This window comes from Somniosus microcephalus, chromosome 19 (genome assembly GCF_052327205.1).
Source record: "Somniosus microcephalus isolate GS21.2 chromosome 19, FLI_Smic_1.0, whole genome shotgun sequence".
NCBI lineage: Eukaryota > Metazoa > Chordata > Chondrichthyes > Squaliformes > Somniosidae > Somniosus > Somniosus microcephalus.
This window is the reverse complement of record NC_141005.1, coordinates 72,289,549-72,433,727: the sequence shown is the minus strand read 5'-3', so window position 1 is coordinate 72,433,727 and position 144,179 is coordinate 72,289,549. Positions and strand designations below refer to the sequence as shown.

General features: G+C 45.8%; 2 protein-coding genes across 7 annotated transcripts; one reads left to right on the top strand and one right to left on the bottom strand.

Annotated features, from left to right (window-relative positions):
* The first annotated feature begins 32,915 nt into the window (after positions 1–32,915).
* On the top strand, positions 32,916–62,816 carry drg1 (developmentally regulated GTP binding protein 1). Of its 2 annotated transcripts, XM_085962038.1 has the most exons (10): positions 32,916–33,123; positions 40,437–40,478; positions 41,539–41,662; positions 43,118–43,293; positions 49,243–49,312; positions 49,558–49,727; positions 57,742–57,872; positions 59,871–60,038; positions 60,135–60,257; positions 62,449–62,816. In XM_085962038.1, the coding sequence occupies exons 3-10, from the start codon at positions 41,539–41,541 to the stop codon at positions 62,546–62,548; spliced, it is 1,062 nt and encodes a 353-aa protein (XP_085818164.1). In that variant the 5' UTR covers positions 32,916–33,123; positions 40,437–40,478; the 3' UTR covers positions 62,549–62,816. The 2 variants fall into 2 exon arrangements, with proteins under 2 accessions (XP_085818164.1, XP_085818163.1); XM_085962037.1 differs by lacking the exon at positions 40,437–40,478.
* Positions 62,817–74,072: 11,256 nt separating this feature from the next.
* eif4enif1 (eukaryotic translation initiation factor 4E nuclear import factor 1) lies at positions 74,073–125,746 on the bottom strand. Of its 5 annotated transcripts, none has more exons than XM_085962031.1 (18): positions 125,087–125,743; positions 124,351–124,474; positions 117,238–117,311; positions 115,403–115,536; positions 111,052–111,341; positions 109,565–109,766; positions 105,412–105,578; positions 100,862–101,000; positions 95,613–95,801; positions 94,653–94,888; positions 87,412–87,586; positions 86,445–86,530; positions 84,840–84,988; positions 82,819–82,909; positions 82,332–82,458; positions 80,930–81,277; positions 77,546–77,728; positions 74,073–75,576 (listed from the first exon to the last, which is right to left on the bottom strand). In XM_085962031.1, the coding sequence occupies exons 2-18, from the start codon at positions 124,441–124,443 to the stop codon at positions 75,371–75,373; spliced, it is 2,889 nt and encodes a 962-aa protein (XP_085818157.1). In that variant the 5' UTR covers positions 124,444–124,474; positions 125,087–125,743; the 3' UTR covers positions 74,073–75,370. The 5 variants fall into 5 exon arrangements, with proteins under 5 accessions (XP_085818157.1, XP_085818158.1, XP_085818160.1 ...); XM_085962032.1 differs by having other exon boundaries at positions 125,467–125,743; XM_085962034.1 differs by lacking the exon at positions 95,613–95,801 and having other exon boundaries at positions 125,087–125,746.
* Between the last annotated feature and the right edge of the window lie 18,433 nt (positions 125,747–144,179).

Genomic DNA, 144,179 nt, shown 5'->3' with positions numbered 1-144,179 from the left:
CACTGGCTGCAGTCATACCTAGCACAAAGGAAGATGGTTGTGGTGGTTGAAGGTCGATCATCACAGCCCCAGGACATCGCTGCAGGAGTTCCTCAGGGCAGTGTCCTAGGCCCAACCATCTTCAGCTGCTTCATCAATGAGCTTCCCTCCAACATAAGGTCAGAAATGGGGATGTTCGCTGATGACTGCACAGTGTTCAGTGCCATTCACAACTCCTCAGATAATGAAGCAGTCCATGCCCGCATGCAACAAGACCTGGACAACGTTCAGGCTTGGGCTGATAAGTGGCAGGTAACATTCGCGCCACAGAAGTGCCAGGCAATGACTATCTCCAACAAGCGAGAGTCTAACCACCTCCCCTTCACATTCAACGGCATTACCATCGCCGAATACCCCACCATCAACATCCTGGGGGTCACCATTGACCAGAAACTTAACTGGACCAGCCACATACATACTGTGGCAACAAGAGCAGGTCAGAGGCTAGATATTCTGCAGCGAGTGTCTCACCTCCTGACTTCCCAAAGCCTTTTCACCATCTACAAGGCAGAAGTAAGGAATGTGATGGAATACTCTCCACTTGCCTGGATGAGTGCAGCTCCAACAACACTGAAGCTCGACACCATCCAAGACAAAGCAGCCCGCTTGATTGGCACCCCATCCACCACCTTAAACATTCACTCCCTCCACCACCGGCGTACCATGGCTGCAGTGTGTACCATCTACAAGATGCATTGCAGCAACTCGCCAAGGCTTCTTCGGCAGCACCTCCCAAACCCGCGACCTCTTCCACCTAGAAGGACAAGGGCAGCAGGGGCATGGGAACACCACCACCTCCAAGTTCCCCTCCAAGTCACACACTATCCTGACTTTGAAGTATATCGCTGTTCCATCATTGTCGCTGGGTCAAAATCCTGGAACTGTCTCCCTAACAGCACTGTGGGAGTACCATCACCACATGGACTGCAGCAGTTCAAGAAGGCAGCTCACCACCACCTTCTCAAGGGCGATTAGGGATGGGCAATAAATGCTGGCCTTGCCAGCGACGCCGACATCCCATAAAAAACAAATAAACAAAAACATTAGAGGTGTTATCAACAAAGTGTGCTGGTAAAAGGAAGACAGGTAAAATATTATGGGGTGTAAGTGTAACACAGAAAGCATGTGCTACTCGCAAGCCTTTTAATATATTAGAGATATATCATCATAATATATATACAAGTTACATAATTATTAATGCATCTACCAATGTTCCCTTTAAATTTCTTTTGGGTGCGTGGCTCCTTTAACGGGCTGCACAGCCCATTCAAATTTCCGCGCATGCGCAGTTTTTCCATTTAAAAGCCAGTGAGCCGGCTGCGCGGGACCTCCAGACTGCTGCACAGCCGCGCAGTTTAACGGGAACACTGGCATCTACCCACATTGTTAAAAGTTTTGTCTACAGTTTCTGTCTGACATATCTGATTAGCTTATATTTCAAATTCACTAAAAAGCAACCAATCAAAAACCGGAATCCAAAAGGAAAATACTGCTAACGCTGGGAGGCTACGTTGACCTGCTGAGTATTTCCTGTGAGGGTGCCAGTTAGTTCCCTCAGTAACCCCTAGATGGCACCTTCACTTGTTTTTTTCCCTTTGCTAATTGTTACTAGTTTCTCCTGTGTTTATTACTTAACTGCCTTTTATCAGGTTTATTGGTTTCACCTGTTTTTGCTTGTATTTAAGTTCTGTGGTTTCTTCCCTCAGTGCTCAGTCTTGACAAGCCGTTTGCCTAGTGGTAGCGTGTCTTGAGCTCCTATGTTTGTAACTGTTTACCTGTGTGATTCTAGTAAAGTACTTTTATTTAAGACTGCATACCTGCTTCTCGCCTCGTCTGTCTGCACTTGGGTCCAGAACCAGCCTCGCCCTGACAGCAAGACTGAGCCAGTATGGACCCAGCAGTAATGGAGGAATTTCGTTCTATTCTCTCCCATCAAGGTGCTTTCCTCGGCCGCCTTGAGCAACTTCTCCAAAGCATTTCGGACAAGGTAAATACGTGGACTCAGACCATTCAACACCCAGCCGCTATGGCTTCTGCTCAGGATGTTCCTCCTCAGTCAGTTCCTTTGGGTACTACCCCACCGGTCACCGACCTCCAGACTCACCGAGAGCCTCGCCTACCCACGCCAGAGTGCTATGACGGTCATCCGGGCAAGTGTTACGGCTTCTTGACCCAGTGCTTCCTAGTTTTTGAACTCCAACCCTCCATGTTCCTATCACCCCGCTCTAAGGTAGCGTTCATCATATCACTACTCTCGGGAAAAGCTCTCGCCTGGGCTACCGCTATCTGGGAGCAGCAATCTTTCGTCTGCTCGGACATTCTCCTTTTCGCCGAAGAGAAGAGCAAAGTCTTTGACCATCCTGTGAGTGGACGGGAGGCAGCTAAGAGACTTTTGAATCTCTGCCAGGGCAACTGCAGCGTAGCCGACTTCGCCATTGAGTTCCGCACACTCGCTGCGGAAAGCCGCTGGAACACCGAGGCCCTTCTCTCCACATTTCTTCATGGCCTTTCCGAATCTATCAAAGATGAACTGGCATCCAGAGAGGTCCCGGAGGACCTTGACACGCTCATCTCCCTTGCCATCAGAGTGGATAACCGCCTCCGGGAGCATGGTAGAGAGAGGAGATTCACTACTTCCACAGAGGTGAGATTTTCCAGTGTTTCGAATCTGACCAAGAGTTTCCAAGTACCCCCGAGTCCGCCTGTTAGCACCGAAGAGGAACCTATGCAACTCGGCAGAACTCGGCTCTCCCAGTTTGAGAGACAGAGGAGATTGAGAGAGGGGTGTTGTCTTTACTGTGGCCTATCTGGCCATCTCAGAGCCACATGCCCTGAGCTTCAGGAAAAAGCCAGGAGGATTGGGAAAATACTGACAGATCAAATCCCTTCTCCTACCCCTTCTGTCTTCCAAACCCTGCTTCCCGCTTGTCTCTCTTGGGAGGGACAACAGTACAACCTCCAGGCGTTTGTTGACTCCGGGGCCGCTGGCTGTTTTATCGATGCCACCCTTGTGCGCAGCCTGAAAATTCCTTTCTCCCGCCTTGACAAGCCTTTACAAGTCACCGCCCTCGACGGCAGGCCCCTTGGTTCTGGGCGCATTCATCATATCACCGGAGTATTACATGTCCAAGTAGGGGAGAGACATCAAGAGTTGCTGCAGTTTCACCTTACCGATTCACCTGAGCTCCCTCTCGTTCTTGGACATCCGTGGCTCTCTCTTTACAACCCTCACATTGACTGGACTACCGGGACTGTGCTGGAGTGGGGTCCTTCATGTCTAGCCAACTGTCTTAAGGTCTTCCCTAGTCTGCCCCGTCCTTCCTCTCCCGAGCCAGCTGATCAGCTGGACCTTGCTCATGTGCCCCCTGAATATTCGGACCTCCATGCTGTGTTTAGTAAGAGGCGGTCCACTACACTCCCCCCACACCGGTCCTACGACTGTGCCATTGATCTCCTGCCTGGCACTAGCCCCCCTCGGGGTCGGCTCTACTCTCTCTCTGGCCCTGAGAATGTTTCCATGGAAGAATACATCAAGGAAGCCCTCGCTACAGGTTTCATTCACCCTTCCACCTCCCCAGCGGGTGCTGGCTTCTTTTTTGTAAAGAAGAAGGATGGTGGTCTCAGGCCTTGCATAGACTATCGGGGGCTTAACAAAATTACCATTAAGAACCGCTATCCTCTCCCTTTGATGTCTTCAGCGTTTGAGCAGCTGCAGGGAGCTACCATCTTCTCCAAGCTTGACCTCCGCAACGCGTACAACCTGGTCCGCATTAGGGAGGGGGATGAATGGAAGACTGCCTTTATCACCCCTAGCGGTCACTGGGAATACCTCGTCATGCCCTTTGGTCTCAGTAACGCTCCTGCTGTCTTCCAAGCTCTGGTCAATGACGTGCTCCGGGACCTGCTGAACCAGTTCGTGTTTGTTTATTTGGATGAGATTCTCATCTTCTCAAAGTCCCCCCAGCAGCATGTCCAACACGTCAGACGGGTGCTGCAGAGGCTCTTGGAGAACCGTCTCTTTGTCAAATCCGAGAAATATGAATTCCACGTCTCTAAGGTCACCTTCCTGGGCTACGTCATCTCCTGTGGAAGCGTCCAGATGGATCCTAGCAAGGTTCAAGCCGTCTTGAACTGGCCGCGTCCCACATCGGTTAAGCAGGTTCAGCGGTTCCTGGGATTTGCCAACTTTTACAGACACTTCATCTGCAACTTCAGCTCCCTTGCCGCCTCCCTCTCCACATTGACCAAGGGCTCGTCTTTACGGTTCAGTTGGTCTTCTGAAGCGGAACGGGCCTTCCAGGAGCTCAAACAATGCTTCACCTCTGCTCCCATTCTGGTACACCCTGACCCCACCCTGCCCTTTATCGTAGAGGTGGATGCCTCGGATATTGGAGTCGGGGCTGTCCTGTCCCAGCGCTCCCCTAAGGACCCAAAGCTACATCCCTGTGCCTTCTTTTCCCGTCGCCTGAAGCCAGCAGAGAGTAACTACAATGTCGGCAACAGGGAGCTCTTGGCAGTTAAGTTGGCCTTGGAGGAGTGGAGACACTGGTTGGAGGGAGCAGAGCACCCTTCTGTCGTCTGGACCGACCATAAAAATCTGACATATATCCAGGACGCCAAGTGTCTCAACCCTCGGCAGGCCAGGTGGGCTCTCTTCTTTAACCGGTTCAACTTTCTCCTGTCTTACCACCCAGGGTCTAAGAACCTCAAACCGGATGCCCTTTCTCGCCAGTTTGACCCCTCGGAAAAGGACCGGACCCCGGAACCTATCATCCCCAGTTCCTGCATCGTTGCTCCCGTCGCATGGGAGATTGAGACTGTGGTGCAAGGGGCCCAACGTCAGGAGGCTGACCCTGGAGGAGGCCCTCCTCATAGCCTTTATGTTCCCAGTCAGGTGCGCGCCCAGGTCTTCAATGGGGGCACTCTTCTCGATTGACTGGTCATCCTGGGATCCGTCGGACTCTCGAGTTCCTTAAGAGGAGGTTCTGGTGGCCCTCTATTGAAGCCGACACCCGGGCCTTTGTCTCCGCTTGTCCCGTCTGTGCCTAGAACAAGACATCCCAACAACCTCCGCTTGGTCTCCTGCATCCCTTGCCCATCCCCAGCCGTCCCTGGTCTCATATCGCCCTGGATTTCATCACCAGGCTACCTCCATCTGAGGGATTCACTACCATCCTAGTTGTGGTCGATCGCTTTTCCAAGGCTGCTCACTTCGTCCCTCTTGTCAAGCTTCCCTCTGCCAGAGAGACTGCCCAGCTGGTTGTCCAGCATGTCTTCCGCCTCCATGGCTTGCCCCTGGATGTCGTCTCTGACCGTGGTCCCCAGTTCTCATCCAGGTTCTGGAAGGCTTTTTGTTCCCTCCTGGGCGCTTCCGTCAGTCTCTCCTCTGGGTTCCACCCACAGTCGAACGGCCAGACTGAGAGAACCAACCAAGATCTGGAGAGGGTGCTAAGAAGCTTTGTGTCCTCCAATCCTTCCACCTGGAGCAAGTATCTGGTCTGGGCGGAGTACGCGCACAATACCCTTCAGAGCTCCTCCACTGGCCTCTTACCTTTCGAATGTCAATATGGCTTCCAACTGCCACTCTTCCCTGAACAGGAGAGGGAGGTAGGAGTTCCGGCTGCCCAGGGGTTCATCCAACGCTGCCGCCGTACCTGGAGGAGGGTCCGATCCACCTTGCAGCTCGCTTCTTCTCGGCAGAAAGTGCAGGCTGACCGACACCGCCGCCCAGCTCCTCGGTTCCAGACCGGACAGAAGGTCTGGCTGTCTTCCTGGAATCTTCCACTCCGTGTGGAGTCCCGCAAGTTGGCTCCCCGGTTCATCGGACCTTTTAGGATTTTGGAAAAAGTAAACCCTGTAGCCTACCGGCTCCTCCTTCCTCGGTCGATGAAGATACATCCCACGTTCCACATCTCTCACCTCAAGCCGGTACTTACCAGTCCCTTGGTTCCTGCTTCCAGACCTCCCCCCCCCCCCACCGCCCCGCATGATTGACGGTCAGCAAGCCTACACTGTCTGTCGCCTCCTTGATAGTCGCCGGGTTAGGAGGAGCATTCAATACCTGGTCAACTGGGAGGGTTATGGTCCTGAAGAGCGTTCCTGGGTTCCGGCCCGGGACATTTTGGATCCTGAACTCATCAGGGATTTTCGTTGTCGCCACCCTGATCGTCCAGGAGGAACGTCAGGAGCCGTTCCTAGGGGAGGAGGTCCTGTGAGGGTGCCGGTTTGTTCCCTCAGTAACCCCTAGATGGCACCTTTACTTGTTTTTGTCCCTTTGCTAATTGTTACTAGTTTCTCCTGTGTTTATTGCTTAACTGCCTTTTATCAGGTTTATTGGTTTCACCTGTTTTTGCTTGTATTTAAGTTCTGTGGTTTCTTCCCTCTGTGCTCAGTCTTGACAAGCCATTTGCCTAGTGGTAGCTTGTCTTGAGCTCCTATGTTTGTAACTGTTTACCTGTGTGATTCTAGTAAAGTACTTTTATTTAAGACTGCATACCTGCTTCTCGCCTCGTCGGTCTGCACTTGGGTCCAGAACCAGCCTCGCCCTGACATTTCCAGCATTTTCTGTTTCAATCAAAAACCCTTTTCCCTCGGCGATATCATCCGAAGACACAATGTCAGATTCCACATGTACACTGACGTCACCCAGCTCTACCTCACCACCACCTCTCCCTCCAACCCCCCACTGCCACTATGTTGTCAGACCGCTTGTCCAATATCCAGTATTGATGAGCTAAAATTTCCTCCAATTAAACACAGGGAAGACCGAGGCCACTGTCTGAGGGGCTGAACCAAACTGTGAGCAACCGTGGCATCCTAATTGATCCTGAGATGAGCTTCCGACCCCATATTCTCCCCATCACAAAGACGGCCTACTTCCATCTCCGTAATATTGCCTGCCTCCGCCCCCTGCCTCAGCTCATCTGCTGCTGAAACCCTCATCCATGCTTTTGTTACCTCCAGACTCGACTATTCCAACACTCTCCTGGTCGGCCTCCCATCTTCCACTCTCGGTAAAATTAAGCTCATCCAAACCTTTGCTGCCCGTGTCCTAACTCGCACCAAGTCGCATTCACCCATCATTCCTGTGCTCGCTGACCTACACTGACTCCCGGTCCATTAGCACCTCGATTTTAAAATTCTCATCCTCGTGTTCAAATCCCTCCATGCTCCTCCCTATCCCTGGAACCTTCACATCCCTCTGAGAATCCTGCATTCCTCCAATTCTGAATGCTTATGCATCCTCCACTTCCTTTGCCCCACCACTGGCAGCCATAACATCAGCTGTCTAGGCCCAAAGCTCTGGAATTCCCTCCCTAAGCCTCTCCGACTCTCCACCGCTCTCTCCTCCTTTAAGACACTGCTTAAAACCTATCTCTTTGACCAAGCTTTTGATCACCTGTTCTAATGTCTCCTTCTTTGCTCAGGGGGCAGTTTTGCCAGCCCTGGGGTGGCGGGTTTGGAGGCAGGACTGCCGGGAAAATGGCAGAATCTGGGGGCGGGTACCCATCCCACCCCCAACCCGCCTCTGTGACATCTTGCCAGGAGGCGAGTACCCGACCCGCGCCGAGTCCCGTCTCCTCGAGGCGGGATGGGGATTACAGCCACTTAGTTAAGAGGATTATCCCCATTTTTCCAACAGAAGTGCATGCTTCCTGACGTCGGGAAACCCCGCCAGGGTCAGCGAGGCGAGCAGTGGGTCTGCGGGGGTCGGAAGGGCCGAAAAGTGCGCTGTGGAGGTGAGTGATGGGTGCAAGTGTGGAGAGCTAAGTATGTGAGGTGAGTGAAAAGTCTTAGAAAAAGTTTCCTTACCTTTGCTTCTTTCTGCAGGCTTCAATCATTGGGGATCCAGAGGCTCCGACATCTCCACGGCAGAGATGACAGAATGGCTGCTGCATTCTCCGATACAACAGCCGTCTGCTTTCTGCTCAGGAAAGAGGTTTGGTGAGTGTTGAGTACAAGAACTCACCAAACAACAGAGAATGTCAGTGTTTGACAGCTTCACTGAACTGTCAAACGATGACAATTCATCTGTCAAAAAATTTTGACAGATGAAACAGCATACGCTGACGTTCTCTGTAACCGGCTTTCCCTTAATTGGCCTGCTAAGCCCGCTGGGCGGGCTTAACAAGGTCAATCAAGGGAAAATAGCGTGGGTTGGCCACAAGTCGATGGAGGCGGGACTAAAACCCGACAAGCAGCAGTCCCGCCTCCAACGCGCCCCCATTGACAAAATCACCCCCTCAGTGTCAGATTCTGTCCGATTATGCTCCTGTGAAATGCAAGTTGTTGTTCATTATCACTGGAGCTCCAGTTTATTATTTCTCAATACTTCTTGTGTCACTGTGAGTTGTGTGACACATGAATTAATTGTGACAATTTTTGAAATATAAACTTTTGCTGGAAAGATCAGAATGAAACTTTGGAAAGCAAAAGCTACATTTTTGACTAAAATGAGGCTAAATGGGACTAAAATTAAAATATGACTAAAACTTGGGGACGATAAAGTTGGCTAAAACTGCAATCAAATTTCTTCCCAAGACTATAAATAAAATTAGACTAAATCTTGGTGATGAAGGACAAGACTAAAATTTAAATGATTTTCAGGATTTAAAACAACACTTGATCCACACGTGCACAACTGCAGAGCTCAGTGCCCCAACCTAAGTGTTGCTTGTTTGTCCCTCAGTCACCTCTTGTATATGTGCCTATGTTTTGACTCCTGCTTTTTCACCCATTCCTGCTCCATCTCCCAGCTCAGCGTCCCACGGAGCTGCCGTTTGTGCCCCTCAGTGGTTCATGCACACAGGTACTACCCAAGCCTAGATGCACGCTTGGCGCCATCTGGGTTGGTGACTCCCAACCGCGAGCCCTGGAACTGGGGAAATGTCTAGAGCCGCAGCCAGTTCGAAAGGTAAAAAAAGCAGGGGATAAGATTAGGAAGAAAAAAGAGGCACATCAAATACAAAAAATGAAAGTGTGTCTCAGAGACATGCACAGTCCAAGAAAGATATAAGCTGCGTGATAGGCTTACATGGAGAGTCAGACACACACTGATAAGAGAGACAAAGAGAAAGAGCGAGAATGAGTCAGAGATGGACACCTACAGAGACAATGATGAGAGATAAAGTCTCTCCTGATCATGCAGATTGGGACAGAAAAGGATAAAGAAGAAGACGAAAAGAGTTGACGAAAATCAGGAGACATAAACACAAAGAATTCGAGAATGGGAGACTCATGTGGGTAGAAATTTGTCCTCGATGGTGACACTAAACGGGTGTAATCGCATGGGCTGCCTGTTATACACCCTGCTTAATATTCAGCTTGAGTGAAATCCATGGAACTGACTATTGGGCAGGGAGTATAGCGGGCGACCCATATCATAACATACGTTTTGCCTTACCAACCAAGACAAATTTCTACCCCACAGTTACAAGAGGGAAAAGAGATGCTTTTTTTCTTTTAGTCTGTCAACAACAACAACAACAATAACTTGTATTTATATAGCACTTTTAATATAGTAAAATGTGCAAAAGGTGCTTCTGCACAGGAGCGTTATCAGACAAAATTTGACACCGAGCCACATAAGGAGATATTAGGGCAGGTGACCAAAAGCTTGGTCAAAGAGGTAGGTTTTAAGGAGCGTCTTAAAGGAGGAAAGAGAGGCGGAGAGGTTTAGGCAGGGAATTCCAGAGCTTAGGGCCTCGGCAGCTGAAGGCACGACTGCCAATGGTGGAATGAAGACAAACGTTGATGCGCAAGAGACCAGAATTGGAGAAGTGCAGCTATCTCGGAGGGTTGTAGGGCTGGAGAAGATAGGGAGGGGTGAGGAGCGGGGTGATGTGTGAACGGGACTTGGTGCGGGTCCGGATACGTGCAGCCGAGATTTGGAGGAGCTCAGATTTACGGAGTGTGCAAGGTGGAAGGCAGCCAGGAGCGCCTTGGAATAGTCTACAACAAAAACAACAACAACTTGTATTTATATAGCGCCTTTACATAGTAAAACATCCCAAGGCGCTTCACATGAGTGTTAGAAGACAAACAATTTGACACTGAGCCACATAAGGAGAAATTAGGGCAGGTGACCAAAAGCTTGGTCAAAGAGGTAGGTTTTATGGAGCGTCTTAAAGGAGGAATGAGAGGTAGCGAGGCGGAGTGGTTTAGGCAGGGAATTCCAGAGCTTAGGGCCTGGGCAACAGAAGGCACGGCCGCCAATGGTTGAGTGATTATAATCAGGGATGCTCAACAGGGCAGATTTAGAGGAACGCAGATATCTCAGGGGGGTTGTGGGGCTGGTGGAGATTACAGAGATAGGGAGGGGTGAGGCCATGGAGGGATTTGAAAAGAAGGATGAGAATTTTTAAATCGAGGCGTTGCTTAACCAGGAGCCAATGTAGGTCAGCGAGCGCAGGGGTGATGGGTGAATGGGACTTGGTGCGAGTTAGGACACGGGCAGCCGAGTTTTGGATGATCTCAAGTTTACGAAGGGTAGAATGTGGGAGGCCAGCCAGGAGTGCGTTGGAATAGTCAAGACTAGAGGTAACAAAGGCATGGACGAGGATTTCAGCAGCGGATGAGCTGAGACAAGGGCGGAGACAGGCAATATTATGGAGGTGGAAATAGGCGGTTTTAGTGATGGCGCGGATATGTGGTTGGAAGCTCATTTCAAGGTCAAATATGACATCAAGGTTGCGAACAGTGTGGTTCAGCCTCAGACAGATGTTAGGGAGAGGGATGGAGTCAGTGGCTAGGGAACGGAGTTTGTGGTGGGGACCGAAAACAATGGCTTTGGTCTTCCCAATATTTAATTGGAGAAAATATCTACTCATCCAGAACTGGAGGTCGGACAAGCAGTCTGACAATTTAGAGACCGTGGAGGGGTTGAGAGAAGTGGTAGTGAGCTAGAGCTGGGTGTTGTCAGCCTACATGTGGAAACTGATGCTGTGTTTTCGGATGATGTCGCCAAGGGGCAGCAGGTGAGAAATAGGAGGGGGCCAAGGATAGATCCTTGGGGGATACCGGAGGTAACAATGCGGGAGTGGGAAGAGAAGCCATTGCAGGTGATTCTCTGGCTACGATTAGATAGTTAAGAATGGAGAGTATAGTCTGGAGGTAACAAAGACATGGATGAGGGTTTCAGCAGCAGATGAGCTGAGGCAGAGGTGGAGTCGAGTGATGTTACTGAAGTGGAAGTAGGCGGTCTTGGTGATGGAGCGGATATGTGGCTTGGGAATGGAGCTTGTGGCGGGGACCGAAGACAATGGCTTCGGTCTTCCCAATATTTAGTTGGAGGAAATTTCTGCTGTTGGACAAGCAGTGTGACAAATGAAAGGCAGTGGATGGGTCAAGAGAGGTGGTGGTGAGGTAGAGCTGGATGTCGTCAGCGTACCTGTGGAACATGACGTTGTGTTTTCGGAAGATATCGCCGAGGGACAGCATGTAGATGAAAAATAGGAGGGGGCCAAGGATAGATAATTGGGGGACGCTTGAGGTAACGAGCAGGAAGAGAAGCCATTGCAGGTGATTTTCTGGCTATGACTGAATAGATGGGAATGGAACCAGGTGAGGGTAGTCCCACCCAGGGGAGAGGCATTGGAGGAGATGGCATGGTCAACCGGGTCAAAGGCTGCAGATAGATTAAGGAGGATGAGGCGGGACAGCGCACCAGGGTCACAGTCACATAGGATGTCATTTGTGACTTTGATAAGGGCTGTTTAATGCTGCGGTGGGGTGGAAATCTGATTGGAGGGGTTCAAACATGGAGTTGCGGGAAAGATGGGTAAGGATTTGAGAAGTGACAGGGTGAGTTTTTTGAGAAGAGGGCTGATGACAGAGTTGAAGAGGAAGGGGACAGTAACTGAGGAGAGGGAACTGTTATCAATACCAACTAACGTGGGGGCCAGGAAGGGAAGTCGGGTCGTCAGCAATGTTCCCTCTAATTTCTTTTTGGGTGCGTGGCCCCTTTAACGGGCTGTGCGGCCCATTCAAATTTCCGCGCATGCAAGGTTTTGCCATTTAAAAGCCGGTGAGCGGCCTGCGCTGGAGCGCCAAACTGCTGTGTGGCCACGCAGCTTAACAGGAACATTGTGGTCAGCATTTTGGTGGGAATAGGTTCGATGGAGTGGGAGCTGGGTCTCATGGACAAGATGAGCTTGGAGAGAGCATGAGGGGAGATAGGGGAGAAACCAGAGAAAGGTGCGAGTTCAACTAGGGTTGAGGACTAGAGTCCTGGCGGATCATATAACTAGGGCTGTAGAGAGGGCTTTAAACTAACTAGTGGGGAGGAGGTTCCCAGAGAGCAAATAATAAAAATGACAACAGAGAAGGTCATAGACTTAGGTAGCAGTGGGGAAATTAAAAACCAGAGCGTGTCAGGAAGGGGCAGAAGGTATGGAGTAAAAGGTAAAGTAATAAAAAGGGCAAAAGCAGGAACTAAGTGTCACAAAACATTTTTGAAAGTTCTCTATCTGAATGCACGTAGCATTCGTAACAAAATAGACGAGTTAATGGCACAAATAACTACATATGGGTATGATCTTGTGGCCATTACAGAAACATGGCTGCAGGGTGACAATGCCTGGGAATTAAACATACCAGGTTATTTAATGATCAGGAAGGACAGGCAGGAAGGAAGGGGAGGTGGGGTGGCTATGTTAATAAAGGAAGGAATCACTGTAATACAGAGGAATGATATTGGGTCAAAAGATCAGGATAATGAAACAGTTTGGGTGGAGATAAGGAATAATAAGGGGAAAAAAACACTAGTGGGCGTAGTCTATAGGCCTCCGAACAGTTGCAAATCTGTTGGACGGAGTATCAATCAGGAAATAGTTGAGGCTTGTAATAAGGGAACATCTATAATTATGGGGGATTTTAACTATCATATTAATTGGACAAATCAAATCGGGCAGGGCTGCCTTGAGGATGAGTTCATTGAGTGTATTAGGGTTGGGTTTCTTGAGCAGTATGTAACTGAACCGACCAGGGGGCAAGCAACCTTAGATCTGGTCCTGTGTAACAGACAGGATTAATTAAAAATGTCCTAGTAAAGGATCCCCTTGGAATGAGTGACCATAACATGGTTGAATTCCATATTCAATTAGAGGGTGAGAAGGTTGGATCTCAAACAAGCGTGCTAAGCTTGAATAAAGGAGACTATAAAGGTATGAGAGCGGAATTGAGTAGAGTGGATTGGGAAAATAGATTAAAGGTTAAGACGATACATGATCAGTGGTGTACATTTAAGGAGTTATTTTACAACTTCCAAAAAAAATATATTCCACTGAAAAAAAAAGGGTGTAAAAGAAAAGACAGCCATCCGTGGCTAAGTAAAGAAATTAAGGATCGTATTCAACTAAAAACAAGGGCATATAAGGTAGCCAAATCTAGTGGGAGGATAGAGGATTGGGAAAACTTTAAAAGACAGCAAAAAATAACAAAAAGATTGATTAAGAAAGGGAAGATAGATTATGAAAGTAAATTAGCAAATAATATAAAAACAGATAGTAAGAGTTTTTATAGTTATATAAAAAGAAAAAGGGTGGCTAAAGTAAATGTTGGTCCACATCACGGAAGACCTCTCCTGGTCCCTCAACACCTCCTCTCTGGTGAAGAAGGCCCAGCAGCGCCTATATTTCTTGAGGAGGCTGAAGGGATGTAATCTGTCACCCCCGATCCTATCTAACTTCTACCGCTGCACTATAGAGAGCATCCTGACAAACTGTATCACGGTATGGTACGGCAGCTGTAGCTCCCATGACCGGAAAGCCCTGCAGCGGGTAGTCAAAACTGCCCAACGCATTACCGGCACCCGGCTACCGACCATAGAACATATATATCAGAAACGCTGCCTACGGAGGGCACGGTCCATCATCAAAGACCCTACCCACCCCAGCCACAGTCTGTTCGCCCTCCTACCATCTGGAAGACGCTACAGATGCATTCGCACCCGTACGACCAGATTTAGGAACAGCTTCTTTCCCAGGGCTGTCATCCTACTGAACTCCACAAATAAACACTAAAGCCTGCACATCTGCCGATGCACTTTATTATGGTCATATTTATGCTAATATATATGTACAAATGTATGTTGAAATGTTTAAGTGTCCTAATCCAAATTGTACACTCTCGGGAGCCGCAAGCCTACATTTCGTTGTACTGCACTTGTGCACTAACAATGACAATAAAAGTTGATTTGATTTGATTTGATTGATTTGATAGAGGATGAGACCGGGAAATTAATGGTGGGAAATATGGAGATGGCAAAAACACTGAATGAATATTTTGTATCAGTCTTTACAGTAGAGGACACTAAGAATATCCCAACACTGGACAAACAGGGGGCTATGGGGGGGAGGAGCTAAACACGATCAAAATCACTAAGGAAGTGATACTCAGTAAAATAATGGGACTCAAGGCAGATAAATCACCTGGACCTGATGGCTTACATCCTAGGTCTTGAGGGAAGTGGCGGTAGGGATTGTGGATGCATTGGTAATAATTTTCCAAAACTCCCTGGACTCAGCAAAGGTCCCAGCAGACTGGAAAACTGCGAATGTAACACCCTTATTTAAAAAGGGCAGTAGACAGAAGGCTGGAAACTATAAACCGGTTAGCCTAACATCTGTGGTAGGTAAAATTTTGGAGTCCATTATTAAGGAGACAGTAACAGGACATTTGGATAATCATAATTTAATAGGACAAAGTCAGCATGGTTTTATGAAGGGGAAGTCATGTTTGACAAATTTGCTGGAGTTCTTTGAGGAAGTAACATATAGGGTGGATAAAGGGGAACCAGTGGACGTAGTGTATTTAGACTTCCAAAAGGCATTTGACAAGGTGCCACACAAAAGATTATTGCTTAAGATAAAAAATCACGGGATTGGGGGTAATATTCTGGCATGGATAGAGGATTGGCTATCTAACAGAAGGCAGAGAGTTGGGATAAATGGTTCATTCTCAGACTGGCAATCAGTAACTAGTGGTGTTCCGCAGGGGTCAGTGCTGGGTCCCCAACTCTTTACAATCTATATTAATGATTTGGAGGAGGGGAGCGAGTGTAACATATCAAAGTTTGCAGATGATACTAAGATGGGAGGGAAAGTAGTGAGTGAGGAGGACATAAAAAACCTGCAAGGGGACATGGACAGGCTAAGTAAGTGGGCAGAGATTTGGCAGATGGAATACAATCCTGGAAAGTGTGAGGTTATGCACTTTGGCAGGAAAAATCGTAGAGCAAGTTATTATCTTAATGGCAAGAAACTGGAAAGTACTGAAGTACAAAGGGATCTGGGGGTCCTGGTGCACGAAACTCAAAAAGTTAGTATGCAGGTGCAGCAAGTGATTAAGAAGGCCAATGGAATGTTGGCTTTCATTGCTAGGGGGATAGAATATAAAAATAGGGAGGTATTGCTTCAGTTGTACAAGGTATTGGTGAGACTGCACCTGGAATACTGCATACAGTTTTGGTGTCCATACTTAAGAAAAGACATACTTGCTCTCGAGTCAGTACAAAGAAGGTTCACTCGGTTAATCCCGGGGATGAGGGGATGGACATATGAGGAGAGGTTGAGTAGATTGGGACTCTACTCATTGGAGTTCAGAAGAATGAGAGGCGATCTTATTGAAACATATAAGATTGTGAAGGGGTTGGATCGGGTGGATGCGGGGAGGATGTTCCCGATGATGGGTGAAACTAGAACTAGAGGGCATAGTCTTAGAATAAGGGGCTGCTCTTTCAAAACTGAGATGAGGAGGAACTACTTCACTCAGAGGGTGGTAGGTCCATGGAATATGCTGCCCCAAAAAGCTGTAGAAGCTACATCATTACATAAATTTAAAACAGAAATAGACAGTTTCCTAGAAGTAAAGGGAATTAAGGGTTACGGGGAGCGGGCAGGAATTTGGACATGAGTCTAGGTTCGGATCGGACATGGCCCTGTGGGTAGCGGAGCGGGCCCAGGGGCCGTGTAGCCTGATCCTGCTCCTATTTCGTGTGTCTAATTCTGTTAGATTCAGGAGATGGTTCTGTGATAGTAGATTGGCGGTTAGGATCAGATCAGCCATGATCTTATTAAATGGCGGAGCAGGCTCGAGGGGCCGATTGGCCTACTCCTGCTCCTATTTCTTATGTTCTTATGTAGGGTGGGGGGTGGGGGGAAACCTTAGAGGAAGTTTGGATTGATAGGCTAGGGGAGGGGAAGGAAGCGGCAGAGGCAGCTTAACGGATGGCCTCAATCTTAGGAACAACACCAGAGGAATCAACTAATCTATATACTGGTTGATCTCCTATGGTGTTGTGCACAGGGAGTCAAGACCAAGTGTAGTATTCAGGTGAAGCTAGTTTTTATGATGCTGATAACTTAACCTTTCCCACAAGCAGAATCCGGGGATTTACAAACAGCCGCCTATCTATGGAAATGTCTCTTTGCAATTAGCCTCTAATTGCCCTCAACATGTCTCTATTTAAGTCACCTTAATACATAAGAGAACCTTAAAGGGCCAGGGAAGGTTAAACACAGTTCTATCTTAACAGCTAAACCTGACAACTAGAGGGTAGAAATTGGATCTCGTTGCACCCATTATACAGGCGGAGGAAATCAGTCACCATGTACTTTCTCTCACCTAATACAAAAAGTGTTTTTTCATTCGTTCATGGGATGTGGGTGTTGCTGGCAAGGCCAGCATTTATTGCCCATCCCTAGTTGCCCTTGAGAAGGTGGTGGTGAGCCGCCTTCTTGAACCACTGCAGTCCGTGTGGTGAAGGTACTCCCACAGTGCTGTTAGGGAGGGAGTTCAACAGCCATGGGCCAGGCTGTTATTCAGTGCTTCAAATTCTGGTACAGAAAGTTCTTACTGAGGGATTAATTAGCAATCTTGTTGTGCGAGGCCCCTTGGGGCGGAGCGATCATAATATGATAGAATTCTTCATTAAGATGGAGAGTGAAGTATTTGACTCAGAGACTAGGGCCCTGAATTTAAATAAAGGAAACTACGATGGTATGAGGCGCGAGTTGGGTAGGATTGATTGGGGAATGTTACTCCAAGGGTTGATGGTGGATAGGCAATGGCAAACATTTAAAGATCGCATGAACTACAGAATTTGTTCATCCCTGTTTGGCATAAAAATAAAACAAAAAAGTAGAATCAACAGTGGCTAACAAGGGAAATTAGGGATAGCATAAGATCCAAGGAGAGGACATATAAATTGGCCAGAAAAAGCAGCAAACCTGAGGATTGGGAGCAGTTTAGGATTCAACAAAGGAGGACAAAGGGATTAATTAAGAGGGGGAAAATAGAGTATGAGAGTAAGCTTGCAGGGAACATAAAAACTGACTGTAAAAGCTTCTATAGATATGTGAAGAGAAAAGATTGGTGAAGTCAAGCGTAGGTCCCTTGCAGTCAGGATCAGGGGAATTTATAATGGGGAACAAAGAAATGGCAGACCAATTAAATACATACTTTGATTCTGTCTTCACAAAGGAGGACACAAATAACCTCCCAGAGATGTCGAGAAACATAGGCCTAGAAATTGGGTATAGCCCCGCTTGAGGCGTTAGAACTGGCGCTGCGCAAAGTTTATAGCCAGACGAAACTTATCACTGCCTGGCGAGATATTGGGTTGCACCGCCCCCAAAGGGGATTGAGGCACTAACTCAGACGTTGCACGGGGCTCCTAAGGTGCAAAAGTTCAGGCGCTACCCAATATCGTCGCGGACGGGCGCAGCGCAGGTGATCTCAATTACCGGAAACCACGAGACTTCCAGGCGCCGGCCGGCTCTTAAAGGGGTGGGTCAGTCAGCCTGAGCTGCTACACTCAACGCCCTGTAGGCCTCAGAATCGCCGCTCGCCCTTCTCTGGCGCAAGAAACTTGGTGAGGATGGAGAAGGTGAGACAGAGAGCAGAGCGCTTCAGCACTGAGGCCCTGACCACTTGGTGTCTGCAGTTGAGCGCCGTCGAGATGTTCTGTATCCTGACAATGGCAAGAGGCCGAATCAAAAGGCTTACCGGCGATCTTGGAGGGAGGATTCTCAGAGGGTCAACTCCAACAGCTTGGCGACCAGGACCCCTGTTCAGTGCAGGAAGAAATTCAACGACCTCACTCGGGTCGTTAGGGTGAGTGTTGGTTATGCAAACTTCTGATTCCCTCCATCTGCACCTAACTTCGAGGACCCTGTTGCCATGATGCCCCAATGGCCATCTGTCAGCAAGCACCCATGGCCCTTTCTGGGCACACACATGGACATTTCTCTCAAGGCCACATGTAAGGGCCCTTGCACCATGGGGGGCATGAGATGATCTCTCAAGGCCTCATGTAAGGGCCCTTGCACCATGGGGGGCATGAGATGATCTCTCAAGGCATCATGTAAGGGCCCTTGCACCATGGGGGGCATGAGATGATCTCTCAAGGCCTCATGTAAGGGCCCTTGCACCATGGGGGGCATGAGATGATCTCTCAAGGCATCATGTAAGGGCTCTTGCACCATGGGGGGCATGAGATGATCTCTCAAGGCATCATGTTACAGAACTTCCCCTTCTTTCCCCTGCAGTCCAAGCTGGCGACGATGCGGAAGGAGCAGCGTCGAACCGGTGGCGGACCTCCACAAGTGGTCACTTTCACGGATCTCGAGGAGAGACTGCACCAGATTCTTGAAGGACGTCTGTCTGGTCCTGTTACCACTGCAGCTGCCGACCCCATTCTCGACAGCGAGGGTAAGGCTCTCACCTTTTGCAACTGTCTCCTTCCACTTGGTCCCCCCGCCAGTATGCTTCCTCAGTGTGCCGCAATCTGCCATGCCTTTCCGCCAACCTGTCCTTTTGCTAAAGCCACTCTTCCACCTCCCTGCTTTCAGATGATGCATCACCAACTGGGGCTCCACGCCCTAGAAAGGTCTGTCCAGGGCTTGTCCGAGGCAGTGGAGCGGTCAGCACCGGCCTTGTCCGAAGCAATGGAAAGAACTGTCCAGGGCTTCTCCGAAGCACTGGCACCTGGCTCACAGGTTCTCACTGCTGCCACGCAGTCACTTGCCGGCCTCGTCCACACCCAGATTGAGGCAACGCAAACTCTCACTGCAGCCACCCTATCTGCATCAGCTAGGATCACCCCGGGCCCTTCCAGTCCCATACAAGGCCAGGAATCAGTGGAGCATGCGATTGTGGCGGATGAGCCGAGCCGGTCCCCTCAGAGAGCCAGTGTGTCATCCGACAATGGTGCAGGTGTCCTCTCTCGGCAGGTGACCATTCCACATGCCAGCGCTGGCACGTCTGCAGTGCAGCTGCCACCACCTGCAGTGCACACTGCTTCCAGCCATGCTCAGATCAAGCATCCTGCGTCCGCACCCTCCAAGCCCAGAGGTCGGCCAGGCCGTCCCTCAGGGGCTTCTGCGCTTCCAGACAGTCAGCAGGCGTCCCCCAGCCTTCACCCCGCCACTGGGGTTCAATTACGTAGGAGCAGCAGGGAGGGAAGGGGCCGAGCGCGAAAGAGAAGTCGTTCTCCATCAAGGGGCCAGCAGTAGAGGGAGGTCCTGAGGCGTTTCTTTGGCCAAACTCAAGGAGACCCTCACCTGTTGGAATTGTTGGAAATAGTTTGTTCAGTTTGGCGGCTTTGCCGAAGAGTTTACTGTTATTTTGTTTGTTATGGTTTCTGCTGACATGACGTTGTTTTGCTGTAATGAAAGACTTTTGTGACAATAAAGAGAAGTTTAAATGTGCTATGGTGTACGTGAATAATTACAGTGATGCTGGCCTTCAGATGCTTTCAAACATCCAAAGTGCGCAGCAGTTAAGACACTCATCATTCTGCCAGAGGGGCTTCGAGACGACTCCTCATGAGCCAGTGACGGATGGCTCTTCCACTTTCAGGACCCCTTCCATCTTCCTCCTCCTGCTCCTCCTCCTCCTCGTCCGCATGCTCCTCCTCCTCCTCCTCCTCCGCCTGCTTCTCCAGGGTCAGAGGGAAGGTGATGAATTGACGCCTTCGCCTATAAAGGGCAGCTGTAACTTGCCGGATGCAGCAGTGGACTGCAACCTGAGAGATATTCGCGATGTCCCCAATGGCTCACTGAAAGGATCCGTTGCCATAAAAATTGAGGCCAACAGTCAGTTTAGCGGCCACCGACAGAGAGGTCATGCACCATTGACGCGGCTGCAGATCCTCAGTAAGCAGGTGGCACAGCTCAGTAACAACGTCCATCCCAATTCGGAGCCTTCGCACACACTGCTCCTCTGACATGTCAAGGTATGACCCCTAAAGACCCTCGCAGCATACCCTCGGATTGGGCAAACTCCATTGCCCCTTCTCCTTCTGGCCAATCCCGGCCCTCTCTCCCGCCGTCTTTCTGCCCTTTCATAGTGTTCGGCCAGGAGCCCGTCGCCCTCCAAAGCATCTCCCATTCCGATGCCAGTTGTTCAAAAGGCTGTTAGGTCTAGTGCTCCAACTGCTCCGGACAGGTTTGAGGGTACCAAGTACTCTAATGCTAAAATCCAAAAACTCTGCTCCACAGTAGCTCCCCAACTCTCTCCACCAACGATCGCAATGAACAGGCCAAGTGGCTGAAGCTTCTATACTAGAGCTGTCCCCTTTAAATAGCGCCCCCCGACTCCGAGAAGGGCCTGCTAACGCTCCTTCGAACTGTCACTAATAGCACTAGGCGTTAAGGCTCCGGGCGCCACCCAATATCCGCTCAGGCGCCCCTAAAAGGCGTTGCACCATGAAATGACGTCATTATGTGCTTGCGCTCGCGTGCGCGCGCAAACACTTAGCGCAGGCGTTAAATGTATAGTCAATATGGGAGTTGTCGCTATCTTCATTGCGCCCGCCCCAACATTAGGTAACGCCCCAATTCTCGGTCTCTTTAGGCGCTAACCGCTGGCGCAAACAACCAAATTTCTAGGCCATAGGGTCTAATGAGAGGGAGGAACTGAAAGAAATCAGTATTTGTAGGGAAATGGTGTTAGGGAAATTGATGGGATTGAAGGCCGATAAATCCCCAGGGCCTGATAATCTACATCCTAGGGTACTTAAGGAAGTGGCCCTAGAAATAGTAGATGCATTGCTGGTCATCTTCCAAAATTCTATAGACTCTGGAACAGTTCCCATGGATTGGAGGGTAGCTAATGTTACCCCACTATTCAAAAAAGTTGGTAGAGAGGAAACGGGGAATTATAGGCCGGTAAGCCTGACATCGGTAATGGGGAAAATGCTAGAGTCCATTATAAAAGATGTAATAGCAGAGCACTTGGAAAACAGTGACAGGATCGGACAAAGTCAATATGGATTTACAAAAGGTAAATCGTGCTTGACTAATCTACTGGAATTTTTTGAGGATGTAACTGGTAAAATAGATAAGGGAGAACCAGTGGATGTGGTGTATTTGGACTTTCAGAAGGCTTTTGATAAGGTCCCGCATAAGAGATTAGCGTGTAAAGTTAAGGCACATGGGATTGGGGGCAACGTACTGACTTGGATAGAGAACTGGTTGGCAGACAGGAAGCAAAGAGTTGGAATAAAAGGGTCTTTTTCCGAGTGGCGGGCAGTGACTAGTGGGGTACCGCAGGGATCGGTCCTCAGACCCCAGCTATTCACAATATATATTAATGATCTAGACGAGGGAACTAAATGTAATATCTCCAAGTTTGCAGACAACACAAAGCTGGGTGGGCGTGTGTGCTGTGAGGAGGATGCCGAGAAACTCCAGCATGATTTGGACAGGTTGGGTGATTGGGCAGATGCATGGCAGATGCAGTATAATGTGGATAAATGCGAGGTTATCCACTTTGGTGGCAAAAACAGGAAGGCAGATTATTATCTGAACAGCAATAGATTGGGAGAAGGGGAAGTGCAATGAGACCTGGGTGTCCTTGTGCACCAGTTGCTGAAGGTAAACATGCAGGTGCAGCAGGCGGTTAAGAGGGCAAATGGTATGTTGGCCTTCGTAGCGAGAGGGTTCGAGTACAGGAACAAGGATGTCTTGCTGCAGTTGTACAGGGCCTTGGTGAGACCACATCTTGAGTATTGTGTGCAGTTTTGGTCGCCTTATCTGAGGAAGGATGTTCTTGCCATGGAGGGAGTGCAGCGGAGATTCACCAGACTGATACCTGGGATGGCAGGAATGACGTATGAGGAGAGATTGGGTCGATTGGGCTTATACTCGCTGGAGTTCAGAAGAATGAGAGGGGATCTCATTGAAACTTATAAAATTCTAACAGGACTAGACAGACTTGATGCAGGAAGGATGTTCCCGATGGCAGGGGAGTCTAGAACCAGGAGTCACAGTCTAAGGATAAGGGGTAAGCCATTTAGGACAGAGATGAGGAGGAATTTCTTCACCCAAAGAGTGGTGGACCTGTGGAATTCTCTACCACCGATGGCAGTTGAGGCCAATTCATTGAATATGTTCAAGAAGGAGTTAGATATATTTCTTAAGGCTAAAGGGATCAAGGGATATGGGGAGAAGGCAGGGACAGGGTACTGAATTTGGATGATCAGCCATGATCTCATTGAATGGCGGAGCAGGCTCGAGGGGCCGACTGGCCTACTCCTGCTCCTATCTTCTATGTTTCTATGTTTCTATGATAGAGTGCATGGACAGCAGTAAAACAATCCAGGTGGACATTCTGCAAGCCATGCACTTCACAGGCGAAGCATCGGAGCGGGTGTCGGGAAGATGTTTTGTGAACTGTTTTAAACACACCGGACAGTCTGCAGAAAATAGTGGTCAAAAGGAGATTTTCTCTTCTTAGGCAGTCCCTCGGAACCGAGGATGACTTGCTTCCACATTAAACATGAGTTCTCAGGTGACTGATGAGTCCAATGCGGGACCTACAGTCTCTGTCACAGGTGGGGCAGACGGTGGTTGAAGGGGCGGGTGGGTGGGGTGCTTGGGTTGACGTGCGCTCCTTGCGCTGCCTGCTCTTGGCTTCCGCTTGCTCCCGCCAAAGACACTCGAGGTGTCCGGCGCCTTCCCGGACGCTTCTCCTCCACTTTGTGCGGTCTTGGGCCAGGGATTCCCAGGTGTCGGTGGGGGATGTTACACTTTTTCAAGGAGGCTTTGAGGGTGTCCTTGAAGCGTTTCCTCTGCCCACCTGGGGCTCTGTTGCTGTGCCGGAGCTCCGAGTAGAGTGCTTGTTTTGGGAGTCTCGTATCGGGCATGCGGACAATGTGACCCGTCCATCGGAGCTGATTGAGCGTGGTCAAAGCTTCGATGCTGGGGATGTTGGCCTGAGCAAGAACACCAACATTGGTGCGCCTATCCTGCCAATGGATTTGCAGGATCTTGCGGAGGCAGCGTTGGTGGTACCTCTCCAGTGCTTTGAGGTGCCTGCTGTACATGGTCCATGTCTCTGAAGAATACAGCAGGGCGGGTATCACTGCTGCCCTGTAGACCATGAGCTTAGTGCCGGGTTTGAGGTCCTGGTCTTCAAACACTCTCTTCCTCAGGTGACCGAAGGCCGCACTGGCACACTGAAGGCGGTGTTGGACTTCGTTGTCGACATCTGCCCTTGTTGACAGTAGACTCCCGAGATATGGAAAGTGGTCCACGTTGTCCAAGGCCTTGTCATCGTGGATTTTGATAATCGGGGGGCAGCACTGTGTGGCGGGGGCAGGTTGGTAGAGGACCTTTGTCTTACAGATGTTTAGTGTAAGGCCCATGCTTCGGTGAAGGTGTTGACGATGGTTTGGAGTTCGACCTCTGAGTGAGCGTAGACGCAAGCATCGTCTGCATACTCTAATTCGATGACAGAGGATGGGACGACCTTGGATATGGACTGGAGGCGACGGAGGTTGAACAGTTTCCCGTTTGTTCTGTAAATTAGCTCCACGCCAGTGGGGAACTTACTGAGGGTGAGATGGAGCATTGCAGCAAGGAAGATCGAGAAGTGCGTTGGTGCGATGACACAGCCTTGCTTGACCCCGGTTCGTACGTGAATTGCGTCTGTGGTGGAACCATTGGTCAGGATCATGGCTTGCATGTCGTCATGAAGCAGGTGGAGGATAGTGACAAACTTTTGAGGGTAGCCAAATTTGAGGACGACACTCCATAATCCCTCACGGTTGACAGTGTCGAAAGCCTTTGTGAGATCAAAGAAGGCCACGTACAGTGGTTGGTGCTGTTCCCTGCATTTCTCTTGTAATTGATGTGCGGTGAAGATCATGTCCATTGTGCCCCTTAGTGGGCGGAATCCACATTGCGACTCTGGGAGGAGCTCTTCGGCCACTGGGAGAAGGCGATTGAGGAGGATTCTTGCGATGACTTTCCCTGTGGCAGATAGCAGGGAGACTCCTCTGTAATTACCGCAATCGGACTTGTCACCTTTCTTGAAGATGGTCACAATTACGGTGTCTCTGAGATCCCCTGGCATGCTCTCCTCCTTCCAGATAAGAGAAATGAGTTCATTAATTCGTGCCAGTAGTGCTTCTCCACCATGCTTTAGTGCCTCGGCGGGGATTCCATCTGTTCCTGAGGCCTTGTTGTTCTTCAGTTGTCGGATGGTCTTTTCAACCTCATGCTGGGCTGGGGTTGTGCTGAGATGGTGGCAAGAAGCATGCTGCGGGATGGAGTTGAGGACACTCGTGTTGAAGACAGAGTCGTGGTTAAGGAAATCTTCGAAGTGCTCCTTCCAGCGGGCAATGACTGCTTCCCTGTCCTTGATGAGTACCTCTCCATTCTTGGCCCGCAGTGGGGAAGGGCCTTTGGTGCTTGGGCCGTAGATGGTCTTGACTGTGCTAAAGAATCCACGCGCGTCGTGGTTGTCGGCTAGCTGCTGGATCTCCTGCGCTTTCTCCACCCACCATCTGTTCTTTAGGTTGTGAGTTTTTTGTTGGATCTCGGCCTTCAGGCTTCTGTAGAGATGCTTTCTTGCTCTCGAGTTCTGTTGCTGTTTCCAGATCAGGAATGTCTTGCACTTGCGGCTTATTAGCTCCTGGATCTCCTGGTCGTTCTCGTCGAACCAGTCTTGGTGTTTCCTGGTCGAGTGACCGAGCGTCTCTTCACAGGTGCTGATTATGGAGGCCTTGAGTGCAGACCAGATGCTGTGGGCACTCTGTGTCTCTGCATCACTGGGAGTCGTCAGGTTGTTTGTGAGGCACAGGCTGAGTAGGGCTTTCTTAGCGGGGTCTTTGAGTGCTCCAGTGTTAATTTTCCTGCGGCATTGTTTCTGTTGCCGCTATTTTGGGGCTACATTGATGGAGATGACAGAGCGGATTAGGTGGTGATCTGTCCAGCAGTCATCAGATCCTGTCATGGATTGAGTGATGCGGACGTCCTTGCGGTCCCTCGCTCGGACGATGACGTAGTCCAGCAGATGCCAGTGCTTGGAGCGAGGGTGCTGCCGTGAAGACTTGTACTTGTCTCTCTGACGGAACAAGGTGTTGGTTATGACAAGGCCATGTTCTAAGCATTTTGACAGGAGGAGGGTACCGTTGGAGTTGGTTTTCCCTACCCCCTCTCTGCCGATCACACCTCTCCAGAGGTCTGTGTCCTTTCCAACTCTGGTGTTGAAGTCACCAAGGAGGATCAGCTTGTCGCCAGATGGTGTGGAATGCGATACACTGGGAATTTCAGAAACAAAATTACAGGAATTTGAGGAAAACAAATCCCCACACGAGCAACTATGAGTGATAAGGATATTACTGAATCAGTTGAGTTGGGGAGAGGATGAGGAAAGTTCTGGCGATGAGGACGTGGAAGGCACAGAACCAGTTATTCCTTCACTGGATGAGTTCAGAAAGGCAATCGCAATTGTGCGAAACTTCACACAGTCATTACCTGGAACTGAGAATCATTTTGGACTGATTAACAAGGTAGAAAGAGTGTGCACGAATAACATTAAGCAATCTACCCGTATAGTTTTTCTAAAAACAGAATAAAACAATGTTCAATTTAAATTGGTCGTTTCTACCTTTTTCTGATGCAGCAAATCGTCAAACCTAACTATTGTGAACATCCTGATATTGCCAGTCCCGAGGTGCGGTTCGTTGCAGTGAAAAATGACTCTTTGTGAATATGTCTATGCGTCTGTGATGTATGTAATCTATGGGGTAGATTTTCTACTTGCACCCCCCCACCCACACCCCGGGTGTAAAATTGATGTTGCAGATCAGCCGCCCATGATCAAAACATAATGTGTGAGTCTTCTACATGTATGTAATGTATGCGAGTGTATCTACATGTATGTAATATATGAGTGTATCTACATGTTTGTGAATTATCTACATGTAATGTATGAGTTATCTACATGCATGACATGTGTGAGTTATCTACATGTATGTAACGTATATGAGTGTATCTACATGTATGTAATGTAGGTGAGTGTATCTACATGTATGTAATGTAGGTAAGTGTATCTACATGTATGTAATGTATATGAGTGTATCTACATGTATGTAATGTAGGTGAGTGTATCTACGTGTATGTAATGTATGTGAGTGTATCTACGTGTATGTAATGTATGTGAGTGTATCTACATTGTATGTAATGTATATGAGTTATCTACATATATAATGTAAGTGAGTTATCTACATGTATAATGTATGTGAGTGTATCTACATCATATGTAATGTATGTGAGTATATGTGCCTATACTATGGGGTTGATTTTCCTGGAGCCGTCAGACGGGGTTTCAGGCGTGTGGGGGGGGGAAAATCCTGAATTCGGGGGTCCCGACACCATCCCGCCCAAAACCCCGCTCCACGCAAGTTTCAGAGGCGGCGGGTACCCGCCCCGCACTGGGACCCGCCGACCCGAGGCGGGAAGGGATTAGTGCCAATTAACTGCCTGTTAACAGGTAGTTAACAGGCAGTTTTTAGCCTAATCCCTATTTTGAGGGGTGTCGTGTGGGATTCCCGACGGCTCCAAACCACGCCAGGTTAGAGTAGGCGGGCCGTCGGGTTGAAGGAGTTGGAGGGGTCGCGATGTCGGTGCTCAGGTGAGTGATGGGTGCATGAGTGCAAAGGTAAGTGTGTTTGGTGTGTCTAAAGTGTGTAAAGAAGTTTAAATTACCTGTACTTACCTTAACAGCCTTTCTTCCTCTAGGCATTGGGAGCGCATCACTCAGCCGGCACTTAAAGCTGAATGGCTGCGATCCGTGAAAAGTGACAGCCTTCAGCTTTGAGTGCTGCTGAGAGTTCTAACTGTGTCTGTGCAGAAGGACTCAGCTTAGAACTCAGACTGTCAGTGTTTGACAGCTTCAAACAGCTGTGAAACACTGATATTTCATCTGTCAAGAACTCTTGACAGATGAAATGGCAGTCTGTGACGTCACCTGTTGCCGGGTGGCCCTTAATTGGCCTGCTGAGCCCGCTGGGCGGGCTTAACAAGGTCAATCAAGGGAAAATCACGCGGATTGGCCGGATGTCGATGTAGGCGGGTCTAAAACCCGAAAGTTGTAGTCCCGCCTTCTTCCCGACAGCTTCGGGAAAATCGACCCCTATGTGTCTGTAATTTATGTAATGTGTCTATACATCTGTAAGGTCTGTGGGTGTGTCTGTATTGCACGTGAGCGTATCTAAATGTCTTAAATGTATGTTTACTATATTTTTTCCCACCAGTATGCATTCAAAGAATGAACTACTGGGAAAAATAATCTTTTATAGAGCAAGATTGTGTATAATTTAAAATAAATAACTGTTTTTGTCTTATTACAGATTGTGAAGTTTATGTTTCATTTTGAATATATTATAAAAATTACCAATGCCATTCTACCCAAACAAGGGTTAGAGGCTTTTTTTTACTTTAAAGGTGATTAGTTGCCATTGTTCTTGTGAATTAGAATGGTTAGTTAGGATAAAATGCTACATTTAAATATATTAGTTTCTGAGTTTTGCAGGTGTTTACAGACTGGTCCCAGCTAGTCAATTCAGAATCAGGAAATATTTAGATGAATTTTGTCACTGTGTGAACATAGAACATAAGAACATAAGAAATAGGAGCAGGAGTAGGCCAATCGGCCCCTCGAGCCTGCTCCGCCATTCAATAAGATCATGGCTGATCTGATCCTAACCGCCAATCTACTATCACAGAACCATCTCCTGAATCTAACAGAATTAGACACACGAAATAGGAGCAGGATCAGGCTACACGGCCCCTGGGCCCACTCCGCTACCCACAGGGCCATGACCAATCCGAACCTAGATTCATGTCCAAATTCCTGCCCGCTCCCCATAACCCTTAATTCCCTTTACTTCTAGGAAACTGTCTGTTTCTGTTTTAAATTTATGTAATGATGTAGCTTCTACAGCTTTTTGGGGCAGCATATTCCATGGACCTACCACCCTCTGAGTGAAGTAGTTCCTCCTCATCTCAGTTTTGAAAGAGCAGCCCCTTATTCTAAGACTATGCCCCCTAGTTCTAGTTTCACCCATCATCGGGAACATCCTCCCCGCATCCACCCGATCCAACCCCTTCACAATCTTATATGTTTCAATAAGATCGCCTCTCATTCTTCTGAACTCCAATGAGTAGAGTCCCAATCTACTCAACCTCTCCTCATATGTCCATCCCCTCATCCCCGGGATTAACCGAGTGAACCTTCTTTGTACTGACTCGAGAGCAAGTATGTCTTTTCTTAAATATGGACACCAAAACTGTATGCAGTATTCCAGGTGCGGTCTCACCAATACCTTGTACAACTGAAGCAATACCTCCCTATTTTTATATTCTATCCCCCTAGCAATGAAAGCCAACATTCCATTGGCCTTCTTAATCACTTGCTGCACCTGCATACTAACCTTTTGATATCAGAATCAAATATGGTTCTGCTGTTATGTGTTAAAACTGGCTAAAATGTATCAGTGAAACGGCCTTGGACTCTATGTAGTGTTATCCCATTGTACGCTTGTTTGGTAATGTCTTCAAAATTTATCTCTCTCCTTCCGCAAAGAAATTGTGCAGATAAGAGCAGGGACCGAAAACCTTTCAGAGAGAAGGGGCTCACAGTACACCCAAAACCTCGAACCTGAGGAATACAACTTGAGATAACATTGCATTATCGCAGGGTCACAAAAGGACTGGATTATTAGCCTTTTAACACGTAACAGCAAAACCATATTTGATTATTAGCCTTCACTGTGCCTGTACACAGCTCTTTGTTTTAACATCAGGAGACTGTTCTAACTGCTGGGGAAGGGCTGGTGAGAGCCCAGATGAACTGTATGTTATAAATCATAGTTGTCTCATATTATAGTGTCAGTCTAATTTTCTGTATTCTGTGATTGTACCTGATTTTGTAGATAAATATAGGCTGACAAATCTCTGTTCTGTGCTGTAATATTTTCCATCTATGCAAAATAAGTATGAGAGTGTAACAAGGGTATCAGTAGCAGTACTATAATTGGAATAATTGTTAGTCTCTGCAAAGAGAGAATGTGAAGACGCGCAGATCTCAGATTGTAAGGGACACAGTCTGCTCACTGAAAACATTATCAAGCTGTTGAACAAGAAAATGGCACAGAAAAAAGACCTGAAACTGTAACAGTTATTATTTAAAAAACACCCTTATTTAAAAAGGGCAGTAGACAGAAGGCTGGAAACTATAGACCGGTTAGCCTAACATCTGTGGTAGGTAAAATTTTGGAGTCCATTATTAAGGAGACAGTAACAGGACATTTGGATAACCATCATTTAATAGGACAAAGTCAGCATGGTTTTATGAAGGGGAAGTCATGTTTGACAAATTTGCTGGAGTTCTTTGAGGAAGTAACATATAGGGTGGATAAAGGGGAACCAGTGGACGTAGTGCATTTAGACTTCCAAAAGGCATTTGACAAGGTGCCACACAAAAGATTATTGCTTAAGATAAAAATCACGGGATTGGGGGTAATATTCTGGCATGGATAGAGGATTGGCTATCTAACAGAAGGCAGAGAGTTGGGATAAATGGTTCATTCTCAGACTGTCAATCAGTAACTAGTGGTGTTCCGCAGGGGTCAGTGCTGGGTCCCCAACTCTTTACAATCTATATTAACGATTTGGAGGAGGGGACCGAGTGTAACATATCAAAGTTTGCAGATGATACTAAGATGGGAGGGAAAGTAGTGAGTGAGGAGGACATAAAAAACCTGCAAGGGGACATAGACAGGCTAAGTAAGTGGGCAGAGATCTGGCAGATGGAATACAATACTGGAAAGTGTGAGGTTATGCACTTTGGCAGGAAAAATCGTAGAGCAAGTTACTGTATTATCTTAATGGCAAGAAACTGGAAAGTACTGAAGTACAAAGGGATCTGGGGGTCCTGGTGCACGAAACTCAAAAGGTTAGTATGCAGGTGCAGCAAGTGATTAAGAAGGCCAATGGAATGTTGGCTTTCATTGCTAGGGGGATAGAATATAAAAATAGGGAGGTATTGCTTCAGTTGTACAAGGTATTGGTGAGACCGCACCTGGAATACTGCATACAGTTTTGGTGTCCATATTTAAGAAAAGACATATTTGCTCTCGAGTCAGTACAAAGAAGGTTCACTCGGTTAATCCCGGGGATGAGGGGATGGACATATGAGGAGAGGTTGAGTAGATTGGGACTCTACTCATTGGAGTTCAGAAGAATGAGAGGCGATCTTATTGAAATATATAAGATTGTGAAGGGGTTGGATCGGGTGGATGCGGGGAGGATGTTCCCGATGACGGGTGAAACTAGAACTAGGGGGCATAGTCTTAGAATAAGGAGCTGCTCTTTCAAAGCTGAGATGAGGAGGAACTACTTCACTCAGAGGGTGGTAGGTCCATGGAATATGCTGCCCCAAAAAGCTGTAGAAGCTACATCATTACATACATTTAAAACAGAAACAGACAGTTTCCTAGAAGTAAAGGGAATTAAGGGTTACGGGGAGCGGGCAGGAATTTGGACATGAGTCTAGGTTCGGATCGGACATGGCCCTGTGGGTAGCGGAGCGGGCCCAGGGGCCGTGTAGCCTGATCCTGCTCCTATTTCGTGTGTCTAATTCTGTTAGATTCAGGAGATGGTTCTGTGATAGTAGATTGGCGGTTAGGATCAGATCAGCCATGATCTTATTGAATGGCGGAGCAGGCTCGAGGGGCCGATTGGCCTACTCCTGCTCCTATTTCTTATGTTCTTATTATGTAAAATCTGTATAATGATACATGTCTAGGAGTGAGCAAGATTGTAACTTGTTCAAGTGGGCTTAGGTGACATTGTAAGGTCGTAAGACGAAAGCTCAATTAGTGTATGAATCTCAAATAATCTGACATTAAATGTTAGCTTTACAGGAAACATAGGAACAGGAGTTGGTCATTTAGCCTATGGATGGTTCTACCATTCAATAAGACCGTAAGGCTGATCTGTGCCTCACCTCCATTTACCTTTGCTCCCTGTCCCCCGATACCCTTACCTAGCAAAATTCTATTGATCTCAGTCTTGAAAATATCAATTGACATAACATCCACAGCCTTTTGAGGGAGAGAGTTCCAGATTTCCACTACCCTATGTGTGAAAAGGTGCTTCCAGATTTCACTATTAACTGGCCTAGCTCTAATTTTAAGATTATGGCCCCTTCTTTTGGACTCCCCCACCAGAGGAAATAGTTTCTCTGGCGGTGAAATTGGTCTCTGCCAATAGCGCAAACTGACTCATAGTGAATTGGCAGCTCGTTTTACACTGTGCCCAACTCTCTTTTGGAGCGCTATGTAAAATGGGCTGCCAATTCACTACGAGCCCCTTTTGATCTATTGGTGTAGAACATTTCGCCTCTTCTGTAGTTACCCTATCGAATCCCTTAAATATCTCAATGAGATTCCCCCTCAATCTTCTATACTCAAGGGAATACAAGCCTAGTCTTTGCAACTTGTGCTCAGAATGTAACCCTTTAAGCCCTGTTATAATTCTGGCGAATCTGCGCCATACTCCCTCCAAGGCCAATATGTCTTTCTTGAGGTGTGCCCAGAACTGAAGGCAGTACTCCAGAGGAGGTCGGACTAAGGCTCAGTGTCTGAGTGTCAGCCAGTGGCTCAGTTGGTAGCACCCTCGCCTGAGTCAGAAGGTTGTGGGTTCAGAGTCCCACTACAGAGACTTGAGCACAAAAATCTAAGCTGACACTCCAGTGCAGTACTGAGGGGGTGCTGCACTGTTGGAGGTGCCCTCTTTCGGATGAGACATTAAACCGAGGCCCCGTCTGCTCTCTCATGTGGATGTAAAAGATCCCATGGCCACTATTTCGAAGAAGAACAGGGGAGTTATCCCCCCGGTGTCTTGGGCGATATTTATCCCTCAATCAACATAACAAAAACAGATTATCTGGTCATTATCACATTGCTGTTTGTGGGAGCTTGCTGTGTGCATAATTGGCTGCCGTGTTTCCTACATTATTACAGTGACTCCACTTCAAACAGTACTTCATTGGCTGTAAAGTGCTTTGGGACGTCCGGTGGTCGTGAAAGGTGCTATATAAATGCAAGTCTTTCTTTTCTCTTTACAACTGATGCATCTCTTCCTCTATTTTGTATTCCAACCTCCCCTGAGATAAAGGAAAATATTCAATTAGCCTTTTTGATTACTTTTTGTACCTGTGCACCAGCATTTAGTGATTTATGTACATGGACACCTAAATACCTTTGCTCCTCCACGTTGTCTCACCATCAAAGAAATATTCCAATTTGTCTTTCTCGGATCCAAAGTGAATGACCTCGCACTTCCCCACATTGAAGTTCATCTGCCACAGTTTTGCTCACTCACTTAGTCTGTCACCATCTCTTAGTACCTTCCTACTCCCATCCACATAACTTACTGTGCAAACTGGGCTGTGCACCTCTCTATTCCTGCAGAGAGTGTGGCTGTCCCTTTAAGAGGCTGCACCATCTGCTCCGGCGCAGCTAAAGCAACAAAGTGCAACTCGGGGCGGCGCACGGCGCCTGCGCGGAAAAGCTCCGCCCCTACGGTGCGCGGCCGCCAAATCCCGTCCAGCAGGCGGCTCTCGCTCTCGCGAGTGTTTGGGGTGCGCGCGCGGACAGCGGCCGGCCGGTGTCTGAGGAGAAAATTACCCGCATTTCAGGTTCAGGCGGATCAGCGGGCGGCCCGGGCCCAGAGCGGGAGCGCCGAGATGAGCATCCTACAGAAAATATCGGAGATCGAGGCCGAGGTAAGGCTTGGCCGGGGAGAGGGAGGGAGGCTGTGAACGCGTGTCAGCCCTGGGCCGCAACCCAGTGAGTGAGGGCCCGTCAATTCAATTTTATTTGTCATATATATGCAGCAGACGTGTGTACTGCACAATGAAATGTTGATTTTTACAAGTCCTCCCAACATTGGAATAAATATGGCATAACAATGATAAAATACTAATAGAAATACAGTAATGATAAATAAAACAACAGTAATAAATAATAAATTATACGTTCATGAGTCTTCTGGCCTGGGGGTAGAAGCTGTTTCGAAACCTGCTGGTACGAGACCGTATCTCTTACCGGACGGGAGCAGGGCGAAGAGGTTGTGGCTGGGGTGGCTTGCGTCTTTGATGATTCTCAGGGCCTTCCCCCGGCACCTCTCGGGGTAGATGTCCTGCACAGCAGGGAGTTTAATTCCTATAGCATGTTGTGCAGCTTTCACCACCATCTGTAGAGTCTTGCGGTCTGTGGCGGTGCAGTTGCCATACCAGGTAGTGATGCAGCCGGACAGGATACTCTCGATGGTGTACCGGTGGAAGTCACCGGGCAACCCAGGGGGAGAGAGAGGGCCCCTGGTCATTGGGGAGGGAGTGAGCACCACCCCCCCCCCCCGGTCACTGGGGAGGGAGTGAGCCCCCCCCCCCCCCCCCCCGGGTCACTGGGGAGGGATTGAGGGTGACCCACCATCGCCCCCCCCCCCCCCCCCCCCATTTCACTGTTTAGCATAGCTTTTTTGCTTTTGTGCTCTATTCATCTATTAATAAAGCCAAGGATGTCATGCTTTTTTTTTAAACAGTCTTCTCAACTTGTCCTGCCACTTTCAAAGATTTGTGTTTATACACCCCCAGGCATCTGGTCCTGCACCCACTTTAAAATTGTATCATTTAGATCATATTGCCTCTCCTCATTCTTCCTACCAAAATGTTTTACCTTGCACTCCTCTGCATTAAATGTAATCTGCCATGTGTCTGCCCATTTCACCAGTCTGCCTCTGTTCTCCTGAAGGCTGTCGCTATCCTCAATGTTTACTGTATTTCTGAGTTTCGTAGCATCTGCAAACTTTGAAATGATGCCCTGTATACCCAAATCCAAGTCATTAAAAGAGCATCACTGGGAAACATCACTGTATCCTTCTCTACAGTCTGAAAAAATAACTGTTCACCACTACTCTCTGCCTTCTGTCCCTTAACCAATTTTGTATCCATGCAGGCACTGTCCCTTTAATCCCATGGGCTTTAATTTTGCTGACTAGTCTATTATGTGGTACTTTATCAAACGCCTAAAAGCCCATTTATCCAACATCAACCCTGTCTGTTACATCATCTAAGAACTTGCTCAAATTAGTCAAACACATTTTGTCTTTAACAAAACCATGCTGGTTTTCATTTATTAGCCCATACTTTACCAAATGCCAATGAATTTTGTCCCAGATTATTGTCTAATAGCTTCCCCACCACTGATTTTAGGCTGACTGGCCTGTAGTTGCTGGTTTTATCCCCCCTCCCCTTTTTTTAAACAGAGGAGTAACATTCACAATATTCCAGTCCTCTGGCACCATCCCCATATCCAAGGAGGATTGGAAGATTGTGGCCAGAGCCGTCACACTTTCCACCTTTACTTCCCTCAGTAACATAGGATGCATCTCATCCGGACCAGGTGACTTTTCTACTTTGAGCACTGCCAACCTTTAAAGTACATCCTCTTTATTTTTATTCTATCTAATATCATGACTGCCTCCTCCTTCACTGCTACATTGGCAGCATCCTCTTCTCTAGTGAAGACAGATGCAAAATACTCATTTAGTACCTCAGTCATGCCCTCTGCCTCCACAAGAATATCTCCTAATTGGTCCCTTATTGGCCTCACTCTTCCTTTGACTACCCTTTTACTATTTGTGTTTATATAAAAGACTTCTGGGTTCCCTTTTATGTTGGCCGCTAATTATAATCCCTGGAGTTTAGAAGAATGAGAGGTGATTACATTGAAACATATAAGATTCTGAGAGGGCTTGACAGGGTAGATGCTGAGAGGTTGTTTCCCCTGGCTGGAGAGTCCAGAACTAGGGGGCATAGTCTCAGGATAAGGGGTCGGGCATTTAGGACTGAGATGAGAAATTTCTTCACTCAGAGGGTTGAGTGTCTTTAGAATTTTATACCCCAAAGGACTGTGGCTGCTCAGTCGTGAGTATATTCAAGACAGAGATTGATACATTTTTGGGCGCTAAGGGAATCAAAGGATATGGGGATAGTGTATGAAAGTGGAGTTGAGATGATCAGCCGTGATCTTAGTGAATGGCGGAGCAGGCTCAAGGGGCTGTATGGCCTACTCCTGCTTCTATTTCTCCAGACTGGGCCCAGCTCCACACTATTCCTAGACTGGCTTAATTTTCTCTCCCATCTGCTGGAGGCACTGATTCTCACTAGGGTGCTCTTCCATGGGTGCTGGGTGCCTCCGGTACTTCAATCAAGTGGCTGCTCTTGATGCTTGAGCCTAGGCACCGTGTGAGCCGAGCCTGATACTTGCTGCAAAGCACCTGTACTTTCCAGCAGAGGACACTATAGCAACCAGGCCTCTGAAACCTGGCTGACTTTATTTATCCTTCCTAGGCCCGAGGATGGTGAGGTCAATTGTTGCACTCTTGCTAAGACCTACTAACTCTATGTAAACCTGGCATCTTCTGATGTGATTCAGTAGAGGACGAGACCAGGCAATTAGTGGTGGGGAACATGGAGATGGCAAAAACGCTGAACAAATATTTTGTATCAGTCTTTACAGTGGAGGACACTAAAAATATCCCAACACTGGACAAACAGGGGGCTATGGGGGGGAGGAGTTAATCACGATTAAAATCACTAAGGAGGTGGTACTCGGTAAGATAATGGGACTAAAGGCGGATAAATCCCCTGGACCTGATGGCTTACATCCTAGGGTCTTGAGAGAAGTAGCGGTAGGGATTGTGGATGCATTAGTGGTAATTTTCCAAAACTCCCTGGATTCAGGAAAGGTCCCAGCAGATTGGAAAACTGCTGATGTAACGCCCTTATTTAAAAAGGGAAGTAGACAAAAGGTTGGAAACTATAGACCAGTTAGCCTAACATCTGTGGTTGGTAAAATGTTGGAGTCCATTATTAAGGAAGCAGTAACAGGACATTTGGATAAGCATAATTTAATCGGACAGAGTCAGCATGGTTTTATGAAGGGGAAGTCATGTTTGACAAATTTGCTCGAATTCTTTGAGGATGTAACAAACAGGGTAGATAAAGGGTAACCAGTGGATGTGGTATATTTGGACTTCCAAAAGGCATTTGACAAGGTGCCACACAAAAGATTACTGCACAAGATAAAAAATCACGGGATTGGGGGTAATATACTGGCATGGGTGGAAGATTGGCTATCTAACAGAAAACAGAGTTGGGATAAATGGTTCATTCTCGGGTTGGCAATCAGTGACGGGTGGTGTTCCGCAGGGGTCGGTGCTGGGACCCCAACTCTTTACAATCTATATTAACGATTTGGAGGAAGGGACCGAGCAACGTATCCAAGTTTGCCGACGATACAAAGATGGGAGGGAAAGCAGTGAGTGAGGAGGACATAAAAAACCTGCAAAAGGACATAGACAGGCTAAGTGAGTGGGCAGAAATTTGGCAGATGGAATATAATGTTGGAAAGTGTGAGGCTATGCACTTTGGCAGAAAAAATCAAAGAGCAAGTTATTATCTAAATGGAAAGAAACTGCAAAGTGCTACAGTACAAAGGGATCTGGGGGTCCTGGTGCATGAAACACAGAAGGTTAGTATGCAGGTACAGCAGGTGATCAGGAAGGCCAATGGAATCTTGGCTTTTATTGCAAGGGGGATGGAGTATAAAAGCAGGGAAGTCTTGCTTCAGTTAAACAGGGTACTGGTGAGGCCACACCTGGAATACTGCGTGCAGTTTTGGTTTCCATATTTAAGAAAAGGTATACTTGCTCTCGAGGCAGTACAGAGAAGGTTCACTCGGTTGATTCCGAGATGAAGGGGTTGACTTATGAGGAAAGGTTGAGTAGGTTGGGCCTCTACTCATTGGAATTCAGAAGAATGAGAGGCGATCTTATCGAAACATATAAGATTGAGGGGGCTTGATCGGGTGGATGCGGTGAGGATGTTTCCACTAATGGGTGAGACTAGAACTAGGGAGCATAATCTTAGAATAAGGGGCTGCCCTTTCAAAACTGAGATGAGGAGAAACTTCTTCACTCAGAGGGTAGTAAATCTATGGAATTTGCTACCCCAGAGAGCTGTGGAAGCTGCAACATTAAATCAATTTAAAACAGAGATAGACAGTTTCCTAGCTGATAAGGGAATTGGGGGTTACAGGGAGTGGGTGGGGAAGTGGACGTGAGTCTAGGTTCGGATCAGCCATGATCCTATTGAATGGCGGAGCAGGCCTGAGGGGCCGTATGGCCTACTCCTGCTCCTAGTTCTTATGTTATGTTCTTAGTACAGTACCACATGGTGTTTTAAACTCTTGGGGAGCCCTAGCGGATTCATATCTAATGCTGCTCGTTGCAGCTGTTGGTGTGGAACCAGCTTAATTGGAATATGCACAGAGTTCTGACACATGGCTCTGTCTTTTTAAAGTTTTTTTAAATTGGGGTCTCAAAAGATATATTCATCATGTATATACTTGTGCAGGTAAATATATATATTCACCTATATTTTATGAGGCCACTCTACATTTAGGTGTACATTAACACACCTCATGAAAGTGTACATGGTTGTACAGTGTAAGGTGTCAGCCTTGGCTCAGTGGTAGCACTCTCACCTCTGAGTCAGATGGTTGTGGATTCAAGTCCCACGCAGTACTGAGGGAGTGCTGTGCTGTTGGAGGTGCCATCTTTTGGATGAGACCTTGAACCAAGGCCCGTCTGCCCCCTCAGGTGGACATAAAAGATGTCATGGTACAATTTTGGAAGAGGAGCAGGGGAGTTTTCCCCGGTTTCCTGGCCATTATTTATCGCTCAATCACTAAAACAGATTAGCTAGTCATCATTATCATATTGCGGTTTGTGGGAGCTTGATGTGCGCAAATTGGCTGCCACGTTTCCTACATTACAACTGTGACTACACGTCAAAAGACCTAAAACATTTACAAAGTTGGTACATTAACGGTGGAACCAAACTAAGGATTTCTGTTAATTACCTATTAGGTAATGAATAATTAATGCATAAACAACCCAGTCTGGTTGTGGTTATACCTGGTCGTTGGATAAATATTGGTTTGTTTCTTGTTTAGACCGTAACTACAAACGTAGCCATATTTAAATTGGATTAAAAACGGTGCAATCAAAGCACAGTTTGAGGTCCTTTTTTGGGGAAGGGGGCTGCGAGAACAGTTGTGTTGTGTCATGCAATTTCCCTACATCTGGTGGTGTGTTTAAAAAAACACTGAGTTCATATTGCGTTCTTGTACCAGAATTCTATTAGAGATGAGGGACTTCAGTTACGTGGAGAGACGAGAGAAACTGGGATTGTTCTCCGAGCAAAGCAGGTTAAGGGGAGGTGTTGAAAATTGAGGGCTTTTGATAGAGTAGATTATCTAGAATATCCAGCACAGAAACAGGCCATTCGGCCCAACCAGTCTGTGCTGGTGTTTATGCTCCACACCAGTCTCCTCCCATTCCGTCTACTGACCTCAGCCTTCCAGCATATCTTTCTATTCCCTTTTCTCTCATGTACTTGTCTAGTTTCCTTTTGAACGCTTCTAAGCTATTTGCCTCAACCATTTCATGTGGTGTTGAGTTGCACATTCTAACCACTCTCTGCGTAAAGAAATTTCTCCTTATTTCCCTATTGAATTTATTAGTAACTATCTTGTACAGGAAACTTTGTGATATCCGGCACCGACGGGACCGAGCTGTTGCCGTCCCATCAAAACTGCCGGACAAACCAGCGCTAATGTTGAAACATACGGAGATTTTGAGCTCCGTATCTGGCAACAAACCCTGTTGCTTAGCAACAGCTTCTAAACAGTCGGCCGTACCTTGCAAGTGTCTCTGTAGCTTAGCAACAGCTTCAGCGAGACCTTGCAGAGCCTGACTGGTGGGAAAAAAAACAAACGAAACGGCTCCTGATTTTTGCCGGTGGCTCGAGCATTTAACCTCCGGATAAACCAAAGTTTCCTGTATTAATGAACCTTAGTTTTGGATTCTCCCACAAGTGGAAACATTCTCTCCACATCTACCCTGTCCAACCCATTCATAATTTTGAAGACTTCTATCAGGTCTCCTCTAAGTCTTCTCTTTTCTAAAGAAAAAATCCCCAACCTGTTGAATCTTTCCCGATAGCTGTAATCTCTCAGTTCTGGTACCATCTGTGTAAATCTTTTTTGCACTTTCTTCAGCACTATCTCTAGATAGAGGGGAACAAGGTTCCACTGGAAAGAGGCTCATTAACCAGAGGGCACAGATTTAAGATAATTGGCAAAAGAACCAGCGGGGAGTTGAGGAGAAATTTCTTTATGCAGCGAGTTAAGATCTGGAACGTACTGCCTGAAAGGGTGGTGGAAGCAGATTTAATAGTAACTTTCAAAAGGGAATTGGATATATGCTTTCAGGAAAAATTTGCCGGACTACAGGGAAAGAACAGGAGAGTGGGACTAATTGGATAGCTCTTTCAAAGCGCAGGCATGATGGGCTGAATGGCTTCCGTCTGTGCTGCAAGATTCTATGATAACCTCACGGAGGAAAATCAAATAGTTGAAGTGCAACTCATGAATGTCAATATTCTGAGTGTTATGAATTGTCGCAGTGATTCTGGTCAGGGGCACTCTATCCTGATAATAAGTGGAGTGTTCCAAATGGATGTGTATTCCACTGCCTCATCACAGTGGCCAAGTGAGATCACAGTGGTCTACACTGACTTTCTTGGTATATTGAAACCAATGTCAATTTTCTCAATTGAAAATGTCCTGCAGGTTCATAAGTGGAGGATGTGTCATGGCCAGCAGTATTTCCACTTGTGAAGTAGACCGTACCTCACTTGTGGAAATATTTGTCACGTCACATTGCTGGTCTTGGCATACTCGATTACATGCAATGTACCTGATCTGATTGGGGTGTTCTTGTCAAGTTAATTTTAACAAGCCTCTAATTTAATTAATGGGATACACTGCAGGGAAAGCTTCTCTAGGGATGCTTAATAATCCGGCAAGCAAGACATCTCTGCCTCATCGGTCTCTGTTCTTCCTGAAATGTCGGTGGTAACATTTGTGAAGAGCAGACTGGTTAATTGTGGGCTTTTCTTTGTAACAGCAAAGAACAAGGAGTCTTGCGATAATCTTTTCGGTACAGTAGGTATGAAAAGCTTACTCCATTTCTTTCCAGTAACCTTCCCAGTGTATGTTCAAGTAATTCTAATTGTGTACAATCTCCAAATAGAATATTAAAATAGAGTCCAACAAGTGTTTCTTTTGTGCAGGGCAATATAATTCTCCTGATGGATGTTTACGTTCCTGAGCTGGTTCCTCGGATTCGAATACCTCCGCAAATTTGACCAGTTTGCATTGAGCTTCTGAATCCGAGTCATGATTGTAAATGAGAAACTGTAGGGGTCCCGTCGATGCACCCCACTCAACACTTGCTCCTTTTTCCTCCCTCACACCTAATGTAACGTCTATAACACAAACCTGCTGACCACTAACCTTCAGCCAGTTTCTTATCCAACGGGTCTGATCCTGCATCTCTGCCACTCAGAGCTTAATAGTGGCATTTTATGCACAGCTTTATCAAATATCTTTTGGAAGTTAACGTGATATGTCCTCATTGTGTTTGGTGCAGAGGAGTTTATCATTGATCTGTTGAGAGAAGTGTTTTTAATGTTTTTATAAACCACTCACCCCCATTGCGTTTCCTTTTAAACGTGCTTTTAAACATTTTGGGTTGTGACCTTGCCATGCGTTGTTTCCAGCCTGTCACTAAATCTGCTGAGTCTGGCTGATGTTAGCTGTGAAATCACCAGTCCTGCTGTGCTTTTGATTTGATGTTGGGGAGTAGTTACAAGAACATAATTGAGGAGTTCAGGTGACATAACTGTGTCAACTTGACTTTCACAGTCTTAGGGCAGTGTTCTGGGCCTGGAGATTAAAACCTTGAAATCATTCTTCGGTTAACACAAGCTCCATTGCCGCCACCCCCCCCCCCCCCAATAAATAATTATGTTTTCGTGCTGGATATGGTGTCCTATCTATTAAAGTATGATGACATTGACTATCAGTTAATGAATGTGGTGACCGTGTTCGAGGTTCATCAATGATCGCATTTCTGCCATTATGTATGTGTGTCAGAATCTCTCAGTAGCATACACTATGATATGGTGCAGTGGTTCTTTAAATCTCTTCCTTGGTTTCTTGGTCAGATGGCCCGGACACAGAAGAACAAAGCAACAGCTCACCACTTGGGGCTCCTGAAAGCCCGCCTGGCCAAACTACGACGAGAACTTATCACCCCTAAGGGTGGAGGCGGAGGAGGACCTGGTGAAGGTACAGTGACTGGGTTTATGTGGGAACGTCTGAGAAACAGTGAATTAACGAGGAGTGCTCTGCTTTTCAGATTCTGGGACATCCACAGATATGTTGGATTTTGACATGAAATTTGTGAAGATTAAGCACTTTAAAGCCTTCATATTTTGTTCACAAAGTATTCCCTGTAATCTGCTGTCTTGCATTTTTGTACTTTATAGCATGAGAGGGGAATGTGGTCGAAAAAGGTATTCAGAAAGATTTTGAAAGCTGGGAGGAAGGAGTCAATGCGGTGATAATTAGGGAGGGAATTTGAAATGACAGGGATGCAGTGCTTGATAGAACTGCCACCAATAGTGGAGTGGAAGTTAATGGCTGGAGGAGATGGAATGGGACCATTGAGGGGTTTGAAAGCGAGGCTGAGGATCTTAAAATCCATTTGTTGCAGCACAGGGAGCCAGTGCAAGGGCAGAGAGATGGGAATGTGAGACAGTGTTCCAGTCCTTTTTGGGGAGAATGGACGGGTTTGAGGTTTTTTTTTTTTTAGCAAGGTTCTGAGGTGATAATGAAGGTTGGGGACAGTGCCGGAGGATAGAGGCAGGTTAGTAATGTCCGTGAGTACAGTCCGAGGCGGGAACCTGAGCAGGATGCGCGAGAACTGGCCGTGGGAGCCAGGGTGGTGGGTTCATTAACCTTACAGGGGAGGAAAAACTGTGGGGAATTGGGGGGTGGATAAGGGGCTAAGTTGGGAAAATGCAGGGGAACAGTTGGGAGTTGTGGGAGAGGAGAGTCAGGCGCCGTAATGTGAATGATCCTGATTTTGGGTGATACAGTAATGGCACAGTGCCTGGATGCGACAAGGTGGCATTAAGTTGCAAATATGCAGACCTCTACTATCACAGTAAAACTCCCAGTTTAAAATATAGAGTGGCCCATCTTTAGGTCTAAAACAAAACAAACAAATGAACTTGCTCACAAAAGATCCATTGCCTGCAGACAAGATTTTTAGGTGTGTCATGTTTCTATACTGTAATTGCAAAAAAAAAGCCTGAGGTCAAAGAATGCAGCTTTAAAATTGGGTGTTATTTCCTAAGTGTAGGGACCTCATTTGTAATATTAACTGGAGTTTCTGCTCATACAATACATTGTTTATTGGGGCACACAGTGAAGTTATGTTCTGTTTAGTGTAAGGATTTCTAGCACATCTAGTGCAGTGTTTATTGGTACACACTGCAGTTATGTTCGAAAACTATTTTCACAATGAATGTTTTCAAAATGCTGACTGAAAGACTGATATTTTAAGTGAAATGTTTAGTAGTTGAAGGTATTTACTGTTTAGTTTAACACCAGTTGCACGGTCCTGTGTTTTATTACAGTTCTTCCTCCATTATTATGGAATATTCCCTTTAAATAATGGTTGCCGAACTTTTGCCGTGATGCAAATTTATTGTTTTTTTCCCCCCCTGTTGGTGCTAGGGTTTGACGTGGCAAAGACTGGGGACGCCCGGATTGGGTTTGTGGGCTTCCCTTCTGTTGGGAAATCGACGTTACTGAGTAACCTGGCTGGAGTGTACTCGGAGGTTGCAGCCTATGAGTTTACCACCTTGACCACAGTACCAGGTGTGATTCGCTATAAAGGAGCCAAGATACAGGTATGAGGTGGAAACACACCCGGGTCACCACAGGTTGTGCACAGTTCGACAATGTCTTTTGCTCTTCCTTTCCAGACCTGCTAACTCTATTCCTAGAGTATGAGCTTGGCATTGTGAGTCAATCGGCCCCATTCTCCCTCTGCTTACAGTGCGTGCAGGGAGCCTCCATTCACTGCAGCCAACAGCAAACATCTGCTGTTCAGTCGATGCCACTGGCTTCAGTAAATGTGGCATCCTGATTGTACAGTGCAGAACAGCAGCATTACAGGGAGTGGCTCCATAAACACACTGTATAACAGCAGCATTACAGGGAGCGGCTCCATAAACACACTGTATAACAGCAGCATTACAGGGAGCGGCTCCATAAACACACTGTATAACAGCAGCATTACAGGGCGTGGCTCCATAAACACACTGTATAACAGCAGTGTATAGAGGCTCCATAACATAGAAAAATAGGAGCAGGAGTAGGCCATTCGGCCCTTCGAGCCTGCTCTGCCTTTCAATATGATCATGGCTGATCCTCTCTCCCCATATCCCTTGATGCCTTTTGTGTCTAGAAATCTATCTATCTCCTTCTTAAATATATTCAGTGACTTGGCCTCCACAGCTGTCTGTGGTAGAGAATTCTACAGGTTCACCACCCTCTGAGTGAAGACATTTCTCCTTATCTCAGTACTAAATATCCTACCCCGTATCCTGAGACTGTGACCCCTCGTTCTAGACCCCCCCCCCCCCCCCAGCCAGGGGAAACATCCTCCCTGCATCCAGTCTGTCTAGCCCGGTCAGAATTTTATACGTTTCAATGAGATCCCCTCTCATTCTTCTCAACTCTAGTGAATACAGGCCTAGTCGACCCAATCTCTCCTTATATGACAGTCCTGCCGTCCCAGGAATCAGTCTGGTGAACCTTCGTTGCACTCCCTCTGTGGCAAGTATATCCTTTCTTAGGTAAGGAGACCAAAACTGCACACTGTACTCCAGGTGTGGTCTCACCAAGGCCCTGTATAACTGTAGTAAGACATCCTTGCTCCTGTTCTCAAATCCTCTTGCAATGAAGGCCAGCATACCATTAGCCTTCCTAACTGCTTGCTGCACCTGCATGTTTGCTTTCAGTGACTTGTGTACAAGGACACCCAGGTCCCTTTGTACATCAACATTTCCCAATCAATCTATCACAATTTAAGTAATACTCTGCCTTTCTGTTTTTCCTACCGAAGTGGATAACTTCACATTTATCCACATAATACTGCATCTGCCATGTATTTGCCCACTCACTCAACTTGTCTAAATCGCCTTGAAGCCTCTTTGCATCCTCCTCACAACTCGCAATCCCACTTAGTTTTGTGTCGTCAGCAAACTTGGAAATATTACATTTGGTTCCCTCATCCAGATCATTGATATATATTGTGAATAACTGGGGCCCAAGCACTGATCCCTGCGGTACCCCACTAGTCACCGCCTGCCACCCCGAAAAAGAGCCATTTATTCCTACTCTCTGTTTCCTGTCTGTTAACCAATTTTCAATCCATGCCAGTATATTACCCCCAATCCCATGTGCTTTAATTTTGCACACTAACCTCTTATGTGGGACTTTATCAACGGCCTTCTGAAAATCCAAATACACCACATCCACTGGTTCTCCCTTGTCTATTCTACCAGTTACATCCTCAAAAAACTCCAGTAGGTTTGTCAAAAACGATTTCCCTTTTATAAATCCATGTTGACTTTGTCTAATCCGGTTGATATTTTCTAAGTGTCCTGTTATCACATTCTTTATAATAGACTCTAGCATTTTCCCTACTACTGATGTTAGGCTAACCCGTCTGTAGTTCCCTGTTTTCTTTCTCCCTCCTTTTTTAAATAGTGGGGTTACATTTGCCACCCTCCAATCTGCAGAAACTGTTCCATAATCTATAGAATTTTGGAAGATGCCAACCAATGCATCCACTATTTCCATGGCTACCTCTATTAGTACTCTGGGATGCAGATTATCAGGCCCTGGGGATTTAGCGGCTTTCAGTCCCATTAATTTCTACAGCACTTTTTTTTTACTAATACTAATTTCCTTTAATTCCTCCTTCTCACTAGACCCTTGGTTCCCTAGCATTTCTGGAAAGTTATTTGTGTCCTCTTCCCTGAAGACAGAACCAAAGTATTTGTTTAATTGCTCTGCCATTTCCTTGTTCCCCATTATAAATTCTCCCATTTCTGACTGTAAGGGACCTACATTTGTCTTCACTAATCTTTTTCTTTTTACATACTTGTAGAAACTTTTACAATCCGCTTTTATGTTCCATGCAAGTTTACTCTCGTACTCTATTTTCCCCCTCTTAATCAATCTCTTAGTCCTTTTTTGCTGAACTCCAAACTGCTCCCAATCCTCAGGCTTGCTACTTTTTCTGGCAACTTTATATGATGACTCTTTGGATCTAATATACTTAATTTCTTTTGTTAGCCATGGTTGGGCCGCTTTTCCTTTTGTGTTTTTGCGCCAGAAAGAAATGTATAACTGTTGCAATTCATGCATTCCTTCCTTAAATGTTAACCATTGCCTATCCACCGTCATGCCTTTTAATGAAGCTCCCCAATCTATCATAGCCAACTCACTCCTCATATTATCGTAGTTTCTTTTGTTTAGATTTAGGGCCCTAGTTTCAGATTGGACTTCTTCACTTTCCATCTTAATGAAGAATTCTATCATATTATGGTCACTCTTCCCTAAAGGACCCCGCACAACAAGATTATTAATTAACCCCATCTCATTGCACAATACCCAATCTAGGATAGCCTGTTCCCTAGTTGGCTCCTCAACGTACTGGTCTAAAAAACCATCTCGTACACACTCCAGGAATTCATCCAATTTGGTTTGGCCAGTCTGTATGTAGATTAAAGTCACCCATGATTACTGTAGTACCCTTGTTACATGCATCTCTAATTTCCTGTTTGATGCCATCCCCTACATTACCACTACTGTTTGGAGGCCTATAGACAACTCCCACCAATGTTTTCTGCGTCTTGGTGCTTCTTAGCTCCACCCAGACTGATTCTACATCTTTATTTTCTGAACAAATATCCTTTCTCACTATTGCTCTGATTTCATCCTTTAGTAACAACGCCACCCCACCTCCTTTTCCTTTTTGCCTGTCCTTCCTAAATATCGAATATCCTTGGATATTCAGCTCCCAGCCTTGGTCACCCTGCAGCCATGTCTCCGTAATCGTAATTATATCGTATCTGTATACATCTATTTGTGCTGTTAATTCATCTACCTTATTATGAATGCTTCGTGCATTCAGATACAGTGCCTTTAGATTTGTCTTTTTAACATTTTCAGACATCTTAACATTTTTTGTACTATGGCCCTATTTGTCTTATTACTATTTTTTCTTACCCGGACCCTATTTGTTAGTGCACTCCTTTGTTTGTACGCTGAGTCCCTTCCTGACACAATCTGGTTATCCTTGCACTGTATAACAGCAGTGTATAGAGGCCCCATAAACACACTGTATAACAGCAGTATATAGAGGCTCCATACACACACTGTGTAACAGCAGTGTATAGAGGCCCCATAAACACACTGTATAACAGCAGTGTATAGAGGCTCCATAAACACACTGTATAACAGCAGTGTACAGAGGCTCCATAAACACACTGTATAACAGCAGTGTATAGAGGCCCCATAAACACACTGTATAACAGCAGTGTATAGAGGCTCCATAAACACACTGTATAACAGCAGTGTACAGAGGCTCCATAAACACACTGTGTAACAGCAGTGTACAGAGGCTCCATAAACACACTGTATAACAGCAGTGTATAGAGGCTCCATAAACACACTGTATAACAGCAGTGTATAGAGGCCCCATAAACACACTGTATAACAGCAGTGTATAGAGGCTCCATAAACACACTGTATAACAGCAGTGTACAGAGGCTCCATAAACACACTATAACAGCAGTGTATAGAGGCTCCATAAACACACTGTGTAACAGCAGTGTACAGAGGCTCCATAAACACACTGTAACAGCAGTGTATAGAGGCTCCATAAACACACTGTATAACAGCAGTGTATAGAGGCCCCATAAACACACTGTATAACAGCAGTGTATAGAGGCTCCATAAACACACTGTGTAACAGCAGTGTACAGAGGCTCCATAAACACACTGTATAACAGCAGTGTATAGAGGCTCCATAAACACACTGTATAACAGCAGTGTACAGAGGCTCCATAAACACACTGTATAACAGCAGTGTATAGAGGCTCCATAAACACACCGTGTAACAGCAGTGTACAGAGGCTCCATAAACACACTGTATAACAGCAGTGTATAGAGGCTCCATAAACACACTGTATAACAGCAGTGTACAGAGGCTCCATAAACACACTGTATAACAGCAGTGTATAGAGGCTCCATAAACACACCGTGTAACAGCAGTGTACAGAGGCTCCATAAACACACTGTATAACAGCAGTGTATAGAGGCCCCATAAACACACTGTATAACAGCAGTGTACAGAGGCTCCATAAACACACTGTATAACAGCAGTGTACAGAGGCTCCATAAACACACTGTATAACAGCAGTGTATAGAGGCCCCATAAACACACTGTATAACAGCAGTGTATAGAGGCTCCATAAACACACTGTATAACAGCAGTGTATAGAGGCCCCATAAACACACTGTATAACAGCAGTGTATAGAGGCTCCATAAACACACTATAACAGCAGTGTACAGAGGCCCCATAAACACACCGTGTAACAGCAGTGTATAGAGGCTCCATAAACACACTATAACAGCAGTGTACAGAGGCTCCATAAACACACTGTATAACAGCAGTGTACAGAGGCTCCATAAACACACTATAACAGCAGTGTATAGAGGCCCCATAAACACACTGTATAACAGCAGTGTATAGAGGCTCCATAAACACACTGTATAACAGCAGTGTATAGAGGCCCCATAAACACACCGTGTAACAGCAGTGTATAGAGGCTCCATAAACACACTGTATAACAGCAGTGTACAGAGGCTCCATAAACACACTGTATAACAGCAGTGTATAGAGGCTCCATAAACACACTGTATAACAGCAGTGTACAGAGGCTCCATAAACACACTGTATAACAGCAGTGTACAGAGGCTCCATAAACACACTATAACAGCAGTGTACAGAGGCTCCATAAACACACTGTATAACAGCAGTGTATAGAGGCTCCATAAACACACTGTATAACAGCAGTGTACAGAGGCTCCATAAACACACTATAACAGCAGTGTATAGAGGCTCCATAAACACACTGTATAACAGCAGTGTACAGAGGCTCCATAAACACACTGTATAACAGCAGTGTATAGAGGCTCCATAAACACACTGTATAACAGCAGTGTATAGAGGCTCCATAAACACACTGTATAACAGCAGTGTATAGAGGCTCCATAAACACACTGTATAACAGCAGTGTATAGAGGCTCCATAAACACACTGTATAACAGCAGTGTATAGAGGCTCCATAAACACACTGTATAACAGCAGTGTACAGAGGCTCCATAAACACACTGTATAACAGCAGTGTATAGAGATTCCTCTTTTTAAAAAATAAAAATAAAAATAATAATAATAAATTAAAAATAAACAAAAATTTGGTCAAGTGTAAAAGCACTTAAAAGTTTGACAGTCCAGACCACGGAGAAGCATGATCTCGAAGTTGAGAGCAGGCCTGAGCCGAGGAACAGAGTAGTGAATGATGAGAGGAATGGTGGGTTTGGAATCTGGATTCCTGGAAATGAGGGAGAGGTGGTCGGTTGGGTTGACCTTGAAGGAACAGTATATTACAAAGAGAGCGGCTGTACGCGATGGTGGAATTTGAAAGCTTTTGAATTAATTTGTGCAATGCTTCATTCACTTACTTACTGTTTACATGTGCTTGTATTTCCTGTCCAGCTGCTTGATCTTCCGGGTATCATTGAGGGAGCCAAAGACGGCAAAGGCCGAGGGCGACAAGTTATTGCCGGTAAGTTGTACACTTTAACTGGTGTTGTACGATTAAAAATGAAATCGTCTTTTTTTTTGAGTAAAGGACTGTTCTGAATCCTTCAGTATTTATCTCTGCACAGCTTCTCTGCAGAACAAGGCACCCAGTAAGCAGTGATTCTCTGTTTCCTGGGGGGAGGGGGGTGTAGATAAACGTCTGCCTCTTTTTTTAGGGGGACCAGTTGGTAAACTTGACCAATGCGTTGTGTCCCTCATCTGTTTCAGTGGCTCGAACCTGCAACCTGATCCTGATCGTACTGGACGTGCTGAAGCCGCTGGGACACAAGAAGATAATTGAGAACGAGGTGGAAGGGTTTGGAATCCGGCTCAACAAGCAGCCGCCCAACATTGGGTTCAGGAAGAAGGACAAAGGAGGCATTAACCTGACCTCCACCGTGAGTGAAGAATTTGAGAGATAGAAGGTTGAAATTAGATCAGAATTGCATGAACCTGTGACCTGGTTTGATCAGTGAGGGCATACAGTGTATTCATGGAGCCTCTATACACTGCTGTTATACAGTGTGTTTATGGAGCCTCTATACACTGCTGTTACACAGTGTGTTTATGGAGCTTCTATACACTGCTGTTATACAGTGTGTTTATGGGGCCTCTATACATTGCCCCTTTGGAAATCAATTGAAGCAGTTGCTTAGTGATGGTATTGAGTTGTGCTGCAGTGTTGGGTTGGTGTGTGTCCGTCTATGCTGCAGTGTTGGGTTGGTGTGTGTCCCTCCATGCTGCAGTGTTGGGTTGGTGTGTGTCCGTCCATGCTGCAGTGTTGGGTTGGTGTGTCCATCCATGCTGTAGTGTTGGGTTGGTGTGTGTCCGTCCATGCTGCAGTGTTGGGTTGGTGTGTGTCCGTCCATGCTGCAGTGTTGGGTTGGTGTGTGTCCGTCCATGCTGCAGTGTTGGGTTGGTGTGTGTCCGTCCATGCTGCAGTGTTGGGTTGGTGTGTGTCCGTCCATGCTGCAGTGTTGGGTTGGTGTGTGTCCGTCCATGCTGCAGTGTTGGGTTGGTGTGTGTCCGTCCATGCTGCAGTGTTGGGTTGGTGTGTGTCCGTCCATGCTGCAGTGTTGGGTTGGTGTGTGTCCGTCCATGCTGCAGTGTTGGGTTGGTGTGTGTCCGTCCATGCTGCAGTGTTGGGTTGGTGTGTGTCCGTCCATGCTGCAGTGTTGGGTTGGTGTGTGTCCGTCCATGCTGCAGTGTTGGGTTGGTGTGTGTCCGTCCATGCTGCAGTGTTGGGTTGGTGTGTGTCCGTCCATGCTGCAGTGTTGGGTTGGTGTGTGTCCGTCCATGCTGCAGTGTTGGGTTGGTGTGTGTCCGTCCATGCTGCAGTGTTGGGTTGGTGTGTGTCCGTCCATGCTGCAGTGTTGGGTTGGTGTGTGTCCGTCCATGCTGCAGTGTTGGGTTGGTGTGTGTCCGTCCATGCTGCAGTGTTGGGTTGGTGTGTGTCCGTCCATGCAGTGTTGGGTTGGTGTGTGTCCGTCCATGCTGCAGTGTTGGGTTGGTGTGTGTCCGTCCATGCTGCAGTGTTGGGTTGGTGTGTGTCCGTCCATGCTGCAGTGTTGGGTTGTGTTGTATTATCTAAGAATATTCTGGCCTTCAAATTAGTAAGTTCATTAAAGTTTCTTTGCTATTTTTAAAAAGATAAAATAAATGGGTGAAAATAGCAGGCCAAAGGAATTTTGCGCAAACACTTCTAAGCATTTGTCTGCTGATATCACATGAGATAACCAAGAGTCCTGTGAATATTCAATTTATGGACTAATCCACAATCTAGATGTAACCCCTTTTTAATCTGTTCTCCACTTCCCCCTCCCCCCTGCCATAGCGAGGGGCTTGTAGCCTGATTGAAGGTGGCCCCAGTGTCATTGTTGGCCAACCTACAGGATGCACACACGTTACTTAGACTTCCTATCTCTCCTTTTCCCCATACTCCTGTGTGGGGCATTTCAACCTCTGCTTTGCACCTCTCTCCAGCGGAGTTTGAGATCAGCCCTTCAGTCCACTGCTCTAGTGTTGGTGCACTATTCAGATTCTGATTTCAATCAGTGTGACAAATGTTGGAGAAGGACACTTGGTCCACTTGACCCACCTCACCTTGAGGGGGCAAGGACAGAATCCATTGGCTTAGAGTTGAGAAGCAAAAAGGGTATGTTCCTGCTATTGGGGGTATTCTATCGACCTCGAAATAGTGAGAGAGAGAGATAGAGGAACAAATCTGCAGGTAAATCACAGATGTGCAAGAGCTATAGAGTGGTGATATTGGGGGATTTTAATTACCCAAATATCGATTGGGATAATGTTGGAGTAAAGGGAAAGGAGGGGGAGGAATTTCTGAAATGTGTTCAGAACTTCCTTGACCAGCATGTTCTAGGCCCAACTCGGAAGGAGTCAATGCTAGATCTGGTGCTGGGGAATGAGGTGGACTAAGTGTCTGTGGGAGAACACTTGGGTAAGTGTGATCATCGTATCATAAGGTTTAGATTAGTAAGTGAGAAGAGCAAGGAACAATCTAAAGTAGAACTTCTAAATTGGAAGAGGGCTAACTTCAATGGGATGCGAAAGGATCTAGCCAGGGTAAAATGGAATCAAAGACTGACAGGAAAAACAGTAATGGAACAATGGTGATCTTTAAGGAGGAGATGTTTCAGGTACAGGCTACGTACATTCCAACAAGAGGGAAAGGTAGGAGAACCAAAGCCAGGGCTCCTTGGATGACGAGGGAGATAGAGAATATGATGAAACAAAGATGCATGTCAGGTGAATTCTTCAAGTGAGAACCAGGCCAAATACAATAAGTTGAGAGGGGAAGTGAAGAGGAAAATAAGACTGGCAAAGAGAGAATATGAGAATAAAATGGCAGTTAACATAAAAGGGAACACAAAAATCTTCTACCAGCATGTAAACAGTAAGTGGGTAGGAAGAGGCGAGGTGGGGCCTATTTGGGACAAAGGTGGTGATATATGTTTAGAGGTGCAGGGCAAGGCTAGAATACTTAATGAGTACTTCGTATCGGTGTTTACTAAGGAAGAGGATGCTGATAAAATATCGGTAGAAGCGGAGATGGTAGAGGTAATGGATGGGGTGAAAATTGTCGGGCAGAATGTACTGGAAAGGCTGGATATGCTTAGAGTGGATAAGTCCTAGGACCCCAGCTGTTCACGATATATATTAATGATCTGGACGAGGGAATTGGATGTAATATCTCCAAATTTGCAGATGACGACAAAGCTGGGTGGGAGGGTAAGCTGTGAGGAGGATGTCGTGAAACTCCAGTACAATTTGGACAGGTTGGGTGATTGGGCAGAAACATGGCAAATGCACTATAATGTGGATAAATGTGAGGTTATCCACTTTGGTGGCAAAAACAGGAAGGCAGATTATTATTTGAATGGCAGTAGATTGGGAGAAGGAAGTGCAAAGAGACCTGGGTGTCCTTGTGCACCAGTCGCTGAAGGTAAGCATGCAGGTGCAGCAGGCGGTTAAGAAGGCAAATGGTATGTTGGCCTTCGTAGCGAGGGTTTGAGTACAGGAACAAGGATGTCTTGCTACAGTTGTACAGGGCCTTGGTGAGACCACACCTTGAGTATTGTGTGCAGTTTTGGTCACCTTACCGGAGGAAGGACGTTCTTGCCATGGAGGGAGTGCAGCGAAGATTCACCAGGCTGATACCTGGGATGGCAGGAATGATGTATGAGGAGAGATTGTGTCAATTGGGCTTATACTCACTGGAGTTTAGAAGATTGAGAGGGGATCTCATCGAAACCTATAAAATTCTGTCAGGTCTGGACAGACTAGATGCAGAAAGGATGTTTCTGATGGCCGGGGAGTCCTGAACCAGGGGTCATAGTCTAAGGATAAGGGGTAAGCCATTTAGGACTGAAATGAGGAGGAATTTCTTCACCCAGAGAGTGGCGAACCTGTGGAATTCTCTGCCACAGAGAGGGCGGTGGAGGCCAGTTCATTAAATATATTCAAGAAAGAGTTGGATATATTTCTTGAGGCTAAAGGGATCAAGGGATATGGGGAGAAGGCAGGGACAGGGTACTGAATTTGGATGATCAGCCATGATCTCGTTGAATGGCGGAGCAGGCTCGAAGGGCCGAATGGCCTACTCCTGCTCCTATCTTCTATGTTTCCAATCTTCCCCAGATTCCCCAGAGGATTGGAAAATGGCAAATGTGACGCCCTTGTTCAAGAACGGGTGCAAGGACAATCCCAGTAACTACAGGCTGGTCAGTTTAACATCAGTGGTGGGTAAGGTTTTAGGAACAATAATGAGGGGAAAAATTAACAGGCACTTGGAGAGGTTTAAGTTAATTAAGGAGAGCCAGCATGGATTTGTAAAAGGCAGATTGTGTTTGACTAATCTAATTGAATTTTTTGATGAAGGAGCAGAGAGGGTTAATGAAGGTGATGCAGTGGATGTTGTCTACATGGATTTTAAGAAAGCGTTTGACAAATACCACATAAAAGGCTGGTTAACAAGATTGAATAGGTGGGTCAGTGTCAGTTTGGATAAGAAATTGGCTCAAGGACAGAAAACAGCGAGTCGTGGCTGTTTTTCAGACTGGAGAATGGTAGACAGTGGTGTTCCCCAAGGGTCAGTGCTGGGGCCACTGCTTTTTTTGATATATATAAATGACTTGGACATTGGAATACGGAGTAAAATTTCAAAATTTGCCGATGACACTAAACCTGGAGGTGTGGCAAACAGTGAGGAGGATACCAATCGACTGCAACAGGACATAGACAGGCTAGCAGATTGGGCAGACAAGTGGCAGATGGAATTTAATACAGAGAAGTGTGCGATGATGCATTTTTGGCAGAAGGAACAGGGAGAGGCAATACACACTTAATGGCACAGTTTTAAAGAGTGTGCAGAGACAGAGGGATCTGGGAGTTAATGTGCATAGGTCCCTGAAGGTGGCAGGACATATTGAGAGAGTGGTTAACAAAGCATATGGGATCTTGGGCTTCATAAATAGAGGTATTGAGTACAAAAGTAGGGAAGTTATGCTGAACCTTTATAAAGCTCTGGTTAGACTAGAGTATTGCATCCAGTTCTGGACACCACACTTTAGGAAAGATGTGAAGGTCCTTGAGAGGGTGCAGAGGCGATTTACCAGAATGGTTCCAGGGATGAGGGATTTTAGCTACAAGGTTAGGTTGGAGAAGCTGGGGTTGTCCTCCTTGGAGCAAAGGAGGTTGAGGGGAGATTTGATAGAGGTGTACAAGATTATGACGGGTTTGGATAGGCTAGACAGAGAAAGGCTGTTCCCACTAGTTGATGGTACAAGGACTAGGGGACACAGATTTAAGGTTTTGGGCAAGAGATACAGGGGGGATGTGAGGAAAAACTTTTTTACGCAGCGAGTGGTGAGGAACTGGAACTCGCTGCCGGCGAGGGTGGTGGAAGCGGAGACACTGAATATTTTCAAAAGGAAATTGGATAGGCACTCGAGGGAAATAAACTTGCAGGGCTTCGGGGATAGAGCAGGGGAATGGGACCGACTGCATTGCCCGACAGAGAGCTGGCACGGACTCGATAGGCCGAATGGCCTCCTTCTGTGCCGTAATGACTCTATGACACTTGCTGCCTACAGATGTAGATATATTGTCGGGGACCAGAATCAGCATTTTTTTAAAAATTCATTCACGGGATGTGGGCAAGGCCAGCATTTATTGCCCTTGAGAAGGTGGTGATGAGCCGCCTTGGACAACTGAATGGCTTGTTAGGCCACTTCAGAGGGCAGTTAAGAGTCTGGAGTCACACATGGGCCAGACTGGGTAAGGATGGCAGGTTACCTTCCCTAAAGGAGATTAGTGAACCAGATGGGTTTTTATAACAACCATGGTCACCATTACTGATTCAGGAAACTCTCGTTTAAACGGCACCTAAATATCGGAATTCTCTATTAACCGGCAAAATTCTCACTCCGAAAACAACACCTCAATAACCGGCAATGTTGCCGAGTCCGAGTCTCCCGCGGTGGCCGAGTTAGTCAGTGGGGGTAGTTCTCCAAACTGCCACTACTCGGCTTCTTGGCGCTGTCGGAAGTCGGAACACCTCAATACCCCGTAACAGGAGTCTGACTCTCCTGCGCTGCCGGTAGTCTCTTCTGATCCGCCATTTTACAGGGGTACTGTGTGTCTCCCACGCTGCTGGTAGTCATTGTATTGCCCTCAACTGGCAGTACTGTACTTAATCAAGCATCTTCCACCATCCATTTAACACAACATTCTGTAGGTGAGTACCCAATTACTGCATACTGCACATTTCTTGATTTTTTTAAATTTTGCTTTGTTAAAAATAGCCTCGGTAGATAACCCTCTCCGTCATCCGGAATTTTTGATCAACCGGCAACACGTCGGTGCCGGAAAGCAAAGAGTTTCCTGTACTAGCTTTTTATTCCAGACCTTTGTAATTAATTGAATTTAAATTCCCCAGTTGCCATGGTGGGAACTCGTGCCTCTGGATCAGTAGTCCAGGTCTCTGGATTACTAGTTCAATAACATAACCACAATGCTACCGTACCCATATGGTTGTAATGCTCCTGTTTGGAGCCCATTGATGCTAAAGCATGTGCTCTGTAAGCAAAGTTTGTCTCGATGCTTACAGTCTATTTAGCATTTAGGTTTAAAGATGGCCACAACAGCAAGTCTCTGCAGTCAACCAGTCCCCTTTTTTTGTGTGCAGACCCCTAGTTATTTCTAGAAACCTATTGTTCCTGTGACTATACAGAACAATCTCTTGGTCACCCCTGATGCCTTGGTAGGTAAATGCACTGTGTGATGTGGTATTGAGCTATACAAACCAGAAAGGTCCTGGCTTCCATCCACCATCTGCAGAGTTAGTTGATCTTGTTGGGAGGGCTGTGGAGACTTTGCACTGGGCCTGAGAGGGGAAGTAGCAACCCTGAATACTACTTGATGTCCCTTTGCTGGGCGAAGGTGAAGGCTGGATGGACTCCTCTCTAGTTTCTGCCCTGGATACCCTGCCAACATGTGTTGTCTAAGCTCACATGGACAGCAACTTTGGCGAGGTATTGGAAGATGGCTGCTGGAACATTGGAACAGGAGGAGACCATTCAGCCCCTCGTGCCTGCTCTGCCATTCCATTAGATCATGGCTGATCTATACCTCAACTCAATTTTGCTCCATATACTTGATACCCTTACCCCACAAAAAATCTATCACTCTCAGTCTTGAAAGCTCCAATTGACCTCCAGCATCCACAGCCTTCTGGGGGAGAGAATTCCAGATTTCCACTACCCTTTGTGCAAAAAGTGCTTCCTGATTTCACTCCTGAATGGCCTGGCTCCAATTTTAAGATTGTGGCCCCGTGTTCTCTCTTTTTTCACCCACCAGAGGAAGTAGTTTCACCATATCTATCCTATCCAATCCTTTTATCATTTTAAACAGCTTGATTAGATCATCCCTCAATCTTCAAAACTTGAGGGAATAAAAGCCCAAGTTTATGAAACCTGTCCTCCTAACTCAACCCTTTTAGCACCCGTATCATTCTGGGGAATCTGCGTTACACCCCCTCCAAGGCCAGTATATCCTTCCTGAGGTGAGGTGCCCAAACTGAACACAGCGCTCCAGGTGGGGTCTGACCGAGGCTCGGTACAACTGAAGGATCACGTCCTCCCCTTTGTAATCCAACCCCCTGAGGTGAGGTGCCCTGGACTGGACACAGCGCTCCAGGTGGGGTCTGACCGAGGCTCGGTACAACTGAAGGATCACGTCCTCCCCTTTGTAATCCAACCCCCTGAGGGGAGGTGCCCAAACTGAACACACTGCTCCAGGTGGGGTCTGACCGAGGCTTGGTACACCTGAAGGATCACGTCCTCCCCTTTGTAATCCAACACCCCTTGAGATAAAGGCCAACACTCCATTAGCCTTTTAGATTACTTTTTATACCTGTGCTTTTAGTGATTTGGTGCCTTTTGGAACCAAACCCCAGCAAGAGCCGGTGCTTTTGCTCGGGGAGGAGAGCTAGGCCATGTTCTTGCATGGAAAGTGCCGGAAGTAGTAAAGTGGTCGTGACTAAGTGGAGTTCTAAAAAAAAAAATGGTTGCACTGTCCAAATACTTGAAATGAAAATTTGTGGCAGGAGTTAAAAACAGAGACTAAAATGGCAACGCGAGTAGGAAGCTGTGTCCCAGACTGGAGAAGAAAAAGGCTGTGAATGAGTAGGGCAAATCCGCTGTATTGGTCATGTAAATGGGTTGAACGATCGACTGATCTAATGTTTGAACTTCAGGTGTCCAGCTTATCGCTTGGCTTATTCTCGGGATATGTTGTCTTTAGCGTCCTGTGTATAATCTGGTAATATTTGAGTTTCATTCGATGCAGTCTGTTTGATCTCGAGTGTGATCTCTCTTCCCCCTCTCTCTATAGTGTGTGCAGACTGAGTTGGACATGGAAACTGTGAAAAGTATCCTTGCTGAATATAAAATCCACAATGCTGACATCACATTACGCAGTGATTCGACAGCAGACGACCTGATTGACGTGGTTGAGGGTAATCGGTAAGTGTTCTGTGATGGTGTCTGCATCAGTTGCTGCCCTGTGAATTACTCAGGCTGGTAATTTAATTAAGTACCCATCTCTTCCTGGAAGTAGATAATTATAGGCGGCCTTTACTGTACAGCAGTGTTTGCCGAGATTGGGAGTTCTCAGAATGCAGTGTAGCCCCTCCCATCGTCTTCATGCACCATGCTGGAGAGGGATAGAGATCTTGATGACGGGTCTCTGCCAGTAGCTCCCCTGGCTACTGGGAGGTGCTAAGGGTAACTGGCCCTCTGGTTCCTCCTTTCTTCCCTTCCTTACTGGGAATCAGGCAATCCCACATCGGCCCGTCCTGTGCAGCGGCTGGTTGAAGTTGCAGCTTGCTTTGCCTCTGCTGCTCTCAACATTTAAATTAATTAGTTATCCTCCTATGGAATTGCAAACGGGCCGGTGGGGGGCGGTCAAGATCAAGTGTAACTTTCAGGTAAAGGTTGGGGTTAGAGGCCAGGGATAATTGAATGAAGGCAGACATAAGAACATAAGAAGCAGGAGTAGGCCATACGGCCCCTTGGGCCTGCTCCACCATTCAATAAGATCATGGCTGATCCGAATCTAGACTCACGTCCACTTCCCTGCCCTCTCCCCATAACCCCTAATTCCCTTATCTGCTAGGAAACTGTCTATCTCCGTTTTAAATCTATTTAATGTTGCAGCTTCCACAGCTCTCTGGGGCAGCAAATTCCATAGATTTACTACCCACTGAGTGAAGAAGTTTCTCCTCATCTCAGTTTTGAAACGGCAGCCCCTTATTCTAAGATTATGCCCCCTAGTTCTAGTCTCACCCATCAGTGGAAACATCCTCACTGCATCCACCCGATCAAGCCCCCTCACAATCTTATGTTTCGATAAGATCGCCTCTCATTCTTCTGAACTCCAATGAGTAGAGTCCCAACCTATTCAACCTTTCCTCATACGTCAACACCCTCATCTCTGGAATCAACCGAGTGAACCTTCTCTGAACCGTCTCGAGAGCAAGTATATCTTTTCTTAAATATGGAAACCAAAACTGCACGCAATATTCCAGGTGTGGCCTCACCAATACCCTGTATAACTGCAGCAAGTCTTCCCTGTTTTTATACTCCATCCCCCTTGCAATAAAAGCCAAGATTCCATTGGCCTTCCTGATCACCTGCTGCACCTGCATACTAACTTTTTGTGTTTCATGTAATACAGTCCCATTTTACAATGATGCATTCTGTCCTTGTCTTGTGTTCCCATTATAAATACTTAGGTTCTCATTTATAATGGAAACGGTCTACATAAACGGGTCATGCTGCAATTATGCCCTCCTGGCACTGCAGCGCCTCCACTGGCAAGAGGATGTAATTACAGTGTGACAAGTTTACATAGGCAGTTCCATTATAAATGTGGACATAGGAATATATAAAGAAGTGTGCATGGATGTAAGCTTTATATATTTTATCTATCAATCTAATAAATATATATATATTCTATCTCTATCTATATATGTCTTCTATTTTGTCATCAAAAATCTATATACTGACTCCCCAGCTCACATTCTGGATCCCCTGCTGCCTCAGCACCACAATACTTTGTGTAATAATGGGAATATTGATGCTTCCAGATGTTCAGCTGGTGACTTCCATTCTTTGTAATTCATACATTCTCCACTGCAAAGATCTTTCAGTTCAAATTGAGATCTACATCATGTTATACCAGGATGAACAACCCCAATCTGAATAAGGACACAATAACCTAAGAGGTGTTTGTCAACTAGCATGAGGAGGGAAATACCTATTGACTAAATTAAATATATATTGCTGTGAAGTAAAATTTCTTCTGAAGAGGAGTTAAAAGTTGAGCCTGAAACTAGCCGGGTTGCTGTACATGACCTGCACTTGTATTGACTGATGCTGAGACACTGTATGAAAGTATATTTCACACTCGCTTCAGTTTGGATAATATGCTGACATGCTGTTTTGTTTTATGTGCTCCAGGGTGTACATCCCCTGTATTTATGTTCTAAACAAAATCGACCAGATCTCTCTGGAGGAGCTGGACATCATTTACAAAATACCGCACTGCGTGCCAATCTCCGCACATCACCGCTGGAACTTTGACGATCTCCTGGAAAAATTATGGGATTACTTGCAACTCGTACGCATGTAGGTATCGGCTGAGTGTGGTTTGTGATTCTGCAACTCTACTATTTTGTTGGTATTCTTTGGCTACTTAAATGGTCTGAACTTTTATTGTTGCAGTTACACCAAACCCAAGGGACAGTTACCTGACTACACGTCCCCGGTCGTGTTACCGCATCGAAGAACTGCTGTAGAGGATTTCTGCATGAAAATTCATAAAAATTTAATGAAAGAGTTCAAATAGTAAGTTCCCCTCCTGACTTTGTCTGTGTCAATTCCCTCCTCTCTACTTCTGTGGGCAACAGCAGGCTCCTGGTAGCTTACCCAAGGCGCTTGGCGAGTGGTGTCTGACCCAAGGCGCTTGGCGAGTGGTGTCGGACCCAGGGCGCTTGGCGAGTGGTGTCGGACCCAAGGCGCTTGGCGAGTGGTGTCCGACCCAAGGCGCTTGGCGAGTGGTGTCCGACCCAAGGCGCTTGGCGAGTGGTGTCCGACCCAAGGCGCTTGGCGAGTGGTGTCTGACCCAAGGCGCTTGGCGAGTGGTGTCCGACCCAAGGCGCTTGGCGAGTGGTGTCTGACCCAAGGCGCTTGGCGAGTGGTGTCCGACCCAAGGCGCTTGGCGAGTGGTGTCCGACCCAAGGCGCTTGGCGAGTGGTGTCTGACCCAAGGCGCTTGGCGAGTGGTGTCTGACCCAAGGCGCTTGGCGAGTGGTGTCGGACCCAAGGCGCTTGGCGAGTGGTGTCTGACCCAAGGCGCTTGGCGAGTGGTGTCGGACCCAAGGCGCTTGCCGAGTGGTGTCTGACCCAAGGCGCTTGGCGAGTGGTGTCGGACCCAAGGCGCTTGGCGGGTGGTGTCGGACCCAAGGCGCTTGCCGAGTGGTGTCTGACCCAAGGCGCTTGCCGAGTGGTGTCGGACCCAAGGCGCTTGGCGAGTGGTGTCGGACCCAAGGCGCTTGGCGAGTGGTGTCGGACCCAAGGCGCTTGGCGAGTGGTGTCGGACCCAAGGCGCTTGGCGAGTGGTGTCCGACCCAAGGCGCTTGGCGAGTGGTGTCCGACCCAAGGCGCTTGGCGAGTGGTGTCCGACCCAAGGCGCTTGGCGAGTGGTGTCCGACCCAAGGCGCTTGGCGAGTGGTGTCCGACCCAAGGCGCTTGGCGAGTGGTGTCCGACCCAAGGCGCTTGGCGAGTGGTGTCCGACCCAAGGCGCTTGGCGAGTGGTGTCCGACCCAAGGCGCTTGGCGAGTGGTGTCCGACCCAAGGCGCTTGGCGAGTGGTGTCCGACCCAAGGCGCTTGGCGAGTGGTGTCCGACCCAAGGCGCTTGGCGAGTGGTGTCCGACCCAAGGCGCTTGGCGAGTGGTGTCCGACCCAAGGCGCTTGGCGAGTGGTGTCCGACCCAAGGCGCTTGGCGAGTGGTGTCCGACCCAAGGCGCTTGGCGAGTGGTGTCCGACCCAAGGCGCTTGGCGAGTGGTGTCCGACCCAAGGCGCTTGGTGTCCGACCCAAGGCGCTTGGCGAGTGGTGTCCGACCCAAGGCGCTTGGCGAGTGGTGTCCGACCCAAGGCGCTTGGCGAGTGGTGTCCGACCCAAGGCGCTTGGCGAGTGGTGTCCGACCCAAGGCGCTTGGCGAGTGGTGTCCGACCCAAGGCGCTTGGCGAGTGGTGTCCGACCCAAGGCGCTTGGCGAGTGGTGTCCGACCCAAGGCGCTTGGCGAGTGGTGTCCGACCCAAGGCGCTTGGCGAGTGGTGTCCGACCCAAGGCGCTTGGCGAGTGGTGTCCGACCCAAGGCGCTTGGCGAGTGGTGTCCGACCCAAGGCGCTTGGCGAGTGGTGTCCGACCCAAGGCGCTTGGCGAGTGGTGTCCGACCCAAGGCGCTTGGCGAGTGGTGTCCGACCCAAGGCGCTTGGCGAGTGGTGTCCGACCCAAGGCGCTTGGCGAGTGGTGTCCGACCCAAGGCGCTTGGCGAGTGGTGTCCGACCCAAGGCGCTTGGCGAGTGGTGTCCGACCCAAGGCGCTTGGCGAGTGGTGTCCGACCCAAGGCGCTTGGCGAGTGGTGTCCGACCCAAGGCGCTTGGCGAGTGGTGTCCGACACAAGGCGCTTGGCGAGTGGTGTCCGACCCAAGGCGCTTGGCGAGTGGTGTCCGACCCAAGGCGCTTGGCGAGTGGTGTCCGACACAAGGCGCTTGGCGAGTGGTGTCGGACCCAAGGCGCTTGGCGAGTGGTGTCGGACCCAAGGCGCTTGGCGAGTGGTGTCTGACCCAAGGCGCTTGGCGAGTGGTGTCTGACCCAAGGCGCTTGCCGAGTGGTGTCTGACACAAGGCGCTTGGCGAGTGGTGAGACACAAGGCGCTTGGCGAGTGGTGTCTGACCCAAGGCGCTTAGAGAGTGATGTGGGATAGAGAAAGCGGATGTGGTGAGTAACAACTGTCTCTTTTCTGTTCCAGTGCTTTGGTGTGGGGTTCCTCTGTGAAATACAATCCACAGAAGGTTGGCAAGGACCATGTGATGGAAGACGAGGATGTAATTCAGATAGTCAAAAAGTAAAATGGGACATGTGGTTTCCATTCTTGATCGAAGCTCCTTGATCCTGTTTCCCTGATGGTCCCAATCTCCATCATACCATGCACAACAAACTCCTGCTCACTGCAAGAGTTATGATCTGAACTGAGAACATCTCTTCAACTAATCTGGAGCCAAACTGTTTCATCCAAAATAGATGCAAAAGAATGTGGAGACATCAGAATCTTGCCTTCTAACATTCAGTTGCTATTGTATAATTCAGCTAATAAAAAAAAATCTTGTGACACAGTGACTGAGGATCAGAGTGGAACATTACTGCTGAAACATTAGGTAGTTATTGAAATTAATTAGCAACAATAAGGTTGTTTTATGGCTCTTTAAAAAGAAAGTGATTGGTCGAGTCCAGCAGTATTCTGAATGTATCACTCCTGCTGAGCTCTTGATGAACAGAGGTTGGTTGTGGAGGAAAGTGGCAGCCTGAACATGGACTGAATCGCTTTTATTTCTCCTTTCTGGAGAGTAGTCAAGGGGGTGTCCAAGCTGCAAATCCTGGCCCCTCCGTCCTATTGATGGTTTAATTGCTGGTTAGTCCTGCTTGAATGTTGTGGCCATTAGGAACATGGATTTAAACTTTGTGGCCCCTAAGGCTCCATGGGATGCATGCAAGTGCCCTGCACAGAAGCTAAAATACCCCTGTAGTAATCTGCTAAAAGTAGTAATGAGGAAAGCATCAGGCAGAGATCCTTCTGTGTTTTTGCTGTATGATTTACTTTATCTTCCCTGCAACCTGCCCCCCAAAAAAGTGTGCCCATGTGGCCTGGAGTTTATTTCTCATTGTAAACATTCTTCTATTAATATTTTGTATATTTCAAGGTTGGAGCATTGATGGTAGAGGCTGCAGTCACAGGCTGCTGAGAACCTTCCAATATGATGATGTAATTCAGTGGTAGGAAAAATAATGGAATCCTACTAAAGGAGCAAATAGAAGATCATCTAGAAACCAAAAATATAATAATGAATAGTCAACATGGATTTCAAAAGGGCCAACCTTATTGACTTTTTTGAAAAGGTAACAGAATAGACAATGGTAATGTAGTAGATATAATTTATCTGTATTTTCAAAAGGCCTTCGATAAGGTACCCTATAATAGACCGATGAACAAGGTCAGAGAATGCGGAGTCGGGACAAGTAGCAGAACGGATTGCTCGCTGGCTTCAGGACAGAAAGCAGGGGTAAAGGGTAGCTATTCACAGTGGCAGAAGGTGGGTAATAGTGTTCCACAAGGATCAGTGCTGGAACCACTGCTGTTCACAATTTACATTAACGATTTAGACTTGGGAATCAAACAATTTCTAAATTTGTGGATGACACCAAATTGGGGGGAATAGTCAATACTGATGACTAACAGGAGGACATTAATAAACTTGCAGAATGGGCATATAATTGGCAAATGAAGTTCAACACAGATAAATGAAAGGTATTACATTTTGGTAGGAAGAATAGGGAGGTCACTGATAACTTGGAGGGTGCGAGTCTAGGTGGGGTAGAGGCACAAAGGGATCTCGGAGTACAAATACACAAGTCACAAAGTTGCAACGCAGGTTAGCAAGGCCATAAACATAGAAAGATAGGAGCAGGAGTAGGCCATTCGGCCCCTCGAGCCTGCTCCGCCATTCAATGAGATCATGGCTGATCATCCAAATTCAGTACCCTGTCCCTGCCTTCTCCCCATATTCCTTGATCCCTTTAGCCTTAAGAAATATATCTAACTCCTTCTTGAATATATTTAATGAACTGGCCTCAACTGCCCTGTGTGGCAGAGAATTCCACAGGTTCACCACTCTCTGGGTGAAGAAATTCCTCATCTCTGTCCTAAATGGCTTACCCCTTATCCTTAAACTGTGATGACCCCTGGATCTGGACTCCCCGGCCATCGGGAACATCCTTCTTGCATCTAGTCTGTCCAGTCCTGTTAGAATTTTATAAATTTCAATGAGATCCCTTCTCATTCTTCTAAACTCCAGCACGTATAAGCCCAATTGACCCAATCTCTCCTCATACGTCATTCCTGCCATCCCAGGTATCAGTCTGGTGAATCTTTGCTGCACTCCCTCCATGGCAAGAACATCCTTCCTCAGATAAGGTGACCAAAACTGCACACAACACTCAAGGTGTGGTCTCACCAAGGCCCTGTACAACTGCAGCAAGACATCCTTGTTCTTGTACTCGAACCCTCTTGCTACGAAGGCCTTCTTAACCGCCTGGTGCACAAGGACACCCAGGTCTCGTTGCACTTCCCCTTCTCCCAATCTATTGCTGTTCAGATAATCTGCCTTCTTGTTTTTGCCACCAAAGTGCACAAACTTGCATTTATCCACATTATACTGCATCTGCTATGCTTCTGCCCAATCACCCAACCTGTCCAAATCATACTGGAGTTTCTTGGCATCCTCCTCACAGCACACGCCCACCCAGCTTTGTGTCGTCTGCAAACTTGGAGATATTACATCTAGTTCCCTGGTCTAGATCATTAATATATATTGTGAATAGCTGGGGTCCTAGGACCGATCCCTGCGGTACCCCACTAGTCACTGCCCGCCACTTGGAAAAAGAGCCGTTTATTCCAACTCTTTGCTTCCTGTCTGCCAACCAGTTCTTTATCCAAGTCAGTACCTTGCCCCCAATCCCATGTGCCTTAACTTTACACACTAATCTCTTATGCGGGACCTTATCGAAAGCCTTCTGAAAGTCCAAATACACCACATGCACTGGTTCTCTCTCATCTATTTTACCAGTTACATCCTCAAAAAATTCCAGTAGATTAGTCGAGCACGATTTACCTTTTGTAAATCCATCTTGACTTTGTCCGATCCTGTCACTGTTTTCCAAGTTCTCTGCTATTACATCTTTTATAATGGATTCTAGCATTTTCCCCACTACCGATGTCAGGCTTACCGGTCTGTAATTCCCCGTTTCCTCTCTACCACCTTTTTTGAATAGTGGGGTACATTAGCTACCCTCCTTTCCATGGGTACTGTTCCAGAGTATTGAATTTTGGAAGATGACCAGCAATACAGCTACTATTTCTAGGGCCACTTCCTTTAGTACCCTAGGATGTAGATTATCAGGTCCTGAGGATTTATCAGCCTTTAATCCCATCAATTTCCCTAACAATACTGATTTCTTTCAGTTCCTCCCTCTCATTAGACCCTATGTTCCCCAACATCTCTGGGAGGTTATTTGTGTCCTCCTTTTGTGAAGACAGAATCAAAGTATGTATTTAATTGATCTGCCATTTCTTTGTTCCCCATTATAAATTCCCCTGATTCTGACTGCAAGGGACCTACGTTTGACTTCACCAATCTTTTTCTCTTCACATATCTATAAAAGCTTTTACAGTCAGTTTTTATGTTCCGTGCAAGCTTACTCTCATACTCTATTTTCCCCCTCTTAATGAATCCCTTTGTCCTCCTTTGCTGAATCCTAAACTGCTCCCAATCCTCGGGTTTACTGCTTTTTCTGGCCAATTTATATGTCTCCTTGGATCTTACGCTATCCCTAATTTCCCTCGTTAGTCACCGGTTGAGTCACCTTTTTTTTAAAAAAAAAACAAGCACTAGGGTTTATTTCTAGAGGGATAGAATTGAAAAGTAGGGAAGTTATGTTAAACCTGTATCAAACCTTGGTTAGACCACACATCGAGTACTGCATACAGTTCTGGTTGCCATATTATAAAAAGGATAGAGTCACTGGAGAGGGTGCAGAGAAGATTTACAAGGATGATACCAGAAATGCGAGGGTATACCCAGCGGGAAAGGATGAACAGGCTGGGTCTCTCTTTTTGGGGAAAAAAGGCTGAGGGGTGACCTAATAGAGGTCTTTAAAATTATGAAAAAATTTGATGAGTGGATAGAGAGAGTGTTTTTCCACTTGTGGGAAGAGCATAACTAGAGGCCATCAATATAAGATAGTCATCAAGAAATCAAATAGGGAATTTAGAAGAAACTTCTTTACCCAGAGTGGTGAGAATGTGGAACTACCACAGGGAGTAGTTAAAGTAAATAGTATAGATACATTTAAGGGGAGGTTAGACAAGCATATGAGGGAGAAGGGAATAGAGGGTTTTGCTGATAGATTTAGATGAGGAAAGACGGGAGGAGGCTCGTGTGGAGCATAAACGCCGGTATAGACTGGTTGGGCCAAATGGCCTGTTTCTGTGCCGTATATCTGATGTAATTCATACTATGGAAATCTTTATCCAGGAGGACAAATAACTTTGGCAAAAAAACATTCACAGGACAGAGTGCTTGGTCTAACCGAGCAGGTGAGCACTTCTGATGGGCTTCTGTGCAGCCAAACTTGGCTCAGAATTATGACCAGGCTAAGAACACAAAACACCATTTAATTAAGTTTAAGACAGTAAAAGTGACACACAACTCTAGAAAACCAGTATAAGAAGCGTATGGAAATGAATTTTAGGAACCAAACCCAATGTACCCAGGTAGATCATAAAAAGGAGTAATGTTGAAACTGCCTATAGACAAAAGCACAGCCACAGAACTGAGAAGGGGCAGCAAAAAGCACATTAATGATCAATCTGTATACCAGTCACCTAGTTGTTAATCCTTGCCATTCTAAAAAAGCAGTGTACAGAGGCTCCATAAACACAGGAAGCTAGATAAGTAGGAGGGAGAAAGGAACAGGATAGGGATAGACAAAGCAGGGTAGTAGAAGGCTTATGTGGAATTAACATTGGCATAGACTTGTTGGGTCAAATGGCCTGTTTTTATGTAAGCTAGCTGAGAAGCCCATGACCAACTTTCCGTGAATTGCAGAACAAACTGCATTTGGTGGCACTTGATAGATTAGTGGTACTGTATTTACTGCCTAGCATTTACTATCACAAGCTGTAGCACCTGCTGCCAAGTGTCAACCCAGTCCATATCGCAACCATTTCAGGTGGTTGTGGAGGATTTCAACTTCCTCAATCCACACTGTTCTAGCCTACTCTACCCAATAAGACAGTTTGTGGTGCTGGCCCTGTTGCAAGAATTTTTAGCAATAATGCTATCAGAATGTCAACTCGCCAACAAATTACATAGCTGGAATTTCATCTACCATCTCATCTCCAAAAGTTGATTGATTGCAGAGTGAATAGACCAAGTTGATAAGGCTGTTTAAAGCCAAGGACCCTCTAGTTTATTTTTTAAACAGAGGCATAAAGTACAAAAGTAAGGCAGTTATGGTAAACCTTTATAAATCAGGCTTGGCCCCAGCTGGAGCATTGTGTTCAACTGTAGGTACCACACTTTTAGAAGGTCAAGGAATTGGGAGAAACGGCAGAAGAGATTTCGCTCAATGGCAGGGATGAGGGACTTTTGTGACGAGACTAGAGCAATTACAACTGTTCTTAGAGGTTATGGGGAGATTTGATTTTGATAGGACGAGATTGGGAGAAACTTTCAACTGCCAAGAGGGTCGGTAACCAGAGGACACAGATCGAAGATCATTTGCAAAAAATTCAAGGGGGAGATGAGAAACATTTTTATGCAGTGAGTTACAATGATTGGGAATGCACTGCCCAAAAGGATTGTGGAAGCAGGTTTGACAGTAACTTTAAAAAGTGAATTGGAAATATACTTGAAAAGGATAAACTTGCAGCTACATGGGGAAAGAGCAGGAATCAGACTAATTTGCTAGCTTTTTCAAAGAACTGGCACATACACAATGGGCTGAATGGCCTCCTTCTGTGCAGTAGGTTTTCATGAATACATTTGTGGGGTTATAGAACCAAAGGTAGAAAGAGGGATGAGGTCCTGCAACAAGAATTTAGGGAGCTAGGTAGCAGATTAAAAAGCAGGACCTCAAAGGTTGTAATCTCTGGATTACTCGCAGTGCCACGTGCTCTTGAGTATAGGAATAGGATAGAGCAGATGAATGCGTAGCTAAAGAGTTGGTGCAGGAGGGAGGGCTTTAGTTTCCTGGATCACTGGGTCTGCTTCTGGGGAATGTGGGACCTGTACAAGTTGGACGGGTTGCACCTGAACCGGACCAACATCCTTGCGGGGAGGTTTGCTAGTGCTGGTTTGGGGGGGGGGGGGTGGGGGTGGTGGTTTAAACTAACTTGGCAGGGGGATGGGATAGAGTGGAGCTATAGCAGGGGGTGATGCACAGCCAAATATTGAGGAAAAAACAAGTCAGTCTGGAAGGCAGAGCACATATGTAACTGCACAAGAGAGTATGGCAAGGCTGGATGGCATTTATTTTAATGCAAGGTGTCTTGCAAGTAAGGCAAATGAATCAAAGGTGTTGATGAACACATGGGAGTATGATATTGTTGCTATCAGAGACATGGGTGAGGGAGGGGCAGGACTGGCAGCTCAATATTCCAGGGTATCGAATCTTCAGGCGAGACAGAGGGGGGTGTAAAAGGGGAGGGGGTGCTGCAATATTAATCAAGGAGTCAATTACTGCAGTAAGGAGGGATGATATCTTGGCAGGTTGTTCTGAGGTCACATGGGTAGAACAAAAAGGGGGCAAGCACTTTGTTGGAAGTGTACTATAGGCCCCCAAACAGTCATGGGGAGATAGAGGAACAGATATGTAGGCAAATCAGAGAAGCGTAGAAATAATAGGGGATTTCAACTTCCCCAATATTAACTGGGATAGTCAGTGTGAAAAGCTTAGAGGGTGCGGAATTCTTAAAGTGCATCCAGGAGAGCTTTTTGAGCCAGCATGTAGAAAGTCCTACAAGAGAGGGGGCGGTACTGGACCTAATTCTAGGGAATGTAGCCAGGCAAGTGGTAGAAGTGGCAGTAAAAAAGCATTTTGGTGACAGTGACCATAATTTCGGTGAGATTTAAGGTAGTTATGGAAAAGGACAAAGATGGACCGGAAATAAAGGTTCTAAATTGGGGGGCGGGGAGGCCGATTTTAAGATAAGGCAGGATCTGGCCAAAGTGGACTGCGGTCAGCTACTTGTAGGAAAATCCGTATCAGAGCAGCGAGAGTCTTTCAGAAAGGAAAGAGAGTACAATGCCAACATGTTCCCGTAAAGGTCAAGGGTGGGACCAACAAGTCCAGGGAACCCTGGATGTCAAGGGATATACAAGGGAGGCTTTTGGCAGATACAAAGGACTAAAAACAGTGGAAGCCCTAGAGGAGTATAGGAAGTGCAGGGGGTTACTGAAAAAAATTAGGAGAGTGAAGATGGGGCATGCAAAAACACTGGTGGGCAAAATAAAGGAAAACGCCAAGGTTTTTTTAATAAGTATATTAAGGGCAAGAGGATAACCAGGGAAAAAGAGTAGGGCCCATTAGGGACCAAAGTGGCAGTCTGTGTGTAGGGCTGGAAGATGTAGGTGAGGTTTAAAATGAATATTTTGCATCAGTGTTCACTATGGAGAAGGACGATGCAGGCATAGAAGTCAGGTTGGGGGATTGTGATATACTTGAACAAATTAGCAATCGAGAGGGAGGAGGTACTAGCGGTTTTAGCAGGCTTAAAAGTGGATAAATCCCCAGGCCCAGACGAGATGTATCCCAGGTTGATGTGCAAGGCAAGGGAGGAGATTGCAGGGGCTCTGACAAATGTTCAAAACCTCTGGCCACAGGGGAGGTGCTGGAAGACAGCTAATGTAGTACCATTATTCAAGAAGTGTAGTAGGGATAAACCAGGGAATTACAGGCCAGTGAGCCTAACATCAGTGGTAGGGAAATTGGAAAAAATTCTGAGGGACAGAATTAGTCTCCACTTGGAGAGGCAAGGATAGTCAGCATGGCTTTGTCAGGGGGAGATCATGTCTAACCAATTTGATTGAATTTTGAGAGGCGGTGACTAGGTGCATGGATAAGGGTAGTGCAGTTAATGTAGTCTACATGAACTTTTGATAAAGCCCCACATGGGAGACTGATCAAGAAGGTAAGAGCCCATGGGATCCAGAGCAATTTGGCACATTGGATCCAAAATTGGCTTACTGGCAGGAGGCAGAGGGTGATGGTCAAAGGTAGTGTGTGACTGGAAGCCTGTGTCCAGTGGTGTACTGCAGGGATTGGTGTTGGGTCCCTTGCTGTTTGTAGTGTACATTAATGACTTGGATATGAATGTAGGAGGTATGATCAGTAAGTTTGCAGATGACACAAAAATTGGTGGAGTGGTAAATAGCAAGGAGGGAAGCCTCAGGCTACAGGACGATATAGATGGGTTGGTCAGATGGGCAGAACAGTGGCAAATGGAATTTAACCCTGAAAAGTGAGGTGATGCATTTTGGGAGGACTAACAAGGCAAGGGAATACACAATGAATGGTAGGACCCTAGAAAGAACAGGGGAACCTTGGTGTGCATATACATAGATCCCTGAAGGCAGCAGGACAGGTAGATAAGGTGGTTAAGAAGGCATTTGGGATACTTGCCTTCATTAGCCGAGGCATAGACTATAAGAGCAGGGAGGTTATGATGGAGCTGTACGAAACGCTAGGTTAGGCCACAGCTGGAATACTGTGTGCAGTTCTGGTCGCCACACTATAGGAAGGATGTGATTGCATTAGAGAGGGTGCAGAGGAGATTCACCAGGATGTTACCTGGGCTGGAGCATTTCAGGTATGAAGAGAGTGGACAGGCTGGGGTTGTTTTTCTTATAGCAGAGAAGGCTGAGGGGGCCCTGATTGAGGTGTACAAAATTATGAGGGGCGTAGATAGAAAGGAACTTTGCCCCTTAGTGGTGGGCTCAATAACCAGGGGGCATAGTTTCAAGGCAAGGGGCAGGCGGTTTAAAGGGGATTTGAGGGGAAACTTTTTCACCGAGGGTGGCTGGAATCTGGAACTCACTGCCTGAAAGGGTGCTAGAGGCAGGAACCCTCAACATTCAAGAAGCATTTAGATGAGCACTTGAAATGCCATAGCATACAAGGCTACGGACCAAGTGCTGGAAAATGGGATTAGGATAGACAGGGCTTGATGGCCGGCGCAGACATGATAGGCCTCTTTCTGTGCTGTATAACAGACACTACAGCTGCCAGTAGAACTTTAGATCCAAAATTACTGGGGTATCAAAATAATTAAATAAGGAAAGAGAAGTAAGCCAACATTATGATAGCCACCCTCATGGAACACTTTCTAAACTAGGACTGGACAATTTCAACCAGTTGTTCCTAAGGATCCATCTGTTTACAAGACCAAAGGAACCAAATCTAGGCTTGAATTCAAGTTTCTGTTTGCTGATGCATCTATTTGGAATGCATAGAAGGGCTATACCTGCAAAAAACTTACAAAATCAAAACCAACTTTGCAATTCAAAAGTGGATGGGTGGTGGCACATCAAACAGGAATAAACCTTGAAAGCATGAAGGGGGCTGTGTTGAAAAACTAATTATCAAATCTCACCCTATTTGGTATCCCAGGCAATAATGTTGAACTGAAGGTGGTGTGAAGGAAAAGGAAGTAGTGAAGGGTGGGACTGGCAGGGGTCTACAAGATACAAAGTGCAACAGAAAACAGTTGATGTGGAGCACAACACCATCATAACTGCAGGATAAGGAGACAGCACTTCAAAAAAAAAAGTAAACCGGCCAATTCAGCATGGAGATTAGAAGGAACTTCAGTGATTCCTGCCTGTCATGGTCCAGCCAGTAGAGTCAAAACTTTAATCATGCAAGAGGCATTTAAAATGTTGCAAGTTTGGGAAGAAGGCAGAATGAAAGCAAACTTCTTACTTCTCTTGAAGAGCTAGTCTCATTAATCGAGACTTGTACAGCCCACAAGCTTTCACACCAGGATCCTTGCTTACATGCTGGCATGTTATGAGATCTGTAGGTGATGGGAGTGGCTAAGTCAATCCTGCAGGAGTGAAAGAACCCATGACTGGGTCTGGCTTGCATTTACCTACAATATTGTCAGACAAAGCCCTTGGCTCTGGCAGCATTACCAGCCCCTCTCCCAAATCATATGGGTTATGTGAGCCCCGAAAACCATGTCTAACCATCCTATCAACTGATATAAAAGAGATTGTTCTGGGCCATGGCAGGGGTGTTCACATCACAGCCAGTCAGTTTATAAGCTTACAAATATACCACTGTTCACCAAGGGAAGTGTGTGAAGATACAATAACACACACCTAACCTAAAGTATAGCTAAAGCACAAGACCCTACTGTAAAAACATCACTGAAGAGTTTTAGTGAAGATAGACAGTTGTACTAGCCTAACAAGTTTCTAAACATTTGTAGTAATAGAATTAATAGCAAAACTAAAAAGTATTCATCCTACATTTGATGATTGCATTGTGGTTTGAAAAGCCTTTAAAATTTAGCTAGTTACAGATTTGGAAACGGATATGCTCCAAATGTTATGGTCAATTCAAGACCACACTATAAATTGACCCAACTGCATAACCTACAGGTGAAGAGGCAATAGATCAGGTCAGGCAGTGAGGTTTAACTCAACTACGCTGTAAATATTAGCTTCCTGGACATGAAGATGTGGGACTGAGCCCCATGAATAAAGGTGGTCTCAAGTTTAATTTGTGACTTGCATAGTTAGCCAATTTTGTCCTAAAATGGTTGAGGAGGATCGGGTGGGGGTTGGGGGGGGGGGGGGGGGGGTAAAAAAAGAGAAAAAAAAAAAGGAAAAGATACAATGGACCTCAGCAACCCCAAACCCAGGTCCCTGCTTCTACTTACTAGCCAGTGATTGTTGTTGGGACGCTTTGGTGTGGAAGTGAGGGGAATAGGAATTAACTGTGATGCCCTCTGCAATTGACCAACCTGTAAATGTGTCCTCTGGTACTTTCATAGTTAACCAGCAGGAGGACCAAACACCTTCAGGAAAGGAGAGAAACAAAACCCCAGTGGAGTCTGAAGGGGAACAAGGCCATCCCACAGATCAAACAGTCGCACCCAGAGTCAGGTGGTTGTGGGTTCAAGCTTCACTCTAGAAACTTGGTACAAAATCCAGGCCGACCGTGCAGTCCTGAGGGAGTGCTGCACTGTCAGATGCTGTTAAACTGAGGCCGTCTGCCCCCTCAGGTGGATTAAAAGATCACATGGCACTTTTCAAAGAAGTTCTCCAGTGTCCTGGTCACGAGCTACCCCTCAGCTATCAGTAAAATGGATTATCTGGTCATTATTACATTGATGTTTGTGGGACCTTGCTGTAGGCAATTTGGCTGCCAAGTTTGACACAGTGACTACACTGCCAAAGTACTGCAAAGCTGTAAAATGCTTCGGGATGTTGATGTGTGAAAGTTGCTATATAAATGCAAGGTCTTATTTTCACCCAACTTCAGCAATTCCCGTCCGGGAGCTGCTTGTGTGGGGGCATGTGAAGGCGGTGTGAACTTTATTGAACTAGACATACAAGATGCTATAAAAGATTTCCAAGCTCAGCTGGGTACATATAATACAGGACACAACTGCTTCAGAGATCAGTGTGTGGGAACGAACTGCCACTTCCAAAAACACTGCTGGAGTTCGAAGTTCAAATGGGAGGTGCAGCATTTCTGGCAATCAACATTTCAGCAGTTTACATGAAGTTTAAGAAAAAAGAAGCAACATTGAGATGTGAAATTTTATTGTCTTCATTTTGTAAATCACCTTTGTGCTTTTCCCTTCCCTAAAACAGCAAATTCCAGAAAAGTCATGGAGCACATTTCTGGACAATACAAAGCAGTACTCTTCAGTGTAGTGAAAGGGCAGTACACATTAAATTGGGATGGGTGGGGGGGGGGGGGGGGGGCGGGGGAAAGAGAAAAAAGACAAAGCATTTCAGCCACGGAACAGAAAAGCACACAAAAGTTACTTCCCGTCGTCAGTTAATGAGCACAAAAGAGGCAACGTATTGTCTGAACTGGAGCTATGGGGCTAGCACCCCCTACTGGTAAGCAAATGTAGGATTGCAGAGCCCTCAGCCACCCATTTGCAAAAAGAAAGTTACTGAAATCAAGCCCCCCACTGTCCCTTTTTCTAGACTGCAGGGTCAAGTAGCAGAGTTGGGAAGACTTCATGCTGAAGGCCTTCAGTTCCCAGCCCAAACAGCAACATAAACCTGATCCAGTGCGACCTAGTTTCTCCAAAAAAAAAAGTTTATACAGGGTTTTATTTGCCTTTTCCTGCTTCCAGTATTAAAACAAATCTAGTATATACACACACGCACACAAACACTCCTAGTACAGCGTTGCCTGCTTAATCCCTACCTACTGGTCACTCTGCCAACAGACCTGCTCAGGAACCATGTAGTGCATCGGAAATTTAAAAAAAACTTTCCCCTCAAAACGTCGTTCATGCTGCAAATGCCACAAAAAAAAAACTTACAAAATATATTTCAGCAAAACTGGCGTACAAGTGTCATTGCATTTGTCCTACCAGCTGTGTTTTATGTACAGTCAACAAAATCAGCCACTGCAGATGCTTATGTACAGATGTAAGCAGTGTTATTTTACACAAGTTTCTGTACACAAGGGCCTATACAATTTTCAGGGTGGCTTACAATGTTGGTAAAATCACAATTTTTTTTTGCTGCACGAGAACATTAAGAGCTCACTGGATTCTTTCTAAAATAAAAGTATCCAATGTTTAATGCAGGCATTTGCCCCACAGAATAACTGACCGATCAGACCTTTCCCCAGCTTCTGTTTGACTGGTACGATTTAGTTACCATCCTCAGGTGGTGGTGCTCCCAAGTAGCTTTGTCTCAATTGTCAGGAGAGAAGTCAGAATAGGGGCCAAGAAACACTGGGGGTAACAAAAAAATAAACCAATCCATTTTCAGGGCCACCCCCCAGTACTTGGATGCCTGCAGGTACCTTAATAAAACTCTGTCCTTCCAAATATTGTGTTTTATAGTGCCACACTTCTATTGATGGAGCTCAAGTTCATCCACACTGATCACTTTGCTGGGCATAGATGGCAACGGCTGCTGAAGAACGTCACTGCCGAACCACTTGGAGAGATTGACAGGGGACCCGCTTCTTTGATGGAGGGACCGCAGAGTGGAATTCTGCTGGTTCATATGCAGGTGGGCTCCAGGTCCTTGACCACCTGCACTGGGAGACTGCAGCACTGAGGGAGAGAGGAAGCAAGAGTTACACTTAAAGTTTCACACATGAACTTAATGACAGAAAGTAACTTCACCTTCCTACAAGTTTTAACTGATGGGTTAAGTTAAATCAGGTGGTCCCTAGAAACAGGTCACTTTTACAAGTGACCAAAATTCCCCCTTCTCTACGAGCAATATCCCCAAGTGTTGCTATTACAGCAGTGACGGGATGCAGGTTCAGCTCTCCTAGAGGTCCTTCAGGGAAGCACTGAAGCAAAAAAGGCAGTGTTCAAGCCACTTGTGTACCTGTCAGGAGCAAGTACTCGCCACCCCAGAGCAAACATACATGCAGTTGAAGTGGATACAGAGGCCTGGCAGCTCAAGCAAATTACTGGAAAGGGGCGAGAATTTAACTTCAACTGCATCCAACATAACCTTCCAATTTCAGTCTGGAGGCCGATTCAGTTCAGTCTCTATTTCAACTGATAACAGGTCAAGTTAGCACGTTTACTGATGGGAATAGTTTGAATTTAGCTTCAGACACTGCTTCAGCATCTGTTGCTTCGCACAAAAAAGTGTCTACCTTCCCTGACCAAGGAGTGTTGGGATTCTGAACGGAGCCAGAGGGCCTGGCTAGATCACTGCATGGATCACTTGATTGGTACAAAGTCACTTGTACTAGTCAAGCAGCCACCTTTACTAGTTCCCCAGGCCTAGAACTTCATAAAGCGGAGGGTTCAAGCTTTTGTTTTTTGGGGGGGGGGGGGGGGGAAGGAAAGAGAAAGCACAGCAGCAGAAAGACAAAAGATGGTGTCAGCAGAGGAAAAAGGAAGAGATCACAATGGAGAGCAGATAACACTGGAGGACAACCGATAGCAATGATCAGGCCAAAGTCAGTCTTTGGTCCCCACCACAAACTCTGTTGCCAAGCCATCAACTTCATTTTCCCCCCCCCACTTCTCTGTCCAGTGTCTTCGCAACCTCGACATCCTATTTTACCCATATCCTCTCCATCACTAAGACTACCTATTTCCATGTCTAATATCGCTTGTCTGCCTCCGTCCATCTGCTGCCGAAATCCATCCATGCTTTCGTTAGCTCTAGACTAGACTATTCAAAGCTCTCCTGACCACCATCTCATTTTCCACCCTACATAAACAAGCCAATCCAAAACTCTGCCGCCTGTATCCTAATTCGCACCAAGTCCCATTCACCCATCATCCATGCTTGCTGACCATTGGCTCCCGGTCCAGCAATGCCTCTTTTAAATTTCTCATCCTTATTTTCAAATCCCTCCATGGCCTCACCCCTCCCCATTTCTGCAACCTCCTCCAGCCCTACAACCAATGTTCCCACTAAGGTGCATGCGGCTGCACAGTAATAGAAAGAGGTCCTGTGCAGGCTGTTCACTGGCTTTTCTACAGTAAATACTGCGCATGTGCAGAAATTCAAAGGGACCGCGCATTAAAAGAAACAGGCTGCGCAGAACAAAGCACAGCTTGCAGGGAAAATTGCTTACAACCCTCGATCTTATCCTCCAATTCTGGCCTGGAGGAGACAACATTTCAACAGAAGATCATCTAACAGAGCAGCTTATCACTTGTGAAATGGCCAGAGAGAGCTTCCTGCACAGAGCTCAAATGCACTCTTTATAGCTGGACAGGTAGGCTTTGATCAGAGGGCATCAGAGCCCAGCCTGCCCTCAACCCACACTTCAGCAGGAGTCAAGTCGATAGCGATCAAAAAAGTGGGAATTGGCTACTAATCATCTTCTCACCCCCTCCATCCAAGGCATCGAGACCGACTGTTACACTCCTCCAGTTATCCCCACCCAACTGAGCACAGAGCTGAACCAGAGAACTTCCAGCTGAGTCACCTCGAACTTCAACAGGCGTCAGGGGAAACTCTCATTTCATAAAGTCTGTTGATTTTTCCAACACATTCATATCCAAGAGGCTTGAAGCGGAGTTAAATGCAAACTAGACTCATTACCTTGCCTGATCATGGCCAGGTGCTGTAGGGGTGTTCCAGACGCCTGAATTGGTGCTGCAGAGTGTGCAGCGCGAGGATTCAGCAGAGGGTGTCCACTTGCTGGAAGAGGATAGAAAGTCTGCCCAAGGAGGGTTGGAGGGATGCTCTGTAAATGGGACAGATCCACTCCGGACGGAAACATGCCTGCAAAGGTAGATTCAGGAGACAAGTGGTTTAAGTTTCAGATTACCAAGTCAGTGGTACGCAGTCCTCCCTTACATTCGGCATGGTTTACTGGAGACTTCAGCCGTTTGTGTTCTGCACAAAAATCAGAACAGTAAGCTGCAGAGACAGGAGGTCAATCCTTCACCCTAGTGTCAAATGCCAGCACACCATTAACTCCAGCTTAAAAGCACGGGTCTGGATCATGGGCTAGTTAATACAAGTTCAACATGTTGCTGGGAATTGCCGTTTATACTGGTGCACCTCACTTAACATAACATTAGTAGTAGGAGCAGGAGTAGGCCATAGGCCCCTCGGGCCTGCTCCGCCATTCAATAGGATCATGGCTGATCCGAACTTAAACGCACGTCCACTTCCCTGCCCTCTCCCCATAACCCCTTATTCCTTATCAGCTAGGAAACTATCTCCGTTTTAAATTTAATGTTGCAGCTTCCACAACTCTGAGGTTGCAAATTCCATAGATTTACTACCCTGAGTGAAGAAGTTTCTCCTCATCTCAGTTTTGAAAGGGCAGCCCCTTATTCTAAGATTATGCCCCCTAGTTCTAGTCTCACCCATCAGTGGAAACATCCTCACCGCATCCACCCTATCAAGCCCCCTCACAATCTTGTTTCGATAAGATCGCCTCTCATTCTTCTGAACTCCAATGAGTAGAGGCCCAACCTACTCAACCTTTCCTCATAAGTCAACCCCCTCATCTCCAGAATCAACCGAGTGAACCTTCTCTGAACTGCAAGAGCAAGTATATCTTTTCTTAAATATGGAAACCAAAACTGTACGCAGTATTCCAAGTGTGGCCTCACCAGTATCTTGTATAACTGCAGCAAGACTCCCCTGCTTTTATACTCCATCCCCCTTGCAATAAAAGCCAAGATTCCATTGGCCTTCCTGATCACCTGCATACTAACTTTGTGTTTCATGTACCAGGACCCCCAGATTCCTTTGTACTGGGACACTTTGCAGTTTCTCTCCATTTAGATAATAACTTGCTCTTTGATTTTTTCTGCCAAAGTGCATAACCCCACACTTTCCAACATTATATTCCATCTGCCAAATTTTTGCCCACTCACTTAGCCTGTCTATGTCCTTTTGCAGGTTTATGTCCTCCTCACTCACTGCTTTCCCTCCCATCTTTGTATCGTCAGCAAACTTGGATACGTTGCACTCTGTCCCTATCTCCAAATCATTATAGATTGTAAAGAGTTGGGGTCCCAGCACTGACCCCTGCGGAACACCACTAGTGACTGATTGCCAACCCGAGAATGAACCATTTATCCCAACTCTGTTTTCTGTTAGATAGCCAATCTTCCACCCATGCCAGTATATTGCCCCCAATCCTGTGATTTTTTAATCTTGTGCAGTAATCTTGTGTGGCACCTTGTCAAATGCCTTTTGGAAGTCCAAATACACCACATCCACTGGTTCCCCTTCATCCACCCTGTATGTTACATCCTCAAAGAATTAGAGCAAATTTGTCAAACATGACTTCCCTTCGTAAAACCATGCCGACTCTGTCCGATTTAAAATTATGCTTATCCAAATGTCCTGTTACTGCTTCCTTAATAATGGACTCCAACATTTTACCAACCACAGATGTTAGGCTAACTGGTCTATAGTTTCCAGCCTTTTGTCTGCCTCCCTTTTTAAATAAGGGAGTTACATTAGCAGTTTTCCAAACTGCTGGGACCTTTCCTGAATCCAGGGAGTTTTGGAAAATTACCAATGCATCCACAATCCCTACCGCTACTTCTCTCAAGACCCTAGGATAAGCGCCATCAGGTCCAGGGGATTTATATTCCCACCGGGGAAGACTCTCCTCCCCATCCAACCCCCACAGATGACCAGTTGGCTCAAGGAACCCCAGCTGCTTCTGGGCTGGCCAGTGTCACCATTAATTACAGCACTGAAGCAAAACATGAGTAATCACCATCGCTACAGTAAGCCCCACAAGTGAAAAAACCATCAACATTTCATACTTATGCTCACACTGGCTTTCCCCCCCAACACGCCAGCTTGTGTTTTAATTTTACTTCTGCACCTATAATTCCTCCTCTATTTTGAAATCTCATTGCTTCTCTGCTCATCAATTTGAAGTGGCAGGACTTGGTTCTCAGTCAGTGAACAAGAGGCTCACTTTCTAGTCAAGAGTCCAGATTGTAAAAATTTACAAGGTCACATCACAGATGCAGTTGTCCATCTGAACCATCTCACTCAGGAGGCTCAACACTGGCTACCCAAGAGTTCCCGGATGAGCCAACTAGGATTTCACTGCTGCAATTCTGCGGAAACCATGTATAGCCCGATTACACGCCTTCACATTCTCACCCAATCCCTGCAAAACTTCCATTAGATAGGGAGCAGTAGCGTAGTTCACATCACATCCTGTGTATACACCGTGTCGCTTTACCTACAAATGCTACTTCAGTGCTTGAAACCGCTACGTAAAGTGGATTTGGGAAAAAGACCCAGTGCTGCACCCTGCAGGCCATGGCCATAGTTCTTGCTGAAGGGAACGAGGATCAGTGCTGGGAAATTTGATTCTTGCCATTTATGTCACTCGTGGACCCCTCTGGGTGAGTTGTCACAAAACGCCAAAGCAGAGCAAAGACTGAAAAGCCTGAAATTCCAAGTGTGAGCTCGTCTCTTCCCCATCCCACCTGTACCCTGTAGACAATTAATGGTAGTTTTGTACTGTACGGTTGCTGAACTGGAGGACCGAATACACAGTATCTGGAAGAGTGATTACAGTTGCAAGTGGAACCACATCAGAACGTTCCTGTGCCCTGTATTAGAGACCTTCAAGAGCTATTAAACCCATTCATGAAAGGTTAGCAGATCTGAACTGGATAGGTTGTCCCTTTGCCTTGCATTTGGGTCAGTCTTAATAAGGGGACTCATTTCCAGTTCTGTAGAAACATTTGACCCAAAACACCTTCCTTTTTAGGAACTGAACTCTACATTTTCCATTTATCTCTACTAGGACCTGCATTGAGACTCTCCCAAACAGTCCCTTTCATCCTGGCCTGGGGTGGAGGAAATGATGCCTGAAGGGAGAATCCTTTTATCTCCATTGGATGTTGCCCCCCCACCCAAAAAATACTTGACAGAAAAACTCCATAGCTGTGATCCAAGGTTAAACTACTGAATTGCTCAGACACTCACCTGCGTGTAGAAGTGCTGGATGTAACTGCTGCGGTGACATGCCCTGGGCCAGCATTCTCCGAACTACCCCTGGTGGCAGGTGAGGGGGTGACTGGCGCACAAGTGGTACATGGGACACGATAGGTACAGGACAAATGGGATGGGGAAAGGGCGAGCCAGGAACTGGAGAGACCCTGGTGGGCGTTTTCCTTCCTGCAGACCTGGGCCGAAAGTCTTGGTCTTTGGTGAAACGCATCTGGCTTAATTGGGGAGTTGTACAAGCAGATCTATGGTATGTCGACCGTGTCCCTCCTATAGGAGATGCTGCTCGGTCTGCGTTTTCTAGTCGAGAGCCAGGAGACAGGTGACCTGAAAGAGAAATAACAGAAAATGCTGGAAAAACTCAGCAGGCCAGGCAACAACTGTGGAGAGAAAACAGAAATCGACGTTTCGGGGCGAACCCTTTTTCAAAACTGGAAAGGAAATGAAATAGATCGAAAGGCAGGGCTGGGAGGAGACATTAAGAGGTATTCAAAACGAGATGGTGATAGGACTAGTGGAGACAAAAGATGGCTCTAAATTAGGTGTGAAATGTTCTGGCAGAATGAATGAGACAGCTGCCATGTGGGAGAGGAAAAAGGGGGAAGGGACAAAACAAATGTGGATAAAATATAAGCCGAGAGTTAACTTGGTGAGAAGCAACAAAATAGTTGGCTGCAAACTAATTTCTTCACATTATTGAACATATTGCAGATCTCTACATAGTTAGGGAGGCCCAAGGAAACCACAAGATGAGTGTTTTTCAAATTTACATGCAGTAGGATTGGTCTACTCAGTTGTAGAGAAGCTAGACAGAGAAAGTTTGTTACTTCATATCCATCTATACTAGCAAAGAGGAAACGTGCCCTGATCAGATTAAATGGCAGTTAGAATACGAAAGACTTTTGAAAGGTTAGGTGCTCTTAAAATAGGTAAAGTAGCCAGAGTTACAACAGTCACGTGAGATCTACAATTTGAATTCAAACCAGAAGGAGATCTGAACCATTCCGCTGCACAGCTGGTGTTAAGTGTGTGTTAAATGCAGCACCATCACCCCAACAGGCAAGGTGTGCAGGAGCCAGATTTGGAGGAGCTAGTGAAGCAAAGCAAATGTACATTTTCAAAGTTAGATAGCTGCACTGGAAAGGCCAGCAATGAACTGGCTCAAACAGAAGGTACCTGGGTCTGTATCAAAAACAGACATGAGCCAGGCGAGCAGTAAAAGCACAGCAACTGGTTAGAGCACATTGGGCAAACGAGGCCAGCTGGAGCTCCCACACTTCCCGGAAGGGGGGGGGGGGGGGGGGGGTAAAAGAGAGAAAACAGGACAGAACATAAAAATGCAACAGTAATAGAATATAATGCTTTCACTGCCATCCAATACCTTCTATTAGGCTGTGTCCATCCTCTGCAGAGACTTTTACAGGATGGTTCTCCTTCCCATCTTTGCCCTTCTCTTTGCTTTCAAACATTTTCCGGATTACTGAGGTAGGGGTGAATGACGGAGAAAGCTTAAGGGGAAGGGCGGGCAGAAATAAAAAAAGTCACAAGGAATTGAATTACAATACAGAAACAGGCCATTTAGCCCAACCAGTCTATTAGCATTCGTCTTCCCATGTGCCCATCCTGTTCTCATTTCCCTTCATTCTTTTTCCAGCTGATTCTTAACTGTTGACATTGTCTGGAATGAAGCAGAGACTCTCAACCCTCCTTTTTAAAAAAATAAAATAAAAATTTCTCCCACTTGGTCCTCAATTTTTGGTGTAATCTGCATCTACAGCTCCCTGTTCCAGATCATTGAAAGCAGTTCCATTGCCCCCATCCCATCAAGTGTAACCAAATGAAAACAAGAGTCAGGTGTAAATTCTTACCATGTTTGTAAATGAGGAGGCTTGTGATGGCGATGCTGCATTTAGTCTATGCTGACTGGCTGGCCCAGGTGATCGGCTAATTCGCTGCTGCCTAGAACCAAGATAGATTGCGTTACATGACCCAACACAGGTTGCTGCCCGAAAGTAGAGCATTAATTGGTACAGCAGTCTCGAGACAACTGAAACAATTGGTCAGGAAAAGCACTACGTATTAGCAAGGAATGCTTCAGGTACAGAATTAAGTGGAACCACTTCAATTATAGAATCAGAAAATGATACAGCTCAGGAGGCCGTTCGACCCATCACACCTCTGCCAGCTCTCCAATTAGTTCCACTCCACTTTCCCCAAAGCCCTGCAAATTTTTCGCCCCCAAGTCCTTCGGAAAGTGATTATTCAGCTTCCACCATCCCTTCAGGCAGTGCATTCCAGACCATAACTCGCTGAGTAAACCATTTTCCCCTCATGTTGCTGGAACAGAACCACTTACATAGAAATAATTAATGAGTTACCATTTTAAGTAAATTTAAGAAATTGCAATGACACCAACTCATTTGGTGACTTCTAAATCAAACCAAGGAACTTGCAGGTTAATCAAGTTGCAGATTTACTGCAAATACCTCAGCTTTCAAATTATGCCAAAGTGAAGATGGTCACTTCGGACCATAATTAAATGCCCATGAAACAGATTGACATACCAGCTCGACAGAATTTATGCATCAATTCTAACTGAGCAATGCAAGTTTGGCAGATTCGATACAGCAGGGGTTCTCAACCTTTGCTTCGGAGGCCCCTCTCCAGTTATAAAAATTCCATGGGCCCCTTTCTCGCACCCCTCCACGACCCCATCTCCAATATTTTTATAACAAACAAAAGTTTTTTTTTTTTTTTTTTAAAAAGATAGTGCAGAATCTAAATGTGTGCAAACTGTTTGTTTTGCTGGTATTGTCAATCCTAGTTTCCAAATGTTGACAATTCCACTGCTCTTCCTCCACCAAGACTAGGGGCATAGATTCAGGGTAAGGGGCAGGAGATTTAGAGGGGATTTGAGGAGGAACTTTTTCACCCAGAGGGTGGTTGGAGTCTGGAACTCACTGCCTAAAAAGGGTGGTAGAGGCAGGAACCCTCAACATTCAAGAAGCATTTGGATGAGCATTTGGAATGCCAATGCATACAAGGCTATGGACCAAATGCTGGAAAATGGGATTAGATTGGACAGGGATGGATGGGCGGCGCAGACACGATGGGCCGAAGGGCCTCTTTCTGTGCTGTAAAACTCTATGACAAGACCCAGCAGCAGTCTATTTCCTTCAGCTGCCACCAAGTTTCTTGCCCCTTCATCGGATTGGCAATCGCGACTGCATGAAAAATAGGACAAAAATATTCTAATCTGAAACCAAATGGACGTATGCTTGTGTGTGGAGCTGCCATTTGTTGATTAATGGTCGTGGGATACTTGAACTAAATGGGTTACAGTTGCTGCTGGTGTGGCAGAGAGAGGATTCAGGGAGCAACTGCCCCAATTAGCCCGGGGAAGGAAAAAACCACCCACCCACGCAGCAATTACATTAGGACAAGTGTTTTTTTGGGGGGGGGGGGGGGGGGCAAGGGAGACAAGAGAGACAGCAGGACCTGGCGAGAGAAGACCAGAGGATGGAGAGCTCGAGCTGGGGTAAAAATCAGCACTGTGACCACCACCTTGCCAAGCTAGGGTCTGGGCTCAGCAGCAGCCACCACCATCCTTGCACAGATGTTTGATGGGTGGGGGGTGTGGGAAAGGGGGCAGGAGCCACCAGCTTAGCACAATCCCACCTTTACGAGATGGCGCTGTGATGGTGCTGTGTCCTTTTTTTAAATCGGACTTTAAATCCGAGATTTATGGTGGACCCCGAGAAACCTTAGTGTCCGCAGACCCCTGGTTGAGAACCCGAGTACAAGAGGATTGTGTTGCCAGAGGTTTTATAAGATTACCTTCTACTTAAATAATTTCATATTCAGCAATTGTGCATTCTGAATTCCGTACCTGACCCTGTAGCCATCCCTGCTGTGGTCATGGTGCATTTTTCCATATCCAGGTTGGTAAACATCCCCGCCTGGCATGTGCAAATCCTGTGCAAAGGGAAGGCCTTCCATGGCCCTCTGTCGCATATCCAGTTGCGATGGACTAACAGCCTAGGAGAATACAAAGTCAGAGTCATAATGGCACAGGAGGAGGCCATTCGGCCCATCGAGTCCGTGCCGGCTCTCTGTAGAGCAATCCAGTCAGTCCCATTCCCCCGCTCTATCCCTGCAAGTTTATTTCCCTCAAGTGCCTATCCAGTCTCCCCTTGAAAACATGGTGTGTCTCTGCTTCCACCACTTCCATCAGCAGCGAGTTCCAGGTCCTCACCACTCGCTGCGTAAAAAGGTTTTTCCTCACATTCCCCCCTGTATCTCTTGCCCAAAACCTTAAATCCATGTCCCCTTGTACCATCAACTAGTGGGAACAACTTTTCCCTGTCTAGCCTATCCAAACCAGTCAATCTTGTACACCTATCAAATCAACCCTGAACCTCCTTTGCTCGAATGAAAACAAATCCAGCTTCTCCAACCTGTCCTTGTAGCCAAGATTCCCCAGAACCATTCTGGTAAATCTCCTCTGCACCCTCAAGTGCCTTCACATCCTTGTATTTAAGTTTAATTTAAAAAATAAAAATGTATTTAAATGAATACTGGTCACAAACTAGAAGGAAAGTTGTGGCACTTAGTAGCACAGGCCAAAATTGATCAATTCTTTAAAACTTTGGTAGATATTGTAGCACTTTCACACAACAGCGGATTCAGAAATAGGTTGGAATGCAATATACATTCACAAGTTACAGACAACTCATTATTGCAAGTAGGCAGAACCGTTACCTCGACTTCAATCTTAGTTTGCATTGTGCTCATGTAAAATGATGTGGTCTCCAGATGTTAGGTGCGCAAAAAAGTTCATGACGAGCCTCATCGATCAACCTACTGTTTCACATTAATGGCAACTGGAGTCACTGCTCAGCCAGGACAATTAATCACTCCAATTCATACAGAAGTAACAGCAGGATTGGAGTTAAAGATTAATCAGGGCAATATTTTTACATGATCGGAAGTCATATTTTGCTTTGGAGCACCTTATTGGCAGTTTTGCATTGTGCAGGGGCTTTGAAAGAAGTTTGAATGTGCTGCACCAAAAGGGAAAAAAATCAGCCTATAGACCTGACTGATTTGATGGGAGCCATCTCCTGAACAGTTGGCATGGGTCCTACGCGCAGTCGAGTCGATGCCTCCTGGGTGTCAATGTACATCACAGCAATTTAATTCAGTCTCAGGTCAGGAATTGCTAGGGTGGAAAATTCAAAAAGGGAGGCTACAAATTCAGCAATCACACACCAGGATCAGTTAGTTGGCTGGTAAGCCTCAAAAAAAAAAAAAAAATCTTACAGACCAAGTCAAACCAACACCTGGACATCAGGGTAAAGGCACCAATAAAATAAGTTGCAAGTTTGGAAACTTGTGTTCCAGTAACATTTTGACTGCACACACCTGAACATTAGTCATCTCCCCAAGGGGGGAAAAAGTCAAAAACCATAGTTTGAAGTGAGATTCCTCATACCTGTGGAGCTGGAATAGGAGAGAGATTTTTGGGTAATGGCAATCCTTGAAAGTGATCTCGAATAGGTCGAGCATTTTGAGCATAACCTACAAAACAGAATGGAGTAAAATTGGAAGGACAGTATACCTAGTTCATGTAGTGTTGACGGCAGCTGCAATTTGAAACAAATCCCTGTCCAATAGGTTCACACACGTATTCACAAGACATTTATCTGGTGCTTCGGTACATCAAGAGCTCAAATGCATGAACTGAAAACAAAATTGCCTTCAGGATAGCAAATTTCCTTAGAGGAAATGAAAAGACCATTCAGCCCTTCTAGCTCACTCCTTTCAGATCACGTATTTTGGACAACCTCTACTTCAATTAGTTAAACTTCTAAACTGCAAAACATCTGTTCTCAAACCTCTTCACTAGCTTGTTCCATGAATATTTGGTCTGCCTCTGCAACCACAAAAAAACTCTCCTTTTGAAGTACATTCTACGTAACCACTTCTGTGGGAATTTCCACTTCTATTTCATCTCAGTTTGTACTTGCATCTAGTTACCCAGCTAATATAATGGCAATTGTGCGCACTAGAACTGAGTGAGCACAAAGCAATTCAAGAAGTGGGAGTCCCTTTTAAATTGATCAGTGGTTTTACTCAACAGTAAACAGGAACTCTAGCAAGGGATTACAGGCAAAATGAGAGTTACTATTTATTTGCTGAGATCAAGTAGGTACTGGAGTTCAAAATGAAACATTCTCCCATGATTGAGTCAAATAGCACTGTCACCTTCAATGCTGGCCCTACAAGCTATAAATTCATGTGACTTAGTTATGTTCAAGTCAAGTATCGTGCAACAAATATGCTACTTTAATACCTCAGCTGATTAGTAGGTACTTCAGAACCTGAGTCATCAGTTAAAAGGCACACATTCAAATATTGACACTACTATTTTAATCCTATGTTGGGGATTTTACACTCACCAATTGGCGACTTGACTCTGAAGAACTCAGATGGGGACGGCTGTCGGAACGTAGGTATTGGGGAGGAATGGCCTCGCCGATTTAGTAAAGCTGATGCATGATGATTCTGACTGCCAAGCAGGTCACCTAGAATATCTGGCGATGGAGGCCCCATTACACGGGGCGGTAGAATCTCCTGTACAAAAATGCAAAGTTTGATCCAAGCAGATACACCACGTGGAACTTTTAACAAGGCCAAGAATGGGCCACAGACCATTTCCAAGAATGGGCCACAGACTAAAGAGTAACGAGACTTCCAGATCATGAAGTGGAATTCAGCAGCTGATTATGCTTCCTTGTAGTCACGACGTTGTTTGAGAATTGTATATTCAGAGCTTGTCTGGACCATCACAGGCAATGGGGCTCGAGTTTACTTCTAAAATTGTATAGTAGTTCAGCATTCTGAATGCTACAGTTAAAACCCTTCAGGGCTTGGTGAAAAAGTATGGAGATGCAATAAATAACCCAAATTAGAGGGCAACTGCTACCTCAAAAAAAATGGCAAATCGAGCAACAGCATCTATTTCAGTGGTGCCACTCATTTATATTTGGCATTCTGTACAAGACAATAGCCAGCAATTTCCAAAACCAAGTCTGCAGAAAAACAAGCTCCATTTTGAATGATTTCACCCACCATTATTGGTCAGACATTTCAACAAGGAAAACCAAAAGCATTTATGAGCCAAAGCTACAGCAATAAGTCATGCTATTGGGCTGAGTTTTAATACTACACAAAGGATCCGTTGCCCCATAGCTTTTACATGTGTTTGAAAACACTGAAGACCTAGATGAACACAGTGCAACCAATTTCTGGCCAGATTGCAATTTTGCTCACACAGCAAGCTAGGTGGAACATGCAGACATATTCAGTTGGAAACTGGACCCTTGGCACTCTGTCCTTCCACCCCTGCAACCCTGGTTTCAGTAATGCCTAGAAAGTTGGGATGAAAGTCAAACAGCTGCAAGGGTCACATGCTACAACCCAGACAGCCTGAACCCAGCGCCTGGTGCACAAAGATCCACAGCATAGATTCACGTACCATAATGCATGACAACCAAAGGCCACAAGGTAACGGGGAGTGGAACAGAGGCACTGTGGGTATGCACGGAGCAACAATAGGTAGAATAAAAAAACCTACATGATCAGTCTGTAGAACAAAGGAATGCTCAACCATGATGCTAGACATCAAAAATTCAGTCAATTCAAATCCTGAATCTTCAATTTGAGCATTAAATGTGCTCACACCAAATAGAGGAGACTTTGGTTTATCCAGGAGGTTGTATGTCCGGAAACCTCGATCTACCGGCAGAAATCAGGAGCCGTTCTGTTAGGTTGTTTTTCTTCTCGTGGCTTTTTTCCCCCCCCCACAACATTCCGGCTCTGGAAAGTCTCTCTGAAGCTGTTGCTAAGCTACAGAGATGCTTCCAAGGTACGGGCCGACTGTTTGAAGCTGTTGCTAAGCAACAGTGTTTGTTGTCAGATACGGAGATGAAGATCTCCGTATGCTTCAACATTAACTTTGTATGTCTGGCAGTTTTGATAGATCGGCAACAGCTCGGTCCCGTATATAACAAAGTTTCCTGTATAGGATACAACAGATGGCGTTGCAAACAGTGGATTCATAAGTGAAATTAAAAAGATCACGTTTCTCCCATGCAGTTATGACTTATTGCTACTTTGTAACTAATCTATCAGAGGAAGAACTGAACATAAAAGCTACTTCAGAAAATGCTGGAAAAACTCAAGCCAGGCAACATCCGTGGCGAGAGAAATAGTCAACGTTTCAGGTCGAAACCCTTTGTCTTGATGAAGGGTTTCAACCTGAAACGTTGACTTTCTCCACAGATGTTGCCTGGCCTGCGGAGTTTTACCAGCATTTTCTGAAGTAGCTTTTATGTTCAGTTCTTCCGCTGATAGATTAGTTACAAAGTAGCAATAAGTCATAACTGCATGAGAGAAACGTGATCTTTTTAATTTCACTCATGAATCCACTGTTTGCAATGCTAATGTTATTTTGGATTTCCAGCATCTGCAGTATTTTGCTATCATAAAAGCTACTTCACCAGGGTAGGAAATTCTTCCATGAAGCTGCAAGATTATTCCACATGCATCGCACTACCTGGGTTTATACAGTACCTTTAAATGTAGAGATGCCCCAATGCACTTGTGAAAGCGCCACAGAATAAGATACTAGGAGGGGTGACTAAAGGCTTGGTCAAAAAGTGGGTTTGAGAAAGTTAGAGAAAGAGGAAGTTTTGGGGGGGGTGTTGAGGGAGGGAATTCTAGAATGTGGGCCGAGGTGGCTGAAGGAACTGCTGCCAATGGGGAGGGGGAAAATAAGAGATCCAGAAGATGACAGCAAGGGGGAAAAAATGATAATTTAAAATCTAACACCAGGGGAGCCAGCAGCCAAGTTCAGATCAGCAAGGGGAGAGTGATAGCTGAGCAGAAATTTATGGAGGCTGGTCAGTAGAGCATTGGAACAACAGTGTGTCTGGGGGTGACAAAAAGCATGGATAACTGAAATGAGCCGAGAGCAGTGGAGGCAGGGGATGATATGGAGGTTGAAGTAGGCAGGCTTTGTGATTGAGGCAAGGTGGTCAGAAGCTCAGGGTCAGACAAGATTTCAAAACTGCAAGCAGACAGACTAAGTTACCAGGGAGGGGGAATAGAACAGGTGAAAGCAATGGCTTCAGTCTCCCCAGTGCTTAGCTGGAAGAAAGTGTGGCTCATGAAAAAAAGTGGATGTCAGTCAAGCATTCAGATAGCAGAGGTAGCAGAAGGGTCAAGAGGTGGAGCTGACCCATATCTGCAGAGGTCACCAATTGTCAGCTTGGAAGAGAGGGACAGGAGACTCCCAATGTGACAGCAAGGCAGTGGGAAGAGATCTCAGATCCAAGATGCTCTGGCTACTGTTGGCCAGGCAAGAGTGGCAATTTATAGTGTCAGCCACAGCTCTGAGCAGCACTCTCGCCTTGGAGTCAGAAGGTTGAGAGTGCAAGTCCCACTCAAGACTTGAGCACCAAAGTCTAGGCAGACACTCCAGTGCAATACCGAGGGAGCGCTGCATTGTTGGAGGTGCCATCTTTCGATGAGGCATTAAATCGTTTGCTCTCATGTAAAAGATCCCAGAACACTACCTATAAAGAGCAGGGGAGTTATCGCCAGTTTCCTGGCCAATATTTATCCCTCAACCAACATCACTAGAAACAGGTTATCTGGTCATTATCACATTGCGGTTTGAGAGAGCTTGCTTACAACAGTGACTACACTTCAAATCGCTGTGAAGCACTGGGATGTCCGGTGGTCGTGAAAAGGCGCTGTATAAATGCAAGTCTTTCTTTTTCTGTAAGAGCAATCATGACATCAAGAAGAATGAGTCGCTGCTCCGGTGTAGTGTTTGAGAAAGGAAATCTTGATGAAAACTTCGAAGATTTTAAAGCAAAGAGCGTGCAACAGGATGGCATGCTCAAAAGGGAGGTGGTGCCAGGAGTTTGCCAAGGTGGCGATAAGGTGGCAATGCTACTGTGGCAGGGAGGAAAGCATAGCCAGGGGAGGGGATGTACAAGGCTTCAGTAATGAGTCAAGTTTGTCAAAGCTACAAAGTCAACAACCATCCACAATAAGGTTGTGGAGAGCAAGGGACTCTACCATCGAAGAGGAGACATTCTGGAGGGAATTGGAGGGGGATGGTGATTGGTGAACCACTAACAACAGCTCAAGAGGACATTATTGGGTGAGGCAGGAAGGAGGTTGAAGTCAGCTCACAGTAATGTGAAGGGTAGGTTGCTGCTTGTTGCGGTTATATTTTGGTTCTGTCTTCACAAAGGAGGACACAAATAACCTCCCAGAGATGCCAGGGAACATAGGGTCTGATGAAAGGGTGGAACTGAAAGAAATCAGTATTTGTAGGGAAATGGTGTAAGGAAAATTGATGGGACTGAAGGCCGATAAATCCCCAGGGTCCAATAATCTACATCCTAGGGTACTTAAGGAAGTGGCCCTAGAAATAGTAGATGCATTGCTGGTCATCTTCCAGAACTCGATAGACTGAAACAGTACCCATGGATTGGAGGGTGGCTAATGTTACCCCACTATTCAAAAAAGGTGGTAGAGAAAAAGCAGGGAATTATAGACCGGTAAGCCGGATATCGGTCGTGGGGAAAATGCTAGAGTCCATTATAAAAGATGTAATAGCAGAGCACTTGGAAAACAGTGACAGGATCAGACAAAGTCAACATGGATTTACAAAAGGTAAATCGTGCTCGACTAATCTACTGGAATTTTTTGAGGATGTAACTGGTAAAATAGATAAGGGAGAACCAGTGGATGTGGTGTATTTGGACTTTCAGAAGGCTTTCGATAAGGTCCCGCATAAGAGATTAGCGTGCAAAGTTAAGGCACATGGGATTGGGGGCAAGGTATTGACTTGGATAGAGAACTGGTTGGCGGATAGAAAGCAGAGAGAGTTGGAATAAACGGGTCATTTTCCGAGTGGCAGGCAGTGACTAGTGGGGTACCGCAGTTCACAATATACATTAATGATCTGGACGAGGGAATATCTCCAAATTTGCAGATAAAGCTGGGTGGGAGGGTATGCTGTGAGGAGGATGTCATGAAACTCCAGTACGATTTGGACAGGTTGGGTGATGGTGCATTTGCCATGGTTCTGCCCAATAATGTGGATAAATGAGGTTATCCACTTTGGTGGCAAAAACAGGAAGGCAGATTATTTGAATGGCAATAAATTGGGAGAAGGGGCAGTGCAGAGAGACCTGGGTGTTCTTGTGCACCAGTCGCTGAAAGTAAGCATGCAGGTGCAGCAGGCGGTTAAGGCGGCAAATGGTATGTTGGCCTTCGTAGCAAGAGGGTTTGAGTACAGGAACAAGGATGTCTTGCTGCAATTGTACAGGGCCTTGGTGAGACCACATCTTGAGTATTGTGTGCAGTTTTGGTCGCCTTATCTGAGGAAGGATGTTCTTGCCATGGAAGGAATGCAGCGAAGATTTACCAGGCTGATACCTGGGATGGCAGGAATGACATACGAGGAGAGATTGTCTTGATTGGGCTTATACTCACTGGAGTTTAGAAGATTGAGGGGGGATCTCATTGAAACCTATAAAATTCTGTCAGGCCTGGACAGACTAGATGCAGGAAGGATGTTTCCGATGGCCGGGGAGTCCAGAACCAGGGGTCATAGTCTAAGGGGTAAGCCATTTAGGACTGAAATGAGGAAGAATTTCTTCACCCAGAGTGTGATGAACCTGTGGAATTCTCTACCACAGAAGGCAGTTGAGACCAATTCATTAAATATATTCAAGAAAGAGTTGGATATATTTCTTAAGGCTAAAGGGATCAAGGGATATGGGGAGAAGGCAGGGACAGGGTACTGAATTTGGATGATCAGCCATGATCTCATTGAATGGCGGAGCAGGCTCGAGGGGCCGAATGGCCTACTCCTATCTTCTATGTTTCTATGTAAGGAGGTAGTAATGGGGGTCCTGAAGGGCCCTTCAGAGAAAGCCAAGAGGCAGAGTCAACTGTGGAGAAAGGGATGGATCCAAGAGCAGTTCAAGGGAAAGGCCACAACAGAGGTTGTACAGTGGAAGCAGAGGGCTGAGGGAGGAGATGACCATGAACCAGCAGAGGTTGATCCTGGGGTCCTAGAGGTGAAAAGAGGGCCTTCATCTTTGTGCACACCAGCAGACCTGGTAGACCAGCAGAGTAGTGAGAATGTAAACAGAGCAGGGAAGGGTAAAGGGAAAATTCACAGCATCAGTGGATGATGAAGTTGGTGAGGAACAGCTGTAGGGCAAAGGGAAGCAGCAGCAGCTAGAGGAGCTGGTGGAGTAGTTCTGAAGGATGAGTGGAGCAGAGATGGCAGCCCTAGAAGCACGCAAACAGCAGTGATCACACAGCAGCATGGGAGCAGCTGGATGAAAAGTCCCAGCCGAGGAGCACAATAGCAGGCTAGGCAATGGAAGAGGGGGGAATCCAGCAGAGAATATAGTCTCAATGGAAAGCAGCAAAGGTTGAGGTCCCAACAAGGCCCAGGAGCCAGTAGGGAAATGGGATTTGGCCCAAAACCCAGAAAAGCAGCAGAGTAAAAGCCAGGAGCACATTGGACTACAGTCATGAAGCCCAATATGCAACAGGCAGGGATGGTCACTATTGGCTGGAACAAGTTACTTTAAACTTGGTGTAGAGCAGAGTTACAGAAGCCAAGACACTCGGTAAGTCTCAAATGACGAGAGTCCCAGCTATTGTCAAACAGCCCCTGCCTTTAACGCCTGCAACTAGTTTATGCCAATTTTTGCACCCATAAATTTATGTCAGAGCACATATTGGATCCAATTACAGCCAGTTTCAACTTGACATCCAATACAACAGGTGTGAACAAATTTATTGTCCAATTGTGTTGCGTAGTGAAGTCTTGTAAACATTTAACAAATCTCTAGAGACATTCTTCAACTCTGTACCTGGACGAGCTAGGGAACAAAATGAGTTACTATATCATCAAACTAATTGAACATTAGAAAATCAACTTGCAGTCTCCAAAACAGAATTCCAAAACGATCACTTATCTGAATTAGGTCAAAAGCTTCACAGCTGCTCTCAGCATTGCCAAAGCAACCGGCTCGTGACTATCCAGACATTTCACAAATACTCTCTCTTCTGAGCCACAATCTAATCAAAACTAGCTTCAATAGATAAATTCACATCACCTGGGCCTTTTAAAAAGCCCATGTATGCACACAAGTCACCAGGAAACCATTAGTAAATGGTTTCCATATTATTTTGCTTTTCACCCAGTGAGTTGAGCTTGCATTTCCTGTTGCAATATTCAAGCAAAAAAGGACATTTATTGAAGGAAACATTTGGTTAAGATCAGTAGACGTTATGGCTGTTCAAATATTGCATATAAAAGGAACAAAAATGGTACCAGGTAACAAGTTCAACGTCAAATGTGCAGTTAGGATGCCAGGTTAGGGAGTCAGACCTAAAGTTAGTTTAAAAAAGACAACCCAGCCCAGTGTTGAGGGTTCATTCCAACAACACTGAGGTTCTGCTCAATTTTCCAACGCGAGGTTAGCCTTTCATTATGCCCATCACTACATATGAACTATGAAATACTTAAACCACTACAAAAAAAAAGATCTTCAAGTCAGAGACTTGGATCTACAATCAAGCTTCTACTTACAGGAGGTTTTGGTTGTGAAGGCAGAGTCCCACTTGCCTTCATGCTGCTAACCAGCTTATTGAAAGCAGTCATGTCCGTGTCTCTCTTTTGTACTGGTGTGGGGCCAGACGATGCGGTCAAAGTCTGTTCCAGATGTTCCACCATGAATGGGGTGGCGAGCTTCCTTTCTGGTTCCACTTTGAGGCCTTGTAGCCCTGCCTCCACCTCCTCTACAGACAACACCACTCCTGTCTGTGCTGTAAAGCAGAAAAAGACAATTAGACACATCCAGAGACAACCTGTTGACATTTGTAGCAACTTAAGCGATCGTTTGAGTTAGAAAGTGGACACCTCTGTTCATGCTACAATGGAAACATGCAATTTTGCCTTCAGTTAGCACATTCAAACTAATGAAAATATGTACATCTATGTTAATTATGCATTTTACATCAGCACAAACTCGAGGTGATCACAAGGGTTGATCAAACTGTAGGCCATGCTGAAGTCCTTGGATACAAGGAGCTTTTGACTGAGTCACAACCAACTTTGGTGGCCACTCTCGGTTATCCCAATAGCTATTAGAAGCTTGGAATTTTCTCGGTTTACAGAAAACACCAGAGCTACAAATACATCTGCCATAAAGGGCTTCAATAACTAGCTGCACAAACAGACCCAGTGCCTTTGCACGATCACTGAAACTGCCCGGAAAATGTGTTGCCTTGACAAACGAGTCAAAATAGCTCAACACAACTCAGCAAGAGTACCAAAAAAATCTTTTCACAGATACCATCTTTTAAGAAAGCAACTGACAACTACCAGCTCAAAATGGGATCATTTTTAGAAGCTGTGGTTGGCAACTCAAATTCAAAACGGTTTATGAAGAGCCACTGGGTCGGTTTAAGAGACTGCATTAATGCAACTAAAATTCAACTGTTAAAATTGTCACAGCTAAGAGAATAAAGTACAAAAATAGACACGTACAACTCTCCTTCAGTTTCTCCTTGTTGGCAGTGAGACTGGACAGCAGTGGTTTCACATCCACATTTGCTTTTCGCAGTATCTCTAGAATATCAACCTTTTTATTAACCTCCTTATTATCTTCTCTGGATTGAATGGGAGCAAAGTAGTTCCCGAGCTGTGAAACAGGTGTTGGGATCCTCTGCTCCAGACCTGGCCAAAGCAAGAAGAATGCATGGGTTCTTTCCAAGGACAAAAAGGTTTACCTATTCACACACTAATTCAGAACTCAAACACAAATACAGGACATTCAACACAATACAAATTGCACATCGTGTACCTATTACAACAAGGTATTGCATGGTCAGATGGAGTTGGGCAGGTATCCAATCAACAGGAGTTGAGGATTCTTGATATTTATACATCAGCACTGTCCCAGCTTTGGCAGGAGTGCGGCAAAAGTATGTGGGGGGGTTGGGGGTGCACACTTCTTGCCTCTGGAAGCAGAGTCACCCATAGAAGCCATTTCGAGCACCTCAGGAGGCAGCAGCATTGGGGTGGTAATTTATACAGGCACACCGGTGATGCCAGTGCTCACCTAGCTGCAGGCAGGCAGTCATAAGTGTGCATAACACAAGCAATTCAGCATTTCTATTCCTGACCTATACTGCTCTTCCCTAGGAACTACAACTGTCAAACTACAGCACACAGTCATTTGGTGCCCATGCTGAGAAACACATCCCACAATGTGCCACTGAATTTGGCAGCATCAGAAGTTCTGTAATATCAAGTCTGGTAACCTAGCTATAATGAGCTGAAAGGCCAATACTGACTACATCCAATGAAGTACTACTTGAAGTGTAAAGAGCTTTGGGATGTCAGAGGTATATAAATCAAGTCTTTGCTGACTCAATTGGGGCACCATTGGAGGTCCTTAATATTCTGGGCCTGTCAGTTTTCTGGAATTCACCTCATTGACTTAACATTTGTTTACATTGTGCCTTTCATTACCTCATTATGTTAAAGAACTTCACAGCCTATACTTAAGTGAGTCATTTAGGCAAGTAAGGATTCAACTTGAGAATGAGATCTCAAGAATGAGAGAGAGTGACTAGATAACTGGTTTGTGGTCATCAAGGAAAGAATGTTGACCAGAACAGTGGATGGATTCCCCGCTCCTCCTCAAATAGTACCACGGAATCTTTTATGTCCACAAGTACATGTTCTCAGGTAAAGATCTCATCCAAAAAAAACACCGGTCAATGCAGCAGTCCTTCACAATCGCACTGGAATTATCAGCAGAGATTGGAGCTTGAATCCCAAACTTTCTGCCTCTTATATGGGAACCTGTTTTAACTACTGGTGGAGGAAGGTCCATGCAGACTGAAGAAAAACAACTTGTTTGCATGGCAAGTTAAATTTTCACCTGTCAGCACCACTTGCGTCAACTATTGACATTCACCAACAGGGTGGTCCAAATATTTGGTGAAAACTTGGTTGGCAATACATTGAACCCTGCCTCTTGTGAAGTGGTAGATCAGGAGCATCCAGGTGTGGTGGCAATATAGGTTACAATAAAATCACGACCCTTCAACCCCATTATAGTTACTTTAAACCTGGCGTTTAGAAGTTTGACTGGAGCCGAATTTCCTCCACAGGTTCCTTTGGCGGAGTTTTACTGGGAAGATTAGTAACAGGCCAAGAGGAATTCTGCAGCATTAGTCCTTTGAGAGAGTTGGACCCCCTGTAACTCCCTTCCTCCAGAGAAGAACTATTGTTGCTGAACTAATCAGATAACAGACTCCTTTTACACTTGGGCTGTGAAAAAGACAAATGTGTGCTTCTCAATATTGGAAACATTAAAGTGTTAAATTCAATCTTTCCCAATGCATACAATAAAAATGTACAGCACAAAAACAGGCCATTTGGCCCAACTGGTCCTGTTCTTCTGTGCTGCAAGTTTGTATGATTCTATGACAGCATTTATGCTTCACACAAGCCTCCTCCCACCCCTCTAACCTGCCACACATAACCTATTCCTTTCTCCTTCATGTGTTTATCTAGCTTCCTTTTAAATGTATCCATGGTATTTGTCAACTACTGTGGTAGCAAGCTTCTCCTGAATTCCCTATTGATTTTAGTGACTATCTTATATTTAAGGCCCCTAGTTTTGGTCCCCCCCCCCCACCCAAGTGAAAACATCTTCTCTACATGGGATTTAGTACTGCAGCTACCAAAAATGTTAGTGTTAAAGGATCAAGCTTCAAGCAGGTACAGAATGTTGACAAAGTTCAGGGACAGGTGAGTAAACTCCAGTAGGCAAATCCAAGGTTACCTGCAGCATCTATGCCCAGTCTTTGGTGATACTTTGTTCCAGGTCACCTTTGAAACAGATCACAAGTTCTAGCTAGAACACGTGGTGTGAATAAACCAAATGTTTAAGTGGGATTCAACTGCTGCAGTTCTAGTACAGGTGGACTATCCTTTATCCGCACTGCCTAAAACTGAAAACCTCTCAAAACCGAAAGTTTTTTCGTGGAGCATAAGTTGTGCGCACGACATGACCCGAGTGGCGCCAAACACGACAGGAGTGGTCCGGGAGCTCTGCCTTTCCCTGTGAGCAGGGCAGAGGGTCAGAGTTCCCTCCTGGGTAGGAGATTGCAGGCCGAGCCGGGCAGTGTGAAGGAGGTACCAAGAGAGTGAACCCAACAATACAGCAGCCCATCCGATGGCTGCAGCAGTCCGTCCGATCGTCTTTTCTTCCCCCACCCCCCCCAACCACCTGATTTGCAGGCCAGCTTAGTGTAGGAGTCAGCCGATATCCGGCTTTCCCATAATTGGCAGCAGCAGTCGAGCCCCAGACCCCCACTAAGTCAAGGAATTCAGATACGGAGCAAGGGGAGCCGGAAACCTCGATCTAACAGCAGAAATCAGCAGCCATTTTGTTAGGATTTTTTTATTCCCCTAGCATTTTCCCCCCCACCCCCACCCAAACAGTCAGGCTGTGGAAAGAGTCTCTGTAGCTTAGCAACAGCTTCAGAGACGCTTCCAAGGCAGGGCCCGAGTGTTTACAAGCTGTTGCTAAGCAACAGCGTTGGTTGTCAGATACAGAGATGAAAACCTTCTGAAATCCGAAAACCGAAACACAGCTGGTCAAGGTTTTCGGATAAAGGATAGTCTACCTGTACTGTTAATTTTCAAAGCAGAAGTGAGCAAGTCCCACCTACAACAGGGCAATAGAATCCAAAAGATGACTTAATGTGCCTATCCACTGTAAGTGGTAACATATGCCATGAGCATTGAGTGAGCATTTTAAATGGGCGGGAGAGGAGAGACAAAAAATGCCCATTTCAGCACAAATTCCATGAACTGTCAGACGGGTGTACTGAAATAAATGCGACAGGTTAAATGTGTGGGGTTTTTTTTTATATAAAGGCGGCAGAGGTGACTCAAGGGTAACTTTCTCCACAGTAATTCAAGTGACTCACTCTGGCTAACTGCCTCACTTATAACAATCTTTTCCTTTGAAACAGTTTTCACAAAAAAGGGGTTGTTCAAGGGATTATGCAGAACCCTCAAAAGCTTGGAAAACATCCATGCAAAGTCTTTAAGTTAAAGATCTATTTAATGTTTTGTAGTTCACTATTGAGAAATTGACTGAAATTTGGATTTGGCAAGGACTAGCAAAATGAACTGCAGAACAATCAGTTTTAATTGATCTGTACTAAACTAGGGGATACTTCTGGAAAGCAAAATCAATCCTCCACATTTCTGTCCAGATCATCCTTTTTTAAATTGAGAAACCAAGGCAGATCTATAGTGCAGGACACCAGTGCAAGAGATAAATGAGGAATTGGGATAAATTTTGCATAAATCCTGCAAAAAAAAATTGATGTAGTTAAGGCACCTGTCTGACCTACAAGATGAACGAGCACCGCAGTGGCAATGAAACATTCTAAAGGTAAACCATATGGCATTGAGATTGAAGGGAACAGAAACAAACCCAAGTCTCAATTAAATACAACCACCAACCTATTACCAAGAGCAGTTCCACATTAAGGTTGTACAATGAGATCTCATTCGATCTGGGGTTGTATAATATACATGTCAAAAGACAAGAGGTCACTGTGCACAACTTGTCTATCCATCAACTGCACTTCGAACACCATATTGTTGGAATAATCCACCATAAAATGCAGTCATTACCTCTTTGCTTAAAACAAATCTAAATTTGTTGTCTGCTTCTACTAGCTGGACTCAAATATTCCTGGTTTATAGTCAATAGGTGTGTTTTCACTCTCCTTAATCTACCTTTTCATAATGTACATTTCAATCTTAGCACATCCCCAATAGACTTTGTTTTCCTTGCAGCCTCGCCATATGAACAGTTTTGCAATATCATAAATGAGCATAGCACTTCAAGTGTGGTCGGACTATCATATTATAAAGCCTTGGCAAAAGCCTGGAAGCAAGCACTCCGCTGGCAACATTATTCAAACAAACATTCTCAAATTATTTCACTAAATTCCAAGTGACAAGTCTATTAGTCCCAAGTCACTGCTCATTATATCCCACAATATATTGGGCATATCAAAAAATGCAGTTGTGCGGTATAAAGTTAACATTTGTCTACCCAGTTACATACTTTATCAATGCTTCTGCAAACTTCTTGCTGCTCTCCACTTTTTTGGTTGAAAATTTGATGGTTACTAGTGGTGTCTGTGGATTATATATCAAGAAGAATCCAAACACCCCCTACTCCTATTTTTATACCATCAGGCAGCAATTTCAATACATGCTTGCCTTTTACCCTACTGCAATACAAGTACTCCCCAGTACAGTTAGGGTTTTCATTATTTTACTAGACACTGGTTTCCCTGGTTTTATCAGTTATTTTTTAGTCTAGATTAGATGTATCTCCTTTTAACATACACATACTGATCACTTCCAATCCTTAGCAATACCAGATCGTCCCAAGTTCCTTCCCTAGGATCCATGCTGCAAATGGTTTTGCTTATCCCCATTTAATTGCCTTATTTATGTTGTTTACAGCTTTCTCTTGGGGGGTTGAGATTTTAGAAAATGCTCAGTTTTCTTCAAAATCTTCCCAATTTGATTTGGCCCAAGTCAGATTCCCATCATGACAGCTTGTTACTCACCAAAACCCAGGAGCACATCCCAGTTTGCATTTGATCAAGATATCCAGCAGAATTAAAACATGCATTTTTGCCATGGCCCGGACAAAGAAATCTTTGTATTCACAAGTCTCTTACCGGCAAGCCTTTCAAGTTCTTCATGTGGGGTAGATCGCAAGCTACTGGATCGACTACCTGGTCTACTCAAGTTACTCGAGAACCACTGGCTGAACCTGCTGGATGACACTGATCCTTCACCCAGCACCTCTTCAATCATCTAGTTAAAAACCAAAAAAGAATGAAACATTAATGCCACAATCAAGCCAAATGCAGTAAGAAAGCTACATAGAAGAGTTTTGCACTTACGTCATCACACAGCCCCTTGGTGCTAAATTTTGGAAGATGCGTTTGAACTCCATTTTCCAATACGACAGATGGGGCTGCTGACCGCATCTCCACATCGCTGGTTGGCTGTTTTTCAGTATTAGTGCAACAGACATCACCCCCTCCCAAAAAAACCATAACACCATTGAAGTTTAATTACACATCTATTCATAATTAGTGATGGGCATAACAAGTAGGCATTCAATTGAGCTTTTATTGGCATCCTTACTTGACTAATTTGGTATTAAAGGGCATTATTACACCAACAAATCACAGGCGAGAGCCTCTAAATATTCAGAGTTAATAATATTGCAAGGTCCGAGTTGGAGTGGTCATGACAGCCCTGTATCAATGGTACTGGATGTAGTGCCACCAGCAGCACTAGTTCAAGAGTTGAAAACTTATTCAGGTTCAAATGTCCCAGAGAAATAAGTTGGATAGTTTCAGAAATGCATATTGGAAACGTACAAATTAAGAGTCACATACCCTTTAAAAAAAGGTGCAATTCTAAGTCATCAAGGTTTGTTGTTTGGCCAAACCAGTTTGAAGATGTACAGTCTCTCAAGTATCTCTTCCGGTTTGTGTTTTATGCGGCAATAAAGCCATTAAACCAAGATGCTAGGTTCCTTTCTATAATCTATACTACCGAGCACACCTTTGAAGTGTCAACATTTTAATGACTTCACAGGAAGTTTCTATTGAAGGCTACTTAGTTTGAGAAATTTTCTTCCCCAAACTTACACATGCAACATTTGTAGCATAGTTTAATTGCATTAGGTACATACAAAAGTTCAAATGAAAGTCAGCAGAGTGTAGCTTCTCAACACAAAGCACATCATACATTAGGTGCAGTGCACAGCAGTGTAGTGGTCAAAGCCCACCATGGTAAACTGAATTTAAAAAAAAAACTCCCAATTTATGGGCTGGTACCAGAAAGACCTTGAAAGCTGCCAGATTCTTGTACAAATCCAACAGGTTTAGTGATGTTGTTCAGGGAAGGAACACAGTCCCTACCTATTCTGGCCAATACAACTCCAATCCCACACGATGTGGCTGATTGAAAGCCCTTCAAAAGGTAACCAAGGACAGGCAATAAATGTTGCCATTGCAGAAATACAAAGTTACTTAAAAAATCCTTTATTCTGGTTACAGATTCTGTTCATAAACAATCGTGAGACTTTCCAGGGAGGGAAGGAGTGTTTATACAGGCCCCACACCAACTAAGCTTGCTTAACACCAAGATAAATTATAGATACACTGAATTCAGTGCATCATCTTTAAAGCAATGCAAACCCTCTTCTCCATTGCCAGCATGCCAATCCACAGCAAATGCAATGAAGTTAACGCATTTTTCCCCCAAAACGGCTTGGGTGCCTCCACAACTTGCATTTATATAGCATCTTTAACATAAAACATCCACAGTGCTTCTATTCAACAGGACTCTACTCAGCACCCTGGACTTGACAACTTTACCTATCATAAACTGATCCCCTCCACAAATCCCACCAGCTGCTCACACAACCGCAAGAATTCTTGACTACCCAAGTTACACTTCTAGATCCCATGCTCCGTCATCCACTTTCCATCCTCTGGCATTATTCCCACCCCTTGATCCACAAGTGCTCCATTTTCTCCAACCATCACCCTATCGCTTGCGTTCCCTTCAAAAAGGGTCCTTAACACTATGCGCCTGAAAGCATAAAAACTATCCTGATCAAAATCAGTCACTGGCTTGCTGTTCCTCCAAGTCCTCAGCATCTTTTGACAGCAACTGACCACTCCATTCTCCACCAACTCTGTTCTTACAGTTCCACTCCTACTTGTCCCCAACATCTCAGCAAATGTTCTTTTTGTGCCCTGTGCTTCATCCTTTGTTCAGATTGCTCTTTTCACTACCGAACCAACATCTTGGCTGACCATTGCTTCTGACAAACGGGAGAAAACTTTAGCTACCCCAGTCACCAGCAACTGGCCAGACTCAACCTTCTCAGCTGCCCTCACAAAATCCAGTGCTGTGCAACCACAGTACTCCAGCTGAGCTTTCTAAAGCCCAAATTCAGTCTGTTTCTGGGACCGATACCAGCACATTGCTCACGGATGCCTCAAATAAGTCCTAAACCACAATGACATTAGAAAACTGGCTTCTTATAGGCTTGCTCATTTCCCCCTTCACACACCAGCTCATCCAAACTCTGCAGAGTCCCTTCCACCAAAGAGCAAATTTGGCCCCTTGCACAGCTTCAGTGAACCTCTGCAACCCCAGCAAACCAAACTTCACGATCCTCATTCTTCCCGTCGTGGGCTCAGTCCATTTCCCCTCCCACATATCTTTGCCCACTTTCACCCCACCATTGGAGACACCCCTGCCCTCTGAAATCAGCTCCCCAATTCCCCATTACCTGCCTTCAACAAATTCTGGACAGGTTTTCACCCTCAAAAAAAAAACTTTCCCATGCTCAGCTCGAGATCTTGGGAGGACATGTTTGCAGGACATGCAAGGAGCACTATACAAACACATTGCATGAATGGTAAAAATTGTGCAGATATGGCAAATGCTGTGTACTGTAATCAGTTTGAGCAATGGGGCAAGAAAGGAGAAACCAGAATAGTTAAGTCAGTGTAATAAAAAGTGCTTATGAGCGACTGAGGGAGAAGGAAGCCCAATCAATCGTGTAGTGCTGGATTTAAATCCAGAGCATTTGATAATGAAAGCCAAAACTCACTCCGCCCCCCCACCTTCCAGCTATTTCTCAAGGTAACTAGAGGTATTAATCTTCTGGAATAGGGCACATGGACAGAACCAGCCCCATTCCCCCCCTCCATCTCCCCAGCACCCCCAAAAATACCCCTCTTCAGCTAGAGTTAACAACAGCCAACCTTCCTCCCAAACCCCCCCACACCCAATGAGTCAGAACAAGTCACCCATTACCCATCACAGGACAAGCAAAAAGTACATTTGGTTTCATTAAGTTTACTGTTAAATTATATAGATGCATTAGGAAGTGTTTAATCAAGCCTACTACTTGTAACAAAGACCATGTACTTTATAGTGCCTTACATGCAGCTACTGAACTGGCATCTATTTATGGCAAATTACCATTCATGTTTATGTAGTTTTAAGTCAAGTACAGGATCCTCATTTAAGTTGGAGCTGTTTTAAAACTCAGATGCCAAATAATACCAGCCTGTTCACAGAAGAACTAGAGTACCAATTATCAACCCAGCTAGAATTTGGTATTAAAAAAATTGAGGCACTCAATAACATGGATCGTCCTTCTCACTTCATAATACAGCTCCAATTCTCGTTACAAGTTGCAGCATTGTTTAAAACTTTGCATGCTGTCAATACCCGCCACCTTAAATGCACCAGTGTACACTCTATTTACTGTGCAACATCCTCACCAATACCTACATCCAACATCTTTGGAGTAGGGTCTTCTGGGCATTTTACAAGCCTGTAGACCCTTTTTGACAAGGCCAATTGACATTTAAAAAGAGACACTGCACATTAAGTTATCACACCAAGCTAGACATGGATGGGTGCTCTTCAGTGGATACGTGACCATCCACAATACCACAAATAATCAAATATCATTGCAATGATAAATAAAGCCACCAAGTCAAGGCTGGAACTTTCATATGTTTTGGGGGTGGGGGGAAGAAAGGAGATAAGCAGAAGAACAGAATTAATAAATGTCGACATTACTGGTAAGGGGGGGGGGGGGGGGGGGTGCAGGGTTGAAGTCAAGCGTGGTTCGGAGCAATTAGCCATTTGGGAAGTAATCTGAATGCAGTTGGTGCGATCGCTGCCAGTATAACAGCACATCACCGTTAGTAAATTTTGCAAGCCAGTATCAACACCCCCCACCCCCACAATCATTTAAACAAGGTTTTGAAGACTTTATATAAACAAGTCCTTCGTGTAGCTTCTGCAGTCAGAGGACCTTCCATGTCCTCAAAGTAAACTCCACATCACTTACAGCAACAAATTCCAATTCTTACTCTGTGCTATACATGGACTTTGCACTAGCTTGAGCAGTGCAGGGAAGTCAATACTCAACCAGGGTGTGAAGTGGAGGGGAAAGTCAAAGTTCTCAAATGCCAATGGCCAACAATTTGCTGTGATTGCCTGCAAAATTTGGAGATGGCAATGTAAAAGGTGGTATGAAGAGCACCACCAGCAAAACCCAAATGTGGGTCATGATCTTTCCCTGGAATCCATAATTCTTCAACTAGTGGTTAGCGACTGGTGGATTGAAATATCATTGCAGTTTTCCTCCCCAACACCAGAAGTGTCCTCTTACCGATGCCAGTCCAGGTACGCTCTTCTCCATGTTGAAGAACTCATTGAAGTCAAAATCCCCATGTGTTGATTCAGGCAGAACTGCTTCCCGAGAAACTTCTTGGTCAGCTTCTGTTGCAGGAACTGTGGAGATATCTGCCTCTTGAACACCACCATTGCATGCTACACCTGGAAAAACCATCAACTTCACTTAAAATTTTAAAGTCAATTTATATTTGAGCACAATTAACATGAACCTTCAAGTGTATTAGGCAAGCCAGTACTCCATAGAACTGAGCGAATACACACAAATCCTTTGTGGGGGGGGGGGGGGGGGGGGGGGGTGGCAGGGGGCAGCAGGAGGAGAAGGAGAAGACAACCAATTATTATTCTTGGGCTGCACTGCACAAATGGCTTGGAAACTTAAAAAACACATCTTTTGAATGTTCAGGATTAACGGAAATCAGACACAAGCCTACAGCTGGAGAAATTGAACACCCTTGGTCAGTGATTAGATTTTTTTTTTAATCTTACAATAAAAGCAAAAAAATTTACTGGGACCGGTTTAGAAAATGACAAAAGGCCAATTATGTCACCAACGCTCATCCCTCTAGCATTTAAGCTCAACAGTCTAGCCCCAACCGTTTGAATGGCCAGCATGCATCTTCATTACACAACCAGGCAGTCTATGTCCACATGTGGTAATTAGGCAAAATAATTTTAGGATTTACTAATCTACACCATTAAATTTTTGCCTCCTCTTTGGGCTGTAGAGTAAGCTTCAACCTTTCCCAGATGATCATAAACCACCCGTTACTGGGACTTGGTGCTCAAATTGGCTTCCACGTTTGCCCACAGAAAGCAATTCATTGGCTGTGAAGTGCTTGAAAAATGCTATAAATACAGCTTTAGTCCCAGGTAACAGTGAGTTTGTACTAATTCTGCTGCATTAATTACAGAACTGTGTCATATTACTCCAGCCAATGTTTAACACACTGTGCTTACAACAGTATTAAATTTCATCTGCTGCTTGTTTATCAACAGCCTGCACAATCACATGCAGTGAATATTTAATCAGGTTGCTCAAAGTAAATGATCTCTTGCTGGTTAAATTGAAGTTTAAGGCAAGGTAATGCTGCTTTCCCCATGAACAATTCTTCAATTATTAACAATTAACTTGTCATTGAAGCCAACATCTTACTAGGTTGCCCAAATAGCTCATCAAATTTATCCAATTTAGGAAAAGCAGAGAGACCTCAAAGGTCCCAGGTTCAAATGCCACTTGGTACTCAGATGGTTGACTTGAGCAACAAGTTAGGGAAGAGGAGAAAAACCTGGCCATTCTTCAACCCAATTATTAGCCAACTATCTGTACTGGAAAGTGTATGTGTGGACAGGATGGTGCGCACCTCCCATGGTCAAATAGCCCATTAACATACATTCAGTTCACATGTGAGCAATAGCTACTTGGGAAGGCAAGAGAGGCAACAGAGCAGAGAAAAACATTAAGTAAAATCTAACAGCCATTGTTTTATCATCAGTCTGACCAAGCAGACATCAGCTTTTCTGAATAAGATTCATGAGGCCAACTAAGAGCGAATCAGAAAGGAATAAGTGAGCAGTGACTATGCAAACTCAACTCTTGCTCCGCACCCACCCCTGCATGTTGGAATAACCCTTCGAAGACCAAACCTCCATGTTAAAAGTTAGGAGACAGTTAAAACCTCTACTGTCCACCTATAACTTTTGCAGGACAAGCCAGAATGAGCAGCAGCATTTCTATTCGTCTTGTACTCACTCGTCAGAGCATCAATACAACATATACAAGACCAAATTTGGCCACTCAGGACTATGTCAATTTCCTTTTTTTTTTAAAAAAGTGGTCACCCCATACAATCTATTCATCTTAAATTTGGTAGACAGGAGTAAAACGCTTGCATTTATATAGCATCCTTCATTAAAACATCCAGCAGGTGGTGCAGTGAAAAGATCATCTCAATGTTAAAGGTCTCAGACAATAGTTGGTATTTTATTGATTTTACAACATGACCACTGGCTTCCTGTAGATTGTTAAAAATACTTCACGAACTTTTCCATCCAACTCATTTTCATAAGGCTTAAACTGACTAACATTTCAGAAAAAAACCCATTTTACAGCAATTACATTTGTTCATTGCCTGAATTAAGGTTTTTTGAAAGCCCCAGTCTCTCCCAGAAGCATGGGCTTGGAGTTGACATTTTCCCCTAGAGCTGAATTTGGATTGTGCAATCTCAGTATGAGTATGAGTAGTGTATCTAATTTCCCCAAGATGAGTCACTGTTCCAGGGATGATTAAGTAGCATTACCTAGTCTGCAGCAGAGAAACACGATTCGTCCCAACCGGTCTGTGCCAGTGTTTATGCTCCACACGAGTCTCCTCCCACCCCTCTTCATCTAATCCCATTGGCATATCCAATTCATTTCTCCATCATCTGCTTCCCCTTAAAGGCATCTATGCTATCCGCTTCAACTACTACTCCTCATGGTAACAAGTTCCACATTCTAACCACTCTTCGGATAAAGAAGTTTCTCAATTTCATATTGGATTTATTGGCAACATGGAGCGAGAGCAGACTGTTCAAAGGGGAAGAATTAAGGAACACAAAGTGAGCTGCATTTTCCCCGCCACCTCCAATAACAACAGGAGATTGACTTGTTAGTGTGATGCAACATTCCATGGAGTACCCTTTATGCACTTTAATAGGCATTTTCAGTGATAATTGCTGATGTTACATGCCAAAGCACGATCTGCTGCTCCTCGAGAGCAGTGTTTACAGTTTACATGCAACTCCACACCCTCCACTGGATAGTTCAGTAACCGACTTTTGGAACTTTGAGACCATCTGAATACAAGACAGCAGTTTAGGTTGGCTTTGTAATATAGGCAATTTTAAATATATGGAGGGAGCAGTTAAGCACACAACTGGGAAACTGAATAATTCTGAGTTAGCTTCCAAAATAATTTTAATCAGACAGACTGCAACACCTTGCTTGACTGATCTGATGGCATTGCTTGTGCTGTCTGTTCATGGAATCCATCTGATCACAAGCTTGTGGTAGAAACAGACACCGATGCACTGAAATTCAAGCCCTGCCCCCAAAAATTTACCAGCAAGTATCTCCCCGTTCGACATTGCTCGCCTATCAACCGGTGTCTCACCTCCTGACTCCCCAAAGCCTTTCCACCATCTACAAGGCACAAGTAAGGAGTGTGATGGAACACACTCCACTTGCCTGGATGAGTGCAGCTCCAACACCACAAGAAGCTCGACACCATCCAGGACAAAGCAGCCCGCTTGATTGGCACCCCATCCACCACCTTAAACATTCACTCCCTCCACCACCGGCATACCGTGGCTGTAGTGTACCATCTACAAGATGCACTGCAGCAACGCGCCAAGGCTTCTTTGGCAGCACCTCCCAAACCCACGACCTCTTCCACCTAGAAGGCCAAGGGCAGCAGGTGCATGGGAACACCACCTCCAAGTTACACACCACCCTGACTTGGAAGTATATCACTGTTCCTTAATCGTCACTGGATCAAAATCCTGGAACTCCCTCCCCAACAACACTGTGGGAGCACCTTCACCACAAGGACTGCAACGATTTAAGGCGGACCACCACCATCACCGAGGGCAATTAGGGATGGGCAATAAATGCCAGCCTTGCCCACATCCTAGGAACAAAAAAAAACTAGGCCAGGCTCCAGCTGAGCACCTGGTTTCCCCCATTTAGAATTCGAGGGAGGTTACTTCACCTCAAGCTCTTGCTTCCCCTGCCACCCCCGAAAAAACTAATTCCATGAAGTAAAACCTAGCCTCCTCCCCCAGAGATTAAAATCCAGGGCCCTGGGGAGGAAGGTTGGGTTGGGGGGGGGGGGGGGGGGGGGGGGGGGGAAAAGAAAGAGAAACAGATGGTGATCAAATCCTCAAAAAATCGGTCAATGGCCCATCCAAACAAATTTGCAAACTTTTACACCTGTAGAAGGAACTTGAGCAGGGACATGCAATGTTGAAATAAGGGACCAAGAATGCTCAACAGCCATGTTTAGAATACATGCAATACTCAATGTAAACTCAGTATTAACTTCTAGGTCAAACCTTGTACTACTTCCATTAAAAACCACCAAACTTGCCTTCTTTAAGGGTCTCCGATCGCTTCCTCCACCTCTTCGGTCGCCTTGGATCCTCCAATAGTACTTTATCATCAAAGCCAGTCAGCTCTATTGTTTCCGACTGACTGGTGGGGCCAGCGGAGAACCATTCCGGCTCCTCCTCCGTGTAGGAATCGCATCGTCTCCGCTCACTAAAGATGCGTTTACCATCACCGTACTCCCTCTGCAAAAGGGAGCAAGAAAAAAAAATGGTCTTCAGGACTAGTTGATTTTCTTCAAACCGTATTTAGAGGATGGATGAAATAATGCAAGCCAGTTACGGCTGCATCACTGAAAACAAGCAGAGCATTTCAATACCACATGGACATTTCAGTTTAGAAGTTTGAATCTTCAGGGACCAAGGTTGGATGGACGTTACCATCCTTCACCACAAATGAAGGCAATTTAGTGTAACAGGCACCTCACAAGTGGGGCATAGGAACTACTCCAAGTGGTCTATGGTTAGTATGGTCTCCAGAGACTCAACTCCCTCTGCTTCCCCTTGAATAACTAGTGATGAACTTGCTAAACAGATAAATATAAAGTGGAAATTTAGTCTCAAAAATGTACTTCACAGAAACCCCACAGTGCATAGAGGCCCATTTCGGCCCATCGAGCCTGCACCGACACATATCCCACCCGATCCCCGTAACCCCTACACCAACACATATCCCACCCTATCCCCGCAACCCCATGTATTTAATCCCCCTAACACTACGGGTCAATTTATCATAGCCAATCAACCTAACCCGCACATCTTTGGACTGTGGGAGGAAACCGGAGCACCCGGAGGAAACCCACGCAAACACGGGGAGAATGTGCAAACTCCACACAGACAGTCGCCCGAGGCCGGATTCGAACCCGGGTCCCTGGCGCTGTGAGGCAACAGTGCTAACCACTATGCCACCGTGCTGCCCGTACTTCTGTTAATCTGATTTATGTAAACTAGTCAAATGCCATATTCACCAGATGCCAACAGGAAAACACAAGCCTCACCAAATCACTTCCAGCTCAACCTTGTCACAAATAGCCCAAGTCACTTCCAGATGCTGAAAACTGAGTTAACTCAGATCAGTGATTCCAAAAGTTACTTTAAAGGATTAAGAGCAACTTCCCCCTCAAGTACAGCAACACTTCCTTGCTGAAGAGGTCAACTTTCACATGAGCATAATGGCAAACACAAGTGTCTAGCCATACTCTCAATTGCCATCCTTCTCTTTAGTCACACACAGCCGCCCCCCCCCCCCCCCACATCTTCTGTCTAGTGCTCATGTCCTATTTTCCCCATCCAGTGGTCAAGGATCATACCCCATTTTCCCCTACAATACCGCCCTGAGAAATTAATTTCAGAGTAGCCAAGTGAATTTGGGATTTATGGCTCCAAGCCACACATTATCCACTGGCCAATCTTTCCAGTCAGAGACAAGATTGCACACAAAAGCCAAGCGGAATCTGGGAACAAATCCAACCCTGAAGCGTTTTTCCTTGTAGTCTCGATCTCTTCCCTCTCGCACATCTCTGTCACGCAAGTCTTTGTCTCGGCCTTCTCGATCAAAGGTCCTTGATGTAATTATCCGTCCACTGCCAATTCGCCGCTGACCCCCCAACCCACGGATATTTTCGTTTTCTTTATTTTCCAGCGGGCTTCCAGATCTCCGGGAATTCGAAGTACTAATCACATGACAGCCGCCACCAAAGCTCCGGCGCTGCGGGCTGAGCACGACATCAATATCTTCTTCCTTGATTCTCTCTCGTGGATCTAGAATCAAGATAGACAACCGATCAGTATACTTTCACAGTAAGGATCCTATGCGTTTAAAGACTCCGCTTAACAGGAAGCTCCAAAATGACCAAAAATAGGCCACTATGTGTGAACTTAGACAACAAATGTCAACAGACACTGAAAGGGGTGGCAGCACTAATCCCCAAACACTTCCAGCAGGAGTTACTTGACAATTATCAGGAGCACAAGACAGACCAAAGCTGGGACCTTCTGGTCTCCATGGCTTAATAACAGCATACTACACAATTAAGCCATCAATCTGAACATGCCAAATGCTGAACACTTCAACATCCATTAAGCAAAAAGAATGAACTTGTATTTACCTATTCAAGAATGGATAGAATGATAAACCAGGCAACTTAGTGGGCAAACCATGAGCTATGTGAGCTTTTACAAATGCTGGGTTAAATCAAGGGCAGCCAGCACAGATTTGTTGAAGACAAGTTTTGTTTTTGAAAACCAATGGATTAAAGGAATGTAGTAGATGCAACATAAAATGTTTCCAAAGAGTTTGATAAAATGTCTCATGGTTCATTCAGGCACATGATAGAAAAGGGAATGTAGCAACTTTTATGGAAAGTTGATTGATAATTGGTAAGGGTTGAAAGTAGTGAATTCCAAGTGTAGTCCTATGTCCATTTGTGTTTTTGGCACATTAAGGACCTTTGGGCTTGCACTTGGCCACAATCTCAAAATACAATAGCACCAAAGCAAGGAGGACTGTAAAAGACTCGAGGCTAGATTAGTGGAATGGACAAATAGTGGACAATGAGGCAATACATTTTGGGAGGAAAAACAAGGAATGAGTATGCTAAAAATGGAAAGACAGGGATACGGGAGAGACCCAGGAGTTCAAATACATTAATTGCCTGCAAGAGTTCAAGTAGTTAGTCATTTAAAAAAATTAGGGGCATAAAGTAGAAGATAAAATGAAACAAAACATTGTTTGAGCCACAGTACTGGGTGCAGCTGAGAATCCCATTACAAGAAAGGACATTATAAAACCAGACAGCAAACAGCCAGCAAGTTAGAAGGTATAGTTACAAGGAAAGCAAGCACAGGCTTGAGGTACTATAAAAATGTTACCACTGGAGCATAGGAAGTTAATAGGCAAATTAACAAGGTTTTAAAGTTATGAATTGTTAGCGAATAGGGTGACTATCTCCTGGAGTTGGGAGTTCATGAGAAGGGGAGACAAAATTAAAATTACTAAGTGAGGAAAGAGGTTAGAAAATAAATTTGTACGCAAGGCTGTTGGAGCAAAGAATACTTCACCTTGGAGCAATTGAGCCAGAGACCATTACAACCTTGTACTGTATGAATATTAGTAGAATACAAGGGAGCAGGGCACTGGAATTTGTTTTTGATTGCTCTAGCAAAGAGCCAGCACAGACACAAAGGGCCAAATGGGCACAGTGCTGTAAACTGCTATGGTCATCACATGCTCAGGATATCCCAAACACTTCTCAGCCAGTGAGTTACATTTTGAAAAGCAGTTACTTATGTAGGTAAATGCAATAGTCAATGTGCACAAAGCAAACTCCTGCAAAGCAGCAAGTCTGATAATGACCAGTTAATCTAGTTTAGGTAATGTTGTTTGAAAACAAATGTTGCCAAACATCAGATGGCTCCAGTAGTAGAGATATTTTACATCCACTACAACCACCTTTAAAATGTATCTGCTGAAAGACCACACTGCCAACAATGCAGCTGCCCTTCACTGCACTGAAGTGCATGCTTAGTTTGGGTTTTCAAATCCTGGAGTGGGAGTTGATGCCATTACCCTTCTAACTCAGGTGATTTAACCAAGCTGACACCTAGCAAAGATCAGGCCACTGAAGAATATTCTAGCATCCTGTTCAGATCAGAAGTCTGGGAGCAGGCTGTTGCTCCAGTCCAGCTGGAATGCATGGTCCTTGAGAAAACAAAAATACTTGAACATACATTCCCCTACTTCTCTGCACCCTCAACCATTAGGGGTCCCTGGCTGAAAGTCTCCCGAGCACACTGTTAATTTTATGCTACAGGAGAACTCCCTTTTCAGTTTCCCTCTGGAGTTCAGGATCTTGCTGTTAAAATCAGGAGTCACAGGATGGGCCACTCCCTGTGTAAAGCTGCATTACAGTGACACCAGGATTTACAAACATGTCTGCTTACAGTCACTAGCTTTGATTGAAGTTGCATTGGAAAATTAAACTAGACTTAGTACCTCAGCTTGATCAGAACATTACTGTTCCTGAATTAACAAGTAAATTCTAATCAACTGTACCATCTGGATTTTAAACTGGGTACAATATTTGACAGCAATTTTGTCACCCTCTTCACACCAGTTCAGACACTGTAAAGCGACCAATGTGTTTTACCACTTCTACAATGAGCGCTCAAAAGCAACCATTTCCCTTTTCTTTCCCTGGAAGTATAGAAAAATTTCCCTGCAATGTAGCAACAATCAAATGCACATTTGAAGTTACTGTGGCAACTAGTAAGCAGTGCACCAATTTGGAGAAGGCCGTTTCCAAACTGCACTTCGTGGTGCTGTGGTAGACTGAGTGTTGATTCAAACCTTCTCCACACTAAATTCCTCTTCTGCAGTCTGGTTGAGGGAAGGAGGAGTAAAAAAGGTGTAAAAAAGATGCAAATTGTACAAGAGGGTGGATGGCACATCTTGCTGTGATCCAAAACCTCAAGCTTGTATTGCCCGGTGGCATTTTATACCAAGTCAGACACCCAATTCTGGACCATCCATTGACTGGTCTGACACGCAGGACGAAGTTATCTGGTACTTAGCCAGTCTGCTGAATCACAAGACTTCCCACACAATCCAGTTTGCAGTCAGGAGACCACCAAGTTGTTAAAAAAATTCACGAATACCTTGGAAGCTCTTGTCATGCCCTGCCCCAACTATCTGACTAGTATTGATAAACTGGCAGCACGGACACTTCTGTTGGCTTTGACAGCTGCCGGCTCTACATCTACTAACAAGTTGATTAAAATAATTCACCTTGTTTTAATTTATATAGTTTTATGAAGACTTACTCCATCCTGCTATTTCAGGAGTAATATGATAGTAACTGATATGCAGGATCCAAGCAAGCTGGAATTTAGTCCATGCAAGACAATGTGAATTGCTAGTCACTAGTTTTCCAAACATGTGGGGGTCCCATCCAAATAGACACCATCACAAATTCATTTCCCTAAAACTCAAAAAAGGCAACGTAATTGGTGTTTGCAACCTAACACCCTCTGGTAGTAGAGCTTCTTAAATGTAGTGTTAAAACTGCAGCAAGTGTTTCATCACTGTTTTTACATTTAAAGAGACGTTGCCATGAACAAGATCACCATAGTGAAAAAAGCTGAAACGCAACTTAAATGCCAAGTGCAACGTTTGCTTTGAATACCGTAAGAAATCCATGACCACTATGCATTTCAGAATCTGTCTTCTGAAGCTCAAGGTCTGAAAGTGAAAGACAAGATGAAATTGCCAAGGAAAGAAGCTTAATGGCTGGATGGGCTTGTTCTACATAGTGTGGCTATTTTGAATCTTGGAAACACATCATAAGGTATTAAACACAATTTTATTAAAGTCCTTCAAATACTTCATAAAATCTGTTTGACATCTGTCCCTCCATCTGACGTTTGAAAATTCACAAACCCTCAAGGAGCCCCGACGGAGGTCTTCATACGCACATTTGGAAACCACTTCGCTAAGAGGCACGCAGGCTAGAATACACAGGTTCAATACCCAGTCTGTGAACATACAGCAGGGCTGGGAAGCTATAATTAATCATATCCCTGGGTTTGGAGCTCAGAACCAGGTGCAATAAAATGAGTTATCTTCAGAGCATCGTGACTTCAAGAACCAAGCTTTGCCAGTGATTTGTATACCAGAGGTGCATTACTCAGCCACCCACAACTTAAGACACATTTCAGATTCGAGTTATTATTGCAAGTGTTTCCAAAGGTGAAACTCCAGCCATAAAAATACAATTTGACCCTGCCAAATAAAGTGTAGTCATTATGTTTCACACCACACTCACCTGCAATTCTGCGTTTGAGAACCGCTCTGTCCAGATCCGTAGCATAATCCTTCTTTGTTCCATCCAATGGTGAACTCCTGCCCGAACTGGGATACAAGGACGCATGCCACTTTTCAGGGTCCCAGATACCTTCACTACAGAAACCAGAAGCACCAGATAAAAAAAAATTCACTAACTTGAAAACTGATTGCTTACTTTTGTATAACAATTGAGGAGGTCACTGCTATGTAAACTGAAGCTAGGGTACTAATAGAGTCAGAGAGTTATACAGCACAGAGGCGCCCTTCGGCCCATAGTGTCCACGCCGGCCATCAAGCCCCATTTATTCTAATCCCATTTTCCAGCACTTGGCCCGTAGCCTTGTATGCTATGGTGTTTCAAGTGCTCATCTAAATGCTTCTTGAATGTTGAGGGTTCCTGCCTCTACCATCCTTTCAGGCAGTGAGTTCCAGATTCCAACCACCCTCTGGGTGAAAGTTTTTCCTCAAATCCCCTCTAAACCTCCTGCCCCTTACCTTGAAACTATGCCCCCTGGTTATTGACCCCTCTACTAAAGGGGAAAAGTTCCTTTCTATCTAATGTTACAACTCATGTGGTAACTTTGCTCTGGAGAATTGTAAGATCTCCAGTCAATACATTCTGCATGGGTGTTATAGGACTATGAGGCTGTACTCCAGACAGTTATGGCTGTACACAGGGCTCTAGACTGCCATCTATACACCAGAGTGGCCAACACTGGAGGACTTCTAGTTTAACAAGTACTTTCACGAAGTGGCCACCAAGATCAATATAGCCTGACCTTGATCCCCATACAAGAAATTTTGCAATTAAAATTATTCACAAATGCTACTGGTCTTTGAAATTAAAAAGTTAAGCATTTGGTTTGATCGTGCAACACTGATTAGCTACTCATACGATTACTTAGGATATACAGCACAGAAACAGCCCAACCAATCTATGCTAGCATTTATGCTCCACTTGAGCCTGCTCCAGTATTTCCTCATTATCAGCGTAACCCTCTATTCCCTTCTCCCTCATATGCTAATCTAGCCTCCCCTTAAATGCATCTATCTATTCGCCTCAACCACTCCCTGTGGTAGCGAGTTCCACATTCTCACCACTTTCTGGGGAATAAGTTTCTTCTGAATTCCCTATTTGATTTCTCAGTGACTATCTTGTATTGGTGGCCTCTAGTTTTGCTCTTCCCCACAAGTGTAAACACTATCAAAACCATTTCATAATTTTAAAGATCTCTATTAGGTCACCCCTCAGCCTTCTGAGGAAAAAAAACCCAGCCTGTTCATCTTTTCCAGATAGGTATACCCTCACATTTCTGGTATCATCCTTGTAAAGCTTCTCTGCATCCTCTCTATCCTTTTTATAATATGGCAAACAGAGCTGTACGCAGTACTCCCAAGTGTGATCTAACCAAGGTTCGATAGTGCTTTAACAAGGAGTAACGTTTCTAAAAGGAAGCTATTGGAAAGAAAAATGCAGCTTTGAGGGTGCTAGCACATTCAAGCTTCTGTTGCTTCAAAGCTTTAGAAATATGCTCTTTTAGGTGGTTTGAGAAAAAAAGTTTGGACATGCCCAACAGTAGAAGTACAGAAAGGAACTTAAGAAGTAAATAAATGTTAAAAACTTCAGACAATTCAATTTGAATCTCAGCTGTATTGTCAAATTAATTGACTAATCACCCGTGGACTACATAAGCAATTCTTATTTCTTCAAAATCAACAGCATGACTCAAACCTAATTATCCATTCAGCACCGAATTGTTTGGAATCCACTGGTCATTGACCAAAAATTTATTGTTGAAGTTGATAGGTGTTTACCTGTCATATTTTTCCGAAAGGCATGCTGGTCTTTGCTTGGCATATGGGTACTCTTTGATTTCTAGTAGTTTTTCCTGCAAAGGATAATGGTAAACCCTTTAAAACAAAACTCAAGTAAAAATATCTAAACAGAAAAGGCATAACCCTGGGAAAATGGCTTGTAGTTTACAAATACGTGCTCACATGGAGAAGTTACTTAACATGTTACACATTTCAAAATGTTTGGTTGGAATGTGTGTACACTAACAGCATTATCAGGCAGACAGCTTCTGCCAAAATTAAATCTCTTTTGTACTCAGCTTTTCTTCCTAAAAAGTAAACAAACCATGACGATGCCCTTCAAAAAGTAAACTTCTACAAGTACTTCAACTAACTTGGCATGACACTGAAGCACAGACCAGCAAGATACCAGGTTCAGTCCATCAACTCATTGTACAGATCTCAGCCAAGGTGGTTGTTGGCCCAATACAAATGGTTTGGGGACCCTGGACCAGGGGATGACCAAACCGTTTGATCTTTGCGGACCAGTCACTCAGCTACTGGTCATGATGAAGCCCATGGACTGCTAGCGAGTTGTCCAGCACCACCAGAAGCTTAGATCAGACCAGAGTTTCTCCTCTCCTACATTCATTTGATGCTTAGTATTTTTCTCCTTCAGTTCAAGATGACACTTTTGCACTCAGCCAATTTCAGGCTGGCTTTGTTGCTGCCTCCACTCATCCAATTTTCAATCTCTTCCACCACCCCCTCCCTATGCCAATTCCTACCTCCTGTTACTGCTCCAAGTACCAAGTGACCCAACACCACTACCAACTTTAGATGGGAATTCCTAGCCACAGTCTGCAGCAGCATTCACATGTCACGCTGGAGGTGGAAAACTGCCCCGGGGGGGGGGGGGGGGGGGGGGGGGGGGGGTGGAGACCAAGAGCAGGAAAAAAAGGAAAACACAAGGAGCCTTCAGCCATATTGAGTGGGTAGGGAGAAGCAGAAGGGCTACTCCAAGTTTGCAGGAGGGACACTGTCGTGGGGAGGCTGAATCCTACTGGGACAATGCATGTGTGGATGTTGGGCAAGGGCAGGATCCAGTTCATCTATAATTATCTTTCATGGTCAGTGTGTCAACACAATGTAGGCTCACAAAGGCTACTTAGAATAGACACCAAGTGCTGCAAGCATTAATGATGATCAGCAGGAGCAATGGCCTCCAACAGAAAGAAACATCTTCACCAAGGGTACTCCAACAAAAGGACATACCTTTAGTTTTAATTCACACAAGTTTAACATTAGTGCTGTTTCAAATCTCTACTTACCAGTCCCTATGTTAACAAGGGACCCAAATGTTTAAAGCATACATGCATTGCAGAGACCTCAATTTCAGCTCTAGCTTGGACAATTCATTTGGTAGGCAAGGTGTGTAACTGATCCCGAGACCTCGGGGAGGTGCTGCTTTCAATACCTGCTTCGTGTGGAGTTGAGTGATCTCAACCAGAGCCATTTACTGGTTTGCTCCAAATACACACAATGATATTATGGCAGCAAGTGGCAATCTTTTCACCTTGGGATTCTTCAATTCTAATCCCACCAAGTCGCCAAACTTACAGAAATAAAACTGCTCCTCTTCCAAGCAGCACCGATATCCCAAAGACAAATGTACAGAACGAGGAATAGCAAGCAAGCCTGAGAAATTAAAAGTATACTGGGCCAAAGACATCCAGGAAGACAGTGAGAGAGAATTTGCCATGAGTGAGCAACGCTACAGGGGAATATCAGGAAATCTAAATTTAGAAAGTTGCATCAGAATTACTTCCTATCTCGTCCAGATTATACTTTAGAACTCAGTTTCTGTAAGGAATTGGCTTCCCTCCTGCAGTCTCCCCAGTTAACATCGTGACCGGTTGAAGCAGATGGTAGCCAGCTTCCAGCCCTTGGCCAGTATTGTTCTAAATACTAGGAGATGCATTGGGCCCCCAGGGCAACCTTTGCTTCAGAGAGGTAGGCTCTGATCGGAATAGGTTGGAAATGCAGGTGCAAATCTATGACCACAGTACCCGTAAGGCAGATTCCTGTAATACAAGGTGAAAATTAAGCTGCCCACAAAGATCTCTATCTCCAAGGCAAGAAGTCTGCCTTTCTTGGCATGTAATTGAGGTTAGTCTAGTATAGTGGGAATCCCATAGCGTGATGTGCTGTGACATCAACAAGCTGTCTAAGTAGCCAGTCACAGTGCAGAATTCTCAGACAGGGAACCAGAAGAAAAGTGAAGCAGTTGCTTTTATTTGGAATTTTAAAAATGTTTTTTTTTTTTTTTTTAATTATTAAGAGTGCAAAACACAGATTGGGATCCTCACATGGGGGTAAAAAGATAACTGAAATAAATAAATATTTCTTAAAATTGTAATATTTCTTCAAAAGGATAAATTTGACACTCCAGAATTTAAAGTGAGTTTTTCAGGGCGAAAACATTGGTTTAGCAGTCAATACAATGTTAAAACCCCAATTAGACCGAACCCAAAATGGTCTAACTTTTAATAGGGTATTTAACAGCAAAGTTACTGCAGAAAAGCCCAAGTTTGTCAGTTTCACTGATTTCCCCGATTACAGTGATTGCCAGCTATGGCACACGGGCCCCCCCCCCCCCCCCCCCCCCCAACAGTGCAGCCAGTGTCAGAGCAGTGAATGACTGACCACAGCTTTAGGCTTTCCACATTTAGACACCCGTGCACTACATCCTTAAGTTGTGGTCAGTTTCAAAGGGGGAACAACAGCAAATGCTGACAGTTCCCAGTCATTGCCCACTGCTAAATCCAGGCCTCAACCTCTTAGCGCGATGTAGAACAGTTCAGCAATTCCCTGGTAGATGAATCCACAGCAGAAAACCAACTTCTACGTTAGTGTGGCTAACTCTTATCCAAAAATCAAACTTCACAGCTGTTTTAGAGGATGCAGTGCTTAAAAAGGCAAATCTGAACACTGCCAACAGAATTGAAGGGTGTTCTGGATAATTCAGCCTGTAGAGCATCCCAGTTCTGAACAGTCAACCATGCATGCCAGGAATGCATTCGTCTTTACTTTAAGAAAATATATTAACACTATGCACACATACAAGCAGAAATGTATATCCTGGCTTGGGACAGAGGGATGGTTTTTTAATTGAAGTTGTCTGTTGCAGTTTGGATTTTCTTAAAATCCAATCAGCAGCAGCCATCATTGCTACCGAGACTGAAGTCAGGAGTTGGAAGGGAGGGATCCCCTTTAAATCCCATGACTGCCGGTGGAATCGACAGCAGATAGCAACACGCTCTGCCTCAACACTCTCCCATCCCAATTCCAGTCCTTTCCTCCAGCACTGTGCAATCTAAAGTCTAACTGCCCCCTCCAAACTCTAGTCCAGGCTCACGATCTGAAATCTCCAGTGACGACAAGACCACAGAATTTTTAAAAAACAGGAGCCGGGTATTTTGATTTCTACACACATAAAATTGTGAATTTTGGGGATAAAAGCACCTCTACTTGTAGGATGCTCAGCAGATTGTGCGCGCGGCGGGGGGGGGGGCGTAAGCAAAGATTATCCTGTACCTGGGTCACCTTGTGAATATGTACATCAGCTATGGCGTCAAATCTATTTTTTTGCCCAATTCTCACCTACACTTTAACCCAGGAGTTTACATCAGTTTATTCACGGAAAATGTACAGGGATACTGGTAATAACTAGGTGAGTCATACCACAGTAAGACTACTTGTACCACAACTGAACAACTTCGTAACAGGCCTCCAAACAGGAAATGCTTAGTCATTTAGCACGTCATGGTCTAATACAGCAATTGACAATTTATTCTGAACTAGGTACAGGACAACACTTCTAGATATCATAACCCAGGATAATAGTCATTTGGAAAAATGTGGGTTAATAAATGACAGCCAACACTGGTTTGTTAAAAGCAAATAGTGTCTGAAACTTGATTTGAGTTCTCCGATTAAATGAGGGGGTTGTGAGGCTAGTGCAGTTGGTGTTGTGTATATGGACTTCAAGATGTTCAATGAAATGCCACGTAATAGACTAGTTAGCAAAAATCAAACCCCATGGGATTAACCGAGCAGTGGCAGTGCGAATATGAAATTGGCTAACAAACGGAAAAAGAGCAGTGATGAACGGTTGTTTTTCCAGACTGGAGGGAAGTGTGCAGTGGCATCCCCCAGGGGTCAGTACGCAGACCACTGCTCTTTGATACATTAATGAACTGGACTTGGATATAGAAGGAAGTTAAAAGTCTGCGAAGGACATAAAACTCAAATGTAGTCAGTGAGGAGGATAGAAGATTTCAGGAGGACAGACTGGTGAAATGGGCAGACACAAAACCGATGAAATTTAAGGCAAAGAGGTATTAAGTGATGCATTTCGGAAGGAAAAATGAGGGGAGGCAATATAAACTGAACGCACCCTCGCCAACTTAAAAACCCTGTTCCATCTCCAGCTTTTTCCAGCTCTGACGCAGGGTCATCGACCTGAAACGTTAACTGTTTCTTTCTCCACAGATGCTGCCTGACCTGCTGAGTATTTCCAGCATTTTCTGTTTTTATTTCAGATTTCCAGCATCCGCAGTAATTTGCTTTTGTATAAACTGAACGGTACAATTTTAAAAGGGGGTGCTTAAACAGAGCGACCTGGGCTTTCAAAGAGACAAATTTTTGAAGATGGTAGGACAAGTTGCTAAGGCTGTTAAAAAGGCATACCGGATCTTGGGCTTTATAAAGAGGCATAGAGTACGAAAAGGGACTTCAGGTGAGGAGACTAGAGAAGCGGAGATTGTTCTTTTCACAGCACAGAAGGTTAAAGGGAGATTTAAGAGGTGTTCAAAGTTATCAGGGTTTGATAGAGCAGATGGCAGAAACTGGTTCCACTGGCAGGAGTGTTGTTAGCCAGAGGACATGCAAAGTAATCTGCAAAAGACCCAGAAGGGAGATGAGGTTTTTCCAATAAGCACAGCTATGTTGTGATCTGGAATGCACTACCTGCGGTGGAAGCAGATTCAATAGTAACTGTCAAAAGGGAATTGGATAAAGAGCACAGGGACAATTGTCCAAATGACATCCTTCTGTGGTGCAAGATTCTACAATTCCAGTTTTATGGATCTTGCACACAGAATTGCTGACATGTTACTGGACAAGCACCACACATTGGGACCAAGGCAAAGGATTTTGATGGTAATGCAGCTAAACCCTCACTAATTATATATCATGAGCTTGCAGCAGTGGGGGCACTGTAATTGGCTTTAGCAACCACGGGCAAGAGGAGGGCAAGAATAAGACTCGCTCCTAATCATTAGCAATGACACCTGTGGGAATACAAGTATTATGGAGGTCAGGCTCAGCTGCAAGGCCTCCTCACATTCAAATATTCTAGTGGCCCCAAGTCTAAGCTCATACGTAAGTAGTGAGCATATAGACCAAGTACTAGAGGACAGCTCCAACTAGGAAACTGTACACGGGTGCCTTTGGGAGGGAAGGGAAGACAATCAGAAATTAAACCTGAAGGACACAAAGAAAGCCAACCAGTGTGCAACAGACCACACATTCTAATGTATACAGCAACAATACATTATTGAATTAACTCATTTGGCACCAACATTAAGTCCAACCTAGTAACTAGGGCATTACATAGGATATTCAGCACAGAAACAGGCCATTCGGCCCAATCAGTCCATGCCAGCATTTATACTCCACTCGAGCCTCCTCCTGTCTTTCCTCATTTAACTCCATCAGCAGAACCCTCTATTCCCTGACCAACTGCAAATTTAAGCTCCACACTTAAGGCTTCATACCATCTTTTAAAATAGGACTCTTAATTTCTTTGTGCTGACTTTAATGTTAAATCAGATGAAGCACAAGCTTGTTATGCCAAATCTCAGATACTGGCCATACTACTGGCCTGTGGATTATAAATTAAGTGCTCCCAATCAGAATTGTTTTATTTGTACTTCCAAGAAAATTATTTGAAGCCAGTTCTGTTCTCAATATTACAGGAAGTTTTATTTCTGCAAGATTCACATGCAATAAGGGACATTCTTCAGCTCAAAGTAAATGGAACTTTCATCTGCATTTGGTCATGACCTAGAAAACATGGAAGTGTTCGATTTTCCAGCACTACCATCTTCTGCCTTAATTAGTGCAACAGATTGCCACGATAATATTAACATTCCCCACGTAAGCAATATTTTAAAGCAACGCTCCACTTCGCAATCTATTTTTTCAAGCTAGTACACAAGAATCTGAGGGTACATTTAAGCCAGTTAGTGGTTTTGCTCCATACCAACACCCAAATTGCAGCAATGTAAATTCACTCCAAGGTATTGGATACTCAATCGGAGCAGACACCCGAGGACAACAAATTGAATCCGAGTGCAAGTAGCCACATCATTCTGATATAGCATATTTACTGCATTATACAAAATCTAGGATTGGTATTTATATCTGGGATGGGGATTAATAGACTCTCACTGTAGCATTCCTATTTTGTACAGCTTACTGTGGAACAGGGACCCCAGCTCACAGCTGCCACCAGATAGCACCATGACATTAAATATATTCCAAAAAAAAAGGAGTTGGATATATTTCTTAAGGCTAAAGGGATCAAGGGATATGGGGAGAAGGCAGGGACAGGGTACTGAATTTGGATGATCAGCCATGATCTCATCGAGCCTGCTCCGCCATTCAAAGGGCCAAATGGCCTACTCCTGCTTCTATCTTTTATGCTTCTATACATCTACCTTAGATCATGCTACAAAGAGGTAGACTACATTTAGCTATTAAACTAACTCAGTGCACCTGAGTAAAACCAATTAAGGATATTTTTCTAATTACACATGGCCAGGTTCAGCAGAGCCACTGGGACAAACACTTCAAACTATTTCCTGATCAGTAGAAGAAGTTGCCTCAGCCTGAAGATCATGCTAACCCATTATTACCAAAGCCTGCAGAACATATCAAAGCCTACAAGCATCACATCATCCGAACAGAAAAACTCAAAGAAAAGGAGTCAGCAATATCAGTTCCTCATGAATACCTAGTATAATTCATATTCAAGAAAATGTACCCACCCCCACATTACTTACTTACCTTGGAATAGCTGTATGGTTTTCTCATACCATACATTTTCAGTCGGTCAGTTAATGGTTCTCCATTTTCTTCAATCCATTCTTTTTTATCCATGGCTGCCAGAAGTTAAATTTAAGTAACAGACCTTTAAAGAAAACATAACTTAAATTAAACAAGCAAATCAACTAAGAGTTAATTTTCAAACTATTAGTCATTTATCTTGCTATCACATTATATTTTAGGACAAGTTAAGCTGCTGACAATGGGTAGTTCAAGAAAACAAGCTAATAAAAGCCACCCAATACTCCTGTAACAAAATTCTATTTTAACAATGGTGTTGCATTATATATACACACACACTAAAAACTGTATCCTCAAACTGCCACAATGCATACAGGAAATAGTAGGCTCTCTATGCCATTTCAGCCAATACACATACAAATACAACTACTGTACAACCATCCTTTCATCCAACAAAAAAAGCCTGAACACAGACCAATCTAGCCCCAAAATACAAGACTGTCCACATTATACAAAAACAGCCAAGGCAGAACAGAAGCCCTCCCAACATTCTGCTAAACCAACTATTCTGCTAAACCAACTATTTTATTTTAAGTCGGGGGAAGCTGTGGATGGAGAATTGTATGTATGTGCTACAGAAAGAAAAAGCAAAGCAGTTTGAATTACAGGGTACAAAGACCATCCATCCCCTCTCCCACAGCACTGAGCCCAGGCTACTGCCTACACACACACATACCTGAAAAAGAGGCAAGAGAGCGCCCCAGTCCTATTAATCAGGCCTGTGGGTGGGGAAAGGGGGGAAATTAAAGCGAGAAAAGGGGGGGGGGGGGGAAGAAACGTTTCCTCTGCGCAAGGGGAGGGCGGAGTAGGGCTGTTGGCTGCCCCGGGTAACCCAGGAGCTGCCGGCAGGTTGTGGAGAGGGCTGAGTGGCGGCCCCCCCCCCGACACTGGAGGGTGGGTGGGGGCAAGCCACAGACCCGCTCCTCACTCCTCACACCGCGCACAGACACCCAAGCGGCCGGGGTGAGGGTCAGGGTGACGCTAACGGTCGGCGAGTACTGACTGGTTGGTTGCTCGGTCGGTCGGTGAGCGGGCCGCGGGCTCCAGCAACCTCACCGAAACCTCAGCAACAGCCGCCGGCGCTCGGCTAAGAACCCCCGCAGCCGCGTCACACGCCCGGATGTACGGGCCGCCCGCCCAGCGCCTGCCAGCCGGCCTCTCCTCACGCACAAAACAAATCCTTCCAATGGGGGGGGGAAAAAAAAAAGGCTTGTGTGTTTGTCACACACGCGTGACTTTATTTTTTTCCGTTTCAATCGTGCTGATTTTTTTAAATTAAAAAGGACGAAGGCCCCCCCCTCCGGCGAATCAGCTTGACGACTCGGCCTTTACTTCGCTCAGCCAATCAGAACGAAGAAAGGGGGAAGGCGGGGTTTCGTTTTTACGCGTCATCAAGCCAATCTCATTGAGTTTCACTTTGATTGAAAGTGCTGCAGGACGTGAGGAGCCGCTCTCAGAGCCTGCTCATTGAGAAAGGCTGCCAAATAGGGCAATCACAACATCTTCCTTCATCAAGTTTAATTACTGTCACATGATAGGTCATGCGTGGGTCCATGTCACCTGATACTGTTAACGCTTCTCTCTCCTCATTAATGTCCCCCTCTCCTTCAAATCTGTCACCATCCCTCCCAAAAAAAACCCTTGACCAATGTTCCCTTTAAGCTGTGCAGCAGGCTCACCGACATTTGAATTGGAAAAACTGCGTATGCGCCACTGTACCAAAAGGGCTCTTATCAAAGTCACAAATTACATCCTATGTGACTGACCATGGTAAACTATCCCTTCTCGACCTGTCTGCAGCCTTTGACACTTGACCACATCATACGCCTCTCCACTGTCGTTGAGCTGGGTGGGACTGCACTAGCCTGGTTCCATTTTTATCTGTCCAATCGTAGCTAGAGAATCACCTGCAATGGCTTCTCTTCCTGCTCTGTTACCTCTGATGTCAACCAAGAATCTATCCTTGGCCACTCATATTTCTCATCTACATGCTGCCCCTCGGCGACATCATCTGAAAACACAGTGTCAGGTTCCACATGTACGCTGACGCCACCCAGCTCTACCTCACCACCACCTCTGTCAACCCCTACACTGTCCCTAAATTGTCAGACTGCTTGTCCGACATCCAATACTGGATGAGCAGAAACCTTCTCCAACTAAATATTGGTAAGACTGAAGCCATTGTTTTCGGTCTCTGTCACAAACTCTGTTCCCTAGCCACTGACTCCATCCCTCTCCCTGGCAACTATCTGAGGCTGAACCAGACTGTTAGTGTTGTATTTGACCCTGACATGAGCTTCCAACAACATATCCGCACCATCACAAAGACCGCCTATTTCCACCTCCATAACGTCGCCCAACACCACCCCTACCTCAACTCATCTGCTGCTGAAACCTTCATCCATGTCTTTGTTACCTCTAGACTTGATTATTCCAACGCACTCCTGGCTGGCCTCTGTAAACTTAAGGTCATCCAAAACTCTGCTGCCCATGTCCTAACTCACACCAAGTCCTGTTCACCCATCGCCCCTGTGCTCGCTGACCTACATTGGCTCCCGGTTAAGCAACGTCTCGATTTTAAAATTCTCATCCTTGTTTTCAAATCCATCCATGGCCTCACCTCTCCCTAGCTCTGTAACCTCAAGTGTCAGCTGTGGCTCAGTTGGTTGCACCCTTGCTTCTGAGTCAGAAAGTTGTAGGTTCAAGTCCCACTCCAGGAACTTAAACACAAAAATCTAGGCTGACACTCCAATGCAATACTGAGGGAGGACTGCACTGTCGAAGGTGCTGTCTTTCAGATGAGATGTTAAACCTCTCTCAGGTGGACGAATGACATCCCATGGCACTATTTTGAAGAAGAACAGGGGGGTTAACCAATATTTATCCCTCAATCAACATCACTAAAAACAGATGATCTGGTCATTATCACATTGCTGTTTGTGGGAGCTTGCTGTGTGCAAATTGGCTGCCGTGTTTCCTCCATTACAACAGTGACTGTGAAGGAATAAGCCATATAACCTATTCAGAAAAATATACCATCCTATGAAAGAAGTCTGGCCTTATTAAAACATGACAAACTGGGTCTGGAAATCTAACTGAAAAAGCTGTGATGTATTCTGGCTATAGAGATAAGATAAGTTGTTGACACTGAATCAATAACCATATTGAAACAGAAGGTTAAAGGCTCCGGTAGTCTGAATCTTTCGGAACAAGACAATGGTTCACCCTGGTTAAGGTGTTCTAATTTACACTTCGTAAAGAAGCACATAAAATTAAGAAACATCTGCCTTCGTAAAAATGACATCAAGTAAAACGCACCTGCCGTTACACCATTTTTTATGGTACACTTAGAACACCGAGAGAAGAGACATGATTCTGTAATGCTACCAGCTGAGGTGACTGTAAGAATTGCAGGGGCCAGCAGAAAAATGACTAGAGATAATTAGCTTACATCAGCAGAAAACCTTAAAGGAAATACCACTGGAAAAGGGTATCAATATTGAACTCTCAAATGGGATAGTAGACTCGCTGTAATCGGGCAAAGCGATTCTCGGTTTCAGAGGCAGCTCTGTAAGTCTCCAACTCTTTGTACCTCGGGGATCAAAGGTATTTGATTTTGGTGGATATCCTGAATAAAACTAAGAACTGTAAAACTGTAGCGAAGTTAAGATTTGAGAGTAAGGTTCTCTGATAATAGAATTGTAAACTTTCTGTTTTTGAAACTGTTAATGTTGCGATTGACTCACCAACTGTAAATTACATGTCGGTTCTTTAATAAATCTATATATTTTTAGAATTGTCTCACATAAGACTTCTGTATCAAACTCGCGAACTCAATTTCTGTGAGGAGTTGCAGAATTTTGGGGGAGTTTTACGGACCCTCATAATATCCGGAACGTTACAGTCTAGCTAAACTTATTAAAAGTGCTATCTGGAGGATGGTAACATTTTCAGGTTGTTCCTTTCCTTTAGGGAGAGATGGTCCAGACCTTCAGACCCAATTAAGCGTCTTTAGGATTCGGCTACCTCAAACTTTAGTTGAAAGTGAATGTCTGAGGAATGCGCCTGATCCGGGGTAGCCCTAAAGGGGCTAGGACTAGTAATTATCCCTTCGTGACTGCACTTCAAAAAGTACTTCATTGGCTGTAAAGCACTTTGGGACGTCCGTTGGTAATGAAAGGCACTATATAAATGCAAGTCTTTCTTTTTCTTCCAGCCCTACAACCTGCTGGGATATCTGCGCTCCTCTAATTCTGGCCTCTTGCGCATCCCTGATTTTAATGGCTCCACCATTGGTGGCCATGCCTTTAGCTGCTGAGACCCTAACCTCTGGAATTCCCTCCTTACACCTTTCTGCCTCTCTACTTCTCTTTCCTCCTTTAAGACACATCTTAAAACCTACCTCTTCATCTGCCCTAATATCTCCTTGTGTAGCTCGGTGTCAAATTTTGTTTGGTAATGCTCTTGTGAAGGAGCTTGGGACGTTTTACTACATTAAAGGTGCTACATAAATGCAAGTTGTTGTTGTAGTATTTTCTATTCGTGCACATTGGCTTTTTCGGGTCTGATTTACATTTTAGAAAGAAAGAAATTGCATTTATATAGCACCTTTCATGACATCAGATGTCCCAAAGCACTTTACAGCCAATGATATACTTTTTGAAGTGTAGTCACTGTTCTAATGTAGGAAACATAGCAGCCAATTTGCACACAGTAGGGCCCCACAAATAGGTATGAAATAAATGCCCAGATAATTTGTTTTAGTGGTGTTGCTTCAGGGCTAGATATTGGCCAGGACACCTTGGAGAATTCCCCTGCTCTTCTTCGAAATAGTGTCATGGGATATTTTACATCCACCTGAGGTATACCCAGTTTAATGTCTCATCCAAAAGACAGCCCCTCCAACAGTGTAGCACTCCCTCAGTACTGCCCCTCCAACAGTGCAGCACTCCCTCAGTACTGCCCCTCCAACAGTGCAGCGCTCCCTCAGTACTGCCCCTCCGACAGTGCAGTGCTCCCTCAGTACTGCCCCCCGACAGTGCAGCACTCCCTCAGTACTGCCCCTCCGACAGTGCAGCGCTCCTTCAATACTGCCCCTCTGACAGTGCAGCACTCCCTCAGTACTGCCCCTCCGACAGTGCAGCACTCCCTCAGTACTGCCCCTCCGACAGTGCAGCACTCCCTCAGTACTGCCCCTCCGACAGTGCAGCGCTCCCTCAGTACTGCCCCTCCGACAGTGCAGCACTCCCTCAGTACTGCCCCTCCGACAGTGCAGCGCTCCCTCAATACTGCCCCTCCAACAGTGCAGCATTCCCTCAGTACTGCCCCTCCAACAGTGCAGCATTCCCTCAGTACTGCCCCTCCAACAGTGCAGCACTCCCTCAGTACTGCCCCTCTGACAGTGCAGCACTCCCTCAGTACTGCCCCTCTGACAGTGCAGCGCTCCCTCAGTACTGCACCTCCGACAGTGCAGCGCTCCCTCAGTACTGCACCTCCGACAGTGCAGCGCTCCCTCAGTACTGCACTGGAGTGTCAGCCTAGATTTTTGTGCTCAAGTTCCTGGAGTGGGACTTGAACCCATAACCTTCTGACTCAGAAGTGAGCGTGCTGCTAAGGAGCCATGGCTGACAGTCAAAAATATTGCTTGTCTGGTTCAAAACAGGACATGAAGAAACTACTTGGGCAGGGGAAAGGATGTACCTCTGAATAGGGTTACCAGCTTTTATGAAGTCTAAACATGGACTTTTAGCACAAATCCCATGTTTACTTCATAACAACAGTAATTGTACATCAAAGTAGTTCATTGTATGTGAAATGATTTGGGATGTTTCTGAGAGATGTGATAAGATGCTACATAAATACAAGTTCTGTTTTTTCAGAGGACCTCGGGGATGATTTAAATCTGGCAAAGTCTGCAAATTTTAAATCTTCACTCTTTTGGTCCAGTTTATAGTTTAGAAATTTTCCATATAGTTTATACAAAACTGCACCTGTTTTATCAGATACATGCACTAACATCTATGTGAACTCTTTTATTTGAAATTATACATCTACATTGTCAGTTGAACATTGTTTGGAAGATCATCACCACTGCACTCCATGGAGCAGAAACATCCTAGGTTCGATCCCTGATCTGTGTTGAGTTAAGCTGATCTCAGTCAAGACACTACGTACACTATGCTGTGACTGAAATGAAAAGTTAACAGCAGCGAGCTGAAGTGACATTGATTTAGGACTATGAGCACCCAGTACGATATCAGCACTGCAAGATATCACATCACATGATTCATGGGAGGCTGTGATTTATGAGGGGCCATACATTTCAACCACAAATAATTGCAAATATTGTACAGAGGCCTACGCGGGCTCTCACTTCTAATTGTAACCAACCTGGGGAATCAAGGCATTGAAATGTCAGTATTGAGCTCAGTTTACTCTGTCGCTAGACACACAGGAATGTACATTTTTACCTGCAGCTTACCGCAGACAACATCACAGTTTTATGGGTGAAAACATACTTTGTTACTCTGATAATCAAGTAGAATTGTGTTAAAATATCTTAACTATTTTGTAAATTGAAAAGAATGTGTTCAGATTATGCAATAATACATACAGAAAAATGAAAGTCCCTTCCTTTAGGGCATCTCTCAGGCCACGCCAAACATTGTCCCCTGGTCAACAATGGAGACCAGCACCCTGCTTTTCGCTGATGTTGATTGTCACTGGGAGTGGTGTGATGCAACTGATCTGATGAATTCCCTGTGGATAACTCCCCAGCCTTCACTCAGTACATCCCTGGAAAACACAGCCAGTATTGTGAACTTGTCACGTGGGGCATCAGTTTACACTCATACATTCCACATTTGCAGTAATACTGTATATATTTATACAGCACCTTTCATAAGCTCAGGATTTCCCAGAGCACTTTACAAACAATGAAGGACTTTTGAAGTGTAGTCACCATTGTAATGTAGGGAAACGTGGCAGTCAATTTGTCCCACAAACAGCAATTAAATAAACAATAAATCTGTTTTTTTCTGGTGGTGTTGGTTGAGGAATAAATGTCGACCAGGACACTGGGAGATATTCCCATTTCTTCTTCAAATAATGCCATAGGATATTTTACATCCATCTGAGAAGGCAGACAAGGCCTCGGCTCAACGTCTCATCCAAAAGACGACACCTCGGACAATGCAGCACTCCCTCAGTGCTGCACTTAAGTGTCAGCGTAGATTGTGTGCTCAAGTCTCTGGAGTGGAACTTGAACTCTGATTCAGAGGTGAGAGTGCTACCATCGAGCCACGGATGACACATCAGCACAACGTACCACCGGGTCCCTCATGAGTTTTGTTCTGGAATGGGCGTGTGCGAATGTTCAGATTTGTCTGTGTATTGATAATTTCAGTTTGATGGCAAAGAAAAGCTAGTTAGCAAGATGACAACACTGTGTTTGTAGCAGTGACAGCACTGTGTTTGTTCTAAGGCTGCTGGACCTTAGCCCTCCCCTTTTTTAATGTTCTATTTATTATTGTGATGAACTGTATCACATACTTGGTCATCACATGTAAAATGCTCAGCACTCAATGATTTTTATAATTAGGATAGAATGTGCTGGAAAGTTTTCTGTAGATTGTATGGGATCAGGTTTATTTTTATTTATATATTCGTTCATGGGATGTGGGCGTCGTTGGCAAGGCCAGCATTTATTGCCCATCCCTAATTGCTCTTAAGAAGGTGGTGGTGAGCCACCTTCTTGAACCGCTGCAGTACTTTCTTGTAACGGTTTGTTACATCTGAGTGACTTGCTGGGCCATTTCAGAGGGCAGTTCAACAACATTGCAGTGGGTCTGGACCTTAGTTTTACAGATGTTTAGTGTAAGGCCCATGTTCTCGTACGCTTCAGTGAAGGTGTTGACGATGGTTTGGAGTTCGATCTCTGAGTGAGCGCAGACGCAAGCGTCGTCTGCATACTGTAATTCGACGACAGAGGATGGGACGACGTTGGATCTGGACTGGAGGCGCCGGAGGTTGAACAGTTTCCTGTATGTTCTGTAAATTCTGTAATGTAGGTCCTCTACCAACCTGCCCCCGCCACACAGTACTGCCCCCCAATTATCAAAATCCACGACAAGGCCTTGGACAACATGGACCACTTTCCATACCTCGACAGCCTACTGCCAACAAGGGCAGACGTCGACGACGAAGTCCAACACCGCCTTCAGTGTGCCAGTGCAGCCTTCGGTCGCCTGAGGAAGAGAGTGTTTGAAGACCAGGACCTCAAACCCGCACTAAGCTCATGGTCTACAGAGCAGCAGTGATACCCGCCCTGCTGTATGCCTCAGAGACATGGACCATGTACAGCAGGCACCTCAAAGCACTGGAGAAGTACCACCAATGCTGCCTCCGCAAGATCCTGCAAATCCATTGGCAGGATAGGCGCACCAACGTCAGTGTTCTTGCTCAGGCCAACATCCCCAGCATCGAAGCTTTGACCACGCTCAATCAACTCCGATGGACGGGTCACATTGTCCGCATGCCCGATACGAGACTCCCAAAACAAGCACTCTACTCGGAGCTCCGGCACGGCAAGAGAGCCCCAGGTGGGCAGAGGAAACGCTTCAAGGACACCCTCAAAGCCTCCTTGAAAAAGTGTAACACCCCAATTGACACCTGGGAATCCCTGGCCCAAGACCGCACAAAGTGGAGGAGAAGCATCCGAGAAGGCGCCGAACACCTTGAGTCTCTTCGCCGGGAGCAAGCGGAAGCCAAGCGCAGGCAAAGCAAGGAGCGCACGTCAACCCAAGCACCTCACGCACCTGCCCCTTCAACCACCGTCTGCCCCACCTGTGACAGAGACTGTAGGTCCCGCATTGGACTCATCAGTCACCTGCGAACTCATTTTTAATGTGGAAGCAAGTCATCCTCGGTTCTGAGGGACTGCCTAAGAAGAAGAAGAGTGGGTCTGGAGTCACATACAGGCCAGATTAGGTAAGGACGGCAGATTTCCTTCCCTAAAGGACATGAGTAAACCAGATGGGTTTTTACGACAATCCAGTAGTTTCATGGTTACCATTACTGATACCAGCTTTTTATTCCAGATTTATTTAATTAACTGAATTTAAATTCCCCAGCTGTTGTGGTGGAATTTGAACTCACGTCTCCTGATCATTAGTCCAGGCCTCTGGATTACTAGTCCAGTGACATAAACACGATGCTACCGTATCCATTAAGTAAATTAAATTTTGTCACACAGGCAACAAAGTAATAATTCGGAGGAGTACCAAAGGTAAGGTTGATCCTGTTCTTATCTGATGGCGTAAACAGCCACACCCTTCCCAGTGACTCCTATTGGGTTTATGCATGTGTCGTTAGCTGAGGTCTTGAATGTGTGTTGGCCTAAATCAGCATCCTAGCACATTGATACATAAATGCACCGTAAATGTATTGTAGGGGGTTCAGAGAAGATCAACAAGAATGATTCGAGGGCATAGGATTCTTGAGTTATGAAGAGTCATTGATGAACATCTTTTCAATGGAAGTACGATTCAGGCCTTTAATGTGCTAAGAGGCATAGATAATGTAGATAAAAGGAGGCTATTTAACTTGGACTGTGAGTGCAGATACAGAGGTGGTGGAGGTAGGAGAATAAGTGGAAAATTAACGAGTCCCAAATGAAATTGCAGATCAAAAGAATATTTTTTCCCCCATGAAGAATTTAATATGCTTAAGACACTCCTAAAAAATTGTCAATTAATGTAGAGTAACTGCTTTAAAAGAGCTGATTAAACATTGAGTTGGGATTGAAGGCTATAGGGATAGTAATAGACAAAATGATCAAACACTCAGCAAGAGTCGGCAGTCTCCATAACTGCTTGGAGGAAGGGAATATCAACTATGGATAACAAGTGGCTACATTGGAATAATGCAAGTGTAAGTGTTCAACAATACTGTTCGATTACCTTTGGGGCGAAGGAAAAGCTTTGGAAAGCTTTCTGTCAGGTAAATGGGTAGAATTCTTGATAGGGCACACCATACATGGTTTGTGGAAAGAGGTTTGAATGGCTGAATAGCTTTTCTTATGTGATGTTTTAATATACCATGCTTAAAGAAAGAAAAGACCTTCAGCTACCTCAGGATGTCCCAAAGTGCATTAAAGCCAATGCAGTACTTCTGAAGTGTAGTCACTGTGGTAATGTAGGAAATGCGGCAGCCAGTTTGCGCACAGCAAGGCCCCACAAACTGCAATGTGATAATGACCAGATAGTCTATTTTTAGTGATGTTGGTTGAGGGATAAATATTGGCCAGGACCCGGGAGAACTCCCCTGCTCTTCTTCGAATAGCGCCTTGGGACCTTTGACGTCCATGGAGAGGGCAGACGAGGCCTCGGTTTAACGTCTCATCTGAAAGACGGCACCTCTGACTGTGCAGCGCTCCCTCAGTACTGCACTGGAGTGTCAGCCTAGACTTTGTGTTCGTCTCTGGAGTGGGGCTTGAACCAACAACCCTCTGACTCAGAGGTAAGGGTGCTACCACTTGATCCTTCTTTAAAAGTTATATTATTCACATGTGAATTCCATTCTAGATAGTAAGGAGTGATGTCTACAGTCATAAAAACAGCAGGAAACAAACAGCATGTCTGTCAGAACCTGTAAAGAAAAAAGACAAATAAATGTCTCGGGTATATACCTTCATCAGAACCAGTGACTACAATAAATTGGGTCATAGGAACATGAGTAGGTCATTCAACCCCTTAAGCCTGTTCCGTCATCCAATTAGATCATGGATCTGCACCTCAACTCCATTTACTCGCCTTTGATCCATATCCCTAGACACCCTTACCTAACAAAAATCTTTCGATCCCAGTCTTGAAAATTTCAATTGACCCAGCATCCTCAGCCTCTTGGAGGAGAGAGTTCCAGATTTCCACTACCCTTTGTGTGAAAAATTGCTTCCTGATTTCACTCGAGCTCTAATTGAAAGATTATGCCCCCTTGTCCTGGATTCCCAACCAGAGGAAATAGTTTCTCTCTATCCACCCATCGAATCCCTTTGTTGGTTAGATCACCCCTCAACCTTCTGAACTCAAGGGTGACGTAATAAAACTCACTATGCACTTGGTTTGAGTATAAAGCAAGGCTTTAATCAACTTGTTTCAGAACATGGAGGGTCTAGTTGTACTTCACTAGTTCCTGTCTTACAAAATGTCCCTGAGCAATCTGGGCCCACGCCCGAGTATTTATACTCCTTGGACGGCGCCACCAGCTGGCCGTCCAGCGTTATTTCATGAGTAGCTTATGATGATGAGATTTGTAACATTCTTCCTGCCTAAAAGATTTGGAAGTCCGACGACTTCCTCTTAACGGATTAGGCGGACCACGAATAGCCGCAGTCTTTTAGATCTTTGTTTATAGCTAGAAGGCACGTCTCCCCAGACCGTGTCTTGGTCCCTGGGCCACTTGATCCGTACTGGTGGATCGACAGGGCCTGTGTTGCCCTGATCGACCCGAGGGAGGCTGGGGAGATCATGACTCCGGGTGCGGGTCCCCACAGGCGCAGAGCTGGCTTCATCCTGTTTGATAGCCAGGAATTGACCGGCGTCTTGGCTTGGGTGGGCATCCCACGGGGAGCGCTCGGCTCCCCGAGTGGATCTGGTGGGGCAGCCGACAGATCTCTCGATGTCCCAGGTAGGGCGTCATCTTCGGGGGAGCGCAGAGTGTCGGCATCATCACCGCGGACCCCTCTATCAGTTGGGTCCGTGGAACTGGCTGGACAGGGAGCCAGGTCCCGGAGCGAAACGGTGGACTCCCGGCCATCAGGGTACCACACGTGCGCATACGTGGGATTGACATCCGTGAGTTCTACCTCGTCGACGAGGGGATCATTTTTAGAAGATCGGACGAATCTTCAGAGCAGCACGGGGCTGGGAGCTGCCAACCATGATGGTAGAGACGTCCCATGGGTGGAGCGATGCTGGAAGCTGAAGAATTGCTCGTGAGGTGTGACATTGGTGGACGTAGAAAGAAGAGACCTGATGGAATGCAACACGTCAGGCAGCAGTTTCCCACTGCTGGTCTGGTAGGTTGCGTGACCTCAGCGCAAGACGAACAGCGTTCCAAATGATAGCGTTGTATCTCTCAACCTGTCCGTTACCGATGGGATGGTACGGTGTCGTTTTACTTGTGGCGATTCCCCGTTGGGAGAGATAACTTTTGAGTTCGCTTGACATGAAGGAGGGACCCCGATCAGAGTGGATGAAATTGGCTGTACCGCAAAGGGAAAAGACTTGATCAAAGCATTTGATCACTGTGGAAGTAAGCATATTGGGACAGGGGAAAGCAAAGGGAAAGCGTGAATATTCGTCCACCATAGTAAGTAAGTAGGTGTTTCGCGTTGAGGAAGGCAATGGCCCTTTAAAGGCAATGCTGAGTCGCTGCATAGGCTGCATAGCGTGTATGAGCGAGCCATCCGATGGACGGAAGAATTGCGGTTTTAATTCCACACAAATCCTACAGGAGGAGCATGTCCTTTTCACATCTTCCGTAGAAAATGGGAGACTTTTAGATTGCACAAAGTGCAACATACGGGTAACGCCAGGATGGCATAAGTCAGTATGAAGATCCGCAAGAGTCGAACTCGACATAGAAGAGCAGAATGCCCGCGTGAGGGTATCCGGGCCCACATTCTCTTTGTTGGGTCGATAATGTATGGTGTATCCAAAGGCGGCCAATTCTATCCTCCAGAGTTGTATTTTGTTATTCTTGATCTTAGTGCGTTTCCGGTTATCCAGCATAAAGGCCACAGAGCGCTGATCGGTTATAAGTGTGAAATGGCGACGAGTGAGAAAATGACTCCATTTACGTACAGCTTCGATGATGGCCGTAGCCTCCTTCTCGACAGGAGGATAATGGAGCTCGCTACCCTGCAAAGTTCTGGACAGAAATGCAACGGGTCGACCACCTTGATTCAAGGTAGCAGAGATCGGCACATCCGATTCATTGCATTCGACCACGAAAGGAAGATTTTCATCAATGGAACGAAGCGTGGCTTTTTCCAGTTGTCGCTTGAGGAGGTTGAAAGCTGAAATAGCCGTTGCCTCTAATGGAAATGACTTCGCGTGAAACAGGGGCTGGATCTTGTCGGAGAAGTGGGGTATCCATTTTGCATAATAGGCGAACATGCCGAGTGCCCGACGAAGAGAGCCGAGATTCGTAGGAGGAGGGAGCTCCTGAAGTGGACGAAGTCGCTCCGGATCCGGTTTGATGACACCGTTGCCCACCCAGTAGCCAAGGATGTTGACTGATGGTACTGATTTCACAGATTTGGACTAATTTAAGGTTAAGTTGCGATGACGGCGAACGTCAAAAAATTTCTGGAGATTGGCATCATGCTCCTAACATAAAAACTGACTGTAAAAGCTTTTATAGATATGTGATGAGAAAAAGATTGGTGAAGTCAAGCGTAGGTCCCTTGCAGTCAGAATCAGGGGAATTTATAATGGGGAACAAAGAAATGGCAGACCAACTAAATACATATTTTGGTTCTGTCTTCACAAAGGAGGACACAAATAACCTCCCAGAGATGCCAGGGAACATAGGGTCTGATGAAAGGGTGGAACTGAAAGAAATCAGTATTTGTAGGGAAATGGTGTTAGGAAAATTGATGGGACTGAAGGCCGATAAATCCCCAGGGCCTGATAATCTACATCCTAGGGTACTTAAGGAAGTGGCCCTCGAAATAGTAGATGCATTGCTGATCATCTTCCAACATTCGATGGAATCTGGAACAGTACCCATGGATTGGAGGGTAGCTAATGTTACCCCAATATTCAAAAAAGGTGGTAGAGAGAAAACGGGGAATTACAGACCGGTAAGCCTGACATCGGTAGTGGAGAAAATGCTAGAGTCCATTATAAAAGATGTAATAGCAGAGCACTTGGAAAACAGTGACAGGATCAGACAAAGTCAACATGGATTCACAAAAGGTTAATCATGCTTGACTAATCTACTGGAATTTTTTGAGGATGTAACTGGTAAAATAGATACGGGAGAACCAGTGGATGTGGTGTATCTGGACTTTCAGAATGCCTTCGGTAAGGTCCCGCATAAGAGATTAGCATGTAAAGTTAAGGCACATGGGATTGGGGGCAAGGTATTGACTTGTATAGAGAACTGGTTGGCAGACAGAAAGCAAAGAGTTGGAATAAACGGGTCTTTTTCCGAATGGCAGGCAGTGACTAGTGGGGTACTGCAGGGATCGGTCCTTGGACCCTAGCTATTCACAATATATATAAATGATCTGGACAAGGGAACTAGATGTAATATCTCCAAATTTGCAGATGACACAAAGCTGGGTGGACGTGTGTGCTGTGAGGAGGATGTCGAGAAACTCCAGTATGATTTGGACATGTTGGGTGATTGGGCAGAAACATGGCAGATGCAATATAATGTGGATAAATGTGAGGTTGTGGCAGAGCCACTGAGGGGCTCTGAACAACTGTACATAATTCCCTTTAACAATGTGTTAGCTACAGACTAAATCTGTACCATTGTATATACTGTTTGCATGTACAGTGCGCGGTCCCTTTAAGAGTGCGGGCAAACGCGATGACGTCATGCCGCTAATCATGAGATCACCCAAACGCAGGAAAAACGTGATGACGTCATGACGCCATCCACGGGACCGCCCAGGCAGTCCTCGTGGAGCCTCCGACCTGTTAAGACCTGTATTCATAGTTCTCTTGCATCAATCTGTTTAAACTCGTTAGTTTGACATTAAAAACCTTTTTGATTGATTGCCTGCGTCAAACTCAATCTCTCGATAGGAATTTGACCATTCCTACATTGGTGACCCCGACTTTTGTGAACGGATTTCGCAAAAGGAACACAGCATGGAGGCAAACGCCGTTTCGTTGAAGCTGCCGCAGTTCTGGGAGCAACAAGTGACCTCGTGGTTCATCAAAGTTGAAGCCCAGTTCGCCCTGAGAGGCATTGTTGAGGATCAGACCTGATACTTATACGTGGTCTCCGCACTCGACGGCTCTACCGCCTCGTTAGTCTTCTCGAGAACCCTCTGACGGACCGCAAGTATGAGACCCTCAAGGCGCGGTTGCTACAGGTTTTCGGGCTCACGAAATCAGAGCGCGCCCGTCGGCTGCTCGCTATGCCCGGGATCGGGGACTCCAAACCTTCCGAGCTGATGAGCCAAATGCTCACACTCCTCGGCTCCGAACCGGAATGCTTTCTCTTCAGAGAGTTATTCCTCAGCCAATTACCGCAGCAAGTGCAAGCGGCCTTGGCGAGATCCGAGGTCGAAGACTGCGCAGCGCTCGCTGCCGAGGCAGACAAAATATTCGCAGTTACGCAACAGGACTGCGCTGCCACGAGGCGCCCATCCCCCACAGACGCCGCCCCAGCTCCTCAGCCCGCGAGGCTGTGCTTCTACCACGCGCGGTTTGGCGCGAAGGCGAGATGTTGCCGCCCTCCCTGCAGCTTCTCTCAAAAAAAAACAACAACTCCGTCCAATGAAAAACAGGTCTAACGGGTGCCCCGTGACCGCGATGGCAATCGGCAATGCAGGCAAGCTACTTTTCATCACAGGTACCCTCTCCGGTCGTCGGTTCCTGTGCGACACCGGAGCGCAGTGCAGCATTCTACCCACGTCAGCTCTTGATGTACAGGCTGGGAGGCACGGCCTCCCCCTCGAAGTGGCTAATGGCGGAGCTATTTGGACCTTCGGCAGACAGCGGGTCCAGGTGTGCTTCGGCGGCCAGTGGTTTTTCTGGGAATTCGTTACGGCCAAGGTTTCGCAAGCCATTCTCGGTGCAGATTTCCTGTGCGCCAACGGCCTCCTGGTTGATTTAAGGAAGCGACGGCTGATCAACGCGGCCACGTTTCACTCTATCCCTTGCCACCGTAGTAACACCATGTCGCGCACCGTCTCCTGCGCTTTCCCGACTCCAAATGAGTTCGCTCGCCTGCTAGGTGAATTTCCAGACCTGACCAGGCCCACGTTCTCCTCCACGGCCACGAAACATGGTGTGGAACACCACATCACCACCACCGGCCCCCCGGTCCACGTGCGGGCCCGGCGCCTTGAAACTGGCAAGCTAACGGTCGCGAAGGCGGAGTTCGCAATAATGGAACGCTTAGGGATTATTCGCAGATCGAATAGTCCCTGGTCTTCGCCGCTTCACATCGTTCCGAAACCTGGCGGCGGATGGCGGCCCTGTGGTGACTATCGGCGCCTAAACGACACCACCACTCCTGATCGGTACCCGATCCCCCACATCCAGGATTTCTCTGCCCATTTGGCAGGAAACAGCGTTTTTTCCAAGGTTGACCTTGTCCGAGGCTACCGCCAGGTCCCGGTGCACCCGCAAGACGTCCAAAAGACCGCAGTCATCACCCCTTTCGGTCTCTTCGAATTTTTAAGGATGCCGTTTGGGTTGAAGAACGCCGCCCAGGCTTTCCAGCGCCTCATGGACTCCGTGCTGCGGGACCTCAAGTTCCTTTTCGTCTACTTAGACGATATCCTCATTGCCAGTCCTAATAAGGAGGAACACATCTCTCACCTACGCACCCTCTTTTGGCGCCTCAGCCAACACGGCCTGATTATCAACCCAGCCAAGTGTCAGTTTGGTCTGCACCAAATTGATTTCCTGGGACATCGCATTACCTCAGAGGGAGCGGTTCATTTGCAAGTGAAGGTAGAGGCGGTGACATCCTTTCCATGCCCGCAGAACATAAAGGCCCTGCAGGAGTTCCTCGGCATGGTAAACTTTTACCACCATTTCGTGCCTAAGGCAGCACTGCTCATGCAGCCCCTGTACGAGGCCCTCAAGGGCAAGTCTGGCAAGGATCCGGTAGGCTGGACGGTTGACATGGACCGGGCATTCACTGACACCAAGAGCGTCTTAGCCAACGCGACCATGCTGGCGCACCCGCTTCCAGGAGCCACCATCGCCCTCACCACTGACGCGTCAGATTACGCAATCGGCGCCGTTCAGGAGCAGTGGGTGAACGGGACGTGGCAGCCGTTGGCATTCTTCAGCCGTCAACTGCGGCGTAACGAGCGGGCGTACAGTACTTTCGACAGGGAGTTACTAGCCCTTTTTCTGGCCATCTTGTTGGAAGGATGTCCTTTCACCGCTTTCGTCGACCATAAGCCACTGACTTTTGCCATGGCCAAGACCGCCGAACTGTGGTCATTTCGACAACAACATCAGCTGACATACATCTCCAAATTTACCACTGATATTCAGCACGTGGCCGGTAAAGACAACCTGGTGGCAGATTGCCTCTCCCGCGCGACCGTGCATGCGGTCCAGCTGGGCATCGACTACGCCCTCATGGCAGCAGACCAAGTCTCAGACCCAGAAGTGCAGGCTTACCGCACCAACACCACTAGCCTCCAGTTGGCCGACGTCAGGTTCCATTCGGCTGGTACCACGTTGCTGTGTGACGTCTCCGTTCGGGACCCTTGCCTATTGTGCCGGTCGCCTGGTGCCGCAAGGTGTTTGACGCCATACATGGGTTGTCACACCCAGGATTGAAGGCTTCTCAGAAGCTAATGTCATCTAAGTTCGTTTGGTGGGGCATGCATAAAGATGTCCACGACTGGACCAACACCTGCGTGGTCTGCCAGAAGGCCAAGGCACAGCGCCACATCAAGGCTCCATTGGCCACCTTTGCAGTTCCTGAACGACGGTTTGACCACGTTAATGTGGACCTGGTAGGACCACTTCCACCTTCCCATGGTTTTACGCACATCCTGACCATAGTAGATCACACCACCAGATGGCCGGAGGCGGTTCCCCTGTCATCTACTACTTCGGCGGACGTGGCCAGGGCATTTATCTCTTCATGGGTCGCCCGTTTTGGAGTGCCTGCTGACATCTCTTTGGACCGGGGACTGCAGTTTTCCTCCGAACTCTGGAATGCAGTGGCTCAACGACTCGGTGTCAAGTTACACCGCACCACAGCCTACCACCCACAAGCGAACGGTCTGTGCAAACGTTTTCACAGATCGCTTAAGGCCGCACTGAGGGCCAGCCTCCAAGACGCTGGATGGGCAGACAAGCTGCCGTGGGTCATGTTGGGCCTTCGCACGGCCCCCAAGCAAGATCTTCACTCTTCCGTGGCAGAGCTCGTTTATGGTCAGCCGCTGCGAGTGCCAGGGGATTTCCTGCCAACACCAACGGAGCCATGGTCCGCCTCACGCCAGCTTATCAGTCACCAGGAAGCAGCCAGATGTTTCGCACTGGTTCCCACATCGCATCACGGGTTTCAGGGCTCTCACGTTCCAGCGGAGCTGAAACAAGCCGACTACGTGTTCATCCGCCACGATGCTCACCGGGGTCCACTCAAGGCCCCATACACTGGTCCTTTCCGCGTGTTAGAGGCAGGAGACAAAATCTTCAAGGTGGATGTCGGTGGTAAACCGGACCACATTTCGGTCAACCATTTGAAGCCAGCACACCTGGACCTTGACCGTCCCGTCGAGACCGCACAGCCACCGAGACGAGGTCGGCCGCCCACCGTCGTCACACCAGGACAAGTGCAGCCACCCGCCAGACCGCCCGCCATCCAACAGCTTCCGCTTCGGGAATACAGGAGTCGTTCTGACAGGCTTGTCAGACTCCCTCACCGTTTCACTTTTTCCGTTAAAGACAATTCTGGGGGGGCGCATGTGGCAGAGCCACTGAGGGACTCTGAACAGCTGTACATAATTCCCTTTAACAATGTGTTAGCTACAGACTAAATCTGTACCATTGTATATACTGTTTGCATGTACAGTGCGTGGTCCCTTTAAGAGCGCGGGCAAACGCGATGAAGTCATGCCGCTAATCTCGAGATCACCCAAACGCGGGAAAAACGTGATGACGTCATGACGCCATCCATGGGACCGCCCAGGCAGTCCTCGTGGAGCCTCCGACCTGTTAAGACCTGTATTCATAGTTCTCTTGCATCAATCTGTTTAAACTCGTTAGTTTGACATTAAAAACCTTTTTGATTGATTGCCTGCATCAAACTCAATCTCTAGATAAGAATTTGATCATTCCTACAAGGTTATCCACTTTGGTGGCAAAAACAGGAAGGCAGATTATTATCTGAATGGCAATAGATTGGGAGAAGGAGAAGTGCAACGAGACCTGGGTGTCCTTGTGCACCAGTCGCTGAAAGTAAGCATGCAGGTGCAGCAGGCGGTTAAGAAGGCAAATGGTATGTTGGCCTTTGTAGCGAGAGGGTTTGAGTACAGGAACAAGGATATCTTGCTGCAGTTGTACAGGGCCTTGGTGAGACCACATCTTGAGTATTGTGTGCAGTTTTGGTCGCCTTATCTGAGGAAGGATGTTCTTGCCATGGAAGGAGTTCAGCGAAGATTCACCAGGCTGATATCTGGGATGGCAGGAATGACGTATGAGGAGAGATTGTGTCGATTGGACTTGTACTCGCTGGAGTTTAGAAGAATGAGAGGTGATCTCATTGAAACTTATAAAATTCTGACAGGACTGGACAGACTGGATGCAGGAAGGATGTTCCCGATGGTCAGGGAGTCCAGAACCAGGGGACACAGTCTAAGGATAAAGGGTAGGCCATTTAGGACAGAAATGAGGAGGAATTTCTTCACCCAGAGAGTGGTGAACCTGTGGAACTCTCTACCACAGAAGGCGGTGGAGGCCAGTTCATTAAATATATTCAAGAAGGAGTTGGATATATTTCTTAAGGCTAAAGGGATCAAGGGGTATGGGGAGAAAGTAGGGACTGGG

Coding starts and splice junctions, on each gene's coding strand:
- eif4enif1 (XM_085962031.1), bottom strand. CDS start 124,443: ATGGATAAAAAAGAATGGATTGAAGAAAATGGAGAACCATTAACTGAC. Junction 84,989..86,444: donor CTCCTATTCCAGCTCCACAG/GTATGAGGAATC, acceptor GTATTCTCCTAG/GCTGTTAGTCCATCGCAACT. Junction 82,459..82,818: donor CCTCCTCATTTACAAACATG/GTAAGAATTTAC, acceptor CTTCCCCTTAAG/CTTTCTCCGTCATTCACCCC.
- drg1 (XM_085962037.1), top strand. CDS start 33,085: ATGAGCATCCTACAGAAAATATCGGAGATCGAGGCCGAG. Junction 41,663..43,117: donor CGGAGGAGGACCTGGTGAAG/GTACAGTGACTG, acceptor TGTTGGTGCTAG/GGTTTGACGTGGCAAAGACT. Junction 43,294..49,242: donor ATAAAGGAGCCAAGATACAG/GTATGAGGTGGA, acceptor TTTCCTGTCCAG/CTGCTTGATCTTCCGGGTAT.